This window comes from Salvelinus alpinus, chromosome 29, assembly GCF_045679555.1.
Source record: "Salvelinus alpinus chromosome 29, SLU_Salpinus.1, whole genome shotgun sequence".
In the NCBI taxonomy this organism is placed as follows: Eukaryota; Metazoa; Chordata; class Actinopteri; order Salmoniformes; family Salmonidae; genus Salvelinus; species Salvelinus alpinus.
The window spans coordinates 1,599,841-1,744,019 of record NC_092114.1 but is presented as its reverse complement, the minus strand read 5'-3'; positions in this window follow the sequence as shown (position 1 = coordinate 1,744,019).

Genomic DNA, 144,179 nt, shown 5'->3' with positions numbered 1-144,179 from the left:
AGATTAGATCCATATGGGAGACTAGACATCTACCACCCCACTACCACTATCAGTTTAGAGCCATAAGGGAGACTAGATCTCTACCACCCCACTACCACTATCAGATTAGAGCCATAAGGGAGACTAGACATCTACCAACCCACTTCCACTATCAGATTAGATCCATAAGGGAGACTAGACATCTACCACCCCACTACCACTATCAGATTAGAGCCATAAGGGAGACTAGACATCTACCACCCCACTACCACTATCAGATTAGAGCCATAAGGGAGACTAGAAATCAGATTAGAGCCATAAGGGAGACTAGACATCTACCACCCCCCTACCACTATCAGATTAGAGCCTTAAAGGAGACTAGGCATCTACCACCCCCCTACCACTATCAGATTAGAGCCTTAAGGGAGACTAGACATCTACCAACCCACTTCCACTATCAGATTAGATCCATAAGGGAGACTAGACATCTACCACCCCACTACCACTATCAGATTAGAGCCATAAGGGAGACTAGACATCTACCAACCCACTTCCACTATCAGATTAGATCCATATGGGAGACTAGACATCTACCACCCCACTACCACTATCAGTTTAGAGCCATAAGGGAGACTAGATCTCTACCACCCCACTACCACTATCAGATTAGAGCCATAAAGGAGACTAGACATCTACCACTATCGAATTAGAGCCATAAAGGAGACTAGACATCTACCACCCCACTACCACTATCAGATTAGAGCCATAAGGGAGACTAGACATCTACCACCCCCCTACCACAATCAGATTAGAGCCATAGGGAGACTAGACATCTACCACCCCCCTACCACAATCAGATTAGAGCCTTAAGGGAGACTAGACATCTACCAACCCACTACCACTATCAGCTTAGAGCCATAAGGGAGACTAGACATCTACCAACCCACTTCCACTATCAGATTAGATCCATAAGGGAGACTAGACATCTACCATCCCACTACCACTATCAGATTAGAGCCATAAAGGAGAATAGACATCTACCACTATCGAATTAGAGCCATAAAGGAGACTAGACATCTAACACCCCACTACCACTATCAGATTAGAGCCATAAGGGAGACTAGACATCTACCACCCCCCTACCACTATCAGATTAGAGCCTTAAAGGAGACTAGGCATCTACCACCCCCCTACCACTATCAGATTAGAGCCTTAAAGGAGACTAGGCATCTACCACCCCACTACCACTATCAGATTAGAGCCATAAGGGAGACTAGACATCTACCAACCCACTTCCACTATCAGATTAGATCCATAAGGGAGACTAGACATCTACCATCCCACTACCACTATCAGATTAGAGCCATAAAGGAGAATAGACATCTACCACCCCATTACCACTATCAGATTAGAGCCATAAGGGAGACTAGACATCTCACACCCCACTACCACTATCAGATTAGAGCCATAAGGGAGACTAGACATCTACCAACCCACTTCCACTATCAGATTAGATCCATATGGGAGACTAGACATCTACCACCCCACTACCACTATCAGTTTAGAGCCATAAGGGAGACTAGATCTCTACCACCCCACTACCACTATCAGATTAGAGCCATAAAGGAGACTAGACATCTACCACTATCGAATTAGAGCCATAAAGGAGACTAGACATCTACCACCCCACTACCACTATCAGATTAGAGCCATAAGGGAGACTAGACATCTACCACCCTACTATCAGATTAGAGCCATAAGGGAGACTAGACATCTACCACCCCACTACCACTATCAGATTAGAGCCATAAGGGAGACTAGACATCTACCACCCCCCTACCACAATCAGATTAGAGCCATAAGGGAGACTAGACATCTACCAACCCACTACCACTATCAGCTTAGAGCCATAAAGGAGACTAGACATCTACCAACCCACTTCCACTGTCAGATTAGATCCATAAGCGAGACTAGACATCTACCATCCCACTACCACTATCAGATTAGAGCCATAAAGGAGAATAGACATCTACCACTATCGAATTAGAGCCATAAAGGAGACTAGACATCTAACACCCCACTACCACTATCAGATTAGAGCCATAAGGGAGACTAGACATCTACCACCCCCCTACCACTATCAGATTAGAGCCTTAAAGGAGACTAGGCATCTACCACCCCCCTACCACTATCAGATTAGAGCCTTAAAGGAGACTAGGCATCTACCACCCCACTACCACTATCAGATTAGAGCCATAAGGGAGACTAGACATCTACCAACCCACTTCCACTATCAGATTAGATCCATAAGGGAGACTAGACATCTACCATCCCACTACCACTATCAGATTAGAGCCATAAAGGAGAATAGACATCTACCACCCCATTACCACTATCAGATTAGAGCCATAAGGGAGACTAGACATCTCACACCCCACTACCACTATCAGATTAGAGCCATAAAGGAGACTATACATCAGATTAGAGCCATAAAGGAGACTAGACATCTACCACCCCGCTACCACTATCAGATTAGAGCCATAAGGGAGACTAGACATCTACCACCCCCGTACCACTATCAGATTAGAGCCTTAAGGGAGACTAGACATCTACCAACCCACTTCCACTATCAGATTAGATCCATAAGGGAGACTAGACATCTACCACCCCACTACCACTATCAGATTAGAGCCATAAGCGAGACTAGACATCTACCAACCCACTTCCACTATCAGATTAGATCCATATGGGAGACTAGACATCTACCACCCCACTACCACTATCAGTTTAGAGCCATAAGGGAGACTAGATCTCTACCACCCCACTACCACTATCAGATTAGAGCCATAAGGGAGACTAGACATCTACCAACCCACTTCCACTATCAAATTAGATCCATAAGGGAGACTAGACATCTACCACCCCACTACCACTATCAGATTAGAGCCATAAGGGAGACTAGACATCTACCAACCCACTACCACTATCAGATTAGAGCCATAAAGGAGACTAGACATCTACCACTATCGAATTAGAGCCATAAAGGAGACTAGACATCTACCACCCCACTACCACTATCAGATTAGAGCCATAAGGGAGACTAGACATCTCACACCCCACTACCACTATCAGATTAGAGCCATAAAGGAGACTATACATCAGATTAGAGCCATAAGGGAGACTAGACATCTACCACCCCGCTACCACTATCAGATTAGAGCCATAAGGGAGACCAGACATCTACCAACCCACTTCCACTATCAGATTAGATCCATAAGGGAGACTAGACATCTACCACCCCACTACCACTATCAGATTAGAGCCATAAAGGAGAATAGACATCTACCACTATCGAAATAGAGCCATAAAGGAGACTAGACATCTAAAACCCCACTACCACTATCAGATTAGAGCCATAAGGCAGACTAGACATCTACCACCCCACTACCACTATCAGATTAGAGCCATAAAGGAGAATAGACATCTACCACTATCGAATTAGAGCCATAAAGGAGACTAGACATCTAACACCCCACTACCACTATCAGATTAGAGCCATAAGGGAGACTAGACATCTGCCACCCCATTACCACTATCAGATTAGAGCCATAAGGGAGACTAGACATCTAATACCCCACTACCACTATCAGATTAGAGCCATAAGGGAGACTAGACATCTACCACCCCACTACCACTATCAGATTAGAGCCATAAGGGAGACTAGACATCTACCAACCCACTTCCACTATCAGATTAGATCCATAAGGGAGACTAGACATCTACCATCCCACTACCACTATCAGATTAGAGCCATAAAGGAGAATAGACATCTACCACCCCATTACCACTATCAGATTAGAGCCATAAGGGAGACTAGACATCTCACACCCCACTACCACTATCAGATTAGAGCCATAAAGGAGACTAGACATCTACCACCCCGCTACCACTATCAGATTAGAGCCATAAGGGAGACTAGACATCTACCACCCCCGTACCACTATCAGATTAGAGCCTTAAGGGAGACTAGACATCTACCAACCCACTTCCACTATCAGATTAGATCCATAAGGGAGACTAGACATCTACCACCCCACTACCACTATCAGATTAGAGCCATAAAGGAGACTAGACATCTACCACCCCACTACCACTATCAGATTAGAGCCATAAGGGAGACTAGACATCTACCACCCCACTACCACTATCAGATTAGAGCCATAAGGGAGACTAGACATCTACCACTCCACTACCACTATCAGATTAGAGCCATAAGGGAGACTAGACATCTACCACCCCACTACCACTATCAGATTAGAGCCATAAGGGAGACTAGACATCTACCAACCCACTTCCACTATCAGATTAGATCCATAAGGGAGACTAGACATCTACCATCCCACTACCACTATCAGATTAGAGCCATAAAGGAGAATAGACATCTACCACCCCATTACCACTATCAGATTAGAGCCATAAGGGAGACTAGACATCTCACACCCCACTACCACTATCAGATTAGAGCCATAAAGGAGACTATACATCAGATTAGAGCCATAAAGGAGACTAGACATCTACCACCCCGCTACCACTATCAGATTAGAGCCATAAGGGAGACTAGACATCTACCACCCCCGTACCACTATCAGATAAGAGCCTTAAGGGAGACTAGACATCTACCAACCCACTTCCACTATCAGATTAGATCCATATGGGAGACTAGACATCTACCACCCCACTACCACTATCAGTTTAGAGCCATAAGGGAGACTAGACATCTACCAACCCACTTCCACTATCAGATTAGATCCATAAGGGAGACTAGACATCTACCATCCCACTACCACTATCAGATTAGAGCCATAAAGGAGAATAGACATCTACCACCCCATTACCACTATCAGATTAGAGCCATAAGGGAGACTAGACATCTCACACCCCACTACCACTATCAGATTAGAGCCATAAAGGAGACTATACATCAGATTAGAGCCATAAAGGAGACTAGACATCTACCACCCCACTACCACTATCAGATTAGAGCCATAAGGGAGACTAGACATCTACCACCCCCGTACCACTATCAGATTAGAGCCTTAAGGGAGACTAGACATCTACCAACCCACTTCCACTATCAGATTAGATCCATAAGGGAGACTAGACATCTACCACCCCACTACCACTATCAGATTAGAGCCATAAGCGAGACTAGACATCTACCAACCCACTTCCACTATCAGATTAGATCCATATGGGAGACTAGACATCTACCACCCCACTACCACTATCAGTTTAGAGCCATAAGGGAGACTAGATCTCTACCACCCCACTACCACTATCAGATTAGAGCCATAAGGGAGACTAGACATCTACCAACCCACTTCCACTATCAAATTAGATCCATAAGGGAGACTAGACATCTTCCACCCCACTACCACTATCAGATTAGAGCCATAAGGGAGACTAGACATCTACCAACCCACTACCACTATCAGATTAGAGCCATAAAGGAGACTAGACATCTACCACTATCGAATTAGAGCCATAAAGGAGACTAGACATCTACCACCCCATTACCACTATCAGATTAGAGCCATAAGGGAGACTAGACATCTACCACCCCACTACCACTATCAGATTAGAGCCATAAAGGAGACTATACATCAGATTAGAGCCATAAAGGAGACTAGACATCTACCACCCCGCTACCACTATCAGATTAGAGCCATAAGGGAGACCAGACATCTACCAACCCACTACCACTATCAGATTAGATCCATAAGGGAGACTAGACATCTACCACCCCACTACCACTATCAGATTAGAGCCATAAAGGAGAATAGACATCTACCACTATCGAAATAGAGCCATAAAGGAGACTAGACATCTAAAACCCCACTACCACTATCAGATTAGAGCCATAAGGGAGACTAGACATCTACCACCCCACTACCACTATCAGATTAGAGCCATAAAGGAGACTAGACATCTACCACTATCGAATTAGAGCCATAAAGGAGACTAGACATCTAACACCCCACTACCACTATCAGATTAGAGCCATAAGGGAGACTAGACATCTACCACCCCATTACCACTATCAGATTAGAGCCATAAGGGAGACTAGACATCTAATACCCCACTACCACTATCAGATTAGAGCCATAAGGGAGACTAGACATCTACCACCCCACTACCACTATCAGATTAGAGCCATAAGGGAGACTAGACATCTACCAACCCACTTCCACTATCAGATTAGATCCATAAGGGAGACTAGACATCTACCATCCCACTACCACTATCAGATTAGAGCCATAAAGGAGACTAGACATCTACCACCCCATTACCACTATCAGATTAGAGCCATAAGGGAGACTAGACATCTCACACCCCACTACCACTATCAGATTAGAGCCATAAAGGAGACTAGACATCTACCACCCCGCTACCACTATCAGATTAGAGCCATAAGGGAGACTAGACATCTACCACCCCCGTACCACTATCAGATTAGAGCCTTAAGGGAGACTAGACATCTACCAACCCACTTCCACTATCAGATTAGATCCATAAGGGAGACTAGACATCTACCACCCCACTACCACTATCAGATTAGAGCCATAAGGGAGACTAGACATCTACCACCCCACTACCACTATCAGATTAGAGCCATAAGGGAGACTAGACATCTACCACCCCACTACCACTATCAGATTAGAGCCATAAGGGAGACTAGACATCTACCACCCCACTACCACTATCAGATTAGAGCCATAAGGGAGACTAGACATCTACCACCCCACTACCACTATCAGATTAGAGCCATAAGGGAGACTAGACATCTACCAACCCACTTCCACTATCAGATTAGATCCATAAGGGAGACTAGACATCTACCATCCCACTACCACTATCAGATTAGAGCCATAAAGGAGAATAGACATCTACCACCCCATTACCACTATCAGATTAGAGCCATAAGGGAGACTAGACATCTCACACCCCACTACCACTATCAGATTAGAGCCATAAAGGAGACTATACATCAGATTAGAGCCATAAAGGAGACTAGACATCTACCACCCCGCTACCACTATCAGATTAGAGCCATAAGGGAGACTAGACATCTACCACCTCCGTACCACTATCAGATAAGAGCCTTAAGGGAGACTAGACATCTACCAACCCACTTCCACTATCAGATTAGATCCATATGGGAGACTAGACATCTACCACCCCACTACCACTATCAGTTTAGAGCCATAAGGGAGACTAGATCTCTACCACCCCACTACCACTATCAGATTAGAGCCATAAGGGAGACTAGACATCTACCAACCCACTTCCACTATCAGATTAGATCCATAAGGGAGACTAGACATCTACCACCTAACTACCACTATCAGATTAGAGCCATAAGTGAGACTAGACATCTACCACCCCACTACCACTATCAGATTAGAGCCATAAGGGAGACTAGACATCAGATTAGAGCCATAAGGGAGACTAGACATCTACCACCCCCCTACCACTATCAGATTAGAGCCTTAAAGGAGACTAGGCATCTACCACCCCCCTACCACTATCAGATTAGAGCCTTAAGGGAGACTAGACATCTACCAACCCACTTCCACTATCAGATTAGATCCATAAGGGAGACTAGACATCTACCACCCCACTACCACTATCAGATTAGAGCCATAAGCGAGACTAGACATCTACCAACCCACTTCCAATATCAGATTAGATCCATATGGGAGACTAGACATCTACCACCCCACTACCACTATCAGTTTAGAGCCATAAGGGAGACTAGATCTCTACCACCCCACTACCACTATCAGATTAGAGCCATAAGGGAGACTAGACATCTACCAACCCACTTCCACTATCAAATTAGATCCATAAGGGAGACTAGACATCTACCACCCCACTACCACTATCAGATTAGAGCCATAAGGGAGACTAGACATCTACCACCCCACTACCACTATCAGATTAGAGCCATAAGGGAGACTAGACATCTACCACCCCCCTACCACTATCAGATTAGAGCCTTAAAGGAGACTAGGCATCTACCACCCCACTACCACTATCAGATTAGAGCCATAAGGGAGACTAGACATCTACCAACCCACTACCACTATCAGATTAGAGCCATAAAGGAGACTAGACATCTACCACCCCATTACCACTATCAGATTAGAGCCATAAGGGAGACTAGACATCTCACACCCCACTACCACTATCAGATTAGAGCCATAAAGGAGACTATACATCAGATTAGAGCCATAAAGGAGACTAGACATCTACCACCCCGCTACCACTATCAGATTAGAGCCATAAGGGAGACTAGACATCTACCAACCCACTTCCACTATCAGATTAGATCCATAAGGGAGACTAGACATCTACCACCCCACTACCACTATCAGTTTAGAACCATAAGGGAGACTAGATCTCTACCACCCCATTACCACTATCAGATTAGAGCCATAAGGGAGTCTAGACATCTACCAACCCACTTCCACTATCAGATTAGATCCATAAGGGAGACTAGACATCTACCACCCCACTACCACTATCAGATTAGAGCCATAAGAGAGACTAGACATCTACCACCCCACTACCACTATCAGATTAGAGCCATAAGGGAGACTAGACATCAGATTAGAGCCATAAGGGAGACTAGACATCTACCACCCCCCTACCACTATCAGATTTGAGCCTTAAAGGAGACTAGGCATCTACCACCCCCCTACCACTATCAGATTAGAGCCTTAAGGGAGACTAGACATCTACCACCCCACTACCACTATCAGATTAGATCCATAAGGGAGACTAGACATCTACCACCCCACTACCACTATCAGATTAGAGCCATAAGGGAGACTAGACATCTACCAACCCACTTCCACTATCAGATTAGATCCATATGGGAGACTAGACATCTACCAACCCACTACCACTATCAGATTAGAGCCATAAGGGAGACTAGACATCTACCAACCCACTTCCACTATCAGATTAGATCCATAAGGGAGACTAGACATCTACCACCCCACTACCACTATCAGATTAGAGCCATAAAGGAGAATAGACATCTACCACTATCGAAATAGAGCCATAAAGGAGACTAGACATCTAAAACCCCACTACCACTATCAGATTAGAGCCATAAGGCAGACTAGACATCTACCACCCCACTACCACTATCGAATTAGAGCCATAAAGGAGACTAGACATCTAACACCCCACTACCACTATCAGATTAGAGCCATAAGGGAGACTAGACATCTACCAAACCACTTCCACTATCAGATTAGATCCATAAGGGAGCCTAGACATCTACCATCCCACTACCACTATCAGATTAGAGCCATAAAGGAGAATAGACATCTACCAACCCACTTCCACTATCAGATTAGATCCATAAGGGAGACTAGACATCTACCAACCCACTACCACTATCAGATTAGAGCCATAAAGGAGACTAGATCTCTACCACCACACTTCCACTATCATATTAGAGCCATAAGGGAGACTAGACATCTACCACCCCATTACCACTATCAGATTAGAGCCATAAAGGAGACTATACATCAGATTAAAGCCATAAAGGAGACTAGACATCTACCACCCCACTACCACTATCAGATTAGAGCCATAAAGGAGACTATACATCAGATTAGAGCCATAAAGGAGACTAGACATCTACCACCCCACTACCACTATCAGATTAGAGCCATAAGGGAGACTAGACATCTACCAACCCACTTCCACTATCAGATTAGAGCCATAAGGGAGACTAGACATCTACCACCCCCCTACCACTATCAGATTAGAGCCTTAAAGGAGACTAGGCATCTACCACCCCCCTACCACTATCAGATTAGAGCCTTAAGGGAGACTAGACATCTACCAACCCACTTCCACTATCAGATTAGATCCATAAGGGAGACTAGACATCTACCACCCCACTACCACTATCAGATTAGAGCCATAAGGGAGACTAGACATCTACCAACCCACTTCCACTATCAGATTAGATCCATATGGGAGACTAGACTTCTACCACCCCACTACCACTATCAGTTTAGAGCCATAAGGGAGACTAGATCTCTACCACCCCACTACCACTATCAGATTAGAGCCATAAGGGAGACTAGACATCTACCAACCCACTTCCACTATCAGATTAGATCCATATGGGAGACTAGACATCTACCACCCCACTACCACTATCAGTTTAGAGCCATAAGGGAGACTAGATCTCTACCACCCCACTACCACTATCAGATTAGAGCCATAAGGGAGACTAGACATCTACCAACCCACTTCCACTATCAGATTAGATCCATAAGGGAGACTAGACATCTACCACCCCACTACCACTATCAGATTAGAGCCATAAAGGAGAATAGACATCTACCACTATCGAATTAGAGCCATAAAGGAGACTAGACATCTAACACCCCACTACCACTATCAGATTAGAGCCATAAGGGAGACTAGACATCTACCACCCCATTACCACTATCAGATTAGAGCCATAAGGGAGACTAGACATCTCACACCCCACTACCACTATCAGATTAGAGCCATAAAGGAGACTATACATCAGATTAGAGCCATAAAGGAGACTAGACATCTACCACCCCACTTCCACTATCAGATTAGATCCATAAGGGAGACTAGACATCTACCACCCCACTACCACTATCAGATTAGAGCCATAAAGGAGAATAGACATCTACCACTATCGAATTAGAGCCATAAAGTAGACTAGACATCTAACACCCCACTACCACTATCAGATTAGAGCCATAAGGGAGACTAGACATCTCACACCCCACTACCACTATCAGATTAGAGCCATTAAGGAGACTATACATCAGATTAGAGCCATAAAGGAGACTAGACATCTACCACCCCACTTCCACTATCAGATTAGATCCATAAGGGAGACTAGACATCTACCATCCCACTACCACTATCAGATTAGAGCCATAAGGAGAATAGACATCTACCACTATCGAATTAGAGCCATAAAGTAGACTAGACATCTAACACCCCACTACCACTATCAGATTAGAGCCATAAGGGAGACTAGACATCTCACACCCCACTACCACTATCAGATTAGAGCCATTAAGGAGACTATACATCAGATTAGAGCCATAAAGGAGACTAGACATCTACCACCCCACTTCCACTATCAGATTAGATCCATAAGGGAGACTAGACATCTACCACCCCACTACCACTATCAGATTAGAGCCATAAGGGAGACTAGACATCTACCACCCCACTACCACTATCAGATTAGAGCCATAAGGGAGACTAGACATCAGATTAGAGCCATAAGGGAGACTAGACATCTACCACCCCCCTACCACTATCAGATTAGAGCCTTAAAGGAGACTAGACATCTACCAACCCACTACCACTATATGATTAGAGCCATAAAGGAGACTAGACATCTACCACTATCGAATTAGAGCCATAAAGGAGACTAGACATCTACCACCCCACTACCACTATCAGATTAGAGCCATAAGGGAGACTAGACATCTACCACCCCACTACCACTATCAGATTAGAGCCATAAAGGAGAATAGACATCTACCACTATCGAATTAGAGCCATAAAGGAGACTAGACATCTACCACCCCACTACCACTATCAGATTAGAGCCATAAGGGAGACTAGACATCTACCAACCCACTTCCACTATCAGATTAGATCCATATGGGAGACTAGACATCTACCACCCCACTACCACTATCAGTTTAGAGCCATATGGGAGACTAGATCTCTACCAACCCACTACCACTATCAGATTAGAGCCATAAGGGAGACTAGACATCTACCACCCCACTACCACTATCAGATTAGAGCCATAAGGGAGACTAGACATCTACCAACCCACTTCCACTATCAGATTAGATCCATAAGGGAGACTAGACATCTACCACCCCACTACCACTATCAGTTTAGAGCCATAAGGGAGACTAGATCTCTACCACCCCACTACCACTATCAGATTAGAGCCATAAGGGAGACTAGACATCTACCAACCCACTTCCACTATCAGATTAGATCCATAAGGGAGACTAGACATCTACCACCCCACTACCACTATCAGTTTAGAGCCATAAGGGAGACTAGATCTCTACAACCCCATTACCACTATCAGATTAGAGCCATAAGGGAGACTAGACATCTACCAACCCACTTCCACTATCAGATTAGATCCATAAGGGAGACTAGACATCTACCACCCCACTACCACTATCAGATTAGAGCCATAAGGGAGACTAGACATCTACCACCCCACTACCACTATCAGATTAGAGCCATAAGGGAGACTAGACATCTACCACCCCACTACCACTATCAGATTAGAGCCATAAGGGAGACTAGACATCAGATTAGAGCCATAAGGGAGACTAGACATCTACCACCCCCCTACCACTATCAGATTAGAGCCTTAAAGGAGACTAGGCATCTACCACCCCCCTACCACTATCAGATTAGAGCCTTAAGGGAGACTAGACATCTACCAACCCACTTCCACTATCAGATTAGATCCATAAGGGAGACTAGACATCTACCACCCCACTACCACTATCAGATTAGAGCCATAAGGGAGACTAGACATCTACCAACCCACTTCCACTATCAGATTAGATCCATATGGGAGACTAGACATCTACCACCCCACTACCACTATCAGTTTAGAGCCATAAGGGAGACTAGATCTCTACCACCCCACTACCACTATCAGATTAGAGCCATAAGGGAGACTAGACATCTACCAACCCACTTCCACTATCAGATTAGATCCATAAGGGAGACTAGACATCTACCACCCCACTACCACTATCAGATTAGAGCCATAAAGGAGAATAGACATCTACCACTATCGAATTAGAGCCATAAAGGAGACTAGACATCTAAAACCCCACTACCACTATCAGATTAGAGCCATAAGGCAGACTAGACATCTACCACCCCACTACCACTATCAGATTAGAGCCATAAAGGAGAGACATCTAGAATTAGAGCCATAAGGGAGACTACCACCACCCCACTACCACTATCAGATTAGAGCCATAAGGGAGACTAGACATCTACCAACCCACTTCCACTATCAGATTAGATCCATAAGGGAGACTAGACATCTACCACCCCACTACCACTATCAGTTTAGAGCCATAAGGGAGACTAGATCTCTACCACCCCACTACCACTATCAGATTAGAGCCATAAGGGAGACTTGACATCTACCAACCCACTTCCACTATCAGATTAGATCCATAAGGGAGACTAGACATCTACCACCCCACTACCACTATCAGATTAGAGCCATAAGGGAGACTAGACATCTACCACCCCACTACCACTATCAGATTAGAGCCATAAGGGAGACTAGACATCTACCACCCCACTACCACTATCAGATTAGAGCCATAAGGGAGACTAGACATCAGATTAGAGCCATAAGGGAGACTAGACATCTACCACCCCCCTACCACTATCAGATTAGAGCCTTAAAGGAGACTAGGCATCTACCACCCCCCTACCACTATCAGATTAGAGCCTTAAGGGAGACTAGACATCTACCAACCCACTTCCACTATCAGATTAGATCCATAAGGGAGACTAGACATCTACCACCCCACTACCACTATCAGATTAGAGCCATAAGGGAGACTAGACATCTACCAACCCACTTCCACTATCAGATTAGATCCATATGGGAGACTAGACATCTACCACCCCACTACCACTATCAGTTTAGAGCCATAAGGGAGACTAGATCTCTACCACCCCACTACCACTATCAGATTAGAGCCATAAGGGAGACTAGACATCTACCAACCCACTTCCACTATCAGATTAGATCCATAAGGGAGACTAGACATCTACCACCCCACTACCACTATCAGATTAGAGCCATAAAGGAGACTAGACATCTACCACTATCGAATTAGAGCAATAAAGGAGACTAGACATCTACCACCCCACTACCACTATCCGATTAGAGCCATAAGGGAGACTAGACATCTACCACCCCACTACCACTATCAGATTAGAGCCATAAAGGAGAATAGACATCTACCACTATCGAATTAGAGCCATAAAGGAGACTAGACATCTAACACCCCACTACCACTATCAGATTAGAGCCATAAGGCAGACTAGACATCTACCACCCCACTACCACTATCAGATTAGAGCCATAAAGGAGAATAGACATCTACCACTATCGAATTAGAGCCATAAGGGAGACTAGATCTCTACCACCCCACTACCACTATCAGATTAGAGCCATAAGGGAGACTAGACATCTACCAACCCACTTCCACTATCAGATTAGATCCATAAGGGAGACTAGACATCTACCACCCCACTACCACTATCAGTTTAGAGCCATAAGGGAGACTAGATCTCTACCACCCCACTACCACTATCAGATTAGAGCCATAAGGGAGACTTGACATCTACCAACCCACTTCCACTATCAGATTAGATCCATAAGGGAGACTAGACATCTACCACCCCACTACCACTATCAGATTAGAGCCATAAGGGAGACTAGACATCTACCACCCCACTACCACTATCAGATTAGAGCCATAAGGGAGACTAGACATCTACCACCCCACTACCACTATCAGATTAGAGCCATAAGGGAGACTAGACATCAGATTAGAGCCATAAGGGAGACTAGACATCTACCACCCCCCTACCACTATCAGATTAGAGCCTTAAAGGAGACTAGGCATCTACCACCCCCCTACCACTATCAGATTAGAGCCTTAAGGGAGACTAGACATCTACCAACCCACTTCCACTATCAGATTAGATCCATAAGGGAGACTAGACATCTACCACCCCACTACCACTATCAGATTAGAGCCATAAGGGAGACTAGACATCTACCAACCCACTTCCACTATCAGATTAGATCCATATGGGAGACTAGACATCTACCACCCCACTACCACTATCAGTTTAGAGCCATAAGGGAGACTAGATCTCTACCACCCCACTACCACTATCAGATTAGAGCCATAAGGGAGACTAGACATCTACCAACCCACTTCCACTATCAGATTAGAGCCATAAGGGAGACTAGACATCTACCACCCCACTACCACTATCAGATTAGAGCCATAAGGGAGACTAGACATCTACCACCTAAAACCCCACTACCACTATCCGATTAGAGCCATAAGGCAGACTAGACATCTACCACCCCACTACCACTATCAGATTAGAGCCATAAAGGAGAATAGACATCTACCACTATCGAATTAGAGCCATAAAGGAGACTAGACATCTAACACCCCACTACCACTATCAGATTAGAGCCATAAGGGAGACTAGACATCTACCACCCCATTACCACTATCAGATTAGAGCCATAAGGGAGACTAGACATCTCACACCCCACTACCACTATCAGATTAGAGCCATAAAGGAGACTATACATCAGATTAGAGCCATAAAGGAGACTAGACATCTACCACCCCACTTCCACTATCAGATTAGATCCATAAGGGAGACTAGACATCTACCATCCCACTACCACTATCAGATTTGAGCCATAAGGAGAATAGACATCTACCACTATCGAATTAGAGCCATAAAGTAGACTAGACATCTAACACCCCACTACCACTATCAGATTAGAGCCATAAGGGAGACTAGACATCTCACACCCCACTACCACTATCAGATTAGAGCCATAAAGGAGACTATACATCAGATTAGAGCCATAAAGGAGACTAGACATCTACCACCCCACTTCCACTATCAGATTAGATCCATAAGGGAGACTAGACATCTACCATCCCACTACCACTATCAGATTAGAGCCATAAGGAGAATAGACATCTACCACTATCGAATTAGAGCCATAAAGTAGACTAGACATCTAACACCCCACTACCACTATCAGATTAGAGCCATAAGGGAGACTAGACATCTCACACCCCACTACCACTATCAGATTAGAGCCATTAAGGAGACTATACATCAGATTAGAGCCATAAAGGAGACTAGACATCTACCACCCCACTTCCACTATCAGATTAGATCCATAAGGGAGACTAGACATCTACCACCCCACTACCACTATCAGATTAGAGCCATAAGGGAGACTAGACATCTACCACCCCACTACCACTATCAGATTAGAGCCATAAGGGAGACTAGACATCAGATTAGAGCCATAAGGGAGACTAGACATCTACCACCCCCCTACCACTATCAGATTAGAGCCTTAAAGGAGACTAGGCATCTACCACCCCACTACCACTATCAGATTAGAGCCATAAGGGAGACTAGACATCTACCAACCCACTACCACTATCAGATTAGAGCCATAAAGGAGACTAGACATCTACCACTATCGAATTAGAGCCATAAAGGAGACTAGACATCTACCACCCCACTACCACTATCAGATTAGAGCCATAAGGGAGACTAGACATCTACCACCCCACTACCACTATCAGATTAGAGCCATAAAGGAGAATAGACATCTACCACTATCGAATTAGAGCCATAAAGGAGACTAGACATCTACCACCCCACTACCACTATCAGATTAGAGCCATAAGGGAGACTAGACATCTACCAACCCACTTCCACTATCAGATTAGATCCATATGGGAGACTAGACATCTACCACCCCACTACCACTATCAGTTTAGAGCCATATGGGAGACTAGATCTCTACCAACCCACTACCACTATCAGATTAGAGCCATAAGGGAGACTAGACATCTACCACCCCACTACCACTATCAGATTAGAGCCATAAGGGAGACTAGACATCTACCAACCCACTTCCACTATCAGATTAGATCCATAAGGGAGACTAGACATCTACCACCCCACTACCACTATCAGTTTAGTGCCATAAGGGAGACTAGATCTCTACCACCCCACTACCACTATCAGATTAGAGCCATAAGGGAGACTAGACATCTACCAACCCACTTCCACTATCAGATTAGATCCATAAGGGAGACTAGACATCTACCACCCCACTACCACTATCAGTTTAGAGCCATAAGGGAGACTAGATCTCTACCACCCCATTACCACTATCAGATTAGAGCCATAAGGGAGACTAGACATCTACCAACCCACTTCCACTATCAGATTAGATCCATAAGGGAGACTAGACATCTACCACCCCACTACCACTATCAGATTAGAGCCATAAGGGAGACTAGACATCAGATTAGAGCCATAAGGGAGACTAGACATCTACCACCCCCCTACCACTATCAGATTAGAGCCTTAAAGGAGACTAGGCATCTACCACCCCCCTACCACTATCAAATTAGAGCCTTAAGGGAGACTAGACATCTACCAACCCACTTCCACTATCAGATTAGATCCATAAGGGAGACTAGACATCTACCACCCCACTACCACTATCAGATTAGATCCATAAGGGAGACTAGACATCTACCACCCCACTACCACTATCAGATTAGAGCCATAAGGGAGACTAGACATCTACCAACCCACTTCCACTATCAGATTAGATCCATATGGGAGACTAGACATCTACCACCCCACTACCACTATCAGTTTAGAGCCATAAGGGAGACTAGATCTCTACCACCCCACTACCACTATCAGATTAGAGCCATAAGGGAGACTAGACATCTACCAACCCACTTCCACTATCAGATTAGATCCATAAGGGAGACTAGACATCTACCACCCCACTACCACTATCAGATTAGAGCCATAAAGGAGAATAGACATCTACCACTATCGAATTAGAGCCATAAAGGAGACTAGACATCTAAAACCCCACTACCACTATCATATTAGAGCCATAAGGGAGACTAGACATCTACCACCCCACTACCACTATCAGATTAGAGCCATAAAGGAGAATAGACATCTACCACTATCGAATTAGAGCCATAAAGGAGACTAGACATCTAACACCCCACTACCACTATCAGATTAGAGCCATAAGGGAGACTAGACATCTACCACCCCATTACCACTATCAGATTAGAGCCATAAGGGAGACTAGACATCTCACACCCCACTACCACTATCAGATTAGAGCCATAAAGGAGACTATACATCAGATTAGAGCCATAAAGGAGACTAGACATCTACCACCCCACTTCCACTATCAGATTAGATCCATAAGGGAGACTAGACATCTACCATCCCACTACCACTATCAGATTAGAGCCATAAGGAGAATAGACATCTACCACTATCGAATTAGAGCCATAAAGTAGACTAGACATCTAACACCCCACTACCACTATCAGATTAGAGCCATAAGGGAGTCTAGACATCTCACACCCCACTACCACTATCAGATTAGAGCCATTAAGGAGACTATACATCAGATTAGAGCCATAAAGGAGACTAGACATCTACCACCCCACTACCACTATCAGATTAGAGCCATAAGGGAGACTAGACATCTACCATCCCACTACCACTATCAGATTAGAGCCATAAGGAGAATAGACATCTACCACTATCGAATTAGAGCCATAAAGTAGACTAGACATCTAACACCCCACTACCACTATCAGATTAGAGCCATAAGGGAGACTAGACATCTCACACCCCACTACCACTATCAGATTAGAGCCATTAAGGAGACTATACATCAGATTAGAGCCATAAAGGAGACTAGACATCTACCACCCCACTTCCACTATCAGATTAGATCCATAAGGGAGACTAGACATCTACCACCCCACTACCACTATCAGATTAGAGCCATAAGGGAGCCTAGACATCTACCACCCCACTACCACTATCAGATTAGAGCCATAAGGGAGACTAGACATCAGATTAGAGCCATAAAGGAGACTAGACATCTACCACCCCCCTACCACTATCAGATTAGAGCCTTAAAGGAGACTAGGCATCTACCACCCCACTACCACTATCAGATTAGAGCCATAAGGGAGACTAGACATCTACCAACCCACTACCACTATCAGATTAGAGCCATAAAGGAGACTAGACATCTACCACTATCGAATTAGAGCCATAAAGGAGACTAGACATCTACCACCCCACTACCACTATCAGATTAGAGCCATAAGGGAGACTAGACATCTACCACCCCACTTCCACTATCAGATTAGATCCATATGGGAGACTAGACATCTACCACCCCACTACCACTATCAGTTTAGAGCCATATGGGAGACTAGATCTCTACCACCCCACTACCACTATCAGATTAGAGCCATAAGGGAGACTAGACATCTACCACCCCACTACCACTATCAGATTAGAGCCATAAGGGAGACTAGACATCTACCAACCCACTTCCACTATCAGATTAGATCCATAAGGGAGACTAGACATCTACCACCCCACTACCACTATCAGTTTAGAGCCATAAGGGAGACTAGATCTCTACCACCCCATTACCACTATCAGATTAGATCCATAAGGGAGACTAGACATCTACCATCCCACTACCACTATCAGATTAGAGCCATAAAGGAGACTAGACATCTACCACTATCGAATTAGAGCCATAAAGGAGACTAGACATCTACCACCCCACTACCACTATCAGATTAGAGCCATAAGGGAGACTAGACATCTACCACCCCACTACCACTATCAGATTAGAGCCATAAGGGAGACTAGACATCTACCAACCCACTTCCACTATCAGATTAGATCTATATGGGAGACTAGACATCTACCACCCCACTACCACTATCAGTTTAGAGCCATAAGGGAGACTAGATCTCTACCACCCCACTACCACTATCAGATTAGAGCCATAAGGGAGACTAGACATCTACCAACCCACTTCCACTATCAGATTAGATCCATATGGGAGACTAGACATCTACCACCCCACTACCACTATCAGTTTAGAGCCATAAGGGAGACTAGATCTCTACCACCCCACTACCACTATCAGATTAGAGCCATAAGGGAGACTAGACATCTACCAACCCACTTCCACTATCAGATTAGATCCATAAGGGAGACTAGACATCTACCACCCCACTACCACTATCAGATTAGAGCCATAAGGGAGACTATACATCTACCACCCCACTACCACTATCAGATTAGAGCCATAAGGGAGACTAGACATCAGATTAGAGCCATAAGGGAGACTAGACATCTACCACTCCCCTACCACTATCAGATTAGAGCCTTAAAGGAGACTAGGCATCTACCACCCCACTACCACTATCAGATTAGAGCCATAAGGGAGACTAGACATCTACCAACCCACTACCACTATCAGATTAGAGCCATAAAGGAGACTAAATCTCTACCACCCCACTACCACAATCAGATTAGAGCCATAAGGGAGACTAGACATCTACCAACCCACTTCCACTATCAAATTAGATCCATAAGGGAGACTAGACATCTACCACCCCACTACCACTATCAGATTAGAGCCATAAGGGAGACTAGACATCAGATTAGAGCCATAAGGGAGACTAGGCATCTACCACCCACTACCACTATCAGATTAGATCCATAAAGGAGACTAGACATCTACCACTATCGAATTAGAGCCATAAGGGAGACTAGATCTCTACCACCCCACTACCACTATCAGATTAGAGCCATAAGGGAGACTAGACATCTACCAACCCACTTCCACTATCAGATTAGATCCATAAGGGAGACTAGACATCTACCACCCCACTACCACTATCAGATTAGAGCCATAAGGGAGACTAGACATCTACCACCCCACTACCACTATCAGATTAGAGCCATAAGGGAGACTAGACATCAGATTAGAGCCATAAGGGAGACTAGACATCTACCACCCCCCTACCACTATCAGATTAGAGCCTTAAAGGAGACTAGGCATCTACCACCCCCCTACCACTATCAGATTAGAGCCTTAAGGGAGACTAGACATCTACCAACCCACTTCCACTATCAGATTAGATCCATAAGGGAGACTAGACATCTACCACCCCACTACCACTATCAGATTAGAGCCATAAGGGAGACTAGACATCTACCAACCCACTTCCACTATCAGATTAGATCCAATTGGGAGACTAGACATCTACCACCCCACTACCACTATCAGTTTAGAGCCATAAGGGAGACTAGATCTCTACCACCCCACTACCACTATCAGATTAGAGCCATAAGGGAGACTAGACATCTACCAACCCACTTCCACTATCAGATTAGAGCCATAAAGGAGAATAGACATCTACCACTATCGAATTAGAGCCATAAAGGAGACTAGACATCTAAAACCCCACTACCACTATCAGATTAGAGCCATAAAGCAGACTAGACATCTACCACCCCACTACCACTATCAGATTAGAGCCATAAAGGAGAATAGACATCTACCACTATCGAATTAAAGCCATAAAGGAGACTAGACATCTAACACCCCACTACCACTATCAGATTAGAGCCATAAGGGAGACTAGACATCTACCACCCCATTACCACTATCAGATTAGAGCCATAAGGGAGACTAGACATCTCACACCCCACTACCACTATCAGATTAGAGCCATAAAGGAGACTATACATCAGATTAGAGCCATAAAGGAGACTAGACATCTACCACCCCACTTCCACTATCAGATTAGATCCATAAGGGAGACTAGACATCTACCATCCCACTACCACTATCAGATTAGAGCCATAAGGAGAATAGACATCTACCACTATCGAGTTAGAGCCATAAAGTAGACTAGACATCTAACACCCCACTACCACTATCAGATTAGATCCATATGGGAGACTAGACATCTACCACCCCACTACCACTATCAGTTTAGAGCCATAAAGGAGACTAGATCTCTACCACCCCACTACCACTATCAGATTAGATCCATAAGGGAGACTAGACATCTACCACCCCACTACCACTATCAGTTTAGAGCCATAAGGGAGACTAGATCTCTACCACCCCCCTACCACTATCAGATTAAAGCCTTAAAGGAGACTAGGCATCTACCACCCCACTACCACTATCAGATTAGAGCCATAAGGGAGACTAGACATCTACCAACCCACTACCACTATCAGATTAGAGCCATAAAGGAGACTAGACATCTACCACTATCAGATTAGAGCCATAAGGGAGACTAGACATCTACCACCCCACTACCACTATCAGATTAGAGCCATAAGGGAGACTAGACATCTACCAACCCACTTCCACTATCAGATTAGATCCATAAGGGAGACTAGACATCTACCACCCCACTACCACTATCAGATTAGAGCCATAAGGGAGACTAGACATCTACCACCCCACTACCACTATCAGATTAGAGCCATAAGGGAGACTAGACATCTACCAACCCACTTCCACTATCAGATTAGAGCCATAAAGGAGAATAGACATCTACCACTATCGAATTAGAGCCATAAAGGAGACTAGACATCTAAAACCCCACTACCACTATCAGATTAGAGCCATAAAGCAGACTAGACATCTACCAGATTAGATCCATAAGGGAGACTAGACATCTACCATCCCACTACCACTATCAGATTAGAGCCATAAGGAGAATAGACATCTACCACTATCGAGTTAGAGCCATAAAGTAGACTAGACATCTACCAACCCACTTCCACTATCAGATTAGATCCATATGGGAGACTAGACATCTACCACCCCACTACCACTATCAGTTTAGAGCCATAAAGGAGACTAGATCTCTACCACCCCACTACCACTATCAGATTAGATCCATAAGGGAGACTAGACATCTACCACCCCACTACCACTATCAGTTTAGAGCCATAAGGGAGACTAGATCTCTACCACCCCCCTACCACTATCAGATTAAAGCCTTAAAGGAGACTAGGCATCTACCACCCCACTACCACTATCAGATTAGAGCCATAAGGGAGACTAGACATCTACCAACCCACTACCACTATCAGATTAGAGCCATAAAGGAGACTAGACATCTACCACTATCAGATTAGAGCCATAAGGGAGACTAGACATCTACCACCCCACTACCACTATCAGATTAGAGCCATAAGGGAGACTAGACATCTACCACCTCACTACCACTATCAGTTTAGAGCCATAAGGGAGACTAGATCTCTACCACCCCACTACCACTATCAGATTAGAGCCATAAGGGAGACTAGACATCTACCACCCCACTACCACTATCATATTAGATCCATAAGGGAGACTAGACATCTACCACCCCACTACCACTATCAGTTTAGAGCCATAAGGGAGACTAGATCTCTACCACCCCATTACCACTATCAGATTAGATCCATAAGGGAGACTAGACATCTACCATCCCACTACCACTATCAGATTAGAGCCATAAGGAGACTAGACATCTACCACTATCGAATTAGAGCCATAAAGGAGACTAGACATCTACCACCCCACTACCACTATCAGATTAGAGCCATAAGGGAGACTAGACATCTACCACCGCACTACCACTATCAGATTAGAGCCATAAGGGAGACTAGACATCTACCACCCCATTACCACTATCAGATTAGAGCCATAAGGGAGACTAGACATCTCACACCCCACTACCACTATCAGATTAGAGCCATAAAGGAGACTATACATCAGATTAGAGCCATAAAGGAGACTAGACATCTACCACCCCACTTCCACTATCAGATTAGATCCATAAGGGAGACTAGACATCTACCATCCCACTACCACTATCAGATTAGAGCCATAAGGAGAATAGACATCTACCACTATCGAATTAGAGCCATAAAGTAGACTAGACATCTACCAACCCACTTCCACTATCAGATTAGATCCATATGGGAGACTAGACATCTAACACCCCACTACCACTATCAGATTAGAGCCATAAGGGAGACTAGACATCTACCACCCCACTACCACTATCAGTTTAGAGCCATAAGGGAGACTAGATCTCTACCACCCCACTACCACTATCAGATTAGAGCCATAAGGGAGACTAGACATCTACCAACCCACTTCCACTATCAGATTAGATCCATAAGGGAGACTAGACATCTACCACCCCACTACCACTATCAGATTAGAGCCATAAGGGAGACTATACATCTACCACCCCACTACCACTATCAGATTAGAGCCATAAGGGAGACTAGACATCAGATTAGAGCCATAAGGGAGACTAGACATCTACCACTCCCCTACCACTATCAGATTAGAGCCATAAGGGAGACTAGACATCTACCACCCCACTACCACTATCAGATTAGAGCCATAAGGGAGACTAGACATCTACCAACCCACTACCACTATCAGATTAGAGCCATAAAGGAGACTAAATCTCTACCACCCCACTACCACTATCAGATTAGAGCCATAAGGGAGACTAGACATCTACCAACCCACTTCCACTATCAGATTAGATCCATAAGGGAGACTAGACATCTACCACCCCACTACCACTATCAGATTAGAGCCATAAGGGAGACTAGACATCTACCACCCCACTACCACTATCAGATTAGAGCCATAAGGGAGACTAGACATCAGATTAGAGCCATAAGGGAGACTAGGCATCTAACACCCCACTACCACTATCAGATTAGAGCCATAAGGGAGACTAGACATCTACCAACCCACTACCACTATCAGATTAGAGCCATAAAGGAGACTAGACATCTACCACTATCGAATTAGAGCCATAAAGGAGACTAGACATCTACAAACCCACTTCCACTATCAGATTAGAGCCATAAGGGAGACTAGACATCTACCACCCCACTACCACTATCAGATTAGAGCCATAAGGGAGACTAGACATCTACCACCCCACTACCACTATCAGATTAGAGCCATAAGGGAGACTAGACATCTACCACCTCACTACCACTATCAGTTTAGAGCCATAAGGGAGACTAGATCTCTACCACCCCACTACCACTATCAGATTAGAGCCATAAGGGAGACTAGACATCTACCACCCCACTACCACTATCATATTAGATCCATAAGGGAGACTAGACATCTACCACCCCACTACCACTATCAGTTTAGAGCCATAAGGGAGACTAGATCTCTACCACCCCATTACCACTATCAGATTAGATCCATAAGGGAGACTAGACATCTACCATCCCACTACCACTATCAGATTAGAGCCATAAGGAGACTAGACATCTACCACTATCGAATTAGAGCCATAAAGGAGACTAGACATTGTCGTAGAAAATCACTTCAAATATAACTCTTACAAGAACTTTGTGAACTCAAATAAGATTTTTAATACAAATTGTATCACAATCTGGAATGTCCGCGGAACACACCCCGCGGCACACACACCGCGGAACACACACCGCGGAACCCCCCCTTCCCAGAGCCTTAGCTCCTATATTTATACACACATAGCACTATGTCCATCCCTTATGCAAATGAAGTCTCCCTTCTCAAGTCATTCGCCACCACTATCCTCTAGTTCAAGCTTCCCGCTTGTTCACGCCCAATAACGCCCACATCTGCTCTCAGCTAGACTACAATGGTGGCCGGACCCTCCATCCTAGTGTGTCAGCATAATGTGTCAATGTACTCTTTGTTTTGTTTGCCTTTATTGGAATCAGCAGATTCAGCCCTATAGGCCTTCTTTTTAGAAGCAGCTGACTATGGATCCCTCTATCTTTAGTGTGTCAGCATAATGTGTCAATGTACTCTTTGTTCAGTTTGCCTTTATTGGAATCAGCAGATTCTGTACTATACGCCTTCTTTTTAGAAGGAGCTGACTATGGGTCCTTTTTATCATTAGTGTGTCAGGTCAGCAGACCATGTGTCTCCCCCTTTCATTAATGTGTCCAATTGTCTTAGGCATATTTCTCTGGTATGTGTCTTATTGGAATTGTCAGACTATATGTCTCTTCTACCATTAGCATCCAGTTGCCTTATGTTACTACTACAACATCTACCACCCCACTACCACTATCAGATTAGAGCCATAAGGGAGACTAGACATCTACCACCGCACTACCACTATCAGATTAGAGCCATAAGGGAGACTAGACATCTACCACCCCATTACCACTATCAGATTAGAGCCATAAGGGAGACTAGACATCTCACACCCCACTACCACTATCAGATTAGAGCCATAAAGGAGACTATACATCAGATTAGAGCCATAAAGGAGACTAGACATCTACCACCCCACTTCCACTATCAGATTAGATCCATAAGGGAGACTAGACATCTACCATCCCACTACCACTATCAGATTAGAGCCATAAGGAGAATAGACATCTACCACTATCGAATTAGAGCCATAAAGTAGACTAGACATCTACCAACCCACTTCCACTATCAGATTAGATCCATATGGGAGACTAGACATCTAACACCCCACTACCACTATCAGTTTAGAGCCATAAAGGAGACTAGATCTCTACCACCCAACTACCACTATCAGATTAGAGCCATAAGGGAGACTAGACATCTACCAACCCACTTCCACTATCAGATTAGATCCATATGGGAGACTAGACATCTACCACCCCACTACCACTATCAGTTTAGAGCCATAAGGGAGACTAGATCTCTACCACCCCACTACCACTATCAGATTAGAGCCATAAGGGAGACTAGACATCTACCAACCCACTTCCACTATCAGATTAGATCCATAAGGGAGACTAGACATCTACCACCCCACTACCACTATCAGATTAGAGCCATAAGGGAGACTATACATCTACCACCCCACTACCACTATCAGATTAGAGCCATAAGGGAGACTAGACATCAGATTAGAGCCATAAGGGAGACTAGACATCTACCACTCCCCTACCACTATCAGATTAGAGCCTTAAAGGAGACTAGGCATCTACCACCCCACTACCACTATCAGATTAGAGCCATAAGGGAGACTAGACATCTACCAACCCACTACCACTATCAGATTAGAGCCATAAAGGAGACTAAATCTCTACCACCCCACTACCACTATCAGATTAGAGCCATAAGGGAGACTAGACATCTACCAACCCACTTCCACTATCAAATTAGAGCCATAAGGGAGACTAGACATCTACCACCCCACTACCACTATCAGATTAGAGCCATAAGGGAGACTAGACATCTACCACCCCACTACCACTATCAGATTAGAGCCATAAGGGAGACTAGACATCAGATTAGAGCCATAAGGGAGACTAGGCATCTAACACCCCACTACCACTATCAGATTAGAGCCATAAGGGAGACTAGACATCTACCAACCCACTACCACTATCAGATTAGAGCCATAAAGGAGACTAGACATCTACCACTATCAGATTAGAGCCATAAGGGAGACTAGACATCTACCACCCCACTACCACTATCAGATTAGAGCCATAAGGGAGACTAGACATCTACCACCTCACTACCACTATCAGTTTAGAGCCATAAGGGAGACTAGATCTCTACCACCCCACTACCACTATCAGATTAGAGCCATAAGGGAGACTAGACATCTACCACCCCACTACCACTATCAGTTTAGAGCCATAAGGGAGACTAGATCTCTACCACCCCCCTACCACTATCAGATTAAAGCCTTAAAGGAGACTAGGCATCTACCACCCCACTACCACTATCAGATTAGAGCCATAAGGGAGACTAGACATCTACCAACCCACTACCACTATCAGATTAGAGCCATAAAGGAGACTAGACATCTACCACTATCAGATTAGAGCCATAAAGGAGACTAGACATCTACCACCCCACTTCCACTATCAAATTAGATCCATAAGGGAGACTAGACATCTACCACCCCACTACCACTATCAGATTAGAGCCATAAGGGAGACTAGACATCTACCACCCCACTACCACTATCAGATTAGAGCCATAAGGGAGACTAGACATCAGATTAGAGCCATAAGGGAGACTAGGCATCTAACACCCCACTACCACTATCAGATTAGAGCCATAAGGGAGACTAGACATCTACCAACCCACTACCACTATCAGATTAGAGCCATAAAGGAGACTAGACATCTACCACTATCAGATTAGAGCCATAAGGGAGACTAGACATCTACCACCCCACTACCACTATCAGATTAGAGCCATAAGGGAGACTAGACATCTACCACCTCACTACCACTATCAGTTTAGAGCCATAAGGGAGACTAGATCTCTACCACCCCACTACCACTATCAGATTAGAGCCATAAGGGAGACTAGACATCTACCACCCCACTACCACTATCAGTTTAGAGCCATAAGGGAGACTAGATCTCTACCACCCCCCTACCACTATCAGATTAAAGCCTTAAAGGAGACTAGGCATCTACCACCCCACTACCACTATCAGATTAGAGCCATAAGGGAGACTAGACATCTACCAACCCACTACCACTATCAGATTAGAGCCATAAAGGAGACTAGACATCTACCACTATCAGATTAGAGCCATAAGGGAGACTAGACATCTACCACCCCACTACCACTATCAGATTAGAGCCATAAGGGAGACTAGACATCTACCACCTCACTACCACTATCAGTTTAGAGCCATAAGGGAGACTAGATCTCTACCACCCCACTACCACTATCAGATTAGAGCCATAAGGGAGACTAGACATCTACCACCCCACTACCACTATCATATTAGATCCATAAGGGAGACTAGACATCTACCACCCCACTACCACTATCAGTTTAGAGCCATAAGGGAGACTAGATCTCTACCACCCCATTACCACTATCAGATTAGATCCATAAGGGAGACTAGACATCTACCATCCCACTACCACTATCAGATTAGAGCCATAAGGAGACTAGACATCTACCACTATCGAATTAGAGCCATAAAGGAGACTAGACATCTACCACCCCACTACCACTATCAGATTAGAGCCATAAGGGAGACTAGACATCTACCACCGCACTACCACTATCAGATTAGAGCCATAAGGGAGACTAGACATCTACCACCCCATTACCACTATCAGATTAGAGCCATAAGGGAGACTAGACATCTCACACCCCACTACCACTATCAGATTAGAGCCATAAAGGAGACTATACATCAGATTAGAGCCATAAAGGAGACTAGACATCTACCACCCCACTTCCACTATCAGATTAGATCCATAAGGGAGACTAGACATCTACCATCCCACTACCACTATCAGATTAGAGCCATAAGGAGAATAGACATCTACCACTATCGAATTAGAGCCATAAAGTAGACTAGACATCTACCAACCCACTTCCACTATCAGATTAGATCCATATGGGAGACTAGACATCTAACACCCCACTACCACTATCAGTTTAGAGCCATAAAGGAGACTAGATCTCTACCACCCCACTACCACTATCAGATTAGAGCCATAAGGGAGACTAGACATCTACCAACCCACTTCCACTATCAGATTAGATCCATATGGGAGACTAGACATCTACCACCCCACTACCACTATCAGTTTAGAGCCATAAGGGAGACTAGATCTCTACCACCCCACTACCACTATCAGATTAGAGCCATAAGGGAGACTAGACATCTACCAACCCACTTCCACTATCAGATTAGATCCATAAGGGAGACTAGACATCTACCACCCCACTACCACTATCAGATTAGAGCCATAAGGGAGACTATACATCTACCACCCCACTACCACTATCAGATTAGAGCCATAAGGGAGACTAGACATCAGATTAGAGCCATAAGGGAGACTAGACATCTACCACTCCCCTACCACTATCAGATTAGAGCCTTAAAGGAGACTAGGCATCTACCACCCCACTACCACTATCAGATTAGAGCCATAAGGGAGACTAGACATCTACCAACCCACTACCACTATCAGATTAGAGCCATAAAGGAGACTAAATCTCTACCACCCCACTACCACAATCAGATTAGAGCCATATGGGAGACTAGACATCTACCAACCCACTTCCACTATCAAATTAGATCCATAAGGGAGACTAGACATCTACCACCCCACTACCACTATCAGATTAGAGCCATAAGGGAGACTAGACATCTACCACCCCACTACCACTATCAGATTAGAGCCATAAGGGAGACTAGACATCAGATTAGAGCCATAAGGGAGACTAGGCATCTAACACCCCACTACCACTATCAGATTAGAGCCATAAGGGAGACTAGACATCTACCAACCCACTACCACTATCAGATTAGAGCCATAAAGGAGACTAGACATCTACCACTATCAGATTAGAGCCATAAGGGAGACTAGACATCTACCACCCCACTACCACTATCAGATTAGAGCCATAAGGGAGACTAGACATCTACCACCCCACTACCACTATCAGTTTAGAGCCATAAGGGAGACTAGATCTCTACCACCCCACTACCACTATCAGATTAGAGCCATAAGGGAGACTAGACATCTACCACCCCACTACCACTATCATATTAGATCCATAAGGGAGACTAGACATCTACCACCCCACTACCACTATCAGTTTAGAGCCATAAGGGAGACTAGATCTCTACCACCCCATTACCACTATCAGATTAGATCCATAAGGGAGACTAGACATCTACCATCCCACTACCACTATCAGATTAGAGCCATAAGGAGACTAGACATCTACCACTATCGAATTAGAGCCATAAAGGAGACTAGACATCTACCACCCCACTACCACTATCAGATTAGAGCCATAAGGGAGACTAGACATCTACCACCGCACTACCACTATCAGATTAGAGCCATAAGGGAGACTAGACATCTACCACCCCACTACCACTATCATATTAGATCCATAAGGGAGACTAGACATCTACCACCCCACTACCACTATCAGTTTAGAGCCATAAGGGAGACTAGATCTCTACCACCCCACTACCACTATCAGATTAGATCCATAAGGGAGACTAGACATCTACCACCCCACTACCACTATCAGTTTAGAGCCATAAGGGAGACTAGATCTCTACCACCCCCCTACCACTATCAGATTAAAGCCTTAAAGGAGACTAGGCATCTACCACCCCACTACCACTATCAGATTAGAGCCATAAGGGAGACTAGACATCTACCAACCCACTACCACTATCAGATTAGAGCCATAAAGGAGACTAGACATCTACCACTATCAGATTAGAGCCATAAGGGAGACTAGACATCTACCACCCCACTACCACTATCAGATTAGAGCCATAAGGGAGACTAGACATCTACCACCTCACTACCACTATCAGTTTAGAGCCATAAGGGAGACTAGATCTCTACCACCCCACTACCACTATCAGATTAGAGCCATAAGGGAGACTAGACATCTACCACCCCACTACCACTATCATATTAGATCCATAAGGGAGACTAGACATCTACCACCCCACTACCACTATCAGTTTAGAGCCATAAGGGAGACTAGATCTCTACCACCCCATTACCACTATCAGATTAGATCCATAAGGGAGACTAGACATCTACCATCCCACTACCACTATCAGATTAGAGCCATAAGGAGACTAGACATCTACCACTATCGAATTAGAGCCATAAAGGAGACTAGACATCTACCACCCCACTACCACTATCAGATTAGAGCCATAAGGGAGCCTAGACATCTACCACCGCACTACCACTATCAGATTAGAGCCATAAGGGAGACTAGACATCTACCACCCCATTACCACTATCAGATTAGAGCCATAAGGGAGACTAGACATCTCACACCCCACTACCACTATCAGATTAGAGCCATAAAGGAGACTATACATCAGATTAGAGCCATAAAGGAGACTAGACATCTACCACCCCACTTCCACTATCAGATTAGATCCATAAGGGAGACTAGACATCTACCATCCCACTACCACTATCAGATTAGAGCCATAAAGGAGACTAGACATCTACCACCCCACTTCCACTATCAGATTAGATCCATAAGGGAGACTAGACATCTACCACCCCACTACCACTATCAGATTAGAGCCATAAGGGAGACTAGACATCTACCAACCCACTTCCACTATCAGATTAGATCCATATGGGAGACTAGACATCTACCACCCCACTACCACTATCAGTTTAGAGCCATAAGGGAGACTAGATCTCTACCACCCCACTACCACTATCAGATTAGAGCCATAAGGGAGACTAGACATCTACCAACCCACTTCCACTATCAGATTAGATCCATAAGGGAGACTAGACATCTACCACCCCACTACCACTATCAGATTAGAGCCATAAGGGAGACTAGACATCTACCACCCCACTACCACTATCAGATTAGAGCCATAAGGGAGACTAGACATCAGATTAGAGCCATAAGGGAGACTAGACATCTACCACCCCCCTACCACTATCAGATTGGAGCCTTAAAGGAGACTAGGCATCTACCACCCCACTACCACTATCAGATTAGAGCCATAAGGGAGACTAGACATCTACCAACCCACTACCACTATCAGATTAGAGCCATAAGGGAGACTAGACATCTACCACCCCACTACCACTATCAGATTAGAGCCATATGGGAGACTAGACATCTACCAACCCACTTCCACTATCAGATTAGATCCATAAGGGAGACTAGACATCTACCACCCCACTACCACTATCAGATTAGAGCCATAAGGGAGACTAGACATCTACCACCCCACTACCACTATCAGATTAGAGCCATAAGGGAGACTAGACATCAGATTAGAGCCATAAGGGAGACTAGGCATCTAACACCCCACTACCACTATCAGATTAGAGCCATAAGGGAGACTAGACATCTACCAACCCACTACCACTATCAGATTAGAGCCATAAAGGAGACTAGACATCTACCACTATCGAATTAGAGCCATAAAGGAGACTAGACATCTACCAACCCACTACCACTATCAGATTAGAGCCATAAGGGAGACTAGACATCTACCACCCCACTACCACTATCAGATTAGAGCCATAAGGGAGACTAGACATCTACCACCCCACTACCACTATCAGATTAGAGCCATAAGGGAGACTAGACCTCTACCACCCCACTACCACTATCAGATTAGAGCCATAAGGGAGACTAGACATCTACCACCCCACTACCACTATCAGATTAGAGCCATAAGGGAGACTAGACATCTACCACCCCACTACCACTATCAGATTAGAGCCATAAGGGAGACTAGACATCTACCACCCCACTACCACTATCAGTTTAGAGCCATAAGGGAGACTAGATCTCTACCACCCCATTACCACTATCAGATTAGATCCATAAGGGAGACTAGACATCTACCATCCCACTACCACTATCAGATTAGAGCCATAAGGAGACTAGACATCTACCACTATCGAATTAGAGCCATAAAGGAGACTAGACATCTACCACCCCACTACCACTATCAGATTAGAGCCATAAGGGAGACTAGACATCTACCACCGCACTACCACTATCAGATTAGAGCCATAAGGGAGACTAGACATCTACCACCCCATTACCACTATCAGATTAGAGCCATAAGGGAGACTAGACATCTCACACCCCACTACCACTATCAGATTAGAGCCATAAAGGAGACTATACATCAGATTAGAGCCATAAAGGAGACTAGACATCTACCACCCCACTTCCACTATCAGATTAGATCCATAAGGGAGACTAGACATCTACCATCCCACTACCACTATCAGATTAGAGCCATAAGGAGAATAGACATCTACCACTATCGAATTAGAGCCATAAAGTAGACTAGACATCTACCAACCCACTTCCACTATCAGATTAGATCCATATGGGAGACTAGACATCTAACACCCCACTACCACTATCAGTTTAGAGCCATAAAGGAGACTAGATCTCTACCACCCCACTACCACTATCAGATTAGAGCCATAAGGGAGACTAGACATCTACCAACCCACTTCCACTATCAGATTAGATCCATATGGGAGACTAGACATCTACCACCCCACTACCACTATCAGTTTAGAGCCATAAGGGAGACTAGATCTCTACCACCCCACTACCACTATCAGATTAGAGCCATAAGGGAGACTAGACATCTACCAACCCACTTCCACTATCAGATTAGATCCATAAGGGAGACTAGACATCTACCACCCCACTACCACTATCAGATTAGAGCCATAAGGGAGACTATACATCTACCACCCCACTACCACTATCAGATTAGAGCCATAAGGGAGACTAGACATCAGATTAGAGCCATAAGGGAGACTAGACATCTACCACTCCCCTACCACTATCAGATTGGAGCCTTAAAGGAGACTAGGCATCTACCACCCCACTACCACTATCAGATTAGAGCCATAAGGGAGACTAGACATCTACCAACCCACTACCACTATCAGATTAGAGCCATAAAGGAGACTAAATCTCTACCACCCCACTACCACAATCAGATTAGAGCCATATGGGAGACTAGACATCTACCAACCCACTTCCACTATCAAATTAGATCCATAAGGGAGACTAGACATCTACCACCCCACTACCACTATCAGATTAGAGCCATAAGGGAGACTAGACATCTACCACCCCACTACCACTATCAGATTAGAGCCATAAGGGAGACTAGACATCAGATTAGAGCCATAAGGGAGACTAGGCATCTAACACCCCACTACCACTATCAGATTAGAGCCATAAGGGAGACTAGACATCTACCAACCCACTACCACTATCAGATTAGAGCCATAAAGGAGACTAGACATCTACCACTATCGAATTAGAGCCATAAAGGAGACTAGACATCTACCACCCCACTACCACTATCAGATTAGAGCCATAAGGGAGACTAGACATCTACCACCCCACTACCACTATCAGATTAGAGCCATAAGGGAGACTAGACATCTACCAACCCACTTCCACTATCAGATTAGATCCATATGGGAGACTAGACCTCTACCACCCCACTACCACTATCAGATTAGAGCCATAAGGGAGACTAGATCTCTACCACCCCACTACCACTATCAGATTAGAGCCATAAGGGAGACTAGACATCTACCAACCCACTTCCACTATCAGATTAGATCCATAAGGGAGACTAGACATCTACCACCCCACTACCACTATCAGATTAGAGCCATAAGGGAGACTAGACATCTACCACCCCACTACCACTATCAGATTAGAGCCATAAGGGAGACTAGACATCAGATTAGAGCCATAAGGGAGACTAGACATCTACCAACCCACTTCCACTATCAGATTAGATCCATAAGGGAGACTAGACATCTACCACCCCACTACCACTATCAGATTAGAGCCATAAGGGAGACTAGACATCTACCACCCCACTACCACTATCAGATTAGAGCCATAAGGGAGACTAGACATCTACCACCCCACTACCACTATCAGATTAGAGCCATAAGGGAGACTAGACATCAGATTAGAGCCATAAGGGAGACTAGACATCTACCACCCCCTACCACTATCAGATTAGAGCCTTAAAGGAGACTAGGCATCTACCACCCCCCTACCACTATCAGATTAGAGCCTTAAGGGAGACTAGACATCTACCAACCCACTTCCACTATCAGATTAGATCCATAAGGGAGACTAGACATCTACCACCCCACTACCACTATCAGATTAGAGCCATAAGGGAGACTAGACATCTACCAACCCACTTCCACTATCAGATTAGATCCATATGGGAGACTAGACATCTACCACCCCACTACCACTATCAGTTTAGAGCCATAAGGGAGACTAGATCTCTACCACCCCACTACCACTATCAGATTAGAGCCATAAGGGAGACTAGACATCTACCAACCCACTTCCACTATCAGATTAGAGCCATAAAGGAGAATAGACATCTACCACTATCGAATTAGAGCCATAAAGGAGACTAGACATCTAACACCCCACTACCACTATCAGATTAGAGCCATAAGGGAGACTAGACATCTACCACCCCATTACCACTATCAGATTAGAGCCATAAGGGAGACTAGACATCTCACACCCCACTACCACTATCAGATTAGAGCCATAAAGGAGACTATACATCAGATTAGAGCCATAAAGGAGACTAGACATCTACCACCCCACTTCCACTATCAGATTAGATCCATAAGGGAGACTAGACATCTACCATCCCACTACCACTATCAGATTAGAGCCATAAGGAGAATAGACATCTACCACTATCGAATTAGAGCCATAAAGTAGACTAGACATCTAACACCCCACTACCACTATCAGATTAGAGCCATAAGGGAGACTAGACATCTCACACCCCACTACCACTATCAGATTAGAGCCATTAAGGAGACTATACATCAGATTAGAGCCATAAAGGAGACTAGACATCTACCACCCCACTTCCACTATCAGATTAGATCCATAAGGGAGACTAGACATCTACCATCCCACTACCACTATCAGATTAGAGCCATAAGGAGAATAGACATCTACCACTATCGAATTAGAGCCATAAAGTAGACTAGACATCTAACACCCCACTACCACTATCAGATTAGAGCCATAAGGGAGACTAGACATCTCACACCCCACTACCACTATCAGATTAGAGCCATAAAGGAGACTATACATCAGATTAGAGCCATAAAGGAGACTAGACATCTACCACCCCACTACCACTATCAGATTAGAGCCATAAGGGAGACTAGACATCTACCACCCCACTACCACTATCAGATTAGAGCCATAAGGGAGCCTAGACATCTACCACCCCACTACCACTATCAGATTAGAGCCATAAGGGAGACTAGACATCAGATTAGAGCCATAAGGGAGACTAGACATCTACCAACCCACTACCACTATCAGATTAGAGCCATAAAGGAGACTAGACATCTACCACTATCGAATTAGAGCCATAAAGGAGACTAGACATCTACCACCCCACTACCACTATCAGATTAGAGCCATAAGGGAGACTAGACATCTACCACCCCACTACCACTATCAGATTAGAGCCATAAAGGAGAATAGACATCTACCACTATCGAATTAGAGCCATAAAGGAGACTAGACATCTACCACCCCACTACCACTATCAGATTAGAGCCATAAGGGAGACTAGACATCTACCAACCCACTTCCACTATCAGATTAGATCCATATGGGAGACTAGACATCTACCACCCCACTACCACTATCAGTTTAGAGCCATATGGGAGACTAGATCTCTACCAACCCACTACCACTATCAGATTAGAGCCATAAGGGAGACTAGACATCTACCACCCCACTACCACTATCAGATTAGAGCCATAAGGGAGACTAGACATCTACCACCCCACTACCACTATCAGATTAGAGCCATAAGGGAGACTAGACATCAGATTAGAGCCATAAGGGAGACTAGACATCTACCACCCCCCTACCACTATCAGATTAGAGCCTTAAAGGAGACTAGGCATCTACCACCCCACTACCACTATCAGATTAGAGCCATAAGGGAGACTAGACATCTACCAACCCACTTCCACTATCAGATTAGATCCATAAGGGAGACTAGACATCTACCACCCCACTACCACTATCAGTTTAGAGCCATAAGGGAGACTAGATCTCTACCACCCCACTACCACTATCAGATTAGAGCCATAAGGGAGACTAGACATCTACCAACCCACTTCCACTATCAGATTAGATCCATAAGGGAGACTAGACATCTACCACCCCACTACCACTATCAGTTTAGAGCCATAAGGGAGACTAGATCTCTACCACCCCATTACCACTATCAGATTAGAGCCATAAGGGAGACTAGACATCTACCAACCCACTTCCACTATCAGATTAGATCCATAAGGGAGACTAGACATCTACCACCCCACTACCACTATCAGATTAGAGCCATAAGGGAGACTAGACATCTACCACCCCACTACCACTATCAGATTAGAGCCATAAGGGAGACTAGACATCTACCACCCCACTACCACTATCAGATTAGAGCCATAAGGGAGACTAGACATCAGATTAGAGCCATAAGGGAGACTAGACATCTACCACCCCCCTACCACTATCAGATTAGAGCCTTAAAGGAGACTAGGCATCTACCACCCCCCTACCACTATCAGATTAGAGCCTTAAGGGAGACTAGACATCTACCAACCCACTTCCACTATCAGATTAGATCCATAAGGGAGACTAGACATCTACCACCCCATTACCACTATCAGATTAGAGCCATAAGGGAGACTAGACATCTACCAACCCACTTCCACTATCAGATTAGATCCATATGGGAGACTAGACATCTACCACCCCACTACCACTATCAGTTTAGAGCCATAAGGGAGACTAGATCTCTACCACCCCACTACCACTATCAGATTAGAGCCATAAGGGAGACTAGATCTCTACCACCCCACTTCCACTATCAGATTAGAGCCATAAGGGAGACTAGACATCTACCACCCCACTACCACTATCAGATTAGAGCCATAAAGGAGACTAGACATCTACCACCCCGACTTAGAGCTATCAAGGAGACTAGACATCTAAAACCCCACTACCACTATCAGATTAGAGCCATAAGGCAGACTAGACATCTACCACCCCACTACCACTATCAGATTAGAGCCATAAAGGAGAATAGACATCTACCACTATCGAATTAGAGCCATAAAGGAGACTAGACATCTAAAACCCCACTACCACTATCAGATTAGAGCCATAAGGCAGACTAGACATCTACCACCCCACTACCACTATCAGATTAGAGCCATAAAGGAGAATAGACATCTACCACTATCGAATTAGAGCCATAAAGGAGACTAGACATCTAACACCCCACTACCACTATCAGATTAGAGCCATAAAGGAGACTAGACATCTCACACCCCACTACCACTATCAGATTAGAGCCATAAAGGAGACTATACATCAGATTAGAGCCATAAAGGAGACTAGACATCTACCACCCCACTTCCACTATCAGATTAGATCCATAAGGGAGACTAGACATCTACCATCCCACTACCACTATCAGATTAGAGCCATAAGGAGAATAGACATCTACCACTATCGAATTAGAGCCATAAAGTAGACTAGACATCTAACACCCCACTACCACTATCAGATTAGAGCCATAAGGGAGACTAGACATCTCACACCCCACTACCACTATCAGATTAGAGCCATTAAGGAGACTATACATCAGATTAGAGCCATAAAGGAGACTAGACATCTACCACCCCACTTCCACTATCAGATTAGATCCATAAGGGAGACTAGACATCTACCATCCCACTACCACTATCAGATTAGAGCCATAAGGAGAATAGACATCTACCACTATCGAATTAGAGCCATAAAGTAGACTAGACATCTAACACCCCACTACCACTATCAGATTAGAGCCATAAGGGAGACTAGACATCTCACACCCCACTACCACTATCAGATTAGAGCCATTAAGGAGACTATACATCAGATTAGAGCCATGAAGGAGACTAGACATCTACCACCCCACTTCCACTATCAGATTAGATCCATAAGGGAGACTAGACATCTACCACCCCACTACCACTATCAGATTAGAGCCATAAGGGAGCCTAGACATCTACCACCCCACTACCACTATCAGATTAGAGCCATAAGGGAGACTAGATATCAGATTAGAGCCATAAGGGAGACTAGACATCTACCACCCCCCTACCACTATCAGATTAGAGCCTTAAAGGAGACTAGGCATCTACCACCCCACTACCACTATCAGATTAGAGCCATAAGGGAGACTAGACATCTACCAACCCACTACCACTATCAGATTAGAGCCATAAAGGAGACTAGACATCTACCACTATCGAATTAGAGCCATAAAGGAGAGTAGACATCTACCACCCCACTACCACTATCAGATTAGAGCCATAAGGGAGACTAGACATCTACCACCCCACTACCACTATCAGATTAGAGCCATAAAGGAGAATAGACATCTACCACTATCGAATTAGAGCCATAAAGGAGACTAGACATCTACCACCCCACTACCACTATCAGATTAGAGCCATAAGGGAGACTAGACATCTACCAACCCACTTCCACTATCAGATTAGATCCATATGGGAGACTAGACATCTACCACCCCACTACCACTATCAGTTTAGAGCCATATGGGAGACTAGATCTCTACCAACCCACTACCACTATCAGATTAGAGCCATAAGGGAGACTAGACATCTACCACCCCACTACCACTATCAGATTAGAGCCATAAGGGAGACTAGACATCTACCAACCCACTTCCACTATCAGATTAGATCCATAAGGGAGACTAGACATCTACCACCCCACTACCACTATCAGTTTAGAGCCATAAGGGAGACTAGATCTCTACCACCCCATTACCACTATCAGATTAGATCCATAAGGGAGACTAGACATCTACCATCCCACTACCACTATCAGATTAGAGCCATAAGGAGACTAGACATCTACCACTATCGAATTAGAGCCATAAAGGAGACTCGACATCTACCACCCCACTACCACTATCAGATTAGAGCCATAAGGGAGACTAGACATCTACCACCCCACTACCACTATCAGTTTAGAGCCATAAGGGAGACTAGACATCTACCAACCCACTTCCACTATCAGATTAGAGCCATAAGGGAGACTAGACATCTACCACCCCACTACCACTATCAGATTAGAGCCATAAGGGAGACTAGACATCTACCACCCCACTACCACTATCAGATTAGAGCCATAAGGGAGACTAGACATCAGATTAGAGCCATAAGGGAGACTAGACATCTACCACCCCCCTACCACTATCAGATTAGAGCCTTAAAGGAGACTAGGCATCTACCACCCCCCTACCACTATCAGATTAGAGCCTTAAGGGAGACTAGACATCTACCAACCCACTTCCACTATCAGATTAGATCCATAAGGGAGACTAGACATCTACCACCCCACTACCACTATCAGATTAGAGCCATAAGGGAGACTAGACATCTACCAACCCACTTCCACTATCAGATTAGATCCATATGGGAGACTAGACATCTACCACCCCACTACCACTATCAGTTTAGAGCCATAAGGGAGACTAGATCTCTACCACCCCACTACCACTATCAGATTAGAGCCATAAGGGAGACTAGACATCTACCAACCCACTTCCACTATCAGATTAGATCCATAAGGGAGACTAGACATCTACCACCCCACTACCACTATCAGATTAGAGCCATAAAGGAGAATAGACATCTACCACTATCGAATTAGAGCCATAAAGGAGACTAGACATCTAAAACCCCACTACCACTATCAGATTAGAGCCATAAGGCAGACTAGACATCTACCACCCCACTACCACTATCAGATTAGAGCCATAAAGGAGAATAGACATCTACCACTATCAGATTAGAGCCATAAGGGAGACTAGACATCTACCACCCCATTACCACTATCAGATTAGAGCCATAAGGGAGACTAGACATCTCACACCCCACTACCACTATCAGATTAGAGCCATAAAGGAGACTATACATCAGATTAGAGCCATAAAGGAGACTAGACATCTACCACCCCACTTCCACTATCAGATTAGATCCATAAGGGAGACTAGACATCTACCATCCCACTACCACTATCAGATTAGAGCCATAAGGAGAATAGACATCTACCACTATCGAATTAGAGCCATAAAGTAGACTAGACATCTAACACCCCACTACCACTATCAGATTAGAGCCATAAGGGAGACTAGACATCTCACACCCCACTACCACTATCAGATTAGAGCCATTAAGGAGACTATACATCAGATTAGAGCCATAAAGGAGACTAGACATCTACCACCCCACTTCCACTATCAGATTAGATCCATAAGGGAGACTAGACATCTACCATCCCACTACCACTATCAGATTAGAGCCATAAGGAGAATAGACATCTACCACTATCGAATTAGAGCCATAAAGTAGACTAGACATCTAACACCCCACTACCACTATCAGATTAGAGCCATAAGGGAGACTAGACATCTCACACCCCACTACCACTATCAGATTAGAGCCATTAAGGAGACTATACATCAGATTAGAGCCATAAAGGAGACTAGACATCTACCACCCCACTTCCACTATCAGATTAGATCCATAAGGGAGACTAGACATCTACCACCCCACTACCACTATCAGATTAGAGCCATAAGGGAGCCTAGACATCTACCACCCCACTACCACTATCAGATTAGAGCCATAAGGGAGACTAGATATCAGATTAGAGCCATAAAGGAGACTAGACATCTACCACCCCCTACCACTATCAGATTAGAGCCTTAAAGGAGACTAGGCATCTACCACCCCACTACCACTATCAGATTAGAGCCATAAGGGAGACTAGACATCTACCAACCCACTACCACTATCAGATTAGAGCCATAAAGGAGACTAGACATCTACCACTATCGAATTAGAGCCATAAAGGAGACTAGACATCTACCACCCCACTACCACTATCAGATTAGAGCCATAAGGGAGACTAGACATCTACCACCCCACTACCACTATCAGATTAGAGCCATAAAGGAGAATAGACATCTACCACTATCGAATTAGAGCCATAAAGGAGACTAGACATCTACCACCCCACTACCACTATCAGATTAGAGCCATAAGGGAGACTAGACATCTACCAACCCACTTCCACTATCAGATTAGATCCATATGGGAGACTAGACATCTACCACCCCACTACCACTATCAGAATAGAACCATAAGGGAGACTAGATCTCTACCAACCCACTACCACTATCAGATTAGAGCCATAAGGGAGACTAGACATCTACCACCCCACTACCACTATCAGATTAGAGCCATAAGGGAGACTAGACATCTACCACCCCACTACCACTATCAGTTTAGAGCCATAAGGGAGACTAGATCTCTACCACCCCATTACCACTATCAGATTAGATCCATAAGGGAGACTAGACATCTACCATCCCACTACCACTATCAGATTAGAGCCATAAGGAGACTAGACATCTACCACTATCGAATTAGAGCCATAAAGGAGACTCGACATCTACCACCCCACTACCACTATCAGATTAGAGCCATAAGGGAGACTAGACATCTACCACCCCACTACCACTATCAGATTAGAGCCATAAGGGAGACTAGACATCTACCAACCCACTTCCACTATCAGATTAGATCTATATGGGAGACTAGACATCTACCACCCCACTACCACTATCAGTTTAGAGCCATAAGGGAGACTAGATCTCTACCACCCCACTACCACTATCAGATTAGAGCCATAAGGGAGACTAGACATCTACCAACCCACTTCCACTATCAGATTAGATCCATATGGGAGACTAGACATCTACCACCCCACTACCACTATCAGATTAGAGCCATAAGGGAGACTAGACATCTACCACCCCACTACCACTATCAGATTAGAGCCATAAGGGAGACTAGACATCTACCAACCCACTTCCACTATCAGATTAGATCCATATGGGAGACTAGACATCTACCACCCCACTACCACTATCAGTTTAGAGCCATAAGGGAGACTAGATCTCTACCACCCCACTACCACTATCAGATTAGAGCCATAAGGGAGACTAGACATCTACCAACCCACTTCCACTATCAGATTAGATCCATAAGGGAGACTAGACATCTACCACCCCACTACCACTATCAGATTAGAGCCATAAGGGAGACTATACATCTACCACCCCACTACCACTATCAGATTAGAGCCATAAGGGAGACTAGACATCAGATTAGAGCCATAAGGGAGACTAGACATCTACCACTCCCCTACCACTATCAGATTAGAGCCTTAAAGGAGACTAGGCATCTACCACCCCACTACCACTATCAGATTAGAGCCATAAGGGAGACTAGACATCTACCAACCCACTACCACTATCAGATTAGAGCCATAAGGGAGACTAGATCTCTACCACCCCACTACCACAATCAGATTAGAGCCATAAGGGAGACTAGACATCTACCAACCCACTTCCACTATCAAATTAGATCCATAAGGGAGACTAGACATCTACCACCCCACTACCACTATCAGATTAGAGCCATAAGGGAGACTAGACATCTACCACCCCACTACCACTATCAGATTAGAGCCATAAGGGAGACTAGGATTAGAGCATCTACCACCCCACTACCACTATCAGATTAGAGCCATAAGGGAGACTAGACATCTACCAACCCACTACCACTATCAGATTAGAGCCATAAAGGAGACTAGACATCTACCACTATCGAATTAGAGCCATAAAGGAGACTAGACATCTACCAACCCACTTCCACTATCAGATTAGAGCTATAAGGGAGACTAGACATCTACCACCCCACTACCACTATCAGATTAGAGCCATAAGGGAGACTAGACATCTACCAACCCACTTCCACTATCAGATTAGATCCATATGGGAGACTAGACATCTACCACCCCACTACCACTATCAGTTTAGAGCCATAAGGGAGACTAGATCTCTACCACCCCACTACCACTATCAGATTAGAGCCATAAGGGAGACTAGACATCTACCAACCCACTTCCACTATCAGATTAGATCCATAAGGGAGACTAGACATCTACCACCCCACTACCACTATCAGATTAGAGCCATAAGGGAGACTAGACATCTACCACCCCACTACCACTATCAGATTAGAGCCATAAGGGAGACTAGACATCAGATTAGAGCCATAAGGGAGACTAGACATCTACCACCCCCCTACCACTATCAGATTAGAGCCTTAAAGGAGACTAGGCATCTACCACCCCCCTACCACTATCAGATTAGAGCCTTAAGGGAGACTAGACATCTACCAACCCACTTCCACTATCAGATTAGATCCATAAGGGAGACTAGACATCTACCACCCCACTACCACTATCAGATTAGAGCCATAAGGGAGACTAGACATATACCAACCCACTTCCACTATCAGATTAGATCCATATGGGAGACTAGACATCTACCACCCCACTACCACTATCAGTTTAGAGCCATAAGGGAGACTAGATCTCTACCACCCCACTACCACTATCAGATTAGAGCCATAAGGGAGACTAGACATCTACCAACCCACTTCCACTATCAGATTAGAGCCATAAAGGAGAATAGACATCTACCACTATCGAATTAGAGCCATAAAGGAGACTAGACATCTAAAACCCCACTACCACTATCAGATTAGAGCCATAAAGCAGACTAGACATCTACCACCCCACTACCACTATCAGATTAGAGCCATAAAGGAGAATAGACATCTACCACTATCGAATTAGAGCCATAAAGGAGACTAGACATCTACCAACCCACTACCACTATCAGATTAGAGCCATAAAGGAGACTAGACATCTACCACTATCAGATTAGAGCCATAAGGGAGACTAGACATCTACCACCCCACTACCACTATCAGATTAGAGCCATAAGGGAGACTAGACATCTACCACCTCACTACCACTATCAGTTTAGAGCCATAAGGGAGACTAGATCTCTACCACCCCACTACCACTATCAGATTAGAGCCATAAGGGAGACTAGACATCTACCACCCCACTACCACTATCAGATTAGAGCCATAAGGGAGACTAGACATCTACCACCCCATTACCACTATCAGATTAGAGCCATAAGGGAGACTAGACATCTCACACCCCACTACCACTATCAGATTAGAGCCATAAAGGAGACTATACATCAGATTAGAGCCATAAAGGAGACTAGACATCTACCACCCCACTTCCACTATCAGATTAGATCCATAAGGGAGACTAGACATCTACCATCCCACTACCACTATCAGATTAGAGCCATAAGGAGAATAGACATCTACCACTATCGAGTTAGAGCCATAAAGTAGACTAGACATCTACCAACCCACTTCCACTATCAGATTAGATCCATAAGGGAGACTAGACATCTACCACCCCACTACCACTATCAGATTAGAGCCATAAAGGAGACTAGACATCTACCACCCCACTACCACTATCAGATTAGATCCATAACGGAGACTAGACATCTACCACCCCACTACCACTATCAGTTTAGAGCCATAAGGGAGACTAGATCTCTACCACCCCCCTACCACTATCAGATTAAAGCCTTAAAGGAGACTAGGCATCTACCACCCCACTACCACTATCAGATTAGAGCCATAAGGGAGACTAGACATCTACCAACCCACTACCACTATCAGATTAGAGCCATAAAGGAGACTAGACATCTACCACTATCAGATTAGAGCCATAAGGGAGACTAGACATCTACCACCCCACTACCACTATCAGATTAGAGCCATAAGGGAGACTAGACATCTACCACCTCACTACCACTATCAGTTTAGAGCCATAAGGGAGACTAGATCTCTACCACCCCACTACCACTATCAGATTAGAGCCATAAGGGAGACTAGACATCTACCACCCCACTACCACTATCAGATTAGATCCATAAGGGAGACTAGACATCTACCACCCCACTACCACTATCAGTTTAGAGCCATAAGGGAGACTAGATCTCTACCACCCCATTACCACTATCAGATTAGATCCATAAGGGAGACTAGACATCTACCATCCCACTACCACTATCAGATTAGAGCCATAAGGAGACTAGACATCTACCACTATCAGATTAGAGCCATAAAGGAGACTAGACATCTACCACCCCACTACCACTATCAGATTAGAGCCATAAGGGAGACTAGACATCTACCACCCCACTACCACTATCAGATTAGAGCCATAAGGGAGACTAGACATCTACCACCCCATTACCACTATCAGATTAGAGCCATAAGGGAGACTAGACATCTCACACCCCACTACCACTATCAGATTAGAGCCATAAAGGAGACTATACATCAGATTAGAGCCATAAAGGAGACTAGACATCTACCACCCCACTTCCACTATCAGATTAGATCCATAAGGGAGACTAGACATCTACCATCCCACTACCACTATCAGATTAGAGCCATAAGGAGAATAGACATCTACCACTATCGAATTAGAGCCATAAAGTAGACTAGACATCTACCAACCCACTTCCACTATCAGATTAGATCCATATGGGAGACTAGACATCTAACACCCCACTACCACTATCAGTTTAGAGCCATAAAGGAGACTAGATCTCTACGACCCCACTACCACTATCAGATTAGATCCATAAGGGAGACTAGACATCTACCACCCCACTACCACTATCAGTTTAGAGCCATAAGGGAGACTAGATCTCTACCACCCCCCTACCACTATCAGAATAAAGCCTTAAAGGAGACTAGGCATCTACCACCCCACTACCACTATCAGATTAGAGCCATAAGGGAGACTAGACATCTACCAACCCACTACCACTATCAGATTAGAGCCATAAAGGAGAATAGACATCTACCACTATCGAATTAGAGCCATAAAGGAGACTAGACATCTAAAACCCCACTACCACTATCAGATTAGAGCCATAAAGCAGACTAGACATCTACCACCCCACTACCACTATCAGATTAGAGCCATAAAGGAGAATAGACATCTACCACTATCGAATTAGAGCCATAAAGGAGACTAGACATCTAACACCCCACTACCACTATCAGATTAGAGCCATAAGGGAGACTAGACATCTACCACCCCATTACCACTATCAGATTAGAGCCATAAGGGAGACTAGACATCTCACACCCCACTACCACTATCAGATTAGAGCCATAAAGGAGACTATACATCAGATTAGAGCCATAAAGGAGACTAGACATCTACCACCCCACTTCCACTATCAGATTAGATCCATAAGGGAGACTAGACATCTACCATCCCACTACCACTATCAGATTAGAGCCATAAGGAGAATAGACATCTACCACTATCGAATTAGAGCCATAAAGTAGACTAGACATCTACCAACCCACTTCCACTATCAGATTAGATCCATATGGGAGACTAGACATCTAACACCCCACTACCACTATCAGTTTAGAGCCATAAAGGAGACTAGATCTCTACGACCCCACTACCACTATCAGATTAGATCCATAAGGGAGACTAGACATCTACCATCCCACTACCACTATCAGATTAGAGCCATAAGGAGAATAGACATCTACCACTATCGAGTTAGAGCCATAAAGTAGACTAGACATCTACCAACCCACTTCCACTATCAGATTAGATCCATATGGGAGACTAGACATCTACCACCCCACTACCACTATCAGTTTAGAGCCATAAAGGAGACTAGATCTCTACCACCCCACTACCACTATCAGATTAGATCCATAACGGAGACTAGACATCTACCACCCCACTACCACTATCAGTTTAGAGCCATAAGGGAGACTAGACATCTACCACCCCCCTACCACTATCAGATTAAAGCCTTAAAGGAGACTAGGCATCTACCACCCCACTACCACTATCAGATTAGAGCCATAAGGGAGACTAGACATCTACCAACCCACTACCACTATCAGATTAGAGCCATAAAGGAGACTAGACATCTACCACTATCAGATTAGAGCCATAAGGGAGACTAGACATCTACCACCCCACTACCACTATCAGATTAGAGCCATAAGGGAGACTAGACATCTACCACCTCACTACCACTATCAGTTTAGAGCCATAAGGGAGACTAGATCTCTACCACCCCACTACCACTATCAGATTAGAGCCATAAGGGAGACTAGACATCTACCACCCCACTACCACTATCAGATTAGATCCATAAGGGAGACTAGACATCTACCACCCCACTACCACTATCAGTTTAGAGCCATAAGGGAGACTAGATCTCTACCACCCCATTACCACTATCAGATTAGATCCATAAGGGAGACTAGACATCTACCATCCCACTACCACTATCAGATTAGAGCCATAAGGAGACTAGACATCTACCACTATCAGAATTAGAGCCATAAAGGAGACTAGACATCTACCACCCCACTACCACTATCAGATTAGAGCCATAAGGGAGACTAGACATCTACCACCCCACTACCACTATCAGATTAGAGCCATAAGGGAGACTAGACATCTACCACCCCATTACCACTATCAGATTAGAGCCATAAGGGAGACTAGACATCTCACACCCCACTACCACTATCAGATTAGAGCCATAAAGGAGACTCAGATTAGAGCCATAAAGGAGACTACCACCCCACTTCCACTATCAGATTAGATCCATAAGGGAGACTAGACATCTACCACCCCACTACCACTATCAGTTTAGAGCCATAAGGGAGACTAGATCTCTACCACCCCACTACCACTATCAGATTAGAGCCATAAGGGAGACTAGACATCTACCAACCCACTTCCACTATCAGATTAGATCCATAAGGGAGACTAGACATCTACCACCCCACTACCACTATCAGATTAGAGCCATAAGGGAGACTAGACATCTACCACCCCACTACCACTATCAGATTAGAGCCATAAGGGAGACTAGACATCTACCAAGCCACTACCACTATCAGATTAGAGCCATAAAGGAGACTATACATCAGATTAGAGCCATAAAGGAGACTAGACATCTACCACCCCACTTCCACTATCAGATTAGATCCATAAGGGAGACTAGACATCTACCATCCCACTACCACTATCAGATTAGAGCCATAAGGAGAATAGACATCTACCACTATCGAATTAGAGCCATAAAGTAGACTAGACATCTACCAACCCACTTCCACTATCAGATTAGATCCATATGGGAGACTAGACATCTACCACCCCACTACCACTATCAGTTTAGAGCCATAAAGGAGACTAGATCTCTACGACCCCACTACCACTATCAGATTAGATCCATAAGGGAGACTAGACATCTACCACCCCACTACCACTATCAGTTTAGAGCCATAAAGGAGACTAGATCTCTACCACCCCACTACCACTATCAGATTAGATCCATAAGGGAGACTAGACATCTACCACCCCACTACCACTATCAGTTTAGAGCCATAAGGGAGACTAGATCTCTACCACCCCCCTACCACTATCAGATTAGAGCCTTAAAGGAGACTAGGCATCTACCACCCCACTACCACTATCAGATTAGAGCCATAAGGGAGACTAGACATCTACCAACCCACTACCACTATCAGATTAGAGCCATAAAGGAGACTAGACATCTACCACAATCAGATTAGAGCCATAAGGAGACTAGACATCTACCACTATCGAATTAGAGCCATAAAGGAGACTAGACATCTACCACCCCACTACCACTATCAGATTAGAGCCATAAGGGAGACTAGACATCTACCACCCCACTACCACTATCAGATTAGAGCCATAAGGGAGACTAGACATCTACCACCCCATTACCACTATCAGATTAGAGCCATAAGGGAGACTAGACATCTACCACCCCACTACCACTATCAGTTTAGAGCCATAAGGGAGACTAGACATCTACCACCCCACTACCACTATCAGATTAGAGCCATAAGGGAGACTAGACATCTACCAACCCACTTCCACTATCAGATTAGATCCATAAGGGAGACTAGACATCTACCACCCCACTACCACTATCAGATTAGAGCCATAAGGGAGACTAGACATCTACCACCCCACTACCACTATCAGATTAGAGCCATAAGGGAGACTAGACATCAGATTAGAGCCATAAGGGAGACTAGGCATCTACCACCCCACTACCACTATCAGATTAGAGCCATAAGGGAGACTAGACATCTACCAACCCACTACCACTATCAGATTAGAGCCATAAAGGAGACTAGACATCTACCACTATCGAATTAGAGCCATAAAGGAGACTAGACATCTACCAACCCACTTCCACTATCAGATTAGAGCCATAAGGGAGACTAGACATCTACCACCCCACTACCACTATCAGATTAGAGCCATAAGGGAGACTAGACATCTACCAACCCACTTCCACTATCAGATTAGATCCATATGGGAGACTAGACATCTACCACCCCACTACCACTATCAGTTTAGAGCCATAAGGGAGACTAGATCTCTACCACCCCACTACCACTATCAGATTAGAGCCATAAGGGAGACTAGACATCTACCAACCCACTTCCACTATCAGATTAGATCCATAAGGGAGACTAGACATCTACCACCCCACTACCACTATCAGATTAGAGCCATAAGGGAGACTAGACATCTACCACCCCACTACCACTATCAGATTAGAGCCATAAGGGAGACTAGACATCAGATTAGAGCCATAAGGGAGACTAGACATCTACCAACCCACTTCCACTATCAGATTAGATCCATAAGGGAGACTAGACATCTACCACCCCACTACCACTATCAGATTAGAGCCATACGGGAGACTAGACATCTACCACCCCACTACCACTATCAGATTAGAGCCATAAGGGAGACTAGACATCTACCACCCCACTACCACTATCAGATTAGAGCCATAAGGGAGACTAGACATCAGATTAGAGCCATAAGGGAGACTAGACATCTACCACCCCCCTACCACTATCAGATTAGAGCCTTAAAGGAGACTAGGCATCTACCACCCCCCTACCACTATCAGATTAGAGCCTTAAGGGAGACTAGACATCTACCAACCCACTTCCACTATCAGATTAGATCCATAAGGGAGACTAGACATCTACCACCCCACTACCACTATCAGATTAGAGCCATAAGGGAGACTAGACATCTACCAACCCACTTCCACTATCAGATTAGATCCATATGGGAGACTAGACATCTACCACCCCACTACCACTATCAGTTTAGAGCCATAAGGGAGACTAGATCTCTACCACCCCACTACCACTATCAGATTAGAGCCATAAGGGAGACTAGACATCTACCAACCCACTTCCACTATCAGATTAGATCCATAAGGGAGACTAGACATCTACCACCCCACTACCACTATCAGATTAGAGCCATAAAGGAGAATAGACATCTACCACTATCGAATTAGAGCCATAAAGGAGACTAGACATCTAAAACCCCACTACCACTATCAGATTAGAGCCATAAGGCAGACTAGACATCTACCACCCCACTACCATTATCAGATTAGAGCCATAAAGGAGAATAGACATCTACCACTATCGAATTAGAGCCATAAAGGAGACTAGACATCTAACACCCCACTACCACTATCAGATTAGAGCCATAAGGGAGCCTAGACATCTACCACCCCATTACCACTATCAGATTAGAGCCATAAGGGAGACTAGACATCTCACACCCCACTACCACTATCAGATTAGAGCCATAAAGGAGACTATACATCAGATTAGAGCCATAAAGGAGACTAGACATCTACCACCCCACTTCCACTATCAGATTAGATCCATAAGGGAGACTAGACATCTACCATCCCACTACCACTATCAGATTAGAGCCATAAGGAGAATAGACATCTACCACTATCGAATTAGAGCCATAAAGTAGACTAGACATCTAACACCCCACTACCACTATCAGATTAGAGCCATAAGGGAGACTAGACATCTCACACCCCACTACCACTATCAGATTAGAGCCATTAAGGAGACTATACATCAGATTAGAGCCATAAAGGAGACTAGACATCTACCACCCCACTTCCACTATCAGATTAGATCCATAAGGGAGACTAGATCTCTACCACCCCACTACCACTATCAGATTAGAGCCATATGGGAGACTAGACATCTACCACCCCACTACCACTATCAGTTTAGAGCCATAAGGGAGACTAGATCTCTACCACCCCACTACCACTATCAGATTAGAGCCATATGGGAGACTAGACATCTACCACCCCACTTCCACTATCAGATTAGATCCATAAGGGAGACTAGACATCTACCACCCCACTACCACTATCAGATTAGAGCCATAAGGGAGCCTAGACATCTACCACCCCACTACCACTATCAGATTAGAGCCATAAGGGAGACTAGACATCAGATTAGAGCCATAAGGGAGACTAGACATCTACCACCCCCCTACCACTATCAGATTAGAGCCTTAAAGGAGACTAGGCATCTACCACCCCACTACCACTATCAGATTAGAGCCATAAGGGAGACTAGACATCTACCAACCCACTACCACTATCAGATTAGAGCCATAAAGGAGACTAGACATCTACCACTATCGAATTAGAGCCATAAAGGAGACTAGACATCTACCACCCCACTACCACTATCAGATTAGAGCCATAAGGGAGACTAGACATCTACCACCCCACTACCACTATCAGATTAGAGCCATAAAGGAGAATAGACATCTACCACTATCGAATTAGAGCCATAAAGGAGACTAGACATCTACCACCCCACTACCACTATCAGATTAGAGCCATAAGGGAGACTAGACATCTACCAACCCACTTCCACTATCAGATTAGATCCATATGGGAGACTAGACATCTACCACCCCACTACCACTATCAGTTTAGAGCCATAAGGGAGACTAGATCTCTACCAACCCACTACCACTATCAGATTAGAGCCATAAGGGAGACTAGACATCTACCACCCCACTACCACTATCAGATTAGAGCCATAAGGGAGACTCGACATCTACCAACCCACTTCCACTATCAGATTAGATCCATAAGGGAGACTAGACATCTACCACCCCACTACCACTATCAGTTTAGAGCCATAAGGGAGACTAGATCTCTACCACCCCACTACCACTATCAGATTAGAGCCATAAGGGAGACTAGACATCTACCAACCCACTTCCACTATCAGATTAGATCCATAAGGGAGACTAGACATCTACCACCCCACTACCACTATCAGTTTAGAGCCATAAGGGAGACTAGATCTCTACCACCCCATTACCACTATCAGATTAGAGCCATAAGGGAGACTAGACATCTACCAACCCACTTCCACTATCAGATTAGATCCATAAGGGAGACTAGACATCTACCACCCCACTACCACTATCAGATTAGAGCCATAAGGGAGACTAGACATCTACCACCCCACTACCACTATCAGATTAGAGCTATAAGGGAGACTAGACATCTACCACCCCACTACCACTATCAGATTAGAGCCATAAGGGAGACTAGACATCAGATTAGAGCCATAAGGGAGACTAGACATCTACCACCCCCCTACCACTATCAGATTAGAGCCTTAAAGGAGACTAGGCATCTACCACCCCCCTACCACTATCAGATTAGAGCCTTAAGGGAGACTAGACATCTACCAACCCACTTCCACTATCAGATTAGATCCATAAGGGAGACTAGACATCTACCACCCCACTACCACTATCAGATTAGAGCCATAAGGGAGACTAGACATCTACCAACCCACTTCCACTATCAGATTAGATCCATATGGGAGACTAGACATCTACCACCCCACTACCACTATCAGTTTAGAGCCATAAGGGAGACTAGATCTCTACCACCCCACTACCACTATCAGATTAGAGCCATAAGGGAGACTAGACATCTACCAACCCACTTCCACTATCAGATTAGATCCATAAGGGAGACAAGACATCTACCACCCCACTACCACTATCAGATTAGAGCCATAAAGGAGAATAGACATCTACCACTATCGAATTAGAGCCATAAAGGAGACTAGACATCTACCAACCCACTTCCACTATCAGATTAGATCCATAAGGGAGACTAGACATCTACCACCCCACTACCACTATCAGATTAGAGCCATAAGGGAGACTAGACATCTACCACCCCACTACCACTATCAGATTAGAGCTATAAGGGAGACTAGACATCTACCACCCCACTACCACTATCAGATTAGAGCCATAAGGGAGACTAGACATCAGATTAGAGCCATAAGGGAGACTAGACATCTACCACCCCCCTACCACTATCAGATTAGAGCCTTAAAGGAGACTAGGCATCTACCACCCCCCTACCACTATCAGATTAGAGCCTTAAGGGAGACTAGACATCTACCAACCCACTTCCACTATCAGATTAGATCCATAAGGGAGACTAGACATCTACCACCCCACTACCACTATCAGATTAGAGCCATAAGGGAGACTAGACATCTACCAACCCACTTCCACTATCAGATTAGATCCATATGGGAGACTAGACATCTACCACCCCACTACCACTATCAGTTTAGAGCCATAAGGGAGACTAGATCTCTACCACCCCACTACCACTATCAGATTAGAGCCATAAGGGAGACTAGACATCTACCAACCCACTTCCACTATCAGATTAGATCCATAAGGGAGACTAGACATCTACCACCCCACTACCACTATCAGATTAGAGCCATAAAGGAGAATAGACATCTACCACTATCGAATTAGAGCCATAAAGGAGACTAGACATCTAAAACCCCACTACCACTATCAGATTAGAGCCATAAGGGAGACTAGACATCTACCATCCCACTACCACTATCAGATTAGAGCCATAAAGGAGAATAGACATCTACCACTATCGAATTAGAGCCATAAAGGAGACTAGACATCTAACACCCCACTACCACTATCAGATTAGAGCCATAAGGGAGACTAGACATCTACCACCCCATTACCACTATCAGATTAGAGCCATAAGGGAGACTAGACATCTCACACCCCACTACCACTATCAGATTAGAGCCATAAAGGAGACTATACATCAGATTAGAGCCATAAAGGAGACTAGACATCTACCACCCCACTTCCACTATCAGATTAGATCCATAAGGGAGACTAGACATCTACCATCCCACTACCACTATCAGATTAGAGCCATAAGGAGAATAGACATCTACCACTATCGAATTAGAGCCATAAAGTAGACTAGACATCTAACACCCCACTACCACTATCAGATTAGAGCCATAAGGGAGACTAGACATCTCACACCCCACTACCACTATCAGATTAGAGCCATTAAGGAGACTATACATCAGATTAGAGCCATAAAGGAGACTAGACATCTACCACCCCACTTCCACTATCAGATTAGATCCATAAGGGAGACTAGACATCTACCACCCCACTACCACTATCAGATTAGAGCCATAAAGGAGAATAGACATCTACCACTATCGAATTAGAGCCATAAAGGAGACTAGACATCTAAAACCCCACTACCACTATCAGATTAGAGCCATAAGGCAGACTAGACATCTACCACCCCACTACCACTATCAGATTAGAGCCATAAAGGAGAATAGACATCTACCACTATCGAATTAGAGCCATAAAGGAGACTAGACATCTAACACCCCACTACCACTATCAGATTAGAGCCATAAGGGAGACTAGACATCTACCACCCCATTACCACTATCAGATTAGAGCCATAAGGGAGACTAGACATCTCACACCCCACTACCACTATCAGATTAGAGCCACAAAGGAGACTATACATCAGATTAGAGCCATAAAGGAGACTAGACATCTACCACCCCACTTCCACTATCAGATTAGATCCATAAGGGAGACTAGACATCTACCATCCCACTACCACTATCAGATTAGAGCCATAAGGAGAATAGACATCTACCACTATCGAATTAGAGCCATAAAGTAGACTAGACATCTAACACCCCACTACCACTATCAGATTAGAGCCATAAGGGAGACTAGACATCTCACACCCCACTACCACTATCAGATTAGAGCCATTAAGGAGACTATACATCAGATTAGAGCCATAAAGGAGACTAGACATCTACCACCCCACTTCCACTATCAGATTAGATCCATAAGGGAGACTAGACATCTACCATCCCACTACCACTATCAGATTAGAGCCATAAGGAGAATAGACATCTACCACTATCGAATTAGAGCCATAAAGTAGACTAGACATCTAACACCCCACTACCACTATCAGATTAGAGCCATAAGGGAGACTAGACATCTCACACCCCACTACCACTATCAGATTAGAGCCATTAAGGAGACTATACATCAGATTAGAGCCATAAAGGAGACTAGACATCTACCACCCCACTTCCACTATCAGATTAGAACCATAAGGGAGACTAGACATCTACCACCCCACTACCACTATCAGATTAGAGCCATAAGGGAGCCTAGACATCTACCACCCCACTACCACTATCAGATTAGAGCCATAAGGGAGACTAGACATCAGATTAGAGCCATAAAGGAGACTAGACATCTACCACCCCCCTACCACTATCAGATTAGAGCCTTAAAGGAGACTAGGCATCTACCACCCCACTACCACTATCAGATTAGAGCCATAAGGGAGACTAGACATCTACCACCCCACTACCACTATCAGATTAGAGCCATAAAGGAGACTAGACATCTACCACTATCGAATTAGAGCCATAAAGGAGACTAGACATCTACCACCCCACTACCACTATCAGATTAGAGCCATAAGGGAGACTAGACATCTACCACCCCACTACCACTATCAGATTAGAGCCATAAAGGAGAATAGACATCTACCACTATCGAATTAGAGCCATAAAGGAGACTAGACATCTACCACCCCACTACCACTATCAGATTAGAGCCATAAGGGAGACTAGACATCTACCAACCCACTTCCACTATCAGATTAGATCCATATGGGAGACTAGACATCTACCACCCCACTACCACTATCAGTTTAGAGCCATATGGGAGACTAGATCTCTACCACCCCACTACCACTATCAGATTAGAGCCATAAGGGAGACTAGACATCTACCACCCCACTACCACTATCAGATTAGAGCCATTAGGGAGACTAGACATCTACCAACCCACTTCCACTATCAGATTAGATCCATAAGGGAGACTAGACATCTACCACCCCACTACCACTATCAGTTTAGAGCCATAAGGGAGACTAGATCTCTACCACCCCATTACCACTATCAGATTAGATCCATAAGGGAGACTAGACATCTACCATCCCACTACCACTATCAGATTAGAGCCATAAGGAGACTAGACATCTACCACTATCGAATTAGAGCCATAAAGGAGACTCGACATCTACCACCCCACTACCACTATCAGATTAGAGCCATAAGGGAGACTAGACATCTACCACCCCACTACCACTATCAGATTAGAGCCATAAGGGAGACTAGACATCTACCAACCCACTTCCACTATCAGATTAGATCTATATGGGAGACTAGACATCTACCACCCCACTACCACTATCAGTTTAGAGCCATAAGGGAGACTAGATCTCTACCACCCCACTACCACTATCAGATTAGAGCCATAAGGGAGACTAGACATCTACCAACCCACTTCCACTATCAGATTAGATCCATATGGGAGACTAGACATCTACCACCCCACTACCACTATCAGTTTAGAGCCATAAGGGAGACTAGATCTCTACCACCCCACTACCACTATCAGATTAGAGCCATAAGGGAGACTAGACATCTACCAACCCACTTCCACTATCAGATTAGATCCATAAGGGAGACTAGACATCTACCACCCCACTACCACTATCAGATTAGAGCCATAAGGGAGACTATACATCTACCACCCCACTACCACTATCAGATTAGAGCCATAAGGGAGACTAGACATCAGATTAGAGCCATAAGGGAGACTAGACATCTACCACTCCCCTACCACTATCAGATTAGAGCCTTAAAGGAGACTAGGCATCTACCACCCCACTACCACTATCAGATTAGAGCCATAAGGGAGACTAGACATCTACCAACCCACTACCACTATCAGATTAGAGCCATAAAGGAGACTAAATCTCTACCACCCCACTACCACAATCAGATTAGAGCCATAAGGGAGACTAGACATCTACCAACCCACTTCCACTATCAAATTAGATCCATAAGGGAGACTAGACATCTACCACCCCACTACCACTATCAGATTAGAGCCATAAGGGAGACTAGACATCTACCACTATCAGATTAGAGCCATAAGGGAGACTAGACATCAGATTAGAGCCATAAGGGAGACTAGGCATCTACCACCCCACTACCACTATCAGATTAGAGCCATAAGGGAGACTAGACATCTACCAACCCACTACCACTATCAGATTAGAGCCATAAAGGAGACTAGACATCTACCACTATCGAATTAGAGCCATAAAGGAGACTAGACATCTACCAACCCACTTCCACTATCAGATTAGAGCCATAAGGGAGACTAGACATCTACCACCCCACTACCACTATCAGATTAGAGCCATAAGGGAGACTAGACATCTACCAACCCACTTCCACTATCAGATTAGATCCATATGGGAGACTAGACATCTACCACCCCACTACCACTATCAGTTTAGAGCCATAAGGGAGACTAGATCTCTACCACCCCACTACCACTATCAGATTAGAGCCATAAGGGAGAACTAGACATCTACCAACCCACTTCCACTATCAGATTAGATCCATAAGGGAGACTAGACATCTACCACCCCACTACCACTATCAGATTAGAGCCATAAGGGAGACTAGACATCTACCACCCCACTACCACTATCAGATTAGAGCCATAAGGGAGACTAGACATCAGATTAGAGCCATAAGGGAGACTAGACATCTACCACCCCCCTACCACTATCAGATTAGAGCCTTAAAGGAGACTAGGCATCTACCACCCCCCTACCACTATCAGATTAGAGCCTTAAGGGAGACTAGACATCTACCAACCCACTTCCACTATCAGATTAGATCCATAAGGGAGACTAGACATCTACCACCCCACTACCACTATCAGATTAGAGCCATAAGGGAGACTAGACATCTACCAACCCACTTCCACTATCAGATTAGATCCAATTGGGAGACTAGACATCTACCACCCCACTACCACTATCAGATTAGAGCCATAAAGGAGACTAGACATCTACCACTATCGAATTAGAGCCATAAAGGAGACTAGACATCTACCACCCCACTACCACTATCAGATTAGAGCCATAAGGGAGACTAGACATCTACCACCCCACTACCACTATCAGATTAGAGCCATAAAGGAGAATAGACATCTACCACTATCGAATTAGAGCCATAAAGGAGACTAGACATCTACCACCCCACTACCACTATCAGATTAGAGCCATAAGGGAGACTAGACATCTACCAACCCACTTCCACTATCAGATTATATCCATATGGGAGACTAGACATCTACCACCCCACTACCACTATCAGTTTAGAGCCATATGGGAGACTAGATCTCTACCACCCCACTACCACTATCAGATTAGAGCCATAAGGGAGACTAGACATCTACCACCCCACTACCACTATCAGATTAGAGCCATTAGGGAGACTAGACATCTACCAACCCACTTCCACTATCAGATTAGATCCATAAGGGAGACTAGACATCTACCACCCCACTACCACTATCAGTTTAGAGCCATAAGGGAGACTAGATCTCTACCACCCCATTACCACTATCAGATTAGATCCATAAGGGAGACTAGACATCTACCATCCCACTACCACTATCAGATTAGAGCCATAAGGAGACTAGACATCTACCACTATCGAATTAGAGCCATAAAGGAGACTCGACATCTACCACCCCACTACCACTATCAGATTAGAGCCATAAGGGAGACTAGACATCTACCACCCCACTACCACTATCAGATTAGAGCCATAAGGGAGACTAGACATCTACCAACCCACTTCCACTATCAGATTAGATCTATATGGGAGACTAGACATCTACCACCCCACTACCACTATCAGTTTAGAGCCATAAGGGAGACTAGATCTCTACCACCCCACTACCACTATCAGATTAGAGCCATAAGGGAGACTAGACATCTACCAACCCACTTCCACTATCAGATTAGATCCATATGGGAGACTAGACATCTACCACCCCACTACCACTATCAGTTTAGAGCCATAAGGGAGACTAGATCTCTACCACCCCACTACCACTATCAGATTAGAGCCATAAGGGAGACTAGACATCTACCAACCCACTTCCACTATCAGATTAGATCCATAAGGGAGACTAGACATCTACCACCCCACTACCACTATCAGATTAGAGCCATAAGGGAGACTATACATCTACCACCCCACTACCACTATCAGATTAGAGCCATAAGGGAGACTAGACATCAGATTAGAGCCATAAGGGAGACTAGACATCTACCACTCCCCTACCACTATCAGATTAGAGCCTTAAAGGAGACTAGGCATCTACCACCCCACTACCACTATCAGATTAGAGCCATAAGGGAGACTAGACATCTACCAACCCACTACCACTATCAGATTAGAGCCATAAAGGAGACTAAATCTCTACCACCCCACTACCACAATCAGATTAGAGCCATAAGGGAGACTAGACATCTACCAACCCACTTCCACTATCAAATTAGATCCATAAGGGAGACTAGACATCTACCACCCCACTACCACTATCAGATTAGAGCCATAAGGGAGACTAGGATTAGAGCCATAAGGGAGACTACCACCCCACTACCACTATCAGATTAGAGCCATAAGGGAGACTAGACATCTACCAACCCACTACCACTATCAGATTAGAGCCATAAAGGAGACTAGACATCTACCACTATCGAATTAGAGCCATAAAGGAGACTAGACATCTACCAACCCACTTCCACTATCAGATTAGAGCCATAAGGGAGACTAGACATCTACCACCCCACTACCACTATCAGATTAGAGCCATAAGGGAGACTAGACATCTACCAACCCACTTCCACTATCAGATTAGATCCATATGGGAGACTAGACATCTACCACCCCACTACCACTATCAGTTTAGAGCCATAAGGGAGACTAGATCTCTACCACCCCACTACCACTATCAGATTAGAGCCATAAGGGAGACTAGACATCTACCAACCCACTTCCACTATCAGATTAGATCCATAAGGGAGACTAGACATCTACCACCCCACTACCACTATCAGATTAGAGCCATAAGGGAGACTAGACATCTACCACCCCACTACCACTATCAGATTAGAGCCATAAGGGAGACTAGACATCAGATTAGAGCCATAAGGGAGACTAGACATCTACCACCCCCCTACCACTATCAGATTAGAGCCTTAAGGGAGACTAGACATCTACCAACCCACTTCCACTATCAGATTAGATCCATAAGGGAGACTAGACATCTACCACCCCACTACCACTATCAGATTAGAGCCATAAGGGAGACTAGACATCTACCAACCCACTTCCACTATCAGATTAGATCCAATTGGGAGACTAGACATCTACCACCCCACTACCACTATCAGTTTAGAGCCATAAGGGAGACTAGATCTCTACCACCCCACTACCACTATCAGATTAGAGCCATAAGGGAGACTAGACATCTACCAACCCACTTCCACTATCAGATTAGAGCCATAAAGGAGAATAGACATCTACCACTATAGAATTAGAGCCATAAAGGAGACTAGACATCTAAAACCCCACTACCACTATCAGATTAGAGCCATAAAGCAGACTAGACATCTACCACCCCACTACCACTATCAGATTAGAGCCATAAAGGAGAATAGACATCTACCACTATCGAATTAGAGCCATAAAGGAGACTAGACATCTAACACCCCACTACCATTATCAGATTAGAGCCATAAGGGAGACTAGACATCTACCACCCCATTACCACTATCAGATTAGAGCCATAAGGGAGACTAGACATCTCACACCCCACTACCACTATCAGATTAGAGCCATACAGGAGACTATACATCAGATTAGAGCCATAAAGGAGACTAGACATCTACCACCCCACTTCCACTATCAGATTAGATCCATAAGGGAGACTAGACATCTACCATCCCACTATCAGATTAGAGCCATAAGGAGAATAGACATCTACCACTATCGAGTTAGAGCCATAAAGTAGACTAGACATCTACCAACCCACTTCCACTATCAGATTAGATCCATATAGGAGACTAGACATCTACCACCCCACTACCACTATCAGTTTAGAGCCATAAAGGAGACTAGATCTCTACCACCCCACTACCACTATCAGATTAGATCCATAAGGGAGACTAGACATCTACCACCCCACTACCACTATCAGTTTAGAGCCATAAGGGAGACTAGATCTCTACCACCCCCCTACCACTATCAGATTAAAGCCTTAAAGGAGACTAGGCATCTACCACCCCACTACCACTATCAGATTAGAGCCATAAGGGAGACTAGACATCTACCAACCCACTACCACTATCAGATTAGAGCCATAAAGGAGACTAGACATCTACCACTATCAGATTAGAGCCATAAGGGAGACTAGACATCTACCACCCCACTACCACTATCAGATTAGAGCCATAAGGGAGACTAGACATCTACCACCTCACTACCACTATCAGTTTAGAGCCATAAGGGAGACTAGATCTCTACCACCCCACTACCACTATCAGATTAGAGCCATAAGGGAGACTAGACATCTACCACCCCACTACCACTATCAGATTAGATCCATAAGGGAGACTAGACATCTACCACCCCACTACCACTATCAGTTTAGAGCCATAAGGGAGACTAGATCTCTACCACCCCATTACCACTATCAGATTAGATCCATAAGGGAGACTAGACATCTACCATCCCACTACCACTATCAGATTAGAGCCATAAGGGAGACTAGACATCTCACACCCCACTACCACTATCAGATTAGAGCCATAAAGGAGACTATACATCAGATTAGAGCCATACAGGAGACTAGACATCTACCACCCCACTTCCACTATCAGATTAGATCCATAAGGGAGACTAGACATCTACCACCCCACTACCACTATCAGATTAGAGCCATAAAGGAGAATAGACATCTACCACTATCGAATTAGAGCCATAAAGGAGACTAGACATCTAAAACCCCACTACCACTATCAGATTAGAGCCATAAAGGAGACTAGACATCTACCACCCCACTACCACTATCAGATTAGAGCCATAAAGGAGAATAGACATCTACCACTATCGAATTAGAGCCATAAAGGAGACTAGACATCTAACACCCCACTACCACTATCAGATTAGAGCCATAAGGGAGACTAGACATCTACCACCCCATTACCACTATCAGATTAGAGCCATAAGGGAAACTAGACATCTCACACCCCACTACCACTATCAGATTAGAGCCATAAAGGAGACTATACATCAGATTAGAGCCATAAAGGAGACTAGACATCTACCACCCCACTTCCACTATCAGATTAGATCCATAAGGGAGACTAGACATCTACCATCCCACTACCACTATCAGATTAGAGCCATAAGGAGAATAGACATCTACCACTATCGAGTTAGAGCCATAAAGTAGACTAGACATCTACCAACCCACTTCCACTATCAGATTAGATCCATATGGGAGACTAGACATCTACCACCCCACTGCCACTATCAGTTTAGAGCCATAAAGGAGACTAGATCTCTACCACCCCACTACCACTATCAGATTAGATCCATAAGGGAGACTAGACATCTACCACCCCACTACCACTATCAGTTTAGAGCCATAAGGGAGACTAGATCTCTACCACCCCCCTACCACTATCAGATTAAAGCCTTAAAGGAGACTAGGCATCTACCACCCCACTACCACTATCAGATTAGAGCCATAAGGGAGACTAGACATCTACCAACCCACTACCACTATCAGATTAGAGCCATAAAGGAGACTAGACATCTACCACTATCAGATTAGAGCCATAAGGGAGACTAGACATCTACCACCCCACTACCACTATCAGATTAGAGCCATAAGGGAGACTAGACATCTACCACCTCACTACCACTATCAGTTTAGAGCCATAAGGGAGACTAGATCTCTACCACCCCACTACCACTATCAGATTAGAGCCATAAGGGAGACTAGACATCTACCACCCCACTACCACTATCAGATTAGATCCATAAGGGAGACTAGACATCTACCACCCCACTACCACTATCAGTTTAGAGCCATAAGGGAGACTAGATCTCTACCACCCCATTACCACTATCAGATTAGATCCATAAGGGAGACTAGACATCTACCATCCCACTACCACTATCAGATTAGAGCCATAAGGAGACTAGACATCTACCACTATCGAATTAGAGCCATAAAGGAGACTAGACATCTACCACCCCACTACCACTATCAGATTAGAGCCATAAGGGAGACTAGACATCTACCACCCCACTACCACTATCAGATTAGAGCCATAAGGGAGACTAGACATCTACCACCCCATTACCACTATCAGATTAGAGCCATAAGGGAGACTAGACATCTCACACCCCACTACCACTATCAGATTAGAGCCATAAAGGAGACTATACATCAGATTAGAGCCATAAAGGAGACTAGACATCTACCACCCCACTTCCACTATCAGATTAGATCCATAAGGGAGACTAGACATCTACCATCCCACTACCACTATCAGATTAGAGCCATAAGGAGAATAGACATCTACCACTATCGAATTAGAGCCATAAAGTAGACTAGACATCTACCAACCCACTTCCACTATCAGATTAGATCCATATGGGAGACTAGACATCTAACACCCCACTACCACTATCAGTTTAGAGCCATAAAGGAGACTAGATCTCTACGACCCCACTACCACTATCAGATTAGATCCATAAGGGAGACTAGACATCTACCACCCCACTACCACTATCAGTTTAGAGCCATAAGGGAGACTAGATCTCTACCACCCCCCTACCACTATCAGAATAAAGCCTTAAAGGAGACTAGGCATCTACCACCCCACTACCACTATCAGATTAGAGCCATAAGGGAGACTAGACATCTACCAACCCACTACCACTATCAGATTAGAGCCATAAAGGAGACTAGACATCTACCACTATCAGATTAGAGCCATAAGGGAGACTAGACATCTACCACCCCACTACCACTATCAGATTAGAGCCATAAGGGAGACTAGACATCTACCACCTCACTACCACTATCAGTTTAGAGCCATAAGGGAGACTCGATCTCTACCACCCCACTACCACTATCAGATTAGAGCCATAAGGGAGACTAGACATCTACCACCCCACTACCACTATCAGATTAGATCCATAAGGGAGGCTAGACATCTACCATCCCACTACCACTATCAGATTAGAGCCATAAGGGAGACTAGACATCTACCACCCCACTACCACTATCAGATTAGAGCCATAAGGGAGACTAGACATCTACCAACCCACTTCCACTATCAGATTAGATCTATATGGGAGACTAGACATCTACCACTATCGAATTAGAGCCATAAAGGAGACTAGACATCTACCACCCCACTACCACTATCAGATTAGAGCCATAAGGGAGACTAGACATCTACCACCCCACTACCACTATCAGATTAGAGCCATAAGGGAGACTAGACATCTACCAACCCACTACCACTATCAGATTAGAGCCATAAAGGAGAATAGACATCTACCACTATCGAATTAGAGCCATAAAGGAGACTAGACATCTAAAACCCCACTACCACTATCAGATTAGAGCCATAAAGCAGACTAGACATCTACCACCCCACTACCACTATCAGATTAGAGCCATAAAGGAGAATAGACATCTACCACTATCGAATTAGAGCCATAAAGGAGACTAGACATCTAACACCCCACTACCACTATCAGATTAGAGCCATAAGGGAGACTAGACATCTACCACCCCATTACCACTATCAGATTAGAGCCATAAGGGAAACTAGACATCTCACACCCCACTACCACTATCAGATTAGAGCCATAAAGGAGACTATACATCAGATTAGAGCCATAAAGGAGACTAGACATCTACCACCCCACTTCCACTATCAGATTAGATCCATAAGGGAGACTAGACATCTACCATCCCACTACCACTATCAGATTAGAGCCATAAGGAGAATAGACATCTACCACTATCGAGTTAGAGCCATAAAGTAGACTAGACATCTACCAACCCACTTCCACTATCAGATTAGATCCATATGGGAGACTAGACATCTACCACCCCACTGCCACTATCAGTTTAGAGCCATAAAGGAGACTAGATCTCTACCACCCCACTACCACTATCAGATTAGATCCATAAGGGAGACTAGACATCTACCACCCCACTACCACTATCAGTTTAGAGCCATAAGGGAGACTAGATCTCTACCACCCCCCTACCACTATCAGATTAAAGCCTTAAAGGAGACTAGGCATCTACCACCCCACTACCACTATCAGATTAGAGCCATAAGGGAGACTAGACATCTACCAACCCACTACCACTATCAGATTAGAGCCATAAAGGAGACTAGACATCTACCACTATCAGATTAGAGCCATAAGGGAGACTAGACATCTACCACCCCACTACCACTATCAGATTAGAGCCATAAGGGAGACTAGACATCTACCACCTCACTACCACTATCAGTTTAGAGCCATAAGGGAGACTAGATCTCTACCACCCCACTACCACTATCAGATTAGAGCCATAAGGGAGACTAGACATCTACCACCCCACTACCACTATCAGATTAGATCCATAAGGGAGACTAGACATCTACCACCCCACTACCACTATCAGTTTAGAGCCATAAGGGAGACTAGATCTCTACCACCCCATTACCACTATCAGATTAGATCCATAAGGGAGACTAGACATCTACCATCCCACTACCACTATCAGATTAGAGCCATAAGGAGACTAGACATCTACCACTATCGAATTAGAGCCATAAAGGAGACTAGACATCTACCACCCCACTACCACTATCAGATTAGAGCCATAAGGGAGACTAGACATCTACCACCCCACTACCACTATCAGATTAGAGCCATAAGGGAGACTAGACATCTACCACCCCATTACCACTATCAGATTAGAGCCATAAGGGAGACTAGACATCTCACACCCCACTACCACTATCAGATTAGAGCCATAAAGGAGACTATACATCAGATTAGAGCCATAAAGGAGACTAGACATCTACCACCCCACTTCCACTATCAGATTAGATCCATAAGGGAGACTAGACATCTACCATCCCACTACCACTATCAGATTAGAGCCATAAGGAGAATAGACATCTACCACTATCGAATTAGAGCCATAAAGTAGACTAGACATCTACCAACCCACTTCCACTATCAGATTAGATCCATATGGGAGACTAGACATCTAACACCCCACTACCACTATCAGTTTAGAGCCATAAAGGAGACTAGATCTCTACGACCCCACTACCACTATCAGATTAGATCCATAAGGGAGACTAGACATCTACCACCCCACTACCACTATCAGTTTAGAGCCATAAGGGAGACTAGATCTCTACCACCCCCCTACCACTATCAGAATAAAGCCTTAAAGGAGACTAGGCATCTACCACCCCACTACCACTATCAGATTAGAGCCATAAGGGAGACTAGACATCTACCAACCCACTACCACTATCAGATTAGAGCCATAAAGGAGACTAGACATCTACCACTATCAGATTAGAGCCATAAGGGAGACTAGACATCTACCACCCCACTACCACTATCAGATTAGAGCCATAAGGGAGACTAGACATCTACCACCTCACTACCACTATCAGTTTAGAGCCATAAGGGAGACTCGATCTCTACCACCCCACTACCACTATCAGATTAGAGCCATAAGGGAGACTAGACATCTACCACCCCACTACCACTATCAGATTAGATCCATAAGGGAGGCTAGACATCTACCATCCCACTACCACTATCAGATTAGAGCCATAAGGGAGACTAGACATCTACCACCCCACTACCACTATCAGATTAGAGCCATAAGGGAGACTAGACATCTACCAACCCACTTCCACTATCAGATTAGATCTATATGGGAGACTAGACATCTACCACTATCGAATTAGAGCCATAAAGGAGACTAGACATCTACCACCCCACTACCACTATCAGATTAGAGCCATAAGGGAGACTAGACATCTACCACCCCACTACCACTATCAGATTAGAGCCATAAGGGAGACTAGACATCTACCAACCCACTTCCACTATCAGATTAGATCTATATGGGAGACTAGACATCTACCACCCCACTACCACTATCAGTTTAGAGCCATAAGGGAGACTAGATCTCTACCACCCCACTACCACTATCAGATTAGAGCCATAAGGGAGACTAGACATCTACCAACCCACTTCCACTATCAGATTAGATCCATAAGGGAGACTAGACATCTACCACCCCACTACCACTATCAGTTTAGAGCCATAAGGGAGACTAGATCTCTACCACCCCACTACCACTATCAGATTAGAGCCATAAGGGAGACTAGACACCTACCAACCCACTTCCACTATCAGAATAGATCCATAAGGGAGACTAGACATCTACCACCCCACTACCACTATCAGATTAGAGCCATAAGGGAGACTATACATCTACCACCCCACTACCACTATCAGATTAGAGCCATAAGGGAGACTAGAAATCTACCAACCCACTTCCACTATCAGATTAGATCCATATGGGAGACTAGACATCTACCACCCCACTACCACTATCAGTTTAGAGCCATAAGGGAGACTAGATCTCTACCACCCCACTACCACTATCAGATTAGAGCCATAAGGGAGACTAGACATCTACCAACCCACTTCCACTATCAGATTAGATCCATAAGGGAGACTAGACATCTACCACCCCACTACCACTATCAGATTAGAGCCATAAGGGAGACTAGATCTCTACCACCCCACTACCACTATCAGATTAGAGCCATAAGGGAGACTAGACATCTACCAACCCACTTCCACTATCAGATTAGATCCATAAGGGAGACTAGACATCTACCACCCCACTACCACTATCAGATTAGAGCCATAAGGGAGACTAGACATCAGATTAGAGCCATAAGGGAGACTAGACATCTACCACCCCCCTACCACTATCAGATTAGAGCCTTAAAGGAGACTAGGCATCTACCACCCCCCTACCACTATCAGATTAGAGCCTTAAGGGAGACTAGACATCTACCAACCCACTTCCACTATCAGATTAGATCCATAAGGGAGAATAGACATCTACCACCCCACTACCACTATCAGATTAGAGCCATAAGGGAGACTAGACATCTACCAACCCACTTCCACTATCAGATTAGATCCATATGGGAGACTAGACATCTACCACCCCACTACCACTATCAGTTTAGAGCCATAAGGGAGACTAGATCTCTACCACCCCACTACCACTATCAGATTAGAGCCATAAGGGAGACTAGACATCTACTAATCCACTACCACTATCAGATTAGAGCCATAAAGGAGAATAGACATCTACCACTATCGAATTAGAGCCATAAAGGAGACTAGACATCTACCACCCCACTACCACTATAAGATTAGAGCCATAAGGGAGACTAGACATCTACCAACCCACTTCCACTATCAGATTAGATCCATATGGGAGACTAGACATCTACCACCCCACTACCACTATCAGTTTAGAGCCATAAGGGAGACTAGATCTCTACCGCCCCACTACCACTATCAGATTAGAGCCATAAGGGAGACTAGACATCTACCAACCCACTTCCACTATCAGATTATATCCATAAGGGAGACTAGACATCTACCACCCCACTACCACTATCAGTTTAGAGCCATAAGGGAGACTAGATCTCTACCACCCCATTACCACTATCAGATTAGAGCCATAAGGGAGACTAGACATCTACCAACCCACTTCCACTATCAGATTAGATCCATAAGGGAGACTAGACATCTACCACCCCACTACCACTATCAGATTAGAGCCATAAGGGAGACTAGACATCTACCACCCCACTACCACTATCAGATTAGAGCCATAAGGGAGACTAGACATCAGATTAGAGCCATAAGGGAGACTAGACATCTACCACCCCCCTACCACTATCAGATTAGAGCCTTAAGGGAGACTAGACATCTACCAACCCACTTCCACTATCAGATTAGATCCATAAGGGAGACTAGACATCTACCACCCCACTACCACTATCAGATTAGAGCCATAAGGGAGACTAGACATCTACCAACCCACTTCCACTATCAGATTAGATCCATATGGGAGACTAGACATCTACCACCCCACTACCACTATCAGTTTAGAGCCATAAGGGAGACTAGATCTCTACCACCCCACTACCACTATCAGATTAGAGCCATAAGGGAGACTAGACATCTACCACCCCCCTACCACTATCAGATTATAGCCTTAAAGGAGACTAGGCATCTACCACCCCCCTACCACTATCAGATTAGAGCCTTAAGGGAGACTAGACATCTACCAACCCACTTCCACTATCAGATTAGATCCATAAGGGAGAATAGACATCTACCACCCCACTACCACTATCAGATTAGAGCCATAAGGGAGACTAGACATCTACCAACCCACTTCCACTATCAGATTAGATCCATATGGGAGACTAGACATCTACCACCCCACTACCACTATCAGTTTAGAGCCATAAGGGAGACTAGATCTCTACCACCCCACTACCACTATCAGTTTAGAGCCATAAGGGAGACTAGACATCTACTAACCCACTACCACTATCAGATCAGAGCCATAAAGGAGACTAGACATCTACCACTATCAGATTAGAGCCATAAGGGAGACTAGACATCTACCACCCCACTACCACTATCAGATTAGATCCATAAGGGAGACTAGACATCTACCACCCCACTACCACTATCAGTTTAGAGCCATAAGGGAGACTAGATCTCTACCACCCCATTACCACTATCAGATTAGATCCATAAGGGAGACTAGACATCTACCATCCCACTACCACTATCAGATTAGAGCCATAAGGGAGACTAGACATCTCACACCCCACTACCACTATCAGATTAGAGCCATAAAGGAGACTATACATCAGATTAGAGCCATACAGGAGACTAGACATCTACCACCCCACTTCCACTATCAGATTAGATCCATAAGGGAGACTAGACATCTACCACCCCACTTCCACTATCAGATTAGAGCCATAAAGGAGAATAGACATCTACCACTATCGAATTAGAGCCATAAAGGAGACTAGACATCTAAAACCCCACTACCACTATCAGATTAGAGCCATAAAGCAGACTAGACATCTACCACCCCACTACCACTATCAGATTAGAGCCATAAAGGAGAATAGACATCTACCACTATCGAATTAGAGCCATAAAGGAGACTAGACATCTAACACCCCACTACCACTATCAGATTAGAGCCATAAGGGAGACTAGACATCTACCACCCCATTACCACTATCAGATTAGAGCCATAAGGGAAACTAGACATCTCACACCCCACTACCACTATCAGATTAGAGCCATAAAGGAGACTATACATCAGATTAGAGCCATAAAGGAGACTAGACATCTACCACCCCACTTCCACTATCAGATTAGATCCATAAGGGAGACTAGACATCTACCATCCCACTACCACTATCAGATTAGAGCCATAAGGAGAATAGACATCTACCACTATCGAGTTAGAGCCATAAAGTAGACTAGACATCTACCAACCCACTTCCACTATCAGATTAGATCCATATGGGAGACTAGACATCTACCACCCCACTGCCACTATCAGTTTAGAGCCATAAAGGAGACTAGATCTCTACCACCCCACTACCACTATCAGATTAGATCCATAAGGGAGACTAGACATCTACCACCCCACTACCACTATCAGTTTAGAGCCATAAGGGAGACTAGATCTCTACCACCCCCCTACCACTATCAGATTAAAGCCTTAAAGGAGACTAGGCATCTACCACCCCACTACCACTATCAGATTAGAGCCATAAGGGAGACTAGACATCTACCAACCCACTACCACTATCAGATTAGAGCCATAAAGGAGACTAGACATCTACCACTATCAGATTAGAGCCATAAGGGAGACTAGACATCTACCACCCCACTACCACTATCAGATTAGAGCCATAAGGGAGACTAGACATCTACCACCTCACTACCACTATCAGTTTAGAGCCATAAGGGAGACTAGATCTCTACCACCCCACTACCACTATCAGATTAGAGCCATAAGGGAGACTAGACATCTACCACCCCACTACCACTATCAGATTAGATCCATAAGGGAGACTAGACATCTACCACCCCACTACCACTATCAGTTTAGAGCCATAAGGGAGACTAGATCTCTACCACCCCATTACCACTATCAGATTAGATCCATAAGGGAGACTAGACATCTACCATCCCACTACCACTATCAGATTAGAGCCATAAGGAGACTAGACATCTACCACTATCGAATTAGAGCCATAAAGGAGACTAGACATCTACCACCCCACTACCACTATCAGATTAGAGCCATAAGGGAGACTAGACATCTACCACCCCACTACCACTATCAGATTAGAGCCATAAGGGAGACTAGACATCTACCACCCCATTACCACTATCAGATTAGAGCCATAAGGGAGACTAGACATCTCACACCCCACTACCACTATCAGATTAGAGCCATAAAGGAGACTATACATCAGATTAGAGCCATAAAGGAGACTAGACATCTACCACCCCACTTCCACTATCAGATTAGATCCATAAGGGAGACTAGACATCTACCATCCCACTACCACTATCAGATTAGAGCCATAAGGAGAATAGACATCTACCACTATCGAATTAGAGCCATAAAGTAGACTAGACATCTACCAACCCACTTCCACTATCAGATTAGATCCATATGGGAGACTAGACATCTAACACCCCACTACCACTATCAGTTTAGAGCCATAAAGGAGACTAGATCTCTACGACCCCACTACCACTATCAGATTAGATCCATAAGGGAGACTAGACATCTACCACCCCACTACCACTATCAGTTTAGAGCCATAAGGGAGACTAGATCTCTACCACCCCCCTACCACTATCAGAATAAAGCCTTAAAGGAGACTAGGCATCTACCACCCCACTACCACTATCAGATTAGAGCCATAAGGGAGACTAGACATCTACCAACCCACTACCACTATCAGATTAGAGCCATAAAGGAGACTAGACATCTACCACTATCAGATTAGAGCCATAAGGGAGACTAGACATCTACCACCCCACTACCACTATCAGATTAGAGCCATAAGGGAGACTAGACATCTACCACCTCACTACCACTATCAGTTTAGAGCCATAAGGGAGACTCGATCTCTACCACCCCACTACCACTATCAGATTAGAGCCATAAGGGAGACTAGACATCTACCACCCCACTACCACTATCAGATTAGATCCATAAGGGAGGCTAGACATCTACCATCCCACTACCACTATCAGATTAGAGCCATAAGGGAGACTAGACATCTACCACCCCACTACCACTATCAGATTAGAGCCATAAGGGAGACTAGACATCTACCAACCCACTTCCACTATCAGATTAGATCTATATGGGAGACTAGACATCTACCACTATCGAATTAGAGCCATAAAGGAGACTAGACATCTACCACCCCACTACCACTATCAGATTAGAGCCATAAGGGAGACTAGACATCTACCACCCCACTACCACTATCAGATTAGAGCCATAAGGGAGACTAGACATCTACCAACCCACTTCCACTATCAGATTAGAGCCATAAAGGAGAATAGACATCTACCACTATCGAATTAGAGCCATAAAGGAGACTAGACATCTAAAACCCCACTACCACTATCAGATTAGAGCCATAAAGCAGACTAGACATCTACCACCCCACTACCACTATCAGATTAGAGCCATAAAGGAGAATAGACATCTACCACTATCGAATTAGAGCCATAAAGGAGACTAGACATCTAACACCCCACTACCACTATCAGATTAGAGCCATAAGGGAGACTAGACATCTACCACCCCATTACCACTATCAGATTAGAGCCATAAGGGAAACTAGACATCTCACACCCCACTACCACTATCAGATTAGAGCCATAAAGGAGACTATACATCAGATTAGAGCCATAAAGGAGACTAGACATCTACCACCCCACTTCCACTATCAGATTAGATCCATAAGGGAGACTAGACATCTACCATCCCACTACCACTATCAGATTAGAGCCATAAGGAGAATAGACATCTACCACTATCGAGTTAGAGCCATAAAGTAGACTAGACATCTACCAACCCACTTCCACTATCAGATTAGATCCATATGGGAGACTAGACATCTACCACCCCACTGCCACTATCAGTTTAGAGCCATAAAGGAGACTAGATCTCTACCACCCCACTACCACTATCAGATTAGATCCATAAGGGAGACTAGACATCTACCACCCCACTACCACTATCAGTTTAGAGCCATAAGGGAGACTAGATCTCTACCACCCCCCTACCACTATCAGATTAAAGCCTTAAAGGAGACTAGGCATCTACCACCCCACTACCACTATCAGATTAGAGCCATAAGGGAGACTAGACATCTACCAACCCACTACCACTATCAGATTAGAGCCATAAAGGAGACTAGACATCTACCACTATCAGATTAGAGCCATAAGGGAGACTAGACATCTACCACCCCACTACCACTATCAGATTAGAGCCATAAGGGAGACTAGACATCTACCACCTCACTACCACTATCAGTTTAGAGCCATAAGGGAGACTAGATCTCTACCACCCCACTACCACTATCAGATTAGAGCCATAAGGGAGACTAGACATCTACCACCCCACTACCACTATCAGATTAGATCCATAAGGGAGACTAGACATCTACCACCCCACTACCACTATCAGTTTAGAGCCATAAGGGAGACTAGATCTCTACCACCCCATTACCACTATCAGATTAGATCCATAAGGGAGACTAGACATCTACCATCCCACTACCACTATCAGATTAGAGCCATAAGGAGACTAGACATCTACCACTATCGAATTAGAGCCATAAAGGAGACTAGACATCTACCACCCCACTACCACTATCAGATTAGAGCCATAAGGGAGACTAGACATCTACCACCCCACTACCACTATCAGATTAGAGCCATAAGGGAGACTAGACATCTACCACCCCATTACCACTATCAGATTAGAGCCATAAGGGAGACTAGACATCTCACACCCCACTACCACTATCAGATTAGAGCCATAAAGGAGACTATACATCAGATTAGAGCCATAAAGGAGACTAGACATCTACCACCCCACTTCCACTATCAGATTAGATCCATAAGGGAGACTAGACATCTACCATCCCACTACCACTATCAGATTAGAGCCATAAGGAGAATAGACATCTACCACTATCGAATTAGAGCCATAAAGTAGACTAGACATCTACCAACCCACTTCCACTATCAGATTAGATCCATATGGGAGACTAGACATCTAACACCCCACTACCACTATCAGTTTAGAGCCATAAAGGAGACTAGATCTCTACGACCCCACTACCACTATCAGATTAGATCCATAAGGGAGACTAGACATCTACCACCCCACTACCACTATCAGTTTAGAGCCATAAGGGAGACTAGATCTCTACCACCCCCCTACCACTATCAGAATAAAGCCTTAAAGGAGACTAGGCATCTACCACCCCACTACCACTATCAGATTAGAGCCATAAGGGAGACTAGACATCTACCAACCCACTACCACTATCAGATTAGAGCCATAAAGGAGACTAGACATCTACCACTATCAGATTAGAGCCATAAGGGAGACTAGACATCTACCACCCCACTACCACTATCAGATTAGAGCCATAAGGGAGACTAGACATCTACCACCTCACTACCACTATCAGTTTAGAGCCATAAGGGAGACTCGATCTCTACCACCCCACTACCACTATCAGATTAGAGCCATAAGGGAGACTAGACATCTACCACCCCACTACCACTATCAGATTAGATCCATAAGGGAGGCTAGACATCTACCATCCCACTACCACTATCAGATTAGAGCCATAAGGGAGACTAGACATCTACCACCCCACTACCACTATCAGATTAGAGCCATAAGGGAGACTAGACATCTACCAACCCACTTCCACTATCAGATTAGATCTATATGGGAGACTAGACATCTACCACTATCGAATTAGAGCCATAAAGGAGACTAGACATCTACCACCCCACTACCACTATCAGATTAGAGCCATAAGGGAGACTAGACATCTACCACCCCACTACCACTATCAGATTAGAGCCATAAGGGAGACTAGACATCTACCAACCCACTTCCACTATCGGATGAGATCTATATGGGAGACTAGACATCTACCACCCCACTACCACTATCAGTTTAGAGCCATAAGGGAGACTAGATCTCTACCACCCCACTACCACTATCAGATTAGAGCCATAAGGGAGACTAGACATCTACCAACCCACTTCCACTATCAGATTAGATCCATATGGGAGACTAGACATCTACCACCCCACTACCACTATCAGTTTAGAGCCATAAGGGAGACTAGATCTCTACCACCCCACTACCACTATCAGATTAGAGCCATAAGGGAGACTAGACACCTACCAACCCACTTCCACTATCAGAATAGATCCATAAGGGAGACTAGACATCTACCACCCCACTACCACTATCAGATTAGAGCCATAAGGGAGACTATACATCTACCACCCCACTACCACTATCAGATTAGAGCCATAAGGGAGACATCTACCAACCCACTTCCACTATCAGATTAGATCCATATGGGAGACTAGACATCTACCACCCCACTACCACTATCAGTTTAGAGCCATAAGGGAGACTAGATCTCTACCACCCCACTACCACTATCAGATTAGAGCCATAAGGGAGACTAGACATCTACCAACCCACTTCCACTATCAGATTAGATCCATAAGGGAGACTAGACATCTACCACCCCACTACCACTATCAGATTAGAGCCATAAGGGAGACTAGATCTCTACCACCCCACTACCACTATCAGATTAGAGCCATAAGGGAGACTAGACATCTACCAACCCACTTCCACTATCAGATTAGATCCATAAGGGAGACTAGACATCTACCACCCCACTACCACTATCAGATTAGAGCCATAAGGGAGACTAGACATCAGATTAGAGCCATAAGGGAGACTAGACATCTACCACCCCCCTACCACTATCAGATTAGAGCCTTAAAGGAGACTAGGCATCTACCACCCCCCTACCACTATCAGATTAGAGCCTTAAGGGAGACTAGACATCTACCAACCCACTTCCACTATCAGATTAGATCCATAAGGGAGAATAGACATCTACCACCCCACTACCACTATCAGATTAGAGCCATAAGGGAGACTAGACATCTACCAACCCACTTCCACTATCAGATTAGATCCATATGGGAGACTAGACATCTACCACCCCACTACCACTATCAGTTTAGAGCCATAAGGGAGACTAGATCTCTACCACCCCACTACCACTATCAGATTAGAGCCATAAGGGAGACTAGACATCTACTAATCCACTACCACTATCAGATTAGAGCCATAAAGGAGAATAGACATCTACCACTATCGAATTAGAGCCATAAAGGAGACTAGACATCTACCACCCCACTACCACTATAAGATTAGAGCCATAAGGGAGACTAGACATCTACCAACCCACTTCCACTATCAGATTAGATCCATATGGGAGACTAGACATCTACCACCCCACTACCACTATCAGTTTAGAGCCATAAGGGAGACTAGATCTCTACCGCCCCACTACCACTATCAGATTAGAGCCATAAGGGAGACTAGACATCTACCAACCCACTTCCACTATCAGATTATATCCATAAGGGAGACTAGACATCTACCACCCCACTACCACTATCAGTTTAGAGCCATAAGGGAGACTAGATCTCTACCACCCCATTACCACTATCAGATTAGAGCCATAAGGGAGACTAGACATCTACCAACCCACTTCCACTATCAGATTAGATCCATAAGGGAGACTAGACATCTACCACCCCACTACCACTATCAGATTAGAGCCATAAGGGAGACTAGACATCTACCACCCCACTACCACTATCAGATTAGAGCCATAAGGGAGACTAGACATCAGATTAGAGCCATAAGGGAGACTAGACATCTACCACCCCCCTACCACTATCAGATTAGAGCCTTAAGGGAGACTAGACATCTACCAACCCACTTCCACTATCAGATTAGATCCATAAGGGAGACTAGACATCTACCACCCCACTACCACTATCAGATTAGAGCCATAAGGGAGACTAGACATCTACCAACCCACTTCCACTATCAGATTAGATCCATATGGGAGACTAGACATCTACCACCCCACTACCACTATCAGTTTAGAGCCATAAGGGAGACTAGATCTCTACCACCCCACTACCACTATCAGATTAGAGCCATAAGGGAGACTAGACATCTACCACCCCCCTACCACTATCAGATTAGAGCCTTAAAGGAGACTAGGCATCTACCACCCCCCTACCACTATCAGATTAGAGCCTTAAGGGAGACTAGACATCTACCAACCCACTTCCACTATCAGATTAGATCCATAAGGGAGAATAGACATCTACCACCCCACTACCACTATCAGATTAGAGCCATAAGGGAGACTAGACATCTACCAACCCACTTCCACTATCAGATTAGATCCATATGGGAGACTAGACATCTACCACCCCACTACCACTATCAGTTTAGAGCCATAAGGGAGACTAGATCTCTACCACCCCACTACCACTATCAGATTAGAGCCATAAGGGAGACTAGACATCTACTAACCCACTACCACTATCAGATCAGAGCCATAAAGGAGACTAGACATCTACCACTATCGAATTAGAGCCATAAAGGAGACTAGACATCTACCACCCTACTACCACTATCAGATTAGAGCCATAAGGGAGACTAGACATCTACCAACCCACTTCCACTATCAGATTAGATCCATATGGGAGACTAGACATCTACCACCCCACTACCACTATCAGTTTAGAGCCATAAGGGAGACTAGATCTCTACCACCCCACTACCACTATCAGATTAGAGCCATAAGGGAGACTAGACATCTACCAACCCACTTCCACTATCAGATTAGATCCATAAGGGAGACTAGACATCTACCACCCCACTACCACTATCAGTTTAGAGCCATAAGGGAGACTAGATCTCTACCACCCCATTACCACTATCATCCCACTTCCACTATCAGATTAGAGCCATAAGGGAGACTAGACATCTACCAACCCACTTCCACTATCAGATTAGATCCATAAGGGAGACTAGACATCTACCACCCCACTACCACTATCAGATTAGAGCCATAAGGGAGACTAGACATCAGATTAGAGCCATAAGGGAGACTAGACATCTACCACCCCCCTACCACTATCAGATTAGAGCCATAAAGGAGAATAGACATCTACCACTATCGAATTAGAGCCATAAAGGAGACTAGACATCTAAAACCCCACTACCACTATCAGATTAGAGCCATAAGGCAGACTAGACATCTACCACCCCACTACCACTATCAGATTAGAGCCATAAAGGAGAATAGACATCTACCACTATCGAATTAGAGCCATAAAGGAGACTAGACATCTAACACCCCACTACCACTATCAGATTAGAGCCATAAGGGAGACTAGACATCTACCACCCCATTACCACTATCAGATTAGAGCCATAAGGGAGACTAGACATCTCACACCCCACTACCACTATCAGATTAGAGCCTTAAGGAGACTAGACATCTACCATCCCACTACCACTATCAGATTAGATCCATATGGGAGACTAGACATCTACCACCCCACTACCACTATCAGTTTAGAGCCATAAGGGAGACTAGATCTCTACCACCCCACTACCACTATCAGATTAGAGCCATAAGGGAGACTAGACATCTACCACCCCACTACCACTATCAGATTAGAGCCATAAAGGAGAATAGACATCTACCACTATCGAATTAGAGCCATAAAGGAGACTAGACATCTAACACCCCACTACCACTATCAGATTAGAGCCATAAGGGAGACTAGACATCTACCACCCCATTACCACTATCAGATTAGAGCCATAAGGGAGACTAGACATCTCACACCCCACTACCACTATCAGATTAGAGCCATAAAGGAGACTATACATCAGATTAGAGCCATAAAGGAGACTAGACATCTACCACCCCACTTCCACTATCAGATTAGATCCATAAGGGAGACTAGACATCTACCATCCCACTACCACTATCAGATTAGAGCCATAAGGAGAATAGACATCTACCACTATCGAATTAGAGCCATAAAGTAGACTAGACATCTAACACCCCACTACCACTATCAGATTAGAGCCATAAGGGAGACTAGACATCTCACACCCCACTACCACTATCAGATTAGAGCCATTAAGGAGACTATACATCAGATTAGAGCCATAAAGGAGACTAGACATCTACCACCCCACTTCCACTATCAGATTAGATCCATTAGGGAGACTAGACATCTACCATCCCACTACCACTATCAGATTAGAGCCATAAGGGAGACTAGACATCTACCACCCCAGTACCACTATCAGATTAGAGCCATAAGGGAGACTAGACATCTACCAACCCACTTCCACTATCAGATTAGATCCATATGGGAGACTAGACATCTACCACCCCACTACCACTATCAGTTTAGAGCCATAAGGGAGACTAGATCTCTACCACCCCACTACCACTATCAGATTAGAGCCATAAGGGAGACTAGACATCTACCAACCCACTTCCACTATCAGATTAGATCCATAAGGGAGACTAGACATCTACCACCCCACTACCACTATCAGTTTAGAGCCATAAGGGAGACTAGATCTCTACCACCCCACTACCACTATCAGATTAGAGCCATAAGGGAGACTAGACATCTACCAACCCACTTCCACTATCAGATTAGATCCATAAGGGAGACTAGACATCTACCACCCCACTACCACTATCAGATTAGAGCCATAAGGGAGACTAGACATCTACCACCCCACTACCACTATCAGATTAGAGCCATAAGGGAGACTAGACATCAGATTAGAGCCATAAGGGAGACTAGACATCTCACACCCCACTACCACTATCAGATTAGAGCCATTAAGGAGACTATACATCAGATTAGAGCCATAAAGGAGACTAGACATCTACCACCCCACTTCCACTATCAGATTAGATCCATAAGGGAGACTAGACATCTCACACCCCACTACCACTATCAGATTAGAGCCTTAAGGAGACTAGACATCTACCATCCCACTACCACTATCAGATTAGATCCATATGGGAGACTAGACATCTACCACCCCACTACCACTATCAGTTTAGAGCCATAAGGGAGACTAGATCTCTACCACCCCACTACCACTATCAGATTAGAGCCATAAGGGAGACTAGACATCTACCACCCCACTACCACTATCAGATTAGAGCCATAAAGGAGAATAGACATCTACCACTATCGAATTAGAGCCATAAAGGAGACTAGACATCTAACACCCCACTACCACTATCAGATTAGAGCCATAAGGGAGACTAGACATCTACCACCCCATTACCACTATCAGATTAGAGCCATAAGGGAGACTAGACATCTCACACCCCACTACCACTATCAGATGAGAGCCATAAAGGAGACTATACATCAGATTAGAGCCATAAAGGAGACTAGACATCTACCACCCCACTTCCACTATCAGATTAGATCCATAAGGGAGACTAGACATCTACCATCCCACTACCACTATCAGATTAGAGCCATAAGGAGAATAGACATCTACCACTATCGAATTAGAGCCATAAAGTAGACTAGACATCTAACACCCCACTACCACTATCAGATTAGAGCCATAAGGGAGACTAGACATCTCACACCCCACTACCACTATCAGATTAGAGCCATTAAGGAGACTATACATCAGATTAGAGCCATAAAGGAGACTAGACATCTACCACCCCACTTCCACTATCAGATTAGATCCATTAGGGAGACTAGACATCTACCATCCCACTACCACTATCAGATTAGAGCCATAAGGGAGACTAGACATCTACCACCCCAGTACCACTATCAGATTAGAGCCATAAGGGAGACTAGACATCTACCAACCCACTTCCACTATCAGATTAGATCCATATGGGAGACTAGACATCTACCACCCCACTACCACTATCAGTTTAGAGCCATAAGGGAGACTAGATCTCTACCACCCCACTACCACTATCAGATTAGAGCCATAAGGGAGACTAGACATCTACCAACCCACTTCCACTATCAGATTAGATCCATAAGGGAGACTAGACATCTACCACCCCACTACCACTATCAGTTTAGAGCCATAAGGGAGACTAGATCTCTACCACCCCACTACCACTATCAGATTAGAGCCATAAGGGAGACTAGACATCTACCAACCCACTTCCACTATCAGATTAGATCCATAAGGGAGACTAGACATCTACCACCCCACTACCACTATCAGATTAGAGCCATAAGGGAGACTAGACATCTACCACCCCACTACCACTATCAGATTAGAGCCATAAGGGAGACTAGACATCAGATTAGAGCCATAAGGGAGACTAGACATCTCACACCCCACTACCACTATCAGATTAGAGCCATTAAGGAGACTATACATCAGATTAGAGCCATAAAGGAGACTAGACATCTACCACCCCACTTCCACTATCAGATTAGATCCATTAGGGAGACTAGACATCTACCAACCCACTATCACTATCAGATTAGAGCCATAAGGGAGACTAGACATCTACCACCCCACTACCACTATCAGATTAGAGCCATAAGGGAGACTAGACATCTACCAACCCACTTCCACTATCATATTAGATCCATATGGGAGACTAGACATCTACCACCCCACTACCACTATCAGATTAGAGCCATAAGGGAGACTATACATCAGATTAGAGCCATAAGGGAGACTAGACATCTACCACCCCACTACCACTATCAGATTAGAGCCATAAGGGAGACTAGACATCAGATTAGAGCCATAAGGGAGACTAGACATCTACCACCCCCCTACCACTATCAGATTAGAGCCTTAAAGGAGACTAGGCATCTGCCACCCCACTACCACTATCAGATTAGAGCCATAAGGGAGACTAGACATCTACCAACCCACTACCACTATCAGATTAGAGCCATAAAGGAGACTAGACATCTACCAATATCGAATTAGAGCCATAAAGGAGACTAGACATCTACCACCCCACTACCACTATCAGATTAGAGCCATAAGGGAGACTAGACATCTACCACCCCACTACCACTATCAGATTAGAGCCATAAGGGAGACTAGACATCTACCAACCCACTTCCACTATCAGATTAGATCCATATGGGAGACTAGACATCTAACACCCCACTACCACTATCAGTTTAGAGCCATAAGGGAGACTAGATCTCTACCACCCCACTACCACTATCAGATTAGAGCCATAAGGGAGACTAGACATCTACCACCCCACTACCACTATCAGATTAGAGCCATAAGGGAGACTAGACATCTACCAACCCACTTCCACTATCAGATTAGATCCATAAGGGAGACTAGACATCTACCACCCCACTACCACTATCAGTTTAGAGCCATAAGGGAGACTAGATCTCTACCACCCCATTACCACTATCAGATTAGATCCATAAGGGAGACTAGACATCTACCATCCCACTACCACTATCAGATTAGAGCCATAAGGAGACTAGACATCTACCACTATCGAATTAGAGCCATAAAGGAGACTAGACATCTACCACCCCACTACCACTATCAGATTAGAGCCATAAGGGAGACTAGACATCTACCACCCCACTACCACTATCAGATTAGAGCCATAAGGGAGACTAGACATCTACCAACCCACTTCCACTATCAGATTAGATCCATATGGGAGACTAGACATCTACCACCCCACTACCACTATCAGTTTAGAGCCATAAGGGAGACTAGATCTCTACCACCCCACTACCACTATCAGATTAGAGCCATAAGGAAGACTAGACATCTACCAACCCACTTCCACTATCAGATTAGATCCATAAGGGAGACTAGACATCTACCACCCCACTACCACTATCAGTTTAGAGCCATAAGGGAGACTAGATCTCTACCACCCCACTACCACTATCAGATTAGAGCCATAAGGGAGACTAGACATCTACCAACCCACTTCCACTATCAGATTAGATCCATATGGGAGACTAGACATCTACCAACCCACTTCAACTATCAGATTAGATCCATAAGGGAGACTAGACATCTACCACCCCACTACCACTATCAGATTAGAGCCATAAGGGAGACTATACATCTACCACCCCACTACCACTATCAGATTAGAGCCATAAGGGAGACTAGACATCAGATTAGAGCCATAAGGGAGACTAGACATCTACCACTCCCCTACCACTATCAGATTAGAGCCTTAAAGGAGACTAGGCATCTACCACCCCCCTACCACTATCAGATTGGAGCCTTAAGGGAGACTAGACATCTACCAACCCACTTCCACTATCAGATTAGAGCCATAAGGGAGACTAGATCTCTACCACCCCACTACCACTATCAGATTAGAGCCATAAGGGAGACTAGACATCTACCAACCCACTTCCACTATCAAATTAGATCCATAAGGGAGACTAGACATCTACCACCCCACTACCACTATCAGATTAGAGCCATAAGGGAGACTAGACATCTACCACCCCACTACCACTATCAGATTAGAGCCATAAGGGAGACTAGACATCAGATTAGAGCCATAAGGGAGACTAGGCATCTACCACCCCACTACCACTATCAGATTAGAGCCATAAGGGAGACTAGACATCTACCAACCCACTACCACTATCAGATTAGAGCCATAAAGGAGACTAGACATCTACCACTATCGAATTAGAGCCATAAAGGAGACTAGACATCTACCACCCCACTACCACTATCAGATTAGAGCCATAAGGGAGACTAGACATCTACCACCCCACTACCACTATCAGATTAGAGCCATAAGGGAGACTAGACATCTACAAACCCACTTCCACTATCAGATTAGATCCATATGGGAGACATCTACCACCCCACTACCACTATCAGTTTAGAGCCATAAGGGAGACTAGATCTCTACCACCCCACTACCACTATCAGATTAGAGCCATAAGGGAGACTAGACATCTACCAACCCACTTCCACTATCAGATTAGATCCATAAGGGAGACTAGACATCTACCACCCCACTACCACTATCAGATTAGAGCCATAAAGGAGAATAGACATCTACCACTATCGAATTAGAGCCATAAAGGAGACTAGACTCCTAAAACCCCACTACCACTATCAGATTAGAGCCATAAGGCAGACTAGACATCTACCACCCCACTACCACTATCAGATTAGAGCCATAAAGGAGAATAGACATCTACCACTATCGAATTAGAGCCATAAAGGAGACTAGACATCTAACACCCCACTACCACTATCAGATTAGAGCCATAAGGGAGACTAGACATCTACCACCCCATTACCACTATCAGATTAGAGCCATAAGGGAGACTAGACATCTCACACCCCACTACCACTATCAGATTAGAGCCATAAGGGAGACTAGACATCTACCAACCCACTACCACTATCAGATTAGAGCCATAAAGGAGAATAGACATCTACCACTATCGAATTAGAGCCATAAAGGAGACTAGACATCTAACACCCCACTACCACTATCAGATTAGAGCCATAAGGGAGACTAGACATCTACCAACCCACTTCCACTATCAGATTAGATCCATATGGGAGACTAGACATCTACCACCCCACTACCACTATCAGTTTAGAGCCATAAGGGAGACTAGATCTCTACCACCCCACTACCACTATCAGATTAGAGCCATAAGGGAGACTAGACATCTACCAACCCACTTCCACTATCAGATTAAATCCATAAGGGAGACTAGACATCTACCACCCCACTACCACTATCAGTTTAGAGCCATAAGGGAGACTAGATCTCTACCACCCCACTACCACTATCAGATTAGAGCCATAAGGGAGACTAGACATCTACCAACCCACTTCCACTATCAGATTAGATCCATAAGGGAGACTAGACATCTACCACCCCACTACCACTATCAGATTAGAGCCATAAGGGAGACTAGACATCAGATTAGAGCCATAAGGGAGACTAGACATCTACCACCCTCCTACCACTATCAGATTAGAGCCTTAAAGGAGACTAGGCATCTACCACCCCCCTACCACTATCAGATTAGAGTCTTAAGGGAGACTAGACATCTACCAACCCACTTCCACTATCAGATTAGATCCATAAGGGAGAATAGACATCTACCACCCCACTACCACTATCAGATTAGAGCCATAAGGGAGACTAGACATCTACCAACCCACTTCCACTATCAGATTAGATCCATATGGGAGACTAGACATCTACCACCCCACTACCACTATCAGTTTAGAGCCATAAGGGAGACTAGATCTCTACCACCCCACTACCACTATCAGATTAGAGCCATAAGGGAGACTAGACATCTACTAATCCACTACCACTATCAGATTAGAGCCATAAAGGAGAATAGACATCTACCACTATCGAATTAGAGCCATAAAGGAGACTAGACATCTAACACCCCACTACCACTATCAGATTAGAGCCATAAGGGAGACTAGACATCTACCACCCCATTACCACTATCAGATTAGAGCCATAAGGGAGACTAGACATCTCACACCCCACTACCACTATCAGATTAGAGCCTTAAGGAGACTAGACATCTACCATCCCACTACCACTATCAGATTAGATCCATATGGGAGACTAGACATCTACCACCCCACTACCACTATCAGTTTAGAGCCATAAGGGAGACTAGATCTCTACCACCCCACTACCACTATCAGATTAGAGCCATAAGGGAGACTAGACATCTACCACCCCACTACCACTATCAGATTAGAGCCATAAAGGAGAATAGACATCTACCACTATCGAATTAGAGCCATAAAGGAGACTAGACATCTAACACCCCACTACCACTATCAGATTAGAGCCATAAGGGAGACTAGACATCTACCACCCCATTACCACTATCAGATTAGAGCCATAAGGGAGACTAGACATCTCACACCCCACTACCACTATCAGATTAGAGCCATAAAGGAGACTATACATCAGATTAGAGCCATAAAGGAGACTAGACATCTACCACCCCACTTCCACTATCAGATTAGATCCATAAGGGAGACTAGACATCTACCATCCCACTACCACTATCAGATTAGAGCCATAAGGAGAATAGACATCTACCACTATCGAATTAGAGCCATAAAGTAGACTAGACATCTAACACCCCACTACCACTATCAGATTAGAGCCATAAGGGAGACTAGACATCTACCACCCCACTACCACTATCAGATTAGAGCCATTAAGGAGACTATACATCAGATTAGAGCCATAAAGGAGACTAGACATCTACCACCCCACTTCCACTATCAGATTAGATCCATTAGGGAGACTAGACATCTACCATCCCACTACCACTATCAGATTAGAGCCATAAGGGAGACTAGACATCTACCACCCCAGTACCACTATCAGATTAGAGCCATAAGGGAGACTAGACATCTACCAACCCACTTCCACTATCAGATTAGATCCATATGGGAGACTAGACATCTACCACCCCACTACCACTATCAGTTTAGAGCCATAAGGGAGACTAGATCTCTACCACCCCACTACCACTATCAGATTAGAGCCATAAGGGAGACTAGACATCTACCAACCCACTTCCACTATCAGATTAGATCCATAAGGGAGACTAGACATCTACCACCCCACTACCACTATCAGTTTAGAGCCATAAGGGAGACTAGATCTCTACCACCCCACTACCACTATCAGATTAGAGCCATAAGGGAGACTAGACATCTACCAACCCACTTCCACTATCAGATTAGATCCATAAGGGAGACTAGACATCTACCACCCCACTACCACTATCAGATTAGAGCCATAAGGGAGACTAGACATCTACCACCCCACTACCACTATCAGATTAGAGCCATAAGGGAGACTAGACATCAGATTAGAGCCATAAGGGAGACTAGACATCTCACACCCCACTACCACTATCAGATTAGAGCCATTAAGGAGACTATACATCAGATTAGAGCCATAAAGGAGACTAGACATCTACCACCCCACTTCCACTATCAGATTAGATCCATTAGGGAGACTAGACATCTACCAACCCACTATCACTATCAGATTAGAGCCATAAGGGAGACTAGACATCTACCACCCCACTACCACTATCAGATTAGAGCCATAAGGGAGACTAGACATCTACCAACCCACTTCCACTATCATATTAGATCCATATGGGAGACTAGACATCTACCACCCCACTACCACTATCAGATTAGAGCCATAAGGGAGACTATACATCAGATTAGAGCCATAAGGGAGACTAGACATCTACCACCCCACTACCACTATCAGATTAGAGCCATAAGGGAGACTAGACATCAGATTAGAGCCATAAGGGAGACTAGACATCTACCACCCCCCTACCACTATCAGATTAGAGCCTTAAAGGAGACTAGGCATCTGCCACCCCACTACCACTATCAGATTAGAGCCATAAGGGAGACTAGACATCTACCAACCCACTACCACTATCAGATTAGAGCCATAAAGGAGACTAGACATCTACCAATATCGAATTAGAGCCATAAAGGAGACTAGACATCTACCACCCCACTACCACTATCAGATTAGAGCCATAAGGGAGACTAGACATCTACCACCCCACTACCACTATCAGATTAGAGCCATAAGGGAGACTAGACATCTACCAACCCACTTCCACTATCAGATTAGATCCATATGGGAGACTAGACATCTACCACCCCACTACCACTATCAGTTTAGAGCCATAAGGGAGACTAGATCTCTACCACCCCACTACCACTATCAGATTAGAGCCATAAGGGAGACTAGACATCTACCACCCCACTACCACTATCAGATTAGAGCCATAAGGGAGACTAGACATCTACCAACCCACTTCCACTATCAGATTAGATCCATAAGGGAGACTAGACATCTACCACCCCACTACCACTATCAGTTTAGAGCCATAAGGGAGACTAGATCTCTACCACCCCATTACCACTATCAGATTAGATCCATAAGGGAGACTAGACATCTACCATCCCACTACCACTATCAGATTAGAGCCATAAGGAGACTAGACATCTACCACTATCGAATTAGAGCCATAAAGGAGACTAGACATCTACCACCCCACTACCACTATCAGATTAGAGCCATAAGGGAGACTAGACATCTACCACCCCACTACCACTATCAGATTAGAGCCATAAGGGAGACTAGACATCTACCAACCCACTTCCACTATCAGATTAGATCCATATGGGAGACTAGACATCTACCACCCCACTACCACTATCAGATTAGAGCCATAAGGGAGACTAGACATCTACCACCCCACTACCACTATCAGATTAGAGCCATAAGGAAGACTAGACATCTACCAACCCACTTCCACTATCAGATTAGATCCATAAGGGAGACTAGACATCTACCACCCCACTACCACTATCAGTTTAGAGCCATAAGGGAGACTAGATCTCTACCACCCCACTACCACTATCAGATTAGAGCCATAAGGGAGACTAGACATCTACCAACCCACTTCCACTATCAGATTAGATCCATATGGGAGACTAGACATCTACCAACCCACTTCAACTATCAGATTAGATCCCCACTACCACTATCAGATTAGAGCCATAAGGGAGACTAGACATCTACCACCCCACTACCACTATCAGATTAGAGCCATAAGGGAGACTAGACATCAGATTAGAGCCATAAGGGAGACTAGACATCTACCACTCCCCTACCACTATCAGATTAGAGCCTTAAAGGAGACTAGGCATCTACCACCCCCCTACCACTATCAGATTGGAGCCTTAAGGGAGACTAGACATCTACCAACCCACTTCCACTATCAGATTAGAGCCATAAGGGAGACTAGATCTCTACCACCCCACTACCACTATCAGATTAGAGCCATAAGGGAGACTAGACATCTACCAACCCACTTCCACTATCAAATTAGATCCATAAGGGAGACTAGACATCTACCACCCCACTACCACTATCAGATTAGAGCCATAAGGGAGACTAGACATCTACCACCCCACTACCACTATCAGATTAGAGCCATAAGGGAGACTAGACATCAGATTAGAGCCATAAGGGAGACTAGGCATCTACCACCCCACTACCACTATCAGATTAGAGCCATAAGGGAGACTAGACATCTACCAACCCACTACCACTATCAGATTAGAGCCATAAAGGAGACTAGACATCTACCACTATCGAATTAGAGCCATAAAGGAGACTAGACATCTACCACCCCACTACCACTATCAGATTAGAGCCATAAGGGAGACTAGACATCTACCACCCCACTACCACTATCAGATTAGAGCCATAAGGGAGACTAGACATCTACAAACCCACTTCCACTATCAGATTAGATCCATATGGGAGACATCTACCACCCCACTACCACTATCAGTTTAGAGCCATAAGGGAGACTAGATCTCTACCACCCCACTACCACTATCAGATTAGAGCCATAAGGGAGACTAGACATCTACCAACCCACTTCCACTATCAGATTAGATCCATAAGGGAGACTAGACATCTACCACCCCACTACCACTATCAGATTAGAGCCATAAAGGAGAATAGACATCTACCACTATCGAATTAGAGCCATAAAGGAGACTAGACTCCTAAAACCCCACTACCACTATCAGATTAGAGCCATAAGGCAGACTAGACATCTACCACCCCACTACCACTATCAGATTAGAGCCATAAAGGAGACTAGACATCTACCACTATCGAATTAGAGCCATAAAGGAGACTAGACATCTAACACCCCACTACCACTATCAGATTAGAGCCATAAGGGAGACTAGACATCTACCACCCCATTACCACTATCAGATTAGAGCCATAAGGGAGACTAGACATCTCACACCCCACTACCACTATCAGATTAGAGCCATAAGGGAGACTAGACATCTACCAACCCACTACCACTATCAGATTAGAGCCATAAAGGAGAATAGACATCTACCACTATCGAATTAGAGCCATAAAGGAGACTAGACATCTAACACCCCACTACCACTATCAGATTAGAGCCATAAGGTAGACTAGACATCTACCAACCCACTTCCACTATCAGATTAGATCCATATGGGAGACTAGACATCTACCACCCCACTACCACTATCAGTTTAGAGCCATAAGGGAGACTAGATCTCTACCACCCCACTACCACTATCAGATTAGAGCCATAAGGGAGACTAGACATCTACCAACCCACTTCCACTATCAGATTAAATCCATAAGGGAGACTAGACATCTACCACCCCACTACCACTATCAGTTTAGAGCCATAAGGGAGACTAGATCTCTACCACCCCACTACCACTATCAGATTAGAGCCATAAGGGAGACTAGACATCTACCAACCCACTTCCACTATCAGATTAGATCCATAAGGGAGACTAGACATCTACCACCCCACTACCACTATCAGATTAGAGCCATAAGGGAGACTAGACATCAGATTAGAGCCATAAGGGAGACTAGACATCTACCACCCTCCTACCACTATCAGATTAGAGCCATAAGGGAGACTAGGCATCTACCACCCCACTACCACTATCAGATTAGAGTCTTAAGGGAGACTAGACATCTACCACCCCACTTCCACTATCAGATTAGATCCATAAGGGAGAATAGACATCTACCACCCCACTACCACTATCAGATTAGAGCCATAAGGGAGACTAGACATCTACCAACCCACTTCCACTATCAGATTAGATCCATATGGGAGACTAGACATCTACCACCCCACTACCACTATCAGTTTAGAGCCATAAGGGAGACTAGATCTCTACCACCCCACTACCACTATCAGATTAGAGCCATAAGGGAGACTAGACATCTACTAATCAACTACCACTATCAGATTAGAGCCATAAAGGAGAATAGACATCTACCACTATCGAATTAGAGCCATAAAGGAGACTAGACATCTACCACCCCACTACCACTATAAGATTAGAGCCATAAGGGAGACTAGACATCTACCAACCCACTTCCACTATCAGATTAGATCCATATGGGAGACTAGACATCTACCACCCCACTACCACTATCAGTTTAGAGCCATAAGGGAGACTAGATCTCTACCGCCCCACTACCACTATCAGATTAGAGCCATAAGGGAGACTAGACATCTACCAACCCACTTCCACTATCAGATTATATCCATAAGGGAGACTAGACATCTACCACCCCACTACCACTATCAGTTTAGAGCCATAAGGGAGACTAGATCTCTACCACCCCATTACCACTATCAGATTAGAGCCATAAGGGAGACTAGACATCTACCAACCCACTTCCACTATCAGATTAGATCCATAAGGGAGACTAGACATCTACCACCGCACTACCACTATCAGATTAGAGCCATAAGGGAGACTAGACATCTACCACCCCACTACCACTATCAGATTAGAGCCATAAGGGAGACTAGACATCAGATTAGAGCCATAAGGGAGACTAGACATCTACCACCCCCCTACCACTATCAGATTAGAGCCTTAAGGGAGACTAGACATCTACCAACCCACTTCCACTATCAGATTAGATCCATAAGGGAGACTAGACATCTACCACCCCACTACCACTATCAGATTAGAGCCATAAGGGAGACTAGACATCAGATTAGAGCCATAAGGGAGACTAGACATCTACCACCCCCCTACCACTATCAGATTAGAGCCTTAAAGGAGACTAGGCATCTACCACCCCCCTACCACTATCAGATTAGAGCCTTAAGGGAGACTAGACATCTACCAACCCACTTCCACTATCAGATTAGATCCATAAGGGAGAATAGACATCTACCACCCCACTACCACTATCAGATTAGAGCCATAAGGGAGACTAGACATCTACCAACCCACTTCCACTATCAGATTAAATCCATAAGGGAGACTAGACATCTACCACCCCACTACCACTATCAGTTTAGAGCCATAAGGGAGACTAGATCTCTACCACCCCACTACCACTATCAGATTAGAGCCATAAGGGAGACTAGACATCTACCAAGAATTAGAGCCCCACTACCACTATCAGATTAGAGCCATAAGGGAGACTAGACATCTACCACCCCACTACCACTATCAGATTAGAGCCATAAGGGAGACTAGACATCTACCAACCCACTTCCACTATCAGATTAGATCCATATGGGAGACTAGACATCTACCACCCCACTACCACTATCAGTTTAGAGCCATAAGGGAGACTAGATCTCTACCACCCCACTACCACTATCAGATTAGAGCCATAAGGGAGACTAGACATCTACCACCCCACTACCACTATCAGATTAGAGCCATAAGGGAGACTAGACATCTACCAACCCACTTCCACTATCAGATTAGATCCATAAGGGAGACTAGACATCTACCACCCCACTACCACTATCAGTTTAGAGCCATAAGGGAGACTAGATCTCTACCACCCCATTACCACTATCAGATTAGATCCATAAGGGAGACTAGACATCTACCATCCCACTACCACTATCAGATTAGAGCCATAAGGAGACTAGACATCTACCACTATCGAATTAGAGCCATAAAGGAGACTAGACATCTACCACCCCACTACCACTATCAGATTAGAGCCATAAGGGAGACTAGACATCTACCACCCCACTACCACTATCAGATTAGAGCCATAAGGGAGACTAGACATCTACCAACCCACTTCCACTATCAGATTAGATCCATATGGGAGACTAGACATCTACCACCCCACTACCACTATCAGTTTAGAGCCATAAGGGAGACTAGATCTCTACCACCCCACTACCACTATCAGATTAGAGCCATAAGGGAGACTAGACATCTACCAACCCACTTCCACTATCAGATTAGATCCATAAGGGAGACTAGACATCTACCACCCCACTACCACTATCAGTTTAGAGCCATAAGGGAGACTAGACATCTACCACCCCACTACCACTATCAGATTAGAGCCATAAGGGAGACTAGACATCTACCAACCCACTACCACTATCAGATTAGAGCCATAAGGGAGACTAGACATCTACCAACCCACTTCAACTATCAGATTAGATCCATAAGGGAGACTAGACATCTACCACCCCACTACCACTATCAGATTAGAGCCATAAGGGAGACTATACATCTACCACCCCACTACCACTATCAGATTAGAGCCATAAGGGAGACTAGACATCAGATTAGAGCCATAAGGGAGACTAGACATCTACCACTCCCCTACCACTATCAGATTAGAGCCTTAAAGGAGACTAGGCATCTACCACCCCCCTACCACTATCAGATTGGAGCCTTAAGGGAGACTAGACATCTACCAACCCACTTCCACTATCAGATTAGAGCCATAAGGGAGACTAAATCTCTACCACCCCACTACCACTATCAGATTAGAGCCATAAGGGAGACTAGACATCTACCAACCCACTTCCACTATCAAATTAGATCCATAAGGGAGACTAGACATCTACCACCCCACTACCACTATCAGATTAGAGCCATAAGGGAGACTAGACATCTACCACCCCACTACCACTATCAGATTAGAGCCATAAGGGAGACTAGACATCAGATTAGAGCCATAAGGGAGACTAGGCATCTACCACCCCACTACCACTATCAGATTAGAGCCATAAGGGAGACTAGACATCTACCAACCCACTACCACTATCAGATTAGAGCCATAAAGGAGACTAGACATCTACCACTATCGAATTAGAGCCATAAAGGAGACTAGACATCTACCACCCCACTACCACTATCAGATTAGAGCCATAAGGGAGACTAGACATCTACCACCCCACTACCACTATCAGATTAGAGCCATAAGGGAGACTAGACATCTACAAACCCACTTCCACTATCAGATTAGATCCATATGGGAGACATCTACCACCCCACTACCACTATCAGTTTAGAGCCATAAGGGAGACTAGATCTCTACCACCCCACTACCACTATCAGATTAGAGCCATAAGGGAGACTAGACATCTACCAACCCACTTCCACTATCAGATTAGATCCATAAGGGAGACTAGACATCTACCACCCCACTACCACTATCAGATTAGAGCCATAAAGGAGAATAGACATCTACCACTATCGAATTAGAGCCATAAAGGAGACTAGACTCCTAAAACCCCACTACCACTATCAGATTAGAGCCATAAGGCAGACTAGACATCTACCACCCCACTACCACTATCAGATTAGAGCCATAAAGGAGAATAGACATCTACCACTATCGAATTAGAGCCATAAAGGAGACTAGACATCTAACACCCCACTACCACTATCAGATTAGAGCCATAAGGGAGACTAGACATCTACCACCCCATTACCACTATCAGATTAGAGCCATAAGGGAGACTAGACATCTCACACCCCACTACCACTATCAGATTAGAGCCATAAGGGAGACTAGACATCTACCAACCCACTACCACTATCAGATTAGAGCCATAAAGGAGAATAGACATCTACCACTATCGAATTAGAGCCATAAAGGAGACTAGACATCTAACACCCCACTACCACTATCAGATTAGAGCCATAAGGGAGACTAGACATCTACCAACCCACTTCCACTATCAGATTAGATCCATATGGGAGACTAGACATCTACCACCCCACTACCACTATCAGTTTAGAGCCATAAGGGAGACTAGATCTCTACCACCCCACTACCACTATCAGATTAGAGCCATAAGGGAGACTAGACATCTACCAACCCACTTCCACTATCAGATTAAATCCATAAGGGAGACTAGACATCTACCACCCCACTACCACTATCAGTTTAGAGCCATAAGGGAGACTAGATCTCTACCACCCCACTACCACTATCAGATTAGAGCCATAAGGGAGACTAGACATCTACCAACCCACTTCCACTATCAGATTAGATCCATAAGGGAGACTAGACATCTACCACCCCACTACCACTATCAGATTAGAGCCATAAGGGAGACTAGACATCAGATTAGAGCCATAAGGGAGACTAGACATCTACCACCCCCCTACCACTATCAGATTAGAGCCTTAAAGGAGACTAGGCATCTACCACCCCCCTACCACTATCAGATTAGAGCCTTAAGGGAGACTAGACATCTACCAACCCACTTCCACTATCAGATTAGATCCATAAGGGAGAATAGACATCTACCACCCCACTACCACTATCAGATTAGAGCCATAAGGGAGACTAGACATCTACCAACCCACTTCCACTATCAGATTAGATCCATATGGGAGACTAGACATCTACCACCCCACTACCACTATCAGTTTAGAGCCATAAGGGAGACTAGATCTCTACCACCCCACTACCACTATCAGATTAGAGCCATAAGGGAGACTAGACATCTACTAATCCACTACCACTATCAGATTAGAGCCATAAAGGAGAATAGACATCTACCACTATCGAATTAGAGCCATAAGGGAGACTAGACATCTACCACCCCACTACCACTATCAGATTAGAGCCATAAGGGAGACTAGACATCTACCAACCCACTTCCACTATCAGATTAGATCCATATGGGAGACTAGACATCTACCACCCCACTACCACTATCAGTTTAGAGCCATAAGGGAGACTAGATCTCTACCACCCCACTACCACTATCAGATTAGAGCCATAAGGGAGACTAGACATCTACCAACCCACTTCCACTATCAGATTAGATCCATAAGGGAGACTAGACATCTACCACCCCACTACCACTATCAGTTTAGAGCCATAAGGGAGACTAGATCTCTACCACCCCACTACCACTATCAGATTAGAGCCATAAGGGAGACTAGACATCTACCAACCCACTTCCACTATCAGATTAGATCCATAAGGGAGACTAGACATCTACCAACCCACTTCCACTATCAGATTAGATCCATAAGGGAGACTAGACATCTACCACCCCACTACCACTATCAGATTAGAGCCATAAGGGAGACTAGACATCAGATTAGAGCTTTAAGGGAGACTAGACATCTACCAACCCACTTCCACTATCAGATTAGAGCCATAAGGGAGACTAGACATCTACCACCCCACTACCACTATCAGATTAGAGCCATAAGGGAGACTAGACATCAGATTAGAGCCATAAGGGAGACTAGACATCTACCACCCCCCTACCACTATCAGATTAGAGCCTTAAAGGAGACTAGGCATCTACCACCCCCCTACCACTATCAGATTAGAGCCTTAAGGGAGACTAGACATCTACCAACCCACTTCCACTATCAGATTAGATCCATAAGGGATAATAGACATCTACCACCCCACTACCACTATCAGATTAGAGCCATAAGGGAGACTAGACATCTACCAACCCACTTCCACTATCAGATTAAATCCATAAGGGAGACTAGACATCTACCACCCCACTACCACTATCAGTTTAGAGCCATAAGGGAGACTAGATCTCTACCACCCCACTACCACTATCAGATTAGAGCCATAAGGGAGACTAGACATCTACCAACCCACTTCCACTATCAGATTAGATCCATAAGGGAGACTAGACATCTACCACCCCACTACCACTATCAGATTAGAGCCATAAGGGAGACTAGACATCAGATTAGAGCCATAAGGGAGACTAGACATCTACCACCCCCCTACCACTATCAGATTAGAGCCTTAAAGGAGACTAGGCATCTACCACCCCACTACCACTATCAGATTAGAGCCTTAAGGGAGACTAGACATCTACCAACCCACTTCCACTATCAGATTAGATCCATAAGGGAGAATAGACATCTACCACCCCACTACCACTATCAGATTAGAGCCATAAGGGAGACTAGACATCTACCAACCCACTTCCACTATCAGATTAAATCCATAAGGGAGACTAGACATCTACCACCCCACTACCACTATCAGATTAGAGCCATAAGGGAGACTAGATTTCTACCACCCCACTACCACTATCAGATTAGAGCCATAAGGGAGACTAGACATCTACCAACCCACTTCCACTATCAGATTAGATCCATAAGGGAGACTAGACATCTACCACCCCACTACCACTATCAGATTAGAGCCATAAGGGAGACTAGACATCAGATTAGAGCCATAAGGGAGACTAGACATCTACCACCCCCCTACCACTATCAGATTAGAGCCTTAAAGGAGACTAGGCATCTACCACCCCCCTACCACTATCAGATTAGAGCCTTAAGGGAGACTAGACATCTACCAACCCACTTCCACTATCAGATTAGATCCATAAGGGAGAATAGACATCTACCACCCCACTACCACTATCAGATTAGAGCCATAAGGGAGACTAGACATCTACCAACCCACTTCCACTATCAGATTAGATCCATATGGGAGACTAGACATCTACCACCCCACTACCACTATCAGTTTAGAGCCATAAGGGAGACTAGACATCTACCACCCCACTACCACTATCAGTTTAGAGCCATAAGGGAGACTAGATCTCTACCACCCCACTACCACTATCAGATTAGAGCCATAAGGGAGACTAGACATCTACCAACCCACTTCCACTATCAGATTAAATCCATAAGGGAGACTAGACATCTACCACCCCACTACCACTATCAGTTTAGAGCCATAAGGGAGACTAGATCTCTACCACCCCACTACCACTATCAGATTAGAGCCATAAGGGAGACTAGACATCTACCAACCCACTTCCACTATCAGATTAGATCCATAAGGGAGACTAGACATCTACCACCCCACTACCACTATCAGATTAGAGACATAAGGGAGACTAGACATCAGATTAGAGCCATAAGGGAGACTAGACATCTACCACCCCCCTACCACTATCAGATTAGAGCCTTAAAGGAGACTAGGCATCTACCACCCCCCTACCACTATCAGATTAGAGCCTTAAGGGAGACTAGACATCTACCAACCCACTTCCACTATCAGATTAGATCCATAAGGGAGAATAGACATCTACCACCCCACTACCACTATCAGATTAGAGCCATAAGGGAGACTAGACATCTACCAACCCACTTCCACTATCAGATTAGATCCATATGGGAGACTAGACATCTACCACCCCACTACCACTATCAGTTTAGAGCCATAAGGGAGACTAGATCTCTACCACCCCACTACCACTATCAGATTAGAGCCATAAGGGAGACTAGACATCTACTAATCCACTACCACTATCAGATTAGAGCCATAAAGGAGAATAGACATCTACCACTATCGAATTAGAGCCATAAAGGAGACTAGACATCTACCACCCCACTACCACTATAAGATTAGAGCCATAAGGGAGACTAGACATCTACCAACCCACTTCCACTATCAGATTAGATCCATATGGGAGACTAGACATCTACCACCCCACTACCACTATCAGTTTAGAGCCATAAGGGAGACTAGATCTCTACCGCCCCACTACCACTATCAGATTAGAGCCATAAGGGAGACTAGACATCTACCAACCCACTTCCACTATCAGATTATATCCATAAGGGAGACTAGACATCTACCACCCCACTACCACTATCAGTTTAGAGCCATAAGGGAGACTAGATCTCTACCACCCCATTACCACTATCAGATTAGAGCCATAAGGGAGACTAGACATCTACCAACCCACTTCCACTATCAGATTAGATCCATAAGGGAGACTAGACATCTACCACCCCACTACCACTATCAGATTAGAGCCATAAGGGAGACTAGACATCTACCACCCCACTACCACTATCAGATTAGAGCCATAAGGGAGACTAGACATCAGATTAGAGCCATAAGGGAGACTAGACATCTACCACCCCCCTACCACTATCAGATTAGAGCCTTAAGGGAGACTAGACATCTACCAACCCACTTCCACTATCAGATTAGATCCATAAGGGAGACTAGACATCTACCACCCCACTACCACTATCAGATTAGAGCCATAAGGGAGACTAGACATCTACCAACCCACTTCCACTATCAGATTAGATCCATATGGGAGACTAGACATCTACCACCCCACTACCACTATCAGTTTAGAGCCATAAGGGAGACTAGATCTCTACCACCCCACTACCACTATCAGATTAGAGCCATAAGGGAGACTAGACATCTACCACCCCCCTACCACTATCAGATTAGAGCCTTAAAGGAGACTAGGCATCTACCACCCCACTACCACTATCAGATTAGAGCCATAAGGGAGACTAGACATCTACCAACCCACTTCCACTATCAGATTAGATCCATAAGGGAGACTAGACATCTACCACCCCACTACCACTATCAGATTAGAGACATAAGGGAGACTAGACATCTACCAACCCACTTCCACTATCAGATTAGATCCATATGGGAGACTAGACATCTACCACCCCACTACCACTATCAGTTTAGAGCCATAAGGGAGACTAGATCTCTACCACCCCACTACCACTATCAGATTAGAGCCATAAGGGAGACTAGACATCTACTAACCCACTACCACTATCAGATCAGAGCCATAAAGGAGACTAGACATCTACCACTATCGAATTAGAGCCATAAAGGAGACTAGACATCTACCACCCTACTACCACTATCAGATTAGAGCCATAAGGGAGACTAGACATCTACCAACCCACTTCCACTATCAGATTAGATCCATATGGGAGACTAGACATCTACCACCCCACTACCACTATCAGTTTAGAGCCATAAGGGAGACTAGATCTCTACCACCCCACTACCACTATCAGATTAGAGCCATAAGGGAGACTAGACATCTACCAACCCACTTCCACTATCAGATTCGATCCATAAGGGAGACTAGACATCTACCACCCCACTACCACTATCAGTTTAGAGCCATAAGGGAGACTAGATCTCTACCACCCCATTACCACTATCAGATTAGAGCCATAAGGGAGACTAGACATCTACCAACCCACTTCCACTATCAGATTAGATCCATAAGGGAGACTAGACATCTACCACCCCACTACCACTATCAGATTAGAGCCATAAGGGAGACTAGACATCAGATTAGAGCCATAAGGGAGACTAGACATCTACCACCCCCCTACCACTATCAGATTAGAGCCTTAAAGGAGACTAGGCATCTACCACCCCCCTACCACTATCAGATTAGAGCCTTAAGGGAGACTAGACATCTACCAACCCACTTCCACTATCAGATTAGATCCATAAGGGAGACTAGACATCTACCACCCCACTACCACTATCAGATTAGAGCCATAAGGGAGACTAGACATCTACCAACCCACTTCCACTATCAGATTAGATCCATATGGGAGACTAGACATCTACCACCCCACTACCACTATCAGATTAGAGCCATAAGGGAGACTAGACATCTACCAACCCACTTCCACTATCAGATTAGATCCATAAGGGAGACTAGACATCTACCACCCCACTACCACTATCAGATTAGAGCCATAAAGGAGAATAGACATCTACCACTATCGAATTAGAGCCATAAAGGAGACTAGACATCTAAAACCCCACTACCACTATCAGATTAGAGCCATAAGGCAGACTAGACATCTACCACCCCACTACCACTATCAGATTAGAGCCATAAAGGAGAATAGACATCTACCACTATCGAATTAGAGCCATAAAGGAGACTAGACATCTAACACCCCACTACCACTATCAGATTAGAGCCATAAGGGAGACTAGACATCTACCACCCCATTACCACTATCAGATTAGAGCCATAAGGGAGACTAGACATCTCACACCCCACTACCACTATCAGATTAGAGCCATAAGGGAGACTAGACATCTACCATCCCACTACCACTATCAGATTAGAGCCATAAGGGAGACTAGACATCTACCACCCCACTACCACTATCAGATTAGAGCCTTAAGGAGACTAGACATCTACCATCCCACTACCACTATCAGATTAGATCCATATGGGAGACTAGACATCTACCACCCCACTACCACTATCAGATTAGAGCCATAAGGGAGACTAGACATCTACCACCCCACTACCACTATCAGATTAGAGCCATAAGGGAGACTAGATCTCTACCACCCCACTACCACTATCAGATTAGAGCCATAAGGGAGACTAGACATCTACCAACCCACTTCCACTATCAGATTAGATCCATAAGGGAGACTAGACATCTACCACCCCACTACCACTATCAGATTAGAGCCATAAGGGAGACTAGACATCTACCACCCCACTACCACTATCAGATTAGAGCCATAAGGGAGACTAGACATCTACCACCCCCCTACCACTATCAGATTAGAGCCTTAAAGGAGACTAGGCATCTACCACCCCCCTACCACTATCAGATTAGAGCCTTAAGGGAGACTAGACATCTACCAACCCACTTCCACTATCAGATTAGATCCATAAGGGAGACTAGACATCTACCACCCCACTACCACAATCAGATTAGAGCCATAAAGGAGAATAGACATCTACCACTATCGAATTAGAGCCATAAAGGAGACTAGACATCTAACACCCCACTACCACTATCAGATTAGAGCCATAAGGGAGACTAGACATCTACCACCCCATTACCACTATCAGATTAGAGCCATAAGGGAGACTAGACATCTCACACCCCACTACCACTATCAGATTAGAGCCATAAAGGAGACTATACATCAGATTAGAGCCATAAAGGAGACTAGACATCTACCACCCCACTTCCACTATCAGATTAGATCCATAAGGGAGACTAGACATCTACCATCCCACTACCACTATCAGATTAGAGCCATAAGGAGAATAGACATCTACCACTATCGAATTAGAGCCATAAAGTAGACTAGACATCTAACACCCCACTACCACTATCAGATTAGAGCCATAAGGGAGACTAGACATCTCACACCCCACTACCACTATCAGATTAGAGCCATTAAGGAGACTATACATCAGATTAGAGCCATAAAGGAGACTAGACATCTACCACCCCACTTCCACTATCAGATTAGATCCATTAGGGAGACTAGACATCTACCATCCCACTACCACTATCAGATTAGAGCCATAAGGGAGACTAGACATCTACCACCCCAGTACCACTATCAGATTAGAGCCATAAGGGAGACTAGACATCTACCAACCCACTTCCACTATCAGATTAGATCCATATGGGAGACTAGACATCTACCACCCCACTACCACTATCAGTTTAGAGCCATAAGGGAGACTAGATCTCTACCACCCCACTACCACTATCAGATTAGAGCCATAAGGGAGACTAGACATCTACCAACCCACTTCCACTATCAGATTAGATCCATAAGGGAGACTAGACATCTACCACCCCACTACCACTATCAGTTTAGAGCCATAAGGGAGACTAGATCTCTACCACCCCACTACCACTATCAGATTAGAGCCATAAGGGAGACTAGACATCTACCAACCCACTTCCACTATCAGATTAGATCCATAAGGGAGACTAGACATCTACCACCCCACTACCACTATCAGATTGGAGCCTTAAGGGAGACTAGACATCTACCAACCCACTTCCACTATCAGATTAGAGCCATAAGGGAGACTAGATCTCTACCACCCCACTACCACTATCAGATTAGAGCCATAAGGGAGACTAGACATCTACCAACCCACTTCCACTATCAAATTAGATCCATAAGGGAGACTAGACATCTACCACCCCACTACCACTATCAGATTAGAGCCATAAGGGAGACTAGACATCTACCACCCCACTACCACTATCAGATTAGAGCCATAAGGGAGACTAGACATCAGATTAGAGCCATAAGGGAGACTAGGCATCTACCACCCCACTACCACTATCAGATTAGAGCCATAAGGGAGACTAGACATCTACCAACCCACTACCACTATCAGATTAGAGCCATAAAGGAGACTAGACATCTACCACTATCGAATTAGAGCCATAAAGGAGACTAGACATCTACCACCCCACTACCACTATCAGATTAGAGCCATAAGGGAGACTAGACATCTACCACCCCACTACCACTATCAGATTAGAGCCATAAGGGAGACTAGACATCTACAAACCCACTTCCACTATCAGATTAGATCCATATGGGAGACATCTACCACCCCACTACCACTATCAGTTTAGAGCCATAAGGGAGACTAGATCTCTACCACCCCACTACCACTATCAGATTAGAGCCATAAGGGAGACTAGACATCTACCAACCCACTTCCACTATCAGATTAGATCCATAAGGGAGACTAGACATCTACCACCCCACTACCACTATCAGATTAGAGCCATAAAGGAGAATAGACATCTACCACTATCGAATTAGAGCCATAAAGGAGACTAGACTCCTAAAACCCCACTACCACTATCAGATTAGAGCCATAAGGCAGACTAGACATCTACCACCCCACTACCACTATCAGATTAGAGCCATAAAGGAGAATAGACATCTACCACTATCGAATTAGAGCCATAAAGGAGACTAGACATCTAACACCCCACTACCACTATCAGATTAGAGCCATAAGGGAGACTAGACATCTACCACCCCATTACCACTATCAGATTAGAGCCATAAGGGAGACTAGACATCTCACACCCCACTACCACTATCAGATTAGAGCCATAAAGGAGTCTGTACATCAGATTAGAGCCATAAAGGAGACTAGACATCTACCACCCCACTACCACTATCAGATTAGAGCCATAAGGGAGACCAGACATCAGATTAGAGCCATAAGGGAGACTAGACATCTACCACCCCCCTACCACTATCAGATTAGAGCCATAAGGGAGACTAGACATCTACCAACCCACTTCCACTATCAGATTAGATCCATAAAGGAGACTAGACATCTACCACCCCATTACCACTATCAGGTTAGAGCCATAAGGGAGACTAGACATCTCACACCCCACTACCACTATCAGATTAGAGCCATAAAGGAGACTATACATTAGATTAGAGCCATAACGGAGACTAGACATCTACCACCCCACTACCACTATCAGATTAGATCCATAAGGGAGACTAGACATCTACCACCCCACTACCACTATCAGATTAGATCCATATGGGAGACTAGACATCTACCACCCCACTACCACTATCAGATTAGAGCCATAAGGGAGACTAGACATCTACCACCCCACTACCACTATCAGATTAGAGCCATAAGGGAGACTAGACATCAGATTAGAGCCATAAGGGAGACTAGACATCTACCACCCCCCTACCACTATCAGATTAGAGCCTTAAAGGAGACAAGGCATCTACCACCCCACTACCACTATCAGATTAGAGCCATAAGGGAGACTAGACATCTACCAACCCACTACCACTATCAGATTAGAGCCATAAAGGAGAATAGACATCTACCACTATCGAATTAGAGCCATAAAGGAGACTAGACATCTAACACCCCACTACCACTATCAGATTAGAGCCATAAGGGAGACTAGACATCTACCAACCCACTTCCACTTTCAGATTAGATCCATATGGGAGACTAGACATCTACCACCCCACTACCACTATCAGTTTAGAGCCATAAGGGAGACTAGATCTCTACCACCCCACTACCACTATCAGATTAGAGCCATAAGGGAGACTAGACATCTACCAACCCACTTCCACTATCAGATTAGATCCATAAGGGAGACTAGACATCTACCACCCCACTACCACTATCAGTTTAGAGCCATAAGGGAGACTAGATCTCTACCACCCCACTACCACTATCAGATTAGAGCCATAAGGGAGACTAGACATCTACCAACCCACTTCCACTATCAGATTAGATCCATAAGGGAGACTAGACATCTACCACCCCACTACCACTATCAGATTAGAGCCATAAGGGAGACTAGACATCAGATTAGAGCCATAAGGGAGACTAGACATCTACCAACCCACTTCCACTATCAGATTAGATCCATAAGGGAGACTAGACATCTACCACCCCCCTACCACTATCAGATTAGAGCCTTAAAGGAGACTAGGCATCTACCACCTACCTACCACTATCAGATTAGAGCCTTAAGGGAGACTAGACATCTACCAACCCACTTCCACTATCAGATTAGATCCATAAGGGAGAATAGACATCTACCACCCCACTACCACTATCAGATTAGAGCCATAAGGGAGACTAGACATCTACCAACCCACTTCCACTATCAGATTAGATCCATATGGGAGACTAGACATCTACCACCCCACTACCACTATCAGTTTAGAGCCATAAGGGAGACTAGATCTCTACCACCCCACTACCACTTTCAGATTAGAGCCATAAGGGAGACTAGACATCTACCAACCCACTACCACTATCAGATTAGAGCCATAAAGGAGACTAGACATCTACCACTATCGAATTAGAGCCATAAAGGAGACTAGACATCTACCACCCCACTACCACTATCAGATTAGAGCCATAAGGGAGACTAGACATCTACCACCCCACTACCACTATCAGTTTGGAGCCATAAGGGAGACTAGATCTCTACCACCCCACTACCACTATCAAATTAGAGCCATAAGGGAGACTAGACATCTACCAACCCACTTCCACTATCAGATTAGATCCATAAGGGAGACTAGACATCTACCACCCCACTACCACTATCAGTTTAGAGCCATAAGGGAGACTAGATCTCTACCACCCCATTACCACTATCAGATTAGATCCATAAGGGAGACTAGACATCTACCACCCCACTACCACTATCAGATTAGAGCCATAAGGGAGACTAGACATCAGATTAGAGCCATAAGGGAGACTAGACATCTACCACCCCCCCTACCACTATCAGATTAGAGCCTTAAAGGAGACTAGGCATCTACCACCCCCCTACCACTATCAGATTAGAGCCTTAAGGGAGACTAGACATCTACCAACCCACTTCCACTATCAGATTAGATCCATAAGGGAGACTAGACATCTACCACCCCACTACCACTATCAGATTAGAGCCATAAGGGAGACTAGACATCTACCAACCCACTTCCACTATCAGATTAGAGCCATAAGGGAGACTAGACATCTACCAACCCACTTCCACTATCAGATTAGATCCATAAGGGAGACTAGACATCTACCACCCCACTACCACTATCAGATTAGAGCCATAAAGGAGAATAGACATCTACCACTATCGAATTAGAGCCATAAAGGAGACTAGACATCTAAAACCCCACTACCACTATCAGATTAGAGCCATAAGGCAGACTAGACATCTACCACCCCACTACCACTATCAGATTAGAGCCATAAAGGAGAATAGACATCTACCACTATCGAATTAGAGCCATAAAGGAGACTAGACATCTAACACCCCACTACCACTATCAGATTAGAGCCATAAGGGAGACTAGACAACTACCACCCCATTACCACTATCAGATTAGAGCCATAAGGGAGACTAGACATCTACCACCCCACTACCACTATCAGATTAGATCCATATGGGAGACTAGACATCTACCACCCCACTACCACTATCAGTTTAGAGCCATAAGGGAGACTAGACATCTACCACCCCACTACCACTATCAGATTAGAGCCATAAGGGAGACTAGACATCTACCACCCCACTACCACTATCAGATTAGAGCCATAAAGGAGAATAGACATCTACCACTATCGAATTAGAGCCATAAAGGAGACTAGACATCTCACACCCCACTTCCACTATCAGATTAGATCCATTAGGGAGACTAGACATCTACCATCCCACTACCACTATCAGATTAGAGCCATAAGGGAGACTAGACATCTACCACCCCACTACCACTATCAGATTAGAGCCATAAGGGAGACTAGACATCTACCAACCCACTTCCACTATCAGATTAGATCCATATGGGAGACTAGACATCTACCACCCCACTACCACTATCAGTTTAGAGCCATAAGGGAGACTAGATCTCTACCACCCCACTACCACTATCAGATTAGAGCCATAAGGGAGACTAGACATCTACCAACCCACTTCCACTATCAGATTAGATCCATAAGGGAGACTAGACATCTACCACCCCACTACCACTATCAGTTTAGAGCCATAAGGGAGACTAGATCTCTACCACCCCACTACCACTATCAGATTAGAGCCATAAGGGAGACTATACATTAGATTAGAGCCATAAAGGAGACTAGACATCTACCACCCCATTACCACTATCAGATTAGAGCCATAAGGGAGACTAGACATCTCACACCCCACTACCACTATCAGATTAGAGCCATAAGGGAGACTAGACATCAGAATAGAGCCATAAGGGAGACTAGACATCTACCACCCCCCTACCACTATCAGATTAGAGCCATAAGGGAGACTAGACATCTACCAACCCACTTCCACTATCAGATTAGAGCCATAAGGGAGACTAGACATCTACCACCCCACTACCACTATCAGATTAGAGCCATAAAGGAGAATAGACATCTACCACTATCGAATTAGAGCCATAAAGGAGACTAGACATCTAACACCCCACTACCACTATCAGATTAGAGCCATAAGGGAGACTAGACATCTACCACCCCATTACCACTATCAGATTAGAGCCATAAGGGAGACTAGACATCTCACACCCCACTACCACTATCAGATTAGAGCCATAAGGGAGACTAGACATCTACCATCCCACTACCACTATCAGATTAGATCCATAAGGGAGACTAGACATCTACCATCCCACTACCACTATCAGATTAGAGCCATAAGGAGACTAGACATCTACCATCCCACTACCACTATCAGATTAGATCCATATGGGAGACTAGACATCTACCACCCCACTACCACTATCAGTTTAGAGCCATAAGGGAGACTAGACATCTAACACCCCACTACCACTATCAGATTAGAGCCATAAGGGAGACTAGATCTCTACCACCCCATTACCACTATCAGATTAGAGCCATAAGGGAGACTAGACATCTACCAACCCACTTCCACTATCAGATTAGATCCATAAGGGAGACTAGACATCTACCACCCCACTACCACTATCAGATTAGAGCCATAAGGGAGACTAGACATCTACCACCCCACTACCACTATCAGATTAGAGCCATAAGGGAGACTAGACATCAGATTAGAGCCATAAGGGAGACTAGACATCTACCACCCCCCTACCACTATCAGATTAGAGCCTTAAAGGAGACTAGGCATCTACCACCCCCCTACCACTATCAGATTAGAGCCTTAAGGGAGACTAGACATCTACCAACCCACTTCCACTATCAGATTAGATCCATAAGGGAGACTAGACATCTACCACCCCACTACCACTATCAGATTAGAGCCATAAAGGAGAATAGACATCTACCACTATCGAATTAGAGCCATAAAGGAGACTAGACATCTAACACCCCACTACCACTATCAGATTAGAGCCATAAGGGAGACTAGACATCTACCACCCCATTACCACTATCAGATTAGAGCCATAAGGGAGACTAGACATCTCACACCCCACTACCACTATCAGATTAGAGCCATAAAGGAGACTATACATCAGATTAGAGCCATAAAGGAGACTAGACATCTACCACCCCACTTCCACTATCAGATTAGATCCATAAGGGAGACTAGACATCTACCATCCCACTACCACTATCAGATTAGAGCCATAAGGAGAATAGACATCTACCACTATCGAATTAGAGCCATAAAGTAGACTAGACATCTAACACCCCACTACCACTATCAGATTAGAGCCATAAGGGAGACTAGACATCTCACACCCCACTACCACTATCAGATTAGAGCCATTAAGGAGACTATACATCAGATTAGAGCCATAAAGGAGACTAGACATCTACCACCCCACTACCACTATCAGATTAGAGCCATAAGGGAGACTAGACATCTACCAACCCACTACCACTATCAGATTAGAGCCATAAAGGAGACTAGACATCTACCACCCCAGTACCACTATCAGATTAGAGCCATAAGGGAGACTAGACATCTACCAACCCACTTCCACTATCAGATTAGATCCATATGGGAGACTAGACATCTACCACCCCACTACCACTATCAGTTTAGAGCCATAAGGGAGACTAGATCTCTACCACCCCACTACCACTATCAGATTAGAGCCATAAGGGAGACTAGACATCTACCAACCCACTTCCACTATCAGATTAGATCCATAAGGGAGACTAGACATCTACCACCCCACTACCACTATCAGTTTAGAGCCATAAGGGAGACTAGATCTCTACCACCCCACTACCACTATCAGATTAGAGCCATAAGGGAGACTAGACATCTACCAACCCACTTCCACTATCAGATTAGATCCATAAGGGAGACTAGACATCTACCACCCCACTACCACTATCAGATTGGAGCCTTAAGGGAGACTAGACATCTACCAACCCACTTCCACTATCAGATTAGAGCCATAAGGGAGACTAGATCTCTACCACCCCACTACCACTATCAGATTAGAGCCATAAGGGAGACTAGACATCTACCAACCCACTTCCACTATCAAATTAGATCCATAAGGGAGACTAGACATCTACCACCCCACTACCACTATCAGATTAGAGCCATAAGGGAGACTAGACATCTACCACCCCACTACCACTATCAGATTAGAGCCATAAGGGAGACTAGACATCAGATTAGAGCCATAAGGGAGACTAGGCATCTACCACCCCACTACCACTATCAGATTAGAGCCATAAGGGAGACTAGACATCTACCAACCCACTACCACTATCAGATTAGAGCCATAAAGGAGACTAGACATCTACCACTATCGAATTAGAGCCATAAAGGAGACTAGACATCTACCACCCCACTACCACTATCAGATTAGAGCCATAAGGGAGACTAGACATCTACCACCCCACTACCACTATCAGATTAGAGCCATAAGGGAGACTAGACATCTACAAACCCACTTCCACTATCAGATTAGATCCATATGGGAGACATCTACCACCCCACTACCACTATCAGTTTAGAGCCATAAGGGAGACTAGATCTCTACCACCCCACTACCACTATCAGATTAGAGCCATAAGGGAGACTAGACATCTACCAACCCACTTCCACTATCAGATTAGATCCATAAGGGAGACTAGACATCTACCACCCCACTACCACTATCAGATTAGAGCCATAAAGGAGAATAGACATCTACCACTATCGAATTAGAGCCATAAAGGAGACTAGACTCCTAAAACCCCACTACCACTATCAGATTAGAGCCATAAGGCAGACTAGACATCTACCACCCCACTACCACTATCAGATTAGAGCCATAAAGGAGAATAGACATCTACCACTATCGAATTAGAGCCATAAAGGAGACTAGACATCTAACACCCCACTACCACTATCAGATTAGAGCCATAAGGGAGACTAGACATCTACCACCCCATTACCACTATCAGATTAGAGCCATAAGGGAGACTAGACATCTCACACCCCACTACCACTATCAGATTAGAGCCATAAAGGAGTCTGTACATCAGATTAGAGCCATAAAGGAGACTAGACATCTACCACCCCACTACCACTATCAGATTAGAGCCATAAGGGAGACCAGACATCAGATTAGAGCCATAAGGGAGACTAGACATCTACCACCCCCCTACCACTATCAGATTAGAGCCATAAGGGAGACTAGACATCTACCAACCCACTTCCACTATCAGATTAGATCCATAAAGGAGACTAGACATCTACCACCCCATTACCACTATCAGGTTAGAGCCATAAGGGAGACTAGACATCTCACACCCCACTACCACTATCAGATTAGAGCCATAAAGGAGACTATACATTAGATTAGAGCCATAACGGAGACTAGACATCTACCACCCCACTACCACTATCAGATTAGATCCATAAGGGAGACTAGACATCTACCACCCCACTACCACTATCAGATTAGATCCATATGGGAGACTAGACATCTACCACCCCACTACCACTATCAGATTAGAGCCATAAGGGAGACTAGACATCTACCACCCCACTACCACTATCAGATTAGAGCCATAAGGGAGACTAGACATCAGATTAGAGCCATAAGGGAGACTAGACATCTACCACCCCCCTACCACTATCAGATTAGAGCCTTAAAGGAGACAAGGCATCTACCACCCCACTACCACTATCAGATTAGAGCCATAAGGGAGACTAGACATCTACCAACCCACTACCACTATCAGATTAGAGCCATAAAGGAGAATAGACATCTACCACTATCGAATTAGAGCCATAAAGGAGACTAGACATCTAACACCCCACTACCACTATCAGATTAGAGCCATAAGGGAGACTAGACATCTACCAACCCACTTCCACTTTCAGATTAGATCCATATGGGAGACTAGACATCTACCACCCCACTACCACTATCAGTTTAGAGCCATAAGGGAGACTAGATCTCTACCACCCCACTACCACTATCAGATTAGAGCCATAAGGGAGACTAGACATCTACCAACCCACTTCCACTATCAGATTAGATCCATAAGGGAGACTAGACATCTACCACCCCACTACCACTATCAGTTTAGAGCCATAAGGGAGACTAGATCTCTACCACCCCACTACCACTATCAGATTAGAGCCATAAGGGAGACTAGACATCTACCAACCCACTTCCACTATCAGATTAGATCCATAAGGGAGACTAGACATCTACCACCCCACTACCACTATCAGATTAGAGCCATAAGGGAGACTAGACATCAGATTAGAGCCATAAGGGAGACTAGACATCTACCAACCCACTTCCACTATCAGATTAGATCCATAAGGGAGACTAGACATCTACCACCCCCCTACCACTATCAGATTAGAGCCTTAAAGGAGACTAGGCATCTACCACCTACCTACCACTATCAGATTAGAGCCTTAAGGGAGACTAGACATCTACCAACCCACTTCCACTATCAGATTAGATCCATAAGGGAGAATAGACATCTACCACCCCACTACCACTATCAGATTAGAGCCATAAGGGAGACTAGACATCTACCAACCCACTTCCACTATCAGATTAGATCCATATGGGAGACTAGACATCTACCACCCCACTACCACTATCAGTTTAGAGCCATAAGGGAGACTAGATCTCTACCACCCCACTACCACTTTCAGATTAGAGCCATAAGGGAGACTAGACATCTACTAACCCACTACCACTATCAGATTAGAGCCATAAAGGAGACTAGACATCTACCACTATCGAATTAGAGCCATAAAGGAGATTAGACATCTACCACCCCCCTACCACTATCAGATTAGAGCCATAAGGGAGACTAGACATCTACCACCCCACTACCACTATCAGATTAGAGCCATAAGGGAGACTAGATCTCTACCACCCCACTACCACTATCAAATTAGAGCCATAAGGGAGACTAGACATCTACCAACCCACTTCCACTATCAGATTAGATCCATAAGGGAGACTAGACATCTACCACCCCACTACCACTATCAGTTTAGAGCCATAAGGGAGACTAGATCTCTACCACCCCATTACCACTATCAGATTAGATCCATAAGGGAGACTAGACATCTACCACCCCACTACCACTATCAGATTAGAGCCATAAGGGAGACTAGACATCAGATTAGAGCCATAAGGGAGACTAGACATCTACCACCCCCCTACCACTATCAGATTAGAGCCTTAAAGGAGACTAGGCATCTACCACCCCCCTACCACTATCAGATTAGAGCCTTAAGGGAGACTAGACATCTACCAACCCACTTCCACTATCAGATTAGATCCATAAGGGAGACTAGACATCTACCACCCCACTACCACTATCAGATTAGAGCCATAAGGGAGACTAGACATCTACCAACCCACTTCCACTATCAGATTAGATCCATAAGGGAGACTAGACATCTACCAACCCACTTCCACTATCAGATTAGATCCATAAGGGAGACTAGACATCTACCACCCCACTACCACTATCAGATTAGAGCCATAAAGGAGAATAGACATCTACCACTATCGAATTAGAGCCATAAAGGAGACTAGACATCTAAAACCCCACTACCACTATCAGATTAGAGCCATAAGGCAGACTAGACATCTACCACCCCACTACCACTATCAGATTAGAGCCATAAAGGAGAATAGACATCTACCACTATCGAATTAGAGCCATAAAGGAGACTAGACATCTAACACCCCACTACCACTATCAGATTAGAGCCATAAGGGAGACTAGACAACTACCACCCCATTACCACTATCAGATTAGAGCCATAAGGGAGACTAGACATCTCACACCCCACTACCACTATCAGATTAGATCCATATGGGAGACTAGACATCTACCACCCCACTACCACTATCAGTTTAGAGCCATAAGGGAGACTAGATCTCTACCACCCCACTACCACTATCAGATTAGAGCCATAAGGGAGACTAGACATCTACCACCCCACTACCACTATCAGATTAGAGCCATAAAGGAGAATAGACATCTACCACTATCGAATTAGAGCCATAAAGGAGACTAGACATCTCACACCCCACTTCCACTATCAGATTAGATCCATTAGGGAGACTAGACATCTACCATCCCACTACCACTATCAGATTAGAGCCATAAGGGAGACTAGACATCTACCACCCCACTACCACTATCAGATTAGAGCCATAAGGGAGACTAGACATCTACCAACCCACTTCCACTATCAGATTAGATCCATATGGGAGACTAGACATCTACCACCCCACTACCACTATCAGTTTAGAGCCATAAGGGAGACTAGATCTCTACCACCCCACTACCACTATCAGATTAGAGCCATAAGGGAGACTAGACATCTACCAACCCACTTCCACTATCAGATTAGATCCATAAGGGAGACTAGACATCTACCACCCCACTACCACTATCAGTTTAGAGCCATAAGGGAGACTAGATCTCTACCACCCCACTACCACTATCAGATTAGAGCCATAAGGGAGACTATACATTAGATTAGAGCCATAAAGGAGACTAGACATCTACCACCCCATTACCACTATCAGATTAGAGCCATAAAGGAGACTAGACATCTACCACCCCACTACCACTATCAGATTAGAGCCATAAAGGAGACCAGACATCAGAATAGAGCCATAAGGGAGACTAGACATCTACCACCCCCCTACCACTATCAGATTAGAGCCATAAGGGAGACTAGACATCTACCAACCCACTTCCACTATCAGATTAGATCCATAAAGGAGACTAGACATCTACCACCCCATTACCACTATCAGGTTAGAGCCATAAGGGAGACTAGACATCTCACACCCCACTACCACTATCAGATTAGAGCCATAAAGGAGACTATACATTAGATTAGAGCCATAAAGGAGACTAGACATCTACCACCCCACTACCACTATCAGATTAGATCCATAAGGGAGACTAGACATCTACCACCCCACTACCACTATCAGATTAGATCCATATGGGAGACTAGACATCTACCACCCCACTACCACTATCAGATTAGAGCCATAAGGGAGACTAGACATCTACCACCCCACTACCACTATCAGATTAGAGCCATAAGGGAGACTAGACATCAGATTAGAGCCATAAGGGAGACTAGACATCTACCACCCCCCCTACCACTATCAGATTAGAGCCTTAAAGGAGACAAGGCATCTACCACCCCACTACCACTATCAGATTAGAGCCATAAGGGAGACTAGACATCTACCAACCCACTACCACTATCAGATTAGAGCCATAAAGGAGAATAGACATCTACCACTATCGAATTAGAGCCATAAAGGAGACTAGACATCTAACACCCCACTACCACTATCAGATTAGAGCCATAAGGGAGACTAGACATCTACCAACCCACTTCCACTATCAGATTAGATCCATATGGGAGACTAGACATCTACCACCCCACTACCACTATCAGTTTAGAGCCATAAGGGAGACTAGATCTCTACCACCCCACTACCACTATCAGATTAGAGCCATAAGGGAGACTAGACATCTACCAACCCACTTCCACTATCAGATTAGATCCATAAGGGAGACTAGACATCTACCACCCCACTACCACTATCAGTTTAGACCCATAAGGGAGACTAGATCTCTACCACCCCACTACCACTATCAGATTAGAGCCATAAGGGAGACTAGACATCTACCAACCCACTTCCACTATCAGATTAGATCCATAAGGGAGACTAGACATCTACCACCCCACTACCACTATCAGATTAGAGCCATAAGGGAGACTAGACATCAGATTAGAGCCATAAGGGAGACTAGACATCTACCACCCCCCTACCACTATCAGATTAGAGCCTTAAAGGAGACTAGGCATCTACCACCCCCTACCACTATCAGATTAGAGCCTTAAGGGAGACTAGACATCTACCCAGACTAGACATCTACCACCCCACTACCACTATCAGATTAGAGCCATAAGGGAGACTAGACATCTACCAACCCACTTCCACTATCAGATTAGATCCATATGGGAGACTAGACATCTACCACCCCACTACCACTATCAGTTTAGAGCCATAAGGGAGACTAGATCTCTACCACCCCACTACCACTATCAGATTAGAGCCATAAGGGAGACTAGACATCTACTAACCCACTACCACTATCGAATTAGAGCCATAAAGGAGACTAGACATCTACCACCCCACTACCACTATAAGATTAGAGCCATAAGGGAGACTAGACATCTACCAACCCACTTCCACTATCAGATTAGATCCATATGGGAGACTAGACATCTACCACCCCACTACCACTATCAGTTTAGAGCCATAAGGGAGACTAGATCTCTACCGCCCCACTACCACTATCAGATTAGAGCCATAAGGGAGACTAGACATCTACCAACCCACTTCCACTATCAGATTATATCCATAAGGGAGACTAGACATCTACCACCCCACTACCACTATCAGTTTAGAGCCATAAGGGAGACTAGATCTCTACCACCCCATTACCACTATCAGATTAGAGCCATAAGGGAGACTAGACATCTACCAACCCACTTCCACTATCAGATTAGATCCATAAGGGAGACTAGACATCTACCACCCCACTACCACTATCAGATTAGAGCCATAAGGGAGACTAGACATCTCACACCCCACTACCACTATCAGATTAGATCCATATGGGAGACTAGACATCTACCACCCCACTACCACTATCAGTTTAGAGCCATAAGGGAGACTAGATCTCTACCACCCCACTACCACTATCAGATTAGAGCCATAAGGGAGACTAGACATCTACCACCCCACTACCACTATCAGATTAGAGCCATAAAGGAGAATAGACATCTACCACTATCGAATTAGAGCCATAAAGGAGACTAGACATCTAACACCCCACTACCACTATCAGATTAGAGCCATAAGGGAGACTAGACATCTCACACCCCACTACCACTATCAGATTAGAGCCATTAAGGAGACTATACATCAGATTAGAGCCATAAAGGAGACTAGACATCTACCACCCCACTTCCACTATCAGATTAGATCCATTAGGGAGACTAGACATCTACCATCCCACTACCACTATCAGATTAGAGCCATAAGGGAGACTAGACATCTACCACCCCACTACCACTATCAAATTAGAGCCATAAGGGAGACTAGACATCTACCAACCCACTTCCACTATCAGATTAGATCCATATGGGAGACTAGACATCTACCACCCCACTACCACTATCAGTTTAGAGCCATAAGGGAGACTAGATCTCTACCACCCCACTACCACTATCAGATTAGAGCCATAAGGGAGACTAGACATCTACCAACCCACTTCCACTATCAGATTAGATCCATAAGGGAGACTAGACATCTACCACCCCACTACCACTATCAGTTTAGAGCCATAAGGGAGACTAGATCTCTACCACCCCACTACCACTATCAGATTAGAGCCATAAGGGAGACTATACATTAGATTAGAGCCATAAAGGAGACTAGACATCTACCACCCCATTACCACTATCAGATTAGAGCCATAAGGGAGACTAGACATCTCACACCCCACTACCACTATCAGATTAGAGCCATAAAGGAGACCAGACATCAGAATAGAGCCATAAGGGAGACTAGACATCTACCACCCCCCTACCACTATCAGATTAGAGCCATAAGGGAGACTAGACATCTACCAACCCACTTCCACTATCAGATTAGATCCATAAAGGAGACTAGACATCTACCACCCCATTACCACTATCAGATTAGAGCCATAAGGGAGACTAGACATCTCACACCCCACTACCACTATCAGATTAGAGCCATAAAGGAGACTATACATCAGATTAGAGCCATAAAGGAGACTAGACATCTACCACCCCACTACCACTATCAGATTAGATCCATAAGGGAGACTAGACATCTACCACCCCACTACCACTATCAGATTAGATCCATATGGGAGACTAGACATCTACCACCCCACTACCACTATCAGATTAGAGCCATAAAGGAGACTAGACATCTACCACCCCACTACCACTATCAGATTAGAGCCATAAGGGAGACTAGATATCAGATTAGAGCCATAAGGGAGACTAGACATCTACCACCCCCCTACCACTATCAGATTAGAGCCTTAAAGGAGACAAGGCATCTACCACCCCACTACCACTATCAGATTAGAGCCATAAGGGAGACTAGACATCTACCAACCCACTACCACTATCAGATTAGAGCCATAAAGGAGAATAGACATCTACCACTATCGAATTAGAGCCATAAAGGAGACTAGACATCTAACACCCCACTACCACTATCAGATTAGAGCCATAAGGGAGACTAGACATCTACCAACCCACTTCCACTATCAGATTAGATCCATATGGGAGACTAGACATCTACCGCCCCACTACCACTATCAGTTTAGAGCCATAAGGGAGACTAGATCTCTACCACCCCACTACCACTATCAGATTAGAGCCATAAGGGAGACTAGACATCTACCAACCCACTTCCACTATCAGATTAGATCCATAAGGGAGACTAGACATCTACCACCCCACTACCACTATCAGTTTAGAGCCATAAGGGAGACTAGATCTCTACCACCCCACTACCACTATCAGATTAGAGCCATAAGGGAGACTAGACATCTACCAACCCACTTCCACTATCAGATTAGATCCATAAGGGAGACTAGACATCTACCACCCCACTACCACTATCAGATTAGAGCCATAAGGGAGACTAGACATCAGATTAGAGCCATAAGGGAGACTAGACATCTACCACCCCCCTACCACTATCAGATTAGAGCCTTAAAGGAGACTAGGCATCTACCACCCCCCTACCACTATCAGATTAGAGCCTTAAGGGAGACTAGACATCTACCACCCCACTACCACTATCAGATTAGAGCCATAAGGGAGACTAGACATCTACCAACCCACTTCCACTATCAGATTAGATCCATATGGGAGACTAGACATCTACCACCCCACTACCACTATCAGTTTAGAGCCATAAGGGAGACTAGATCTCTACCACCCCACTACCACTATCAGATTAGAGCCATAAGGGAGACTAGACATCTACTAACCCACTACCACTATCGAATTAGAGCCATAAAGGAGACTAGACATCTACCACCCCACTACCACTATAAGATTAGAGCCATAAGGGAGACTAGACATCTACCAACCCACTTCCACTATCAGATTAGATCCATATGGGAGACTAGACATCTACCACCCCACTACCACTATCAGTTTAGAGCCATAAGGGAGACTAGATCTCTACCGCCCCACTACCACTATCAGATTAGAGCCATAAGGGAGACTAGACATCTACCAACCCACTTCCACTATCAGATTATATCCATAAGGGAGACTAGACATCTACCACCCCACTACCACTATCAGATTAGATCCATATGGGAGACTAGACATCTACCACCCCACTACCACTATCAGATTAGAGCCATAACCACCCCACTACCACTATCAGTTTAGAGCCATAAGGGAGACTAGATCTCTACCACCCCACTACCACTATCAGATTAGAGCCATAAGGGAGACTAGACATCTACTAACCCACTACCACTATCAGATCAGAGCCATAAAGGAGACTAGACATCTACCACTATCGAATTAGAGCCATAAAGGAGACTAGACATCTACCACCCCACTACCACTATCAGATTAGAGCCATAAGGGAGACTAGACATCTACCAACCCACTTCCACTATCAGATTAGATCCATATGGGAGACTAGACATCTACCACCCCACTACCACTATCAGTTTAGAGCCATAAGGGAGACTAGATCTCTACCACCCCACTACCACTATCAGATTAGAGCCATAAGGGAGACTAGACATCTACCAACCCACTTCCACTATCAGATTAGATCCATAAGGGAGACTAGACATCTACCACCCCACTACCACTATCAGTTTAGAGCCATAAGGGAGACTAGATCTCTACCACCCCATTACCACTATCAGATTAGAGCCATAAGGGAGACTAGACATCTACCAACCCACTTCCACTATCAGATTAGATCCATAAGGGAGACTAGACATCTACCACCCCACTACCACTATCAGTTTAGAGCCATAAGGGAGACTAGATCTCTACCACCCCACTACCACTATCAGATTAGAGCCATAAGGGAGACTAGACATCTACCAACCCACTTCCACTATCAGATTAGATCCATAAGGGAGACTAGACATCTACCACCCCACTACCACTATCAGATTAGAGCCATAAGGGAGACTAGACATCAGATTAGAGCCATAAGGGAGACTAGACATCTACCACCCCCCTACCACTATCAGATTAGAGCCTTAAAGGAGACTAGGCATCTACCACCCCCCTACCACTATCAGATTAGAGCCTTAACGGAGACTAGACATCAGATTAGATCCATAAGGGAGAATAGACATCTACCACCCCACTACCACTATCAGATTAGAGCCATAAGGGAGACTAGACATCTACCAACCCACTTCCACTATCAGATTAGATCCATATGGGAGACTAGACATCTACCACCCCACTACCACTATCAGTTTAGAGCCATAAGGGAGACTAGATCTCTACCACCCCACTACCACTATCAGATTAGAGCCATAAGGGAGACTAGACATCTACCAACCCACTACCACTATCAGATTAGAGCCATAAAGGAGACTAGACATCTACCACTATCGAATTAGAGCCATAAAGGAGACTAGACATCTACCACCCCACTACCACTATAAGATTAGAGCCATAAGGGAGACTAGACATCTACCAACCCACTTCCACTATCAGATTAGATCCATATGGGAGACTAGACATCTACCACCCCACTACCACTATCAGTTTAGAGCCATAAGGGAGACTAGATCTCTACCGCCCCACTACCACTATCAGATTAGAGCCATAAGGGAGACTAGACATCTACCAACCCACTTCCACTATCAGATTATATCCATAAGGGAGACTAGACATCTACCACCCCAATACCACTATCAGTTTAGAGCCATAAGGGAGACTAGATCTCTACCACCCCATTACCACTATCAGATTAGAGCCATAAGGGAGACTAGACATCTACCAACCCACTTCCACTATCAGATTAGATCCATAAGGGAGACTAGACATCTACCACCCCACTACCACTATCAGATTAGAGCCATAAAGGAGACTAGACATCTACCACTATCGAATTAGAGCCATAAAGGAGACTAGACATCTACCACCCCACTACCACTATCAGATTAGAGCCATAAGGGAGACTAGACATCTACCATTCCACTTCCACTATCAGATTAGATCCATATGGGAGACTAGACATCTACCACCCCACTACCACTATCAGTTTAGAGCCATAAGGGAGACTAGATCTCTATCACCCCACTACCACTATCAGATTAGAGCCATAAGGGAGACTAGACATCTACCAACCCACTTCCACTATCAGATTAGATCCATAAGGGAGACTAGACATCTACCACCCCACTACCACTATCAGTTTAGAGCCATAAGGGAGACTAGATCTCTACCACCCCATTACCACTATCAGATTAGAGCCATAAGGGAGACTAGACATCTACCAACCCACTTCCACTATCAGATTAGATCCATAAGGGAGACTAGACATCTACCACCCCACTACCACTATCAGATTAGAGCCATAAGGGAGACTAGACATCAGATTAGAGCCATAAGGGAGACTAGACATCTACCACCCCCCTACCACTATCAGATTAGAGCCATAAGGGAGACTAGACATCTACCAACCCACTTCCACTATCAGATTAGATCCATATGGGAGACTAGACATCTACCACCCCACTACCACTATCAGTTTAGAGCCATAAGGGAGACTAGATCTCTACCACCCCACTACCACTATCAGATTAGAGCCATAAGGGAGACTAGACATCTACCACCCCCCTACCACTATCAGATTAGAGCCTTAAAGGAGACTAGGCATCTACCACCCCCCTACCACTATCAGATTAGAGCCTTAAGGGAGACTAGACATCTACCAACCCACTTCCACTATCAGATTAGATCCATAAGGGAGAATAGACATCTACCACCCCACTACCACTATCAGATTAGAGCCATAAGGGAGACTAGACATCTACCAACCCACTTCCACTATCAGATTAGATCCATATGGGAGACTAGACATCTACCACCCCACTACCACTATCAGTTTAGAGCCATAAGGGAGACTAGATCTCTACCACCCCACTACCACTATCAGATTAGAGCCATAAGGGAGACTAGACATCTACTAACCCACTACCACTATCAGATCAGAGCCATAAAGGAGACTAGACATCTACCACTATCGAATTAGAGCCATAAAGGAGACTAGACATCTACCACCCCACTACCACTATCAGATTAGAGCCATAAGGGAGACTAGACATCTACCATTCCACTTCCACTATCAGATTAGATCCATATGGGAGACTAGACATCTACCACCCCACTACCACTATCAGTTTAGAGCCATAAGGGAGACTAGATCTCTATCACCCCACTACCACTATCAGATTAGAGCCATAAGGGAGACTAGACATCTACCAACCCACTTCCACTATCAGATTAGATCCATAAGGGAGACTAGACATCTACCACCCCACTACCACTATCAGTTTAGAGCCATAAGGGAGACTAGATCTCTACCACCCCATTACCACTATCAGATTAGAGCCATAAAGGAGACTAGACATCTACCAACCCACTTCCACTATCAGATTAGATCCATAAGGGAGACTAGACATCTACCACCCCACTACCACTATCAGATTAGAGCCATAAGGGAGACTAGACATCAGATTAGAGCCATAAGGGAGACTAGACATCTACCACCCCCCTACCACTATCAGATTAGAGCCTTAAAGGAGACTAGGCATCTACCACCCCCCTACCACTATCAGATTAGAGCCTTAAGGGAGACTAGACATCTACCAACCCACTTCCACTATCAGATTAGATCCATAAGGGAGACTAGACATCTACCACCCCACTACCACTATCAGATTAGAGCCATAAGGGAGACTAGACATCTACCAACCCACTTCCACTATCAGATTAGATCCATATGGGAGACTAGACATCTACCACCCCACTACCACTATCAGATTAGAGCCATAAGGGAGACTAGACATCTACCAACCCACTTCCACTATCAGATTAGATCCATAAGGGATACTAGACATCTACCACCCCACTACCACTATCAGATTAGAGCCATAAAGGAGAATAGACATCTACCACTATCGAATTAGAGCCATAAAGGAGACTAGACATCTAAAACCCCACTACCACTATCAGATTAGAGCCATAAGGCAGACTAGACATCTACCACCCCACTACCACTATCAGATTAGAGCCATAAAGGAGAATAGACATCTACCACTATCGAATTAGAGCCATAAAGGAGACTAGACATCTACCACCCCACTACCACTATCAGTTTAGAGCCATAAGGGAGACTAGATCTCTACCACCCCACTACCACTATCAGATTAGAGCCATAAGGGAGACTAGACATCTACCACCCCCCTACCACTATCAGATTAGAGCCTTAAAGGAGACTAGGCATCTACCACCCCACTACCACTATCAGATTAGAGCCTTAAGGGAGACTAGACATCTACCAACCCACTTCCACTATCAGATTAGATCCATAAGGGAGAATAGACATCTACCACCCCACTACCACTATCAGATTAGAGCCATAAGGGAGACTAGACATCTACCAACCCACTTCCACTATCAGATTAGATCCATATGGGAGACTAGACATCTACCACCCCACTACCACTATCAGTTTAGAGCCATAAGGGAGACTAGATCTCTACCACCCCACTACCACTATCAGATTAGAGCCATAAGGGAGACTAGACATCTACTAACCCACTACCACTATCAGATCAGAGCCATAAAGGAGACTAGACATCTACCACTATCGAATTAGAGCCATAAAGGAGACTAGACATCTACCACCCCACTACCACTATCAGATTAGAGCCATAAGGGAGACTAGACATCTACCAACCCACTTCCACTATCAGATTAGATCCATATGGGAGACTAGACATCTACCACCCCACTACCACTATCAGTTTAGAGCCATAAGGGAGACTAGATCTCTACCACCCCACTACCACTATCAGATTAGAGCCATAAGGGAGACTAGACATCTACCAACCCACTTCCACTATCAGATTAGATCCATAAGGGAGACTAGACATCTACCACCCCACTACCACTATCAGTTTAGAGCCATAAGGGAGACTAGATCTCTACCACCCCATTACCACTATCAGATTAGAGCCATAAGGGAGACTAGACATCTACCAACCCACTTCCACTATCAGATTAGATCCATAAGGGAGACTAGACATCTACCACCCCACTACCACTATCAGATTAGAGCCATAAGGGAGACTAGACATCAGATTAGAGCCATAAGGGAGACTAGACATCTACCACCCCCCTACCACTATCAGATTAGAGCCTTAAAGGAGACTAGGCATCTACCACCCCCCTACCACTATCAGATTAGAGCCTTAAGGGAGACTAGACATCTACCAACCCACTTCCACTATCAGATTAGATCCATAAGGGAGACTAGACATCTACCACCCCACTACCACTATCAGATTAGAGCCATAAGGGAGACTAGACATCTACCAACCCACTTCCACTATCAGATTAGATCCATATGGGAGACTAGACATCTACCACCCCACTACCACTATCAGATTAGAGCCATAAGGGAGACTAGACATCTACCAACCCACTTCCACTATCAGATTAGATCCATAAGGGAGACTAGACATCTACCACCCCACTACCACTATCAGATTAGAGCCATAAAGGAGAATAGACATCTACCACTATCGAATTAGAGCCATAAAGGAGACTAGACATCTAAAACCCCACTACCACTATCAGATTAGAGCCATAAGGCAGACTAGACATCTACCACCCCACTACCACTATCAGATTAGAGCCATAAAGGAGAATAGACATCTACCACTATCGAATTAGAGCCATAAAGGAGACTAGACATCTAACACCCCACTACCACTATCAGATTAGAGCCAGAAGGGAGACTAGACATCTACCACCCCATTACCACTATCAGATTAGAGCCATAAGGGAGACTAGACATCTACCACCCCACTACCACTATCAGATTAGAGCCATAAGGGAGACTAGACATCTACCATCCCACTACCACTATCAGATTAGATCCATAAGGGAGACTAGACATCTACCATCCCACTACCACTATCAGATTAGAGCCTTAAGGAGACTAGACATCTACCATCCCACTACCACTATCAGATTAGATCCATATGGGAGACTAGACATCTACCACCCCACTACCACTATCAGTTTAGAGCCATAAGGGAGACTAGATCTCTACCACCCCACTACCACTATCAGATTAGAGCCATAAGGGAGACTAGACATCTACCACCCCACTACCACTATCAGATTAGAGCCATAAAGGAGAATAGACATCTACCACTATCGTATTAGAACCATAAAGGAGACTAGACATCTAACACCCCACTACCACTATCAGATTAGAGCCATAAGGGAGACTAGACATCTACCACCCCATTACCACTATCAGATTAGAGCCATAAGGGAGACTAGACATCTCACACCCCACTACCACTATCAGATTAGAGCCATAAAGGAGACTATACATCAGATTAGAGCCATAAAGGAGACTAGACATCTACCACCCCACTTCCACTATCAGATTAGATCCATAAGGGAGACTAGACATCTACCATCCCACTACCACTATCAGATTAGAGCCATAAGGAGAATAGACATCTACCACTATCGAATTAGAGCCATAAAGTAGACTAGACATCTAACACCCCACTACCACTATCAGATTAGAGCCATAAGGGAGACTAGACATCTCACACCCCACTACCACTATCAGATTAGAGCCATTAAGGAGACTATACATCAGATTAGAGCCATAAAGGAGACTAGACATCTACCACCCCACTTCCACTATCAGATTAGATCCATTAGGGAGACTAGACATCTACCACCCCACTACCACTATCAGATTAGAGCCATAATGGAGACTAGACATCTACCACCCCAGTACCACTATCAGATTAGAGCCATAAGGGAGACTAGACATCTCACACCCCACTACCACTATCAGATTAGAGCCATTAAGGAGACTATACATCAGATTAGAGCCATAAAGGAGACTAGACATCTACCACCCCACTTCCACTATCAGATTAGATCCATTAGGGAGACTAGACATCTACCATCCCACTACCACTATCAGATTAGAGCCATAAGGGAGACTAGACATCTACCACCCCAGTACCACTATCAGATTAGAGCCATAAGGGAGACTAGACATCTACCAACCCACTTCCACTATCAGATTAGATCCATATGGGAGACTAGACATCTACCACCCCACTACCACTATCAGTTTAGAGCCATAAGGGAGACTAGATCTCTACCACCCCACTACCACTATCAGATTAGAGCCATAAGGGAGACTAGACATCTACCAACCCACTTCCACTATCAGATTAGATCCATAAGGGAGACTAGACATCTACCACCCCACTACCACTATCAGTTTAGAGCCATAAGGGAGACTAGATCTCTACCACCCCACTACCACTATCAGATTAGAGCCATAAGGGAGACTAGACATCTACCAACCCACTTCCACTATCAGATTAGATCCATAAGGGAGACTAGACATCTACCACCCCACTACCACTATCAGATTAGAGCCATAAGGGAGACTAGACATCTACCACCCCACTACCACTATCAGATTAGAGCCATAAGGGAGACTAGACATCAGATTAGAGCCATAAGGGAGACTAGACATCTCACACCCCACTACCACTATCAGATTAGAGCCATTAAGGAGACTATACATCAGATTAGAGCCATAAAGGAGACTAGACATCTACCACCCCACTTCCACTATCAGATTAGATCCATTAGGGAGACTAGACATCTACCACCCCACTACCACTATCAGTTTAGAGCCATAAGGGAGACTAGATCTCTACCACCCCACTACCACTATCAGATTAGAGCCATAAGGGAGACTAGACATCTACCACCCCCCTACCACTATCAGATTAGAGCCTTAAAGGAGACTAGGCATCTACCACCCCCCTACCACTATCAGATTAGAGCCTTAAGGGAGACTAGACATCTACCAACCCACTTCCACTATCAGATTAGATCCATAAGGGAGAATAGACATCTACCACCCCACTACCACTATCAGATTAGAGCCATAAGGGACACTAGACATCTATCAACCCACTTCCACTATCAGATTAGATCCATAAGGGAGACTAGACATCTACCACCCCACTACCACTATCAGATTAGAGCCATAAGGGAGACTAGATCTCTACCACCCCACTACCACTATCAGATTAGAGCCATAAGGGAGACTAGACATCTACTAACCCACTACCACTATCAGATCAGAGCCATAAAGGAGACTAGACATCTACCACTATCGAATTAGAGCCATAAAGGAGACTAGACATCTACCACCCCACTACCACTATCAGATTAGAGCCATAAGGGAGACTAGACATCTACCAACCCACTTCCACTATCAGATTAGATCCATATGGGAGACTAGACATCTACCACCCCACTACCACTATCAGTTTAGAGCCATAAGGGAGACTAGAACTCTACCACCCCACTACCACTATCAGATTAGAGCCATAAGGGAGACTAGACATCTACCAACCCACTTCCACTATCAGATTAGATCCATAAGGGAGACTAGACATCTACCACCCCACTACCACTATCAGTTTAGAGCCATAAGGGAGACTAGATCTCTACCACCCCATTACCACTATCAGATTAGAGCCATAAGGGAGACTAGACATCTACCAACCCACTTCCACTATCAGATTAGATCCATAAGGGAGACTAGACATCTACCACCCCACTACCACTATCAGTTTAGAGCCATAAGGGAGACTAGATCTCTACCACCCCACTACCACTATCAGATTAGAGCCATAAGGGAGACTAGACATCTACCAACCCACTTCCACTATCAGATTAGATCCATAAGGGAGACTAGACATCTACCACCCCACTACCACTATCAGATTAGAGCCATAAGGGAGACTAGACATCAGATTAGAGCCATAAGGGAGACTAGACATCTACCACCCCCCTACCACTATCAGATTAGAGCCTTAAAGGAGACTAGGCATCTACCACCCCCCTACCACTATCAGATTAGAGCCTTAACGGAGACTAGACATCTACCAACCCACTTCCACTATCAGATTAGATCCATAAGGGAGAATAGACATCTACCACCCCACTACCACTATCAGATTAGAGCCATAAGGGAGACTAGACATCTACCAACCCACTTCCACTATCAGATTAGATCCATATGGGAGACTAGACATCTACCACCCCACTACCACTATCAGTTTAGAGCCATAAGGGAGACTAGATCTCTACCACCCCACTACCACTATCAGATTAGAGCCATAAGGGAGACTAGACATCTACTAACCCACTACCACTATCAGATTAGAGCCATAAAGGAGACTAGACATCTACCACTATCGAATTAGAGCCATAAAGGAGACTAGACATCTACCACCCCACTACCACTATAAGATTAGAGCCATAAGGGAGACTAGACATCTACCAACCCACTTCCACTATCAGATTAGATCCATATGGGAGACTAGACATCTACCACCCCACTACCACTATCAGTTTAGAGCCATAAGGGAGACTAGATCTCTACCGCCCCACTACCACTATCAGATTAGAGCCATAAGGGAGACTAGACATCTACCACCCCAATACCACTATCAGTTTAGAGCCATAAGGGAGACTAGATCTCTACCACCCCATTACCACTATCAGATTAGAGCCATAAGGGAGACTAGACATCTACCAACCCACTTCCACTATCAGATTAGATCCATAAGGGAGACTAGACATCTACCACCCCACTACCACTATCAGATTAGAGCCATAAGGGAGACTAGACATCTACCACCCCACTACCACTATCAGATTAGAGCCATAAGGGAGACTAGACATCAGATTAGAGCCATAAGGGAGACTAGACATCTACCACCCCCCTACCACTATCAGATTAGAGCCTTAAGGGAGACTAGACATCTACCAACCCACTTCCACTATCAGATTAGATCCATAAGGGAGACTAGACATCTACCACCCCACTACCACTATCAGATTAGAGCCATAAGGGAGACTAGACATCTACCAACCCACTTCCACTATCAGATTAGATCCATATGGGAGACTAGACATCTACCACCCCACTACCACTATCAGTTTAGAGCCATAAGGGAGACTAGATCTCTACCACCCCACTACCACTATCAGATTAGAGCCATAAGGGAGACTAGACATCTACCACCCCCCTACCACTATCAGATTAGAGCCTTAAAGGAGACTAGGCATCTACCACCCCACTACCACTATCAGATTAGAGCCTTAAGGGAGACTAGACATCTACCAACCCACTTCCACTATCAGATTAGATCCATAAGGGAGAATAGACATCTACCACCCCACTACCACTATCAGATTAGAGCCATAAGGGAGACTAGACATCTACCAACCCACTTCCACTATCAGATTAGATCCATATGGGAGACTAGACATCTACCACCCCACTACCACTATCAGTTTAGAGCCATAAGGGAGACTAGATCTCTACCACCCCACTACCACTATCAGATTAGAGCCATAAGGGAGACTAGACATCTACTAACCCACTACCACTATCAGATCAGAGCCATAAAGGAGACTAGACATCTACCACTATCGAATTAGAGCCATAAAGGAGACTAGACATCTACCACCCCACTACCACTATCAGATTAGAGCCATAAGGGAGACTAGACATCTACCATTCCACTTCCACTATCAGATTAGATCCATATGGGAGACTAGACATCTACCACCCCACTACCACTATCAGTTTAGAGCCATAAGGGAGACTAGATCTCTATCACCCCACTACCACTATCAGATTAGAGCCATAAGGGAGACTAGACATCTACCAACCCACTTCCACTATCAGATTAGATCCATAAGGGAGACTAGACATCTACCACCCCACTACCACTATCAGTTTAGAGCCATAAGGGAGACTAGATCTCTACCACCCCATTACCACTATCAGATTAGAGCCATAAAGGAGACTAGACATCTACCAACCCACTTCCACTATCAGATTAGATCCATAAGGGAGACTAGACATCTACCACCCCACTACCACTATCAGATTAGAGCCATAAGGGAGACTAGACATCAGATTAGAGCCATAAGGGAGACTAGACATCTACCACCCCCCTACCACTATCAGATTAGAGCCATAAGGGAGACTAGACATCTACCAACCCACTTCCACTATCAGATTAGATCCATATGGGAGACTAGACATCTACCACCCCACTACCACTATCAGTTTAGAGCCATAAGGGAGACTAGACATCACCATTAGACTACCACTAAGGGAGACTAGACATCTACCACCCCCCTACCACTATCAGATTAGAGCCTTAAAGGAGACTAGGCATCTACCACCCCCCTACCACTATCAGATTAGAGCCTTAAGGGAGACTAGACATCTACCAACCCACTTCCACTATCAGATTAGATCCATAAGGGAGAATAGACATCTACCACCCCACTACCACTATCAGATTAGAGCCATAAGGGAGACTAGACATCTACCAACCCACTTCCACTATCAGATTAGATCCATATGGGAGACTAGACATCTACCACCCCACTACCACTATCAGTTTAGAGCCATAAGGGAGACTAGATCTCTACCACCCCACTACCACTATCAGATTAGAGCCATAAGGGAGACTAGACATCTACTAACCCACTACCACTATCAGATCAGAGCCATAAAGGAGACTAGACATCTACCACTATCGAATTAGAGCCATAAAGGAGACTAGACATCTACCACCCCACTACCACTATCAGATTAGAGCCATAAGGGAGACTAGACATCTACCATTCCACTTCCACTATCAGATTAGATCCATATGGGAGACTAGACATCTACCACCCCACTACCACTATCAGTTTAGAGCCATAAGGGAGACTAGATCTCTATCACCCCACTACCACTATCAGATTAGAGCCATAAGGGAGACTAGACATCTACCAACCCACTTCCACTATCAGATTAGATCCATAAGGGAGACTAGACATCTACCACCCCACTACCACTATCAGTTTAGAGCCATAAGGGAGACTAGATCTCTACCACCCCATTACCACTATCAGATTAGAGCCATAAAGGAGACTAGACATCTACCAACCCACTTCCACTATCAGATTAGATCCATAAGGGAGACTAGACATCTACCACCCCACTACCACTATCAGATTAGAGCCATAAGGGAGACTAGACATCAGATTAGAGCCATAAGGGAGACTAGACATCTACCACCCCCCTACCACTATCAGATTAGAGCCTTAAAGGAGACTAGGCATCTACCACCCCCCTACCACTATCAGATTAGAGCCTTAAGGGAGACTAGACATCTACCAACCCACTTCCACTATCAGATTAGATCCATAAGGGAGACTAGACATCTACCACCCCACTACCACTATCAGATTAGAGCCATAAGGGAGACTAGACATCTACCAACCCACTTCCACTATCAGATTAGATCCATATGGGAGACTAGACATCTACCACCCCACTACCACTATCAGATTAGAGCCATAAGGGAGACTAGACATCTACCAACCCACTTCCACTATCAGATTAGATCCATAAGGGATACTAGACATCTACCACCCCACTACCACTATCAGATTAGAGCCATAAAGGAGAATAGACATCTACCACTATCGAATTAGAGCCATAAAGGAGACTAGACATCTAAAACCCCACTACCACTATCAGATTAGAGCCATAAGGCAGACTAGACATCTACCACCCCACTACCACTATCAGATTAGAGCCATAAAGGAGAATAGACATCTACCACTATCGAATTAGAGCCATAAAGGAGACTAGACATCTACCACCCCACTACCACTATCAGTTTAGAGCCATAAGGGAGACTAGATCTCTACCACCCCACTACCACTATCAGATTAGAGCCATAAGGGAGACTAGACATCTACCACCCCCCTACCACTATCAGATTAGAGCCTTAAAGGAGACTAGGCATCTACCACCCCCCTACCACTATCAGATTAGAGCCATAAGGGAGACTAGACATCTACCAACCCACTTCCACTATCAGATTAGATCCATAAGGGAGAATAGACATCTACCACCCCACTACCACTATCAGATTAGAGCCATAAGGGAGACTAGACATCTACCAACCCACTTCCACTATCAGATTAGATCCATATGGGAGACTAGACATCTACCACCCCACTACCACTATCAGTTTAGAGCCATAAGGGAGACTAGATCTCTACCACCCCACTACCACTATCAGATTAGAGCCATAAGGGAGACTAGACATCTACTAACCCACTACCACTATCAGATCAGAGCCATAAAGGAGACTAGACATCTACCACTATCGAATTAGAGCCATAAAGGAGACTAGACATCTACCACCCCACTACCACTATCAGATTAGAGCCATAAGGGAGACTAGACATCTACCAACCCACTTCCACTATCAGATTAGATCCATATGGGAGACTAGACATCTACCACCCCACTACCACTATCAGTTTAGAGCCATAAGGGAGACTAGATCTCTACCACCCCACTACCACTATCAGATTAGAGCCATAAGGGAGACTAGACATCTACCAACCCACTTCCACTATCAGATTAGATCCATAAGGGAGACTAGACATCTACCACCCCACTACCACTATCAGTTTAGAGCCATAAGGGAGACTAGATCTCTACCACCCCACTACCACTATCAGATTAGAGCCATAAGGGAGACTAGACATCTACCAACCCACTTCCACTATCAGATTAGATCCATAAGGGAGACTAGACATCTACCACCCCACTACCACTATCAGATTAGAGCCATAAGGGAGACTAGACATCAGATTAGAGCCATAAGGGAGACTAGACATCTACCACCCCCCTACCACTATCAGATTAGAGCCATAAGGGAGACTAGACATCTACCACCCCCCTACCACTATCAGATTAGAGCCTTAAGGGAGACTAGACATCTACCAACCCACTTCCACTATCAGATTAGATCCATAAGGGAGACTAGACATCTACCACCCCACTACCACTATCAGATTAGAGCCATAAGGGAGACTAGACATCTACCAACCCACTTCCACTATCAGATTAGATCCATATGGGAGACTAGACATCTACCACCCCACTACCACTATCAGTTTAGAGCCATAAGGGAGACTAGATCTCTACCACCCCACTACCACTATCAGATTAGAGCCATAAGGGAGACTAGACATCTACCACCCCCCTACCACTATCAGATTAGAGCCTTAAAGGAGACTAGGCATCTACCACCCCCCTACCACTATCAGATTAGAGCCTTAAGGGAGACTAGACATCTACCAACCCACTTCCACTATCAGATTAGATCCATAAGGGAGAATAGACATCTACCACCCCACTACCACTATCAGATTAGAGCCATAAGGGAGACTAGACATCTACCAACCCACTTCCACTATCAGATTAGATCCATATGGGAGACTAGACATCTACCACCCCACTACCACTATCAGTTTAGAGCCATAAGGGAGACTAGATCTCTACCACCCCACTACCACTATCAGATTAGAGCCATAAGGGAGACTAGACATCTACTAACCCACTACCACTATCAGATCAGAGCCATAAAGGAGACTAGACATCTACCACTATCGAATTAGAGCCATAAAGGAGACTAGACATCTACCACCCCACTACCACTATCAGATTAGAGCCATAAGGGAGACTAGACATCTACCATTCCACTTCCACTATCAGATTAGATCCATATGGGAGACTAGACATCTACCACCCCACTACCACTATCAGTTTAGAGCCATAAGGGAGACTAGATCTCTATCACCCCACTACCACTATCAGATTAGAGCCATAAGGGAGACTAGACATCTACCAACCCACTTCCACTATCAGATTAGATCCATAAGGGAGACTAGACATCTACCACCCCACTACCACTATCAGTTTAGAGCCATAAGGGAGACTAGATCTCTACCACCCCATTACCACTATCAGATTAGAGCCATAAAGGAGACTAGACATCTACCAACCCACTTCCACTATCAGATTAGATCCATAAGGGAGACTAGACATCTACCACCCCACTACCACTATCAGATTAGAGCCATAAGGGAGACTAGACATCAGATTAGAGCCATAAGGGAGACTAGACATCTACCACCCCCCTACCACTATCAGATTAGAGCCATAAGGGAGACTAGACATCTACCAACCCACTTCCACTATCAGATTAGATCCATATGGGAGACTAGACATCTACCACCCCACTACCACTATCAGTTTAGAGCCATAAGGGAGACTAGATCTCTACCACCCCACTACCACTATCAGATTAGAGCCATAAGGGAGACTAGACATCTACCACCCCCCTACCACTATCAGATTAGAGCCTTAAAGGAGACTAGGCATCTACCACCCCCCTACCACTATCAGATTAGAGCCTTAAGGGAGACTAGACATCTACCAACCCACTTCCACTATCAGATTAGATCCATAAGGGAGAATAGACATCTACCACCCCACTACCACTATCAGATTAGAGCCATAAGGGAGACTAGACATCTACCAACCCACTTCCACTATCAGATTAGATCCATATGGGAGACTAGACATCTACCACCCCACTACCACTATCAGTTTAGAGCCATAAGGGAGACTAGATCTCTACCACCCCACTACCACTATCAGATTAGAGCCATAAGGGAGACTAGACATCTACTAACCCACTACCACTATCAGATCAGAGCCATAAAGGAGACTAGACATCTACCACTATCGAATTAGAGCCATAAAGGAGACTAGACATCTACCACCCCACTACCACTATCAGATTAGAGCCATAAGGGAGACTAGACATCTACCATTCCACTTCCACTATCAGATTAGATCCATATGGGAGACTAGACATCTACCACCCCACTACCACTATCAGTTTAGAGCCATAAGGGAGACTAGATCTCTATCACCCCACTACCACTATCAGATTAGAGCCATAAGGGAGACTAGACATCTACCAACCCACTTCCACTATCAGATTAGATCCATAAGGGAGACTAGACATCTACCACCCCACTACCACTATCAGTTTAGAGCCATAAGGGAGACTAGATCTCTACCACCCCATTACCACTATCAGATTAGAGCCATAAAGGAGACTAGACATCTACCAACCCACTTCCACTATCAGATTAGATCCATAAGGGAGACTAGACATCTACCACCCCACTACCACTATCAGATTAGAGCCATAAGGGAGACTAGACATCAGATTAGAGCCATAAGGGAGACTAGACATCTACCACCCCCCTACCACTATCAGATTAGAGCCTTAAAGGAGACTAGGCATCTACCACCCCCCTACCACTATCAGATTAGAGCCTTAAGGGAGACTAGACATCTACCAACCCACTACCACTATCAGATTAGAGCCATAAGGGAGACTAGACATCTACCACCCCACTACCACTATCAGATTAGAGCCATAAGGGAGACTAGACATCTACCAACCCACTTCCACTATCAGATTAGATCCATATGGGAGACTAGACATCTACCACCCCACTACCACTATCAGATTAGAGCCATAAGGGAGACTAGACATCTACCAACCCACTTCCACTATCAGATTAGATCCATAAGGGAGACTAGACATCTACCACCCCACTACCACTATCAGATTAGAGCCATAAAGGAGAATAGACATCTACCACTATCGAATTAGAGCCATAAAGGAGACTAGACATCTAAAACCCCACTACCACTATCAGATTAGAGCCATAAGGCAGACTAGACATCTACCACCCCACTACCACTATCAGATTAGAGCCATAAAGGAGAATAGACATCTACCACTATCGAATTAGAGCCATAAAGGAGACTAGACATCTACCACCCCACTACCACTATCAGTTTAGAGCCATAAGGGAGACTAGATCTCTACCACCCCACTACCACTATCAGATTAGAGCCATAAGGGAGACTAGACATCTACCACCCCCCTACCACTATCAGATTAGAGCCTTAAAGGAGACTAGGCATCTACCACCCCCCTACCACTATCAGATTAGAGCCTTAAGGGAGACTAGACATCTACCAACCCACTTCCACTATCAGATTAGATCCATAAGGGAGAATAGACATCTACCACCCCACTACCACTATCAGATTAGAGCCATAAGGGAGACTAGACATCTACCAACCCACTTCCACTATCAGATTAGATCCATATGGGAGACTAGACATCTACCACCCCACTACCACTATCAGTTTAGAGCCATAAGGGAGACTAGATCTCTACCACCCCACTACCACTATCAGATTAGAGCCATAAGGGAGACTAGACATCTACTAACCCACTACCACTATCAGATCAGAGCCATAAAGGAGACTAGACATCTACCACTATCGAATTAGAGCCATAAAGGAGACTAGACATCTACCACCCCACTACCACTATCAGATTAGAGCCATAAGGGAGACTAGACATCTACCAACCCACTTCCACTATCAGATTAGATCCATATGGGAGACTAGACATCTACCACCCCACTACCACTATCAGTTTAGAGCCATAAGGGAGACTAGATCTCTACCACCCCACTACCACTATCAGATTAGAGCCATAAGGGAGACTAGACATCTACCAACCCACTTCCACTATCAGATTAGATCCATAAGGGAGACTAGACATCTACCACCCCACTACCACTATCAGTTTAGAGCCATAAGGGAGACTAGATCTCTACCACCCCATTACCACTATCAGATTAGAGCCATAAGGGAGACTAGACATCTACCAACCCACTTCCACTATCAGATTAGATCCATAAGGGAGACTAGACATCTACCACCCCACTACCACTATCAGATTAGAGCCATAAGGGAGACTAGACATCAGATTAGAGCCATAAGGGAGACTAGACATCTACCACCCCCCTACCACTATCAGATTAGAGCCTTAAAGGAGACTAGGCATCTACCACCCCCCTACCACTATCAGATTAGAGCCTTAAGGGAGACTAGACATCTACCAACCCACTTCCACTATCAGATTAGATCCATAAGGGAGACTAGACATCTACCACCCCACTACCACTATCAGATTAGAGCCATAAGGGAGACTAGACATCTACCAACCCACTTCCACTATCAGATTAGATCCATATGGGAGACTAGACATCTACCACCCCACTACCACTATCAGATTAGAGCCATAAGGGAGACTAGACATCTACCAACCCACTTCCACTATCAGATTAGATCCATAAGGGAGACTAGACATCTACCACCCCACTACCACTATCAGATTAGAGCCATAAAGGAGAATAGACATCTACCACTATCGAATTAGAGCCATAAAGGAGACTAGACATCTAAAACCCCACTACCACTATCAGATTAGAGCCATAAGGCAGACTAGACATCTACCACCCCACTACCACTATCAGATTAGAGCCATAAAGGAGAATAGACATCTACCACTATCGAATTAGAGCCATAAAGGAGACTAGACATCTAACACCCCACTACCACTATCAGATTAGAGCCATAAGGGAGACTAGACATCTACCACCCCATTACCACTATCAGATTAGAGCCATAAGGGAGACTAGACATCTCACACCCCACTACCACTATCAGATTAGAGCCATAAGGGAGACTAGACATCTACCATCCCACTACCACTATCAGATTAGATCCATAAGGGAGACTAGACATCTACCATCCCACTACCACTATCAGATTAGAGCCTTAAGGAGACTAGACATCTACCATCCCACTACCACTATCAGATTAGATCCATATGGGAGACTAGACATCTACCACCCCACTACCACTATCAGTTTAGAGCCATAAGGGAGACTAGATCTCTACCACCCCACTACCACTATCAGATTAGAGCCATAAGGGAGACTAGACATCTACCACCCCCCTACCACTATCAGATTAGAGCCATAAAGGAGAATAGACATCTACCACTATCGAATTAGAGCCATAAAGGAGACTAGACATCTAACACCCCACTACCACTATCAGATTAGAGCCATAAGGGAGACTAGACATCTACCACCCCATTACCACTATCAGATTAGAGCCATAAGGGAGACTAGACATCTCACACCCCACTACCACTATCAGATTAGAGCCATAAAGGAGACTATACATCAGATTAGAGCCATAAAGGAGACTAGACATCTACCACCCCACTTCCACTATCAGATTAGATCCATAAGGGAGACTAGACATCTACCATCCCACTACCACTATCAGATTAGAGCCATAAGGAGAATAGACATCTACCACTATCGAATTAGAGCCATAAAGTAGACTAGACATCTAACACCCCACTACCACTATCAGATTAGAGCCATAAGGGAGACTAGACATCTCACACCCCACTACCACTATCAGATTAGAGCCATTAAGGAGACTATACATCAGATTAGAGCCATAAAGGAGACTAGACATCTACCACCCCACTTCCACTATCAGATTAGATCCATTAGGGAGACTAGACATCTACCATCCCACTACCACTATCAGATTAGAGCCATAAGGGAGACTAGACATCTACCACCCCAGTACCACTATCAGATTAGAGCCATAAGGGAGACTAGACATCTCACACCCCACTACCACTATCAGATTAGAGCCATTAAGGAGACTATACATCAGATTAGAGCCATAAAGGAGACTAGACATCTACCACCCCACTTCCACTATCAGATTAGATCCATTAGGGAGACTAGACATCTACCATCCCACTACCACTATCAGATTAGAGCCATAAGGGAGACTAGACATCTACCACCCCAGTACCACTATCAGATTAGAGCCATAAGGGAGACTAGACATCTACCAACCCACTTCCACTATCAGATTAGATCCATATGGGAGACTAGACATCTACCACCCCACTACCACTATCAGTTTAGAGCCATAAGGGAGACTAGATCTCTACCACCCCACTACCACTATCAGATTAGAGCCATAAGGGAGACTAGACATCTACCAACCCACTTCCACTATCAGATTAGATCCATAAGGGAGACTAGACATCTACCACCCCACTACCACTATCAGTTTAGAGCCATAAGGGAGACTAGATCTCTACCACCCCACTACCACTATCAGATTAGAGCCATAAGGGAGACTAGACATCTACCAACCCACTTCCACTATCAGATTAGATCCATAAGGGAGACTAGACATCTACCACCCCACTACCACTATCAGATTAGAGCCATAAGGGAGACTAGACATCTACCACCCCACTACCACTATCAGATTAGAGCCATAAGGGAGACTAGACATCAGATTAGAGCCATAAGGGAGACTAGACATCTCACACCCCACTACCACTATCAGATTAGAGCCATTAAGGAGACTATACATCAGATTAGAGCCATAAAGGAGACTAGACATCTACCACCCCACTTCCACTATCAGATTAGATCCATTAGGGAGACTAGACATCTACCATCCCACTATCACTATCAGATTAGAGCCATAAGGGAGACTAGACATCTACCACCCCACTACCACTATCAGATTAGAGCCATAAGGGAGACTAGACATCTACCAACCCACTTCCACTATCAGATTAGATCCATATGGGAGACTAGACATCTACCACCCCACTACCACTATCAGATTAGAGCCATAAGGGAGACTATACATCAGATTAGAGCCATAAGGGAGACTAGACATCTACCACCCCACTACCACTATCAGATTAGAGCCATAAGGGAGACTAGACATCTACCAACCCACTTCCACTATCAGATTAGATCCATATGGGAGACTAGACATCTACCACCCCACTACCACTATCAGATTAGAGCCATAAGGGAGACTATACATCAGATTAGAGCCATAAGGGAGACTAGACATCAGATTAGAGCCATAAGGGAGACTAGACATCTACCACCCCCCTACCACTATCAGATTAGAGCCTTAAAGGAGACTAGGCATCTACCACCCCACTACCACTATCAGATTAGAGCCATAAGGGAGACTAGACATCTACCAACCCACTACCACTATCAGATTAGAGCCATAAAGGAGACTAGACATCTACCAATATCGAATTAGAGCCATAAAGGAGACTAGACATCTACCACCCCACTACCACTATCAGATTAGAGCCATAAGGGAGACTAGACATCTACCACCCCACTACCACTATCAGATTAGAGCCATAAGGGAGACTAGACATCTACCAACCCACTTCCACTATCAGATTAGATCCATATGGGAGACTAGACATCTACCACCCCACTACCACTATCAGTTTAGAGCCATAAGGGAGACTAGATCTCTACCACCCCACTACCACTATCAGATTAGAGCCATAAGGGAGACTAGACATCTACCACCCCACTACCACTATCAGATTAGAGCCATAAGGGAGACTAGACATCTACCAACCCACTTCCACTATCAGATTAGATCCATAAGGGAGACTAGACATCTACCACCCCACTACCACTATCAGTTTAGAGCCATAAGGGAGACTAGATCTCTACCACCCCATTACCACTATCAGATTAGATCCATAAGGGAGACTAGACATCTACCATCCCACTACCACTATCAGATTAGAGCCATAAGGAGACTAGACATCTACCACTATCGAATTAGAGCCATAAAGGAGACTAGACATCTACCACCCCACTACCACTATCAGATTAGAGCCATAAGGGAGACTAGACATCTACCACCCCACTACCACTATCAAATTAGAGCCATAAGGGAGACTAGACATCTACCAACCCACTTCCACTATCAGATTAGATCCATATGGGAGACTAGACATCTACCACCCCACTACCACTATCAGTTTAGAGCCATAAGGGAGACTAGATCTCTACCACCCCACTACCACTATCAGATTAGAGCCATAAGGGAGACTAGACATCTACCAACCCACTTCCACTATCAGATTAGATCCATAAGGGAGACTAGACATCTACCACCCCACTACCACTATCAGTTTAGAGCCATAAGGGAGACTAGATCTCTACCACCCCACTACCACTATCAGATTAGAGCCATAAGGGAGACTAGTAATCTACCAACCCACTTCAACTATCATATTAGATCCATAAGGGAGACTAGACATCTACCACCCCACTACCACTATCAGATTAGAGCCATAAGGGAGACTATACATCTACCACCCCACTACCACTATCAGATTAGAGCCATAAGGGAGACTAGACATCAGATTAGAGCCATAAGGGAGACTAGACATCTACCACTCCCCTACCACTATCAGATTAGAGCCTTAAAGGAGACTAGGCATCTACCACCCCCCTACCACTATCAGATTGGAGCCTTAAGGGAGACTAGACATCTACCAACCCACTTCCACTATCAAATTAGATCCATAAGGGAGACTAGACATCTACCACCCCACTACCACTATCAGATTAGAGCCATAAGGGAGACTAGACATCTACCACCCCACTACCACTATCAGATTAGAGCCATAAGGGAGACTAGGCATCTACCACCCCACTACCACTATCAGATTAGAGCCATAAAGGAGAATAGACATCTACCACTATCGAATTAGAGCCATAAAGGAGACTAGACTCCTACAACCCCACTACCACTATCAGATTAGAGCCATAAGGCAGACTAGACATCTACCACCCCACTACCACTATCAGATTAGAGCCATAAAGGAGAATAGACATCTACCACTATCGAATTAGAGCCATAAAGGAGACTAGACATCTAACACCCCACTACCACTATCAGATTAGAGCCATAAGGGAGACTAGACATCTACCACCCCATTACCACTATCAGATTAGAGCCATAAGGGAGACTAGACATCTCACACCCCACTACCACTATCAGATTAGAGCCATAAAGGAGTCTGTACATCAGATTAGAGCCATAAAGGAGACTAGACATCTACCACCCCACTACCACTATCAGATTAGAGCCATAAGGGAGACCAGACATCAGATTAGAGCCATAAGGGAGACTAGACATCTACCACCCCCCTACCACTATCAGATTAGAGCCATAAGGGAGACTAGACATCTACCAACCCACTTCCACTATCAGATTAGATCCATAAAGGAGACTAGACATCTACCACCCCATTACCACTATCAGGTTAGAGCCATAAGGGAGACTAGACATCTCACACCCCAC